Here is a 108,502-nt window from a genome sequence, read left to right on the forward strand (position 1 = left end):
ATCTTTTGCCACTTTTTGTTTAGCATAGTGTCTGGTCCATTTCTTGTTGTTGTTGAGTTGTTTGGTCATGTCTGATTTTTCATGGGTCCATTTAAAGTTTTCATGACAAACATACTGGAGTGGTTTCCATTTCCTTCTCCAGATCCAGATATGTGTCTGGCACATAGTAGACCCTATTTTTTCCCCTACACCATTACTATATTAGAATCAATACTGTATGTGTGTATTGGTTCCAAGGTAGAAGAACAGTATGGGCTAGGCAATGAGGGATAAGTGACTTGCCCAAAGTCACACAGCTAGGAAGGATCTGAGGTCAGATTTTAACCCAAGACCTCTCATCTCTAGGCCTGGCTCTCTGTCCACTGAGCCACCTGGTTGCCCTCACACAGTAGACTCTAAGTAAATGTTTATTGAACAAATGAATGAATCAACAGAACTTTCTAATTGGCTGATGATAGTAACTGACTCTATCAACAATCTATTGAAACTTCAAACTGAGCCAGGCCTGTTTTTCAGACTAAATCCAGGTAAGGAACTTTCAGAGCTCAGACCAAGAGAAGTAAGCAGATTAAGAGAAGAGACCAAGAGAAGCAAGCCCTTGATTAAATTGGTATTGGAACACAGAAAGCTTACAGGTCCTTAACATGAGTTGTTTCTGAGATCCTGGACTAACACGACACCAAATATTCCCCCAAAAGCCATGGCAAGATCATTCCATTTATTCCTTCTAAAAGTGATCTAAACCCAGCCCTAACAAAGTCTGAAGTCAGGAAGTAGGATGAAAGAATGTGCAAACAGAAAAAGAATCCAATTAGAAAGAACCATTATGGCCATGAGAATTCTCAAGATAAAAATTGAGAAGAAGAGAATGACTCCAAAATATCTACAAGCAACGCCTCAAGAAAATAACTTGGGTACATATTCAACTAGAATTCTTAGAAGAGATGAAACAAGGACCCTTTTTAAGAGTTTAAGATGTTTTTATAAAAACACTTAAAATATTAGAGGGAAGGAATGGAAAAGAGAAAAGATAGGGAAGAAATGATGGAAAAGAGGATTAACAAGTTGGCATAAGAGATACAAATTCTTACTCAAGGAACAAACTTCCTGAATACTAAGATGAACCAAAATAGAGGCCAAAAAAATCACAAAGCAACAAGAAATATTAAAAGAAAAGTCAAAAGACTAAAAAAGCAACCGAAAGCAGTTTGAATAGATATAACTTAAGAAGCAATTGACTACCTGAAATCTCTGACCAAAAAAAAAAAAAAGATCCTAGATATCATATTTCAAGAAATCATAAAAGAAAACTGCCTTATTCCTTTAGAACCAGGGGATAAAGTGAAAATAAAAAGACAAATCACTTCCTGAAAGAAAGAAGAAAGCAAAAATTTTAAACTTCAGAAACTTCATAGCTAGAGCTTCCAGGTTAAAAAAGAAATATTGTAAGGAGCCAGAAAGAAAGAATTCAAGGAACCAAGAAGTCACAGTTAGGATCACACATGATTTAAAAGCATCTACTTTAAAGGAATGGAGAACTTGGAATATTCCCGAAAACAATAACGATCTCAGACAAACCAACAGCAACACACACACACACACACACACACACACACACACACGTATATGGAACTGATTCAAATATATAGGAACAAAAACCTCTCCTTATAGATTAATGATCAATGAAAATATGTGAGCAGTACTCAAAGGAATAAATCTAAACTACTGAAAACCATATGAAAAATTTCTCCAAATCACTAATAAAGAAAAACAAATGAGCTGTTCTCAAAGGGCTATAAAACTATGCATATCCTTTGACCCAACAATACCACTACAGAATCTACATGCCAAAGAGAACAGAGAGAGGAGAAAAGGACCTACTTATACAAAAATATTTTTAGCAGCTCTTTTTGTAGTAGCAAGGAATTGGAAACTGAGGGGTTGTCCATCACTTGAGGATTGGCTGAACAAGTTGTAGTATGTGATTAAGTTCAGAAAAACCTGGAAATACTTATATGAATTGATGCAAGGTGAAGTCAGCAGAACCAGAACAGTGGATACATCAACAGAAATCTCATCCAATGATCAACTGTGAAGGACTAAACTATTATCAGCAAAACAAAATTCTAAGATATTCCCCAAAGGACTCATGATAAATAAAAATGCTTTCCACAGCCAAAGAAGGACCTGTTAGAATTGGGTTGTAGATCAAAGCACACCATCTTTCATTTTATTTCCTTTACTAGGTTTTTTTTTATTGTATGTGTGATATGTGTCTTCTGTCATAACTTGGGAAATATGGAAATATGTATTACATGAAAGCACCAATATAACCTTTCTCATACTACCACTGGGGATAGGGCAGAGAGAGAGAGAATTTGGTTTACTAAATGTCAGAAAACAATTGTCCAAAATTATTTCTACATATAATTTTTTTAAACCCTTATCTTCTGTCTTGGAATCAATTCTGTGTATTGGTTCTAAGGCAGAAGAACAGTATGGACTAGGCAATGGGGGTTAAGTGTCTTGCCCAGGGTCACACAGCTAGGAAGAGTCTGAGGTCATATTTGAACCCAGGACCTCCCATCTGTAAACTTCAAAATTTCTTAGACTTATAAATGTTGGAAATTTCACCATTGGGAAATTTCATACTTGGAAAATTTCTTACTGATAGTCTATTGGAATGTGAACCCCATTGGCATGGGAGGGTCCTTCTCCTCCCTACTTAAGATTACTTTAGGACAGAAACCTTTTGCTGAACAATGGGAAGGGCTTTGACCTATGCTTAAGCATAGAACAGGAATTTCTTTGAGTCATGATTGATTTTAGAATTGATACAATGGAGATACTTGGAATCAATCTCCACCCTACTCAGTCCTAACAGGATTTAGGAAGGGCTGCAGCATAAATCAAAATTTAATTATTCCAATCTCTACCCTACTCAGGGTAACAGGATTTAGGAAGGGCTGTAGCAAAAGATCAAGATTTAATTATTTGAGAATATGACCTCCAACACACATGTGCAAAGCCACAGACCTCTGGGCGGTCCTGGGTTAAGCTAGAGCCACCATTGGCACAGGGAAAATGATGGACAGTGATTGGTAGATGTGAGAACTGAGGGGAGGGAACTGGGATGGTTTCCTTAAAGATAGAGGGGTCTGAGGACTGGAGGGGGGTTGGAGAGTTTTGGCTCTGAGTGGTTGGAGAGGTGCTCTGAGAAGCTTGCTCTGAAGGAAGCTGGAGGTGGAGGCCCCGGAGACTGTTTCTCCATTTTGGTCACGTGAGTAATAGGGACTGATCTCCTTTCTTTGCCCCAGCTATCTAAGGGCTTGGGCCTTTTGGCCCAGCCTAAACAGAGGGGGTATTTAAGCCCTATTCCCTTCTCTCCCCTTTCTCTCTCTCTCTCTCTCTCTCTCTCTCTCTCTCTCTCTCTCTCTCTCTCTCTCTCTCTGTATCTCTAATTCCTTTCTTCCTCCTGTTTGTAATTAAACTCTATAAAAGGCTGACGGCTGACTTGAGTTTTCATTTAGGAATTACATAGCTGAATTCCTTGGCGACCTTAAATTAATATATATCAGTCTTTTAAAGTGATTTCCTTGTCACACTATCTACAAGAAACACACATGAGGAAGGTAGACATGCATAGGGTAAAAGTAAGAGGATGGAGCCAAATCTTTTGGGCATCAACTGATAAAAAGAAGGCAGGAGTCACAATCATGATATCTGACAAAGCCAAAGTAAAAATAGATCTAGTCAAAAGAGATAGGGAAGGTAATTACATCTTCATAAAAGGCAGTATAGGCAATGAGGAAATATTAGTACTGTAAACCTTAAAATTTCTTAGACTTATAAATGTTGGAAATTTCACCATTGGGAAATTTCATACTTGAAAAATTTCCTATTGATAGTGGGAACTCTATTGGAATGTGAACCCCATTGGCATGGGAGGTTCCTCCTCCTCCCTTCTTAAGATTACTTTAGGACAGAAACCTTTTGCTGAACAATGGAAAGGGCTTTGACCTATGCTTAAGCATAGAACAGGAATTTCTTTGAGTCATGATTGATTTTAGAATTGATACAATAGAGATACTTGGAATGACAGAACCAGGTCTTGGAAAATACAATTTCCACCCCACTGAGTCCTAACAGGATTTAGGAAGGGCTGCAGCAAAGGATCAAGATTTAATTATTGAGAATATAACCTTCAACAGACATGTGCAAAGGGGGCAGACCTCTGGGCGGTCCTGGGTTAAGCTAGAGCCACCATTGGCACAGGGAAGACATGGACAGTGATTGGTAGATGTGAGAACTGAGGGGAGGGAACTTGGATGGTTTCCTTAAAGAGAGAGGGGTCTGAGGACTGGGGGTGGTTGGTTGGAGAGGTTTTTGGTCTGAGAGGTGGTGCTTTGAGGATTGGCTCTGACGGAAACTGGAAGTGGAGGCCCCTGAGACTGTTTCTCCATTTTGGTCACGTGAGTAATAGGGACTGATCTCCTTTCTTTGCCCCAGCTATCTAAGGGCTTGGGCCTTTTGGCCCAGCCTAAACAGAAGGGGTATTTAAGCCCTATTCCCTTCTCTCCCCTTTCTCTCTCCCTCTCTCTCTCTATCTCTAATACCTTTCTTCATCCTGTTTGTAATTAAACTCCATAAAAGGTTGACTGCTGACTTGAGTTTTCATTTAGGAATTACATAGCTGAATTCCTTGGCGACCTTAAATTAATATATATCAGTCTTTTAAAGTGATTTCCTTGTCACAGTACTCAACATATATGCACCAAATGGCATAGCATCAAAATTTCTAAAGGAGAAACTAGTGGAGCTCAAGGATGAAATAGATAGAAAAACTATACTAGTGGGAGACCTGAACCTTCCTCTATCAGAACTAGATAAATCAAACCAAAAAAATAAATAAGAAAGAGATAAGAGAAGTGAATGAAATCTTAGAAAAACTAGAGTTAGTATATATGTGGAGAAAAATAAATAGGAATACACCTTCTTTTCAGCAGCATATATGGTAAATTCACAAAGATTGACCATCTACTAGGGCATAAAAACATTGCAAAGAAGTGCAAAAGAGCAGAAATAATAAATGCAACCTTCTCAGATCACAATGCAATGAAAATAATAATTAGTAAGGGTACATGGAGAGGCAAATCAAAAATTAATTGGAAATTAAACAATACAATTCTCCAAAATTGGTTAAAGAACAGATCATAGAAACAATGAATAATTTAATTGAAGAAAATGACAATGATGAGACATCCTTTCAAAACTATGGGATGTAGACAAAGCAGTACTCAGGGGAAAATTTATATCCTTGAGTTCATATATTAACAAATTAGGAAGGGCAGAGGTCAATGAATTGGGCATGCAAATTAAAAAACTAGAAAGTGAACAAATTAAAAATCCTCAGATGAAGACTAAATTAGAGATCCTAAAAATCAAAGGAGAAATTAATAAAATTGAAAGTCAAAGAACTATTTATTTAATAAATAAGGCTAGGAGCTGGTACTTTGAAAAAACAAATAAAATAGACAAAGTACTGGTCAATCTAATTTTAAAAAGGAAAGAAGAAAATCAAATTGACAGTATCCAAGATGAAAAGGGAGACCTCACCTCTAATGAAGAAGAACTTAAGGCAATTATTATGCCCAATTATATGGCAACAAATATAGCAATCTAGGTGATATGGATGAATATTTACAAAAATATAAATTGCCTCGACTAACAGAGGAAGAAATAGACTACCTAAACAAGCCCATATCAGAAAAAGAAATTGAACAAGCCATCAAAGAACCCCCTAAGAAAAAATCCCCAGGTCCAGATTCACAAATGAATTCTATCAAACATTCAAAGAACAACTAATCCCAATATTATACAAACTATTTAACAGAATAAGCAAAGAGGGAGTTCTACCAAATTCTTTTTACGACACAAATATGGTACTGATTCCAAAGCCAGGCAAGTCAAAAACAAAGAAGTAAAACTACAGACCAATCTCCTTAATGAATATAGATTCAAAAATCTTAAATAGGATACTAGCACAAAGATTCCAACAAGTGATCATGAGGGTTATTCACTATGACCAGGTGGGATTTGTACCAGGAATACAAGGATGGTTCAATATTAGGAAATCCATCCACATAATTGACCACATTAACAAGCAAATCAACAAAAAGCACATGATTATCTCAATAGATGCAGAAAAAGCCTTTGATAAAATATGACACTCATTCCTATTGAAAACAGTAGAAATTATACGAATAGAAGGGCCTTTCCTAAAAATAATAAACAGCATATATCTAAAACCATCAGCAAACATCATCTGCAATAGGGATAAACTAGAAGCCTTCCCAATAAGATCAGGAGTGAAACAAGGATGCTCATTATCACCTCTATTATTTAACATTGTACTAGAAACACTTAGCTGTAGCAATTAAAAAAGAAAACCCCAAATGGAATCATGAAGAGTCAGACACAAATGGGTAAACAGCAAGAGAGTGAAAGAAGAGAAAATGGAAACCCCTATTGTAGGATGCCTTCCCAAGGAGTTTAGTCGTAGAGGACAGAAGAGATATAGGATAATAGATAGCAAAAATGGAGAGACTGACTGAGTGAGGGTTTTCTGCAGCTGGAGAATACTTGGACATGTTTTTAGGCAATAGAGAGTAGCAGGCCCAGAGAGACTAAAGATAAGTGACAGAATTGAGATGATGAGAGAGGCAATCTGTTAGAGGAGAAAATGACTATTTCCATCTTTTATCCTATTTGTTAATTTATTGGTAATGAGGTGAAACCTCAGAACTTTTTAAATTTACATTTCTCTTATCATTAATGATTTAAACTATCTTTGTTTATAGTTGATATTTTACATTTCTCTTTCTGAAAACCACTCATAATCTTTGACTATTTGTTTTTTTTTTCATACTAGATCATTTTCAGAACTGCTGTCTAACCACACCTCCTCCATCTTGAACTTGTGAATTGACTTTTCTGAACACATGTTTTGTTTTCAATAGTGTCTGACTTTGTGACTCCATTTGGGGTTTTATTTGCAAAAATACTATAGTGGTTTGCTATTTCCTTCTCCAGCTCATTTTTCAGGTAAGGAATTGAAGCAAACAAGGTTGAGTGACTTGCCCAAGATCCCAGAGCTAGAAAATGACAAAGGATAGATTTGAACTCATTGGAAGATAAGTCTTCCAGACTACAGACCTAGCATCCTATCTGTGGTGCTACCTTGCTACCTTTTATCCCTGTTAACTTTCATCTTATTAGAATTGGTCCCGTGTTCTAATATGTCAAGATTTTTTTGATTCCTGACTTTTATCCTTCACCTTGTATATGTATATATACATATATATATATATATATAAGTTCAAGGTCTATGCTATTAACTAGCTGTTTGACTTTGTGTGTGTACCTTCATTTAAATTCTTTGAACCTAAATATCTTCAGTTAATATTCCCCACCTACCACCATTTTAATCAACTGAAATATTTTTTTGTGTTTAGTGCTTAGTACAGTATCTGGCATACTATGTAAGCTTTAAAAAAAGCTTGTTGAATGACAGATTCCCTCCTCTTACGGGATCAAATTATATTTGCCCCTTCCCGAGTGAATCCAGATTTACATGAGTCCAGAGCTGGGGCTCCTTGAAGCAAAGAGCCCGCTCCGACCCCGGGGCTCCAACAGTTGGAAGAGATGGCTAAATAAAAATTCCAGCAAGTGCTGCAAGAGTTACCTGTCCACAAGCCCCTCTTCCAGAGAGCGGTGGCTCCTACCTCGTTTGTAATGCCCACAATTGGGTACCAGGAGGCGCTGCAGTCAAGCCCAGGGCAGCAGGTACGGCGCGTAGCAGAAACTAAACTTGGGGCTCATTAATTGGCCAGTGTTTGTAGAGGGGGTGGGGCGAAGTGAATGAGAGACTGGGTTGGAGGAAGGCTAAGTGATGATTCAGCTGGAGGGAAGGACTGGGAAAGCCAGGTGGGAGGAGGATGGGCGGGGTGGGGGGGGAAGAGAGGAGGGCGCGTGGTGACGTCACCGCATGAGGGGCGTGGTCCTCAGAGGCGGCGCAGCGTGTGACGCCTCCGCCGCGGTGCCGAGGTTAATGGGAAAAGTTTTGACCGGACCAAGGATCGGCAGGCGGCGGCGGCGGCGGAGGCTGAGTCGGGAGACCCAGCTAATGCCGGAGCCGGAGCTGGCTGTAGCCCGGACAGGTAGGCTGGGGACACCCAAGTTCCGAAGCATGGGCGGGAGAGAGCGGATGCCGTGCGGGAAGGCTAGGGGGGAGGAGGGCTAAGTGTGCTGAACGGGGCTGGGGGCAGCCCAGGCCGAGGGAGGGCGAATGGGACCGTCCGAGCGCAGGCGCCGATTTAGGCCCGGCCCCGGCTCTCCCTTCCCTCATTTCCTCCAGTTCTCTCCTTGTCCCCCTGGAGTGAAGTCTCCATAGTCTTCGCATCTCTCATCTCTTCCCCCCCACCCTTCACCCCCCCCTCTCCATCTCTCCTCCCTCCTTCCTATCTCTCCCTTTTCCATCTCTCCTTCCTCTCCATCTCTTCTCCTTCCCTATCTCTCATCTTCCCTCCCCATCCCATCTCTCATCTTACCTTCCTCCTTCCCCATCTCCCTCTCCACCTTTCCTCTCTTCCCATTTCCCTTCCCCTCCGTCTGTCCTTCCCCCATCTCCCATCCCTCCACCCTCTCCATCTCTCATCTCTTCTCCCTCCTCTTCTCTCCCATCCTTTCTCCATATCCTCTCATTTCTCCTCCCTCACCCTCTCTCCTATTCCTCTCCCTCTTTCTTTTCCCTCCTAGTTTCCTTTCCCTCCTCATTCCTTCCATCTCTTCTCCCATCTCTCCTCTTTCATCATCTTCTCAATCCTTTCTTCCTTTCCATTTCTCCCATATCTTCTCCCTCCTCTTTTCTCCTATTCTTTCCCCCTCTCTATCTCTTTTCTGTCCCCTCTCTTCATGCCTTCTTCTTCCCCATCTCTTCTCCCCTTTCCCCAATCCTTTTCCCTCCTTCATGTCTCTGATCTTCTCTCCTTTCTCCTCCCTCTCTATCTTTATCATCTTTTCTTCCTGCCTGATTCTTCTCCCTTCCCACCTCTCCTCATCCCTTCTTCTTGCCCAGCTTTCCCATCACTTCCCTTTCCCATTCCCTTCTCTCTCCACTTATCTCATCTCTCCTATCCCATTTCTGCCATCCCTTCTCCCTCTTGCATCTTTTCTTCTTCCTTCCAGTTTTTGCTCCCTCTCCTCCTTCCCTTTGCTCACTTCTTCCCCATCTCCTCTCCTAATTCTTCCCCCTCTCCATTTCTCTCCTGTCTCTTTTCTTCCCCATCTCTTCCCTTTCCTCCATTTCTTCTCTCTGCTTATCTATTTCATGTCTTCTTCCCCATCCCTTCTCTATGACTCCCCCATTCCTCTATTCCAATTCCCTCCCCATCTTTCTTTCTCTGTCTTCATCTCTCCCCATCTTACTTCCCCATCTCGTTTTTATCTTCTCCCTGCTCCATAATCATTCCAGATTTTTCCCTTGTTCTTCTTTCCCCAATGTTTCCATACTGCTCTTCCTCCGAGATTCCTTGCATCAGTGCCATTTCTTTTTTTTCGTTTTTGTATATGCTACTCCATTTCCTTGTCACTGTTCTCTTCTCTGCCCCCCCTCTAACTCATTGTCCCTTAACACCATCCTCATGTTCCATAAGCCTTACCACTGAGTCCTCTGGGACTGATGGTTCTGGAGAAACTCAGTCCCATTTTTTTTTAAACCCTTACCTTCTGTCTTGGAATCAATACTGTGTATTGATTCCAAGGCAGAAGAGCAGTAAGAGCTAGACAGTGGGGGTTAAGTGACTTGCCCAGGGTCACACAGATAGTCTCATTTTCCCCCAATTTTCTAATCCTCATCATACTTCTAGTCCTCACAGGTATGTCCCACTCCTGACTTCTTTTCACCTTTCCAGTCTTCATCCATCAGTGTGCCACTGGACCCACTGAGCTCATTCCCCTAAACTAAACCTCTTTTTTTTTTTAACCCTATCTTTCATCTTAGAATCAATACTGTGCATTGGTTCTAAGGCAGATGAGTGGTAAGGGCTAGGCAATGGGAGTTAAGTGACTTGCCCAGGGTCACACAGCTAGGAAGTATTTGAGATCCATCTTTAGGCTCAGCTCTCTAACCAGTGAGCAACCCAGCTGCCCCCTCTCTCCATCCTTTTATTCCTCTCTCTACTTCTCCAGTTTTGCCCTCCTATCACCCTCCCTCCCCTATGACTCTCCTTATCTGATCCTTCCATTGTCCCAAAGGCCTCATTCCTTCCAGTTTCCATCCTTTCTAATTCCCTGTTTTCTTTTCTGTCCTTATATTCCCTTCATTCTTGCCTCCTTAGTGTTCTTTTTTCATTTCAGGCCCCCACACCTAGTATCTGTTCCTTTTCTGTGAACCCGTTCCTGGCTTTAAGCCCCTATTCCACAGTGATTCTTGATAACTTGTCAACTTGTTTTCTGATCATGCTTACCTAATCTACTTCCCAGTGAGTTTTTGTCTCTACTTACTCTCCTAGGTGCTTATTGCTTCACTTCAATTTGGGGGGGTCCTGTCTACTTATCTCTGGTTCTTCACTACCTCCAATTTTTTATTCACTATAAGCCCCTGTCATCTCTCTTTAATCCTTGTCCCCTTGTCCTAAAGATGGAACATTAGCTCCACACATTCTTTTCCTCTTTTCCCTTAGGAATTTTAAGGCACAAGCTTGAGCGGCAACAGAGCCAAATGTGAGGAAGATGGGATAGGAGTGAGAACATGGGGAGTTAGGTTGGGGGAAGGAGGGCAGAGGCAATGAATGATAGTTCAATTTGTGGGTTGTTTTTCATAATCTCAACTCTAAAATTTCCCTCTTTATGGTGGGTGACTTCCAGGAACCTTCAGGGAATGAAGAGCAGCTGAATTGGGTGTGGGCCAAGAGTAGCTAGAGGCCTCCTCCAACTTTTTCCCTTCCAGGAACAGAGAGACAAAGACAGAGAGAATGTCTCTGTCTCTCTCTGTCTGTCTGTCTCTGTCTCTCTCTGTCTCTCTCTCACAGTATCTCTCTACTTAAGAATATTATTCTCTAGTTCTAATTTTAGGACTAGATTTTCTAGTTTGATGAACCCTGGAATTTGCAGATTATCCATTCATTTTAGATGAAAGATTGTAGGACAGGGGCAGCTGGATAGAGAAGCCAGTCCTAGGTTCAAATCTGGCCTCAGATACTTCCCAGCTGTGTGACCCTGGGCAAGTCACTTAACCCCCATTGCTTAGCCCTTACACTCTTCTGCCTTGGAAGCAATACACAGTATTGATTCCAAGACAGAAGATAAGGGTTTAAAAAAAAAAAGATTGTGGGACAAAGTAGATAATAAGCCTGTTTTAAAGTCAGGAAGACCTGAATTCAAGTCCAGTCTCTGACTATATTAGTACTGTAACCCTGGGCAAATCATCAAACCTCTTATTGATCCCTGAACTCCCAGAGACAGACTTTTCTCTCCCTGCTCTAGACTTCAGGAAGGGAGTTTCCACCCCTGAAATTCCCTGCAATATTAAAGTCATGGTTCTGGATTAAAAAAAAAGAAAAGAAAAGAAAACTCTCCTACATCTTTTGTGGCTCAGCACCACTATTCTTTTCTTTTCTTTCTTTTTCAACTCTTCTATCATAACAACTCTAAAAGAAAATGGGGTAAGTGACTTGCCCAAGGTCATATACCTAGGAAGTGTCTGAGGCCAAATTTTAATCCAGGATTTCCTGACTCTAGGCCTGGCACTATCCACTGTGCCACCTAGCTGCCCTTCAGATGCATTCTCGAGCAAGCTCTCTTCTCTCTCTCCCACCCTCTCCTCCTTCCCCCTTACCTTCCATATGTATTGATTCTGAGGCAGTAGAATGGTAAGGGCTTGGCAATCAGGATTAAGTGACCTGCAAGGTCACACAACTGTCTGAGGCCGAAATTGAACTTGGGACCTCTCATCTATAGGCCTGACTCTATCCATTGAACTACCCAACTGCCCCCCTTCAGATTTTGTCTTATCAGCTTTTGTTAGATCTAGGCAGAAAGCAGATGCTGAGAGCTCCAGCTGCTTTCTTCATACTGTAGTTCATACTATAGGGAGACTGTCAGGCACAGGCGTGTGACTAGTGGACATTGGTTTGCCTGCTTCATGAGGTATGTTGCAGCAGACCAAAAGCTTAAAGAGAAGCAGAGGTCATTTCCTTTTGCTCAGTACTATATACCTAAACTATACAAAAAAAAATGGTCCCATTCTTTAAAAGTTCCCTGAAAGAGGAGCTATCCTACCATTTTGGTGGTTTGTCATTTAATTTCTCGGAAGGCAGTTTGTGATTATTTATTCTGGTCTTATCTTCTGGAAAACCTTGGTTTATATGATACAAAATACTCTTTATTTAGGTCATGTATTTCTTGGCTAATTCTAGAGGATCCTGAAAGTTTGACTAGCTTTCTTTGATTTCAGAACAAAGCTGCTATTCGATTAGTCTCCAGATTTTAGATCCTTGGTTTCATAAAATTGTGTAGCTTTTATCTCAGAGGTTTATTTAGATGTACTTGGCAAATAAAAGGGGAACAAAGTTCTCAAAGACTTGGAATCAGTTTCGGGGTCCAACTTTGGGATCCTCACAAAGGGGAGGTAAGTTTAAAGTTGATGTAAATAAAAAATTTCAACAAGCAAACTTTAATGTCAAGAGATCAATGAAGCAGAGAGAAGCTAGGCAGCTTAGTAGTTAGAGAACCAGGCCTGGAGATGGGAGGTCCTGGTTTCATATGTGGCTTCAAACACTGTCTAGCTTTGTTGCCCTGGGCAAGTCACTTGCTTACCCCTTATCACTCTTCTGTCTTGGAACCAATACATAGTGTTGCTTCTAGGATGGAAAGTAAGGGTTTTAAAAAGAGAGGCCAGATCTCTTCCGACAAGGACTGTATAGCTTCTTGTCAGTGGTCTTTGAGGATCTTCCCAGTTTGTAGCTTGTAGAAGTAGGATAGGGGAGTCATGATCACCCTTTTCCCTGAGAACTTCTCAAACTTGAGATGTATATGAAATGTGAAAAATGGAATGGTTCTTTTTTATTTTTCTTTTAAAATATTTTCTTGATGCTCCTTTTTTTTCACATTACTATTATTTCCCAATGATCTCTGCCCCTCTCTCCAGAGAACCTTTCCTTGCAACTAAGCAAAGCAGATTTATTATACTAACTATAACTGAAGTGTATACTATACTTTTTAAAAAACCCTTACTTTCCGTCTTGGAATCAATGCTGTATATTGTTTTCCAAGCTAAAAGAGTGGTAAGGGTTAGGCAATGGGAATTAAGTGACTTGCCCATTCACACAGTTAGGAAGTGTCTGAGGCCATATTTGAACCTAGAATCTCTGGTCTCTAGGCCTGGTTCTCTATCCACTGAGCCCCCGGGCTGACCCCTATATTATGCTATTTTAATTTGATAAACCATCATTACCTTTCTGCCAAGAGACAGGAAGTATGTGTCACCATCAGTTCTCTGAAGTCAAGTTGGCCCCTTTGTCCTTATAAAGAATATCCCTGCATGTTTCTCTTGGGTTATTTTCAAGAGGTTGTAGAAGAGCCTTTGGTGATGATCTCCAGCCCCTGACCATGAAACAAATCTTGGCCTATCCAATCCAAAACAGTTAATATCCATCTTATTTTGACTTTGTTCACTTTTTTTTTTTTTACCAATTCTTTCACTTAAACTGGCTGATGGACATTGTTGTAGTAACTCCAATTGGGAACTGACAGGCTATTGACTATACTGAGGCTAGCTCAGGCTCTAGCTGCCATAGCCAGGTGAATCTCTTATTAGTTCATTCCTGTTTCTTTTGAGCAGGGAGTAGTGGTATATTATCATTCCAGGTTTAACAACTAGTTTCTATTTGATAGTCCATTTCAAGACTGTTTTACTCTGATCTTTAAAAGGCTCAAGAATTAGATTAGGTCTAGTAACTGCTTTGCTTATATTTGCATTTTATGTCTAATCTTTTGAATTTGACATATTAGTATGACATGGTATATTAGGCTGGTAACTTTGTTTTTGCCCTTCTAGTCCCGTCACTTTGGAAGATGTGGCATCTCCACTTTCTGAACCCAATGTAGGAGAACTGCTTTTATTGAGGTTTCCTGTACAATATTCTAGGCACTCGGGGCCTTTCTCTAAGGGCATCTGAGTAGGCCCAAGCAGTACCAATATTTGTTAAAGCCAAGGGACCTTGGCAGGTGCTCTCATTTGGCATGATTTGGGAAAGAATGCAGCTGTCCTTTTCTTTATGTAAGCAGTCCTCAGGGCCTACAGATCTCAGCATGTTTTCAAGTGGTGCAGGCCCCCTGGGCCCCTTCCCCATTCCTTCCCCTACTCCCCAAGCCAGGAGAAGTTGGGACCTGTCCCTTTCCCAGATTCCACATACTTGTGGAGGAGGAAAAAGATGTCTTGCTTACCTTCTGTTTATTGATGAGCTCTTCTGTTGTGCCATCTGCTCTTGAAGGGTTCCTCCTGCCAGGTCATAGTAGCCTGTTCCTCTGCCCAGAGTGTGGAAGCCCCTTATTGCCAGCCTCAGCATCTCTTAAGGCTTTCTATGCCTTACTTGTCACACAGAAATGACTGTGGGTGATTGATGATGTTCATGGTATGTAATGCCATTTAATCAGTCAACAAGTTATTTATTAAGTGCCTATATAGTATGCTAGACACTAGGGATACAAAGGCAAAAAATGAACCTAAGGATCCCCCCCGCCCCCCCCCCCCAAGGATTTCTAGGAGCTTAACTCAGACTGGGCTACAGTATGTCAGAGCCTGTGATGAACATCTGGCTTGAGAATAACTTGAAGTGAATTACTTTTGTCACTGAATTTCAGATTCATGTGAATCTTGCTTCATTGACAGATGGCTCCTGACTTTTTCATAATGACAGAAAATAGGTACTTAGAATATGAGTTAGGATTTGTCTCTTAAGTGGTTTGGGGGTTATAGAATCAGACCTGATTTTGTGTGTTAGCATTTTATTAGATTGCTGTGTGTGTTGGATGCCTAGTCTTGATTCTTTACCTTGTGTGTCTTCCCTCCTCCCTGGCCCTCTCTCTTTCCCTTACCCCAACCCAGACACACTCTTGTGAAGCACATATCTTACTTAGAAGAAAGCAGGTTGCCTTTAAGAATGAGAAAGATTGGGGGCAGTTAAGTGGCTCGGTGAATACTCAGGCCTGGAAACAGGAGATCTTGGGTTCAAAGAATGAGAGACATTTTGCTAACTCATGATTTCAGGTCAGAGAAAGGGGGACACAGGATAAATTAGCCAGTATTAGGATACCCTATATCAGTGATAGTGAGCCTGTTAGAACTTTTTAGGGACCCCGTGACATGCCTCCCCACAATGCATGCCATGCCCTACCCCAAACTGCATGCCCCACCCAGCCCTACATTCAGGGGTGGGGACAGGCTGCAAGCTGACCAAGCCAGGGGCCCTGTGGCAAAGGTGGAGGGAAACTCTGGAGGCTCGAGTGCCCCATGCCCTCCCTTGCTTTGGGGGACAAGGTTGGGCCACACTTGACCCCCGAGACCATGGAGGGAAGCTAGAGTGCCCCACTCCCTGCATTTGGGGTTAGAGCCAGGCTCCCAGCAGGCCAGGCGGGGTTTTTGAGTGCCCACAGAGTGGTCTCATAGGTTTGCCATCATAGCCCTGTATGCTTTGCTCTCAGACTGAAATTCTTTTGAAGGTTCCTTTCCTGACTCCAGCTCGTTATAGCTGAATATTTTAGGGTTTATTTTTCTCCCTCCAGTTTTCTATGGTGTATTTGGTATACATGTGATACTTCCAAGACTGCTGCTGGTCACTCACAGATGAGGATGTGTTCTCCATAAAGGAACCTCGTTTTTGTAAACTTGGAGTCTCCCACTATTTCAGATATAAAACCATGGTCCTGAAAGGGGACTGAGGTGATATTCATCCTGGGGCAGAGTCCCAAATGGCAAGACTCCCAGGTTGCCAGTCTGCTATTGTTTTTGCACAATTCCTTACAAAGAATAGGTGTTTGGTAAACATTTTGTTGGTTAAATGAATGTCATTATCATTGCATTTTTGCTAGAACAACAGAGGCTTCCATGTTTTCTTCCTTCAATGTTACTGCTGCCATATGGATCTAAATGACTGGAATAGTAGAATAAAAGACTGCTGAGATGTTGTCACCACAACTTCTAGCCTGTGGTCTGCAAAATTGTTTCCTCCATCCTTGGGGGGCCACTTCATTGTAAAGCAAACAGTCCTGTCAGCTTGCTCTGTTCTCAGGATGTCTGATATTTTGTGGCATCCTAGCAAATGAGCTTTGGGTAGGTAATATTCATTGTCCTACTCTGCACATATGAGGGAGAATATATACAGAAGATCTGGTTTCAGTGACTGGCTCTAGCTGGGGACAGAGGGAAATATAGGACTTCTGTTTATGTTGTTTCACTGTCAAAAATTCATCAATAGCTTCCTTAAAACACTGCCTGTCATCATGGGCTTTGCTTCCCCTTCCTTGTCTTTCAGATTATTTGGATTTTTCTGTTGCCAGATAGGGTGGTGAGCCCAATATGTGTGCTGGTCAGGGTTGGGGGCAAATTGTTTACAGAGCTTGCAGAAACCCAAAAGCCAGGGGTCCATTTTGTTCTCATACCCACACTAAGTCTTCATGAAAGGAAATTTGGAGTTGTTAGACTGGGGTGTGATGGTGAGGAAGGGAAGGGATCTTTGGGTGACTGAGACTCACTGAGAAGAATTGAGGACTAATATAAGGTTAGAAGTTTCCCAAGATTTTGATCTTTCTGCTTGGAGCTGCTCAGTGGTCATTGGTGTTATAAAAAAATTTTTTTAAACCCTTACCTTCTCTCTATCCTCTGAATCACATAACTGCCCCTAAAAGGTTTTTTTTAGAATCATCAGCTCGACTGTCAAAAGTTCTAGGAATGGTTCTTTCTTTCCTTTTTTTTTAAACCTTTACCTTCTGTTTTAGAATGGGTACCAAGTATTAATTCCAAGGCAGAAGAGCAGTAAGGTCTAGGCAGTGGGGGTTATGTGACTGTCCCAAGGTCACATAGTGAGGAAGTGTCTGAGGCTAGATTTGAACTCAGAACCTCCCATCCCCAAGCTTGACTCTTTAGCCACCAAGCCACCTAGCTGCCCCTGAATGGTCCATTTTTCTGCTTCATGTCCTTAATTCCACCATTTTTCTGAAAAGTGAAGTAGTCTGGAACATTTTTTAATCAGCCTTTCCAGTTTGCCTCAGGGAAGTGATCCTTTGTTGGACTTGCCCTGAGAATTGTGCAATCCAGCTGGGAAATACGACGGGCAAGTAAAAAGATTTTAAAAATCAGTAATGACAGTCATTATAGAAGAGTCAGGAATTTAGTCATACCATATGACTTATTGCCTTTATGACCTTAGGTAAGTCACCTCCCCTTCACATCCCTCATGTAGAATGAGGGAATTGGACTGTGTGATAAGATTCTTTTTTGCTCTGACTCCACTGAACAGAATGCCATATGCTAAAAGTGAAATAAGCAGTAAAGGCTGAAACTGTACGTACTCAGAGGAAGGAATGATCAGAGTATCAAGTGAATGTGGTAAGGTGATGCTTGAATAGGGCCTTGAAGGAAGGATACAACTTAGAAAAACGAAGAGGAGACTGTCAGGGAGAAAGTAAGAGACTGAATATGCATATATATTAAAATTGGAAGTTTATATCACTAATCTAGTTACACTACTACTACTGCTTCTCTTTTGGAAAATCATGATCACATGACTAAGATATGACCACAAGGATTTTGTAAGTAGCAGAAATAGGTATCTCTGATGTAAAACTGTGAGTAAGATTGGTTTGTATTCATTAGTCATGGAAAATGACGTTGGAGAACTAGAAGAGTAGAATGTTAGATTTAGGCGGGGCCTCATATAGAGCAACTTCTTATTCCTTCTTTGGTATCTTGGATGGACATTTATCCTGTGTGAATGTTTAGACGCTAAGGAGCTCACTGTATCATGAGATAACCTAGTTAATTGTCAAAACCCTCTTAAGATCTTAGAAAGTTCTTAGAGTATAGTAGAAATATCATTTGGCCTAGTGTCCGGATGCTTGAATTCAAGTACCAGTTTTGCCATTGATTATCACTTGGGCAAATCACTTCACCTCTCTTTTCTCATCTGGAAAATGTGGATAATTATTGAATTTCCTGTCTCACAGTGTTGTTGTGAGAATAAAAAACTTTATAAACTCTAAAGCCCTGTAGAAATAGTAACACCTTTGGTTATTGAGAATGGTGATGCCCAGGTTGAGATTGTGGAAGGCAGAAGTTTCTTGAGTATCCAGTGGATTGCAGTGAAAGTTGGGGGCTTTTTTTAAGTATAGGGGAAGGGGGGGGTGCAGGTGGGAGACTCAATGGATTGAGAGTCAGGCCTAGAGATGAGAGGTCCTGGGTTCAAATTTTACATCAGACATTTTCTGGCTATGTGACTCTGGACGAGTCACTTAATCCCCATTGCCTAGCCCTTACTACTCTAATGCCTTAGTACCAATACTTCTAAGAGAGGAAGGTAAGAGTTTTAAAAATAAAAATTAAATTAAATTAAGTATCAGGGAGGGACATGATATGATGAAAGCAAGAATTATAAAAAGTTTACAGTGGTATATGCGAAATAGATTGTAGGCAGAGAGAATTTTGAGGCAGGTAGACTAGTTAGGAAATTGTAGCATTTTTATAAGTTCTTCTGGATATGAGTAAGTTCTTCTGGCTAGCCATGAATTTTAAAAAGCATTTCTGTGGGCCTAGCACTTTGTTAAGAAGCAGGGATACAAACTAAAAAGTAAATACATTCACTGCCCTCTAGCAACTTATGTTTTTTGAAGGGAGACACCATTCACAGGGGGCCAGGAAAGGCCACTCTTCTGCCATAATTCAAGCTTGTTTCACAGAATCAGTTGGGCCAGAAATTTCTGATTTTATCTAATCCAATCCATATCTGAGCCATCCAGCTGCTGCTTGAAAACTTAATGAAGAATTATGATCATTTCAGTGAACAGAGGTGACTTTAGGATTGGCTGTAAAACATTCCTCTCCCTCATTCCATACCTCTCTGCTTCTCCTCAGAAGATAGGTATCTGCATAGATGTCCTTTGCATTGATGTGTTTCAATTGACTATACATTTATTATTAGGGAAGGGATAGTTGGGATAGTCATTGGAAGTCAGGAGAAAGTCACTCAGGAAAGTCATTCAGGAAAATGATAGTGATGTTTAAAAAGAGAGCATCAAAAAAAAGAATACTATTCTTAATTAAATTTTTAAAAATATAAATAAAAAATAAAAAGAGAGCATTAATAAAACATTTGGAAAGAAAAGACCCTGGTAAATGGAACTCAGGGCCGCCCTTCTCTTCATTTTATTTTTCATCATTTTTAGGAATTTTCCCCTTATATCAAGCCCTCAATGACTTCCATCCATTTCTTCTAGTTCTCCCCTTCAGGGTCAAGTAGAACTAATCTCACATGGCAGTTCTTCAGATCCTTGAAGACCATTTTGTCTAATTTTCTTACCAGCTTCTCTTTTCTAGGCTAAACAGCTCCAGGGGGAGTAGAGTATACTAAATTGAAAAATTGGGAAGTTGGAGTTTTGAGAAATGTGGCAGTATGTAATGTTCAAGTTTTCTAGTGTGAAGGTAGGACTTAGAAAGACAGTCACTAAACTCATTGAGGGAGGGAGGAAAGTGTTGTTGAGGTTGGTATTGTCAAACTTGGACAAACATAGAACTGCTAAAGGAGTCAGAAGAACCAAGTCTTTAATCAGGAAAGAGATAGGTCCATAATAATTGCTGCTATACTGAGCCAAGTACCAAATACTGATGGTGGTAGCAGCACAAAGGACAAACGGGGATGCTGAGTCAACACAACAGGAGAGAGCCTGATCCCTGTGAATGCTAGAAGGTGAAAGGATAGAGAAAAGAAAAGGTTTAAGACAAAAATAAGTTTGCTAGTAAAAGGGGGCAGGTAAATTAGGATTGGAATATTGAAAGGATATAGTTGTGGGGGAAAGGAGTAAGGGATTGGTTAATAGAGATGGGGAATGGGTTTGTACAATGATGGGGAGTGGGACTCAGAATCACTAGGGTAATACTAACCATTGAATATGAATTCAGGCAAATTATCAGTGACTGGAGATTAAGTTATCATTGAGGGAGGCTGGTAATTAGACTGTTCATGGTCCTCTCTCAAAACCTAATAACTTCTTGGTAGGTGAACGATGTTGAGTCCTATGATGCTATATTCCCAGGAGGTAGGAGGAGGTGAAAGTTCACCCTATATCAGGAGAACAAAGCTGGCAATTCTAGGTGGGCCTAATAATATAAAGGTCTTGTAAACACATCCCTTTTCTTTCCCTTTCTTTCCTCTGGACCAGGCCCAGCTCTAACCCCTGGGTGGACTGGCCTCTCTCTGGGGCTCCTGAAATAGCAGGTCCTGAAAGAAAAGGAAGTTGGGGAAAGAGACTGAAAAGGATAGAAGAAAAACCACAGGTAGAGGAAGTGATGGAAGATTTTCCTACCCTATTGTTTATTTTCTTGGGCTCTGAGCTCCAAAGGTTTCTATTCTTTGATCTTTGAGATGTAAATTAACTGAATAATTTCTGTTCTTGGCTGTTAATTGACTTTGTTCTTAAACCTTTAGTAGTTCTACAGCTTCTTTTATGAGGATAAATTATTCTCTCAAGTTGTTGACCATATCTTAGGATCATAGATCTGATATTAAGGGTCCTTAGAGGTCATTTAGTTCAGCTTTTGTACAGATGAAAAAACAAAGGGATGTCAAGTGGCATAAGTCCAGTGTCATAGGTGGTATCAGAGGTGGGATTTCAATCCAGGTTCTCTGACTCTGCAGTCACTTCCTTTTTGGAATGGTTGATCATCATTAAATACTATGGAGTTCATGAAACTGTGTCGACATAGCCTTATTCTTTAGTTTTTGAATCTGAATCTTATTTTCTAGCACTGGCTCACCTGGTCTCTTTTGAATTCTCTACACCTTGCAAATTACACAGGGCAGGAAACAGGACTCTCATAAGGGTGCAGTATGAAGAATGTTCTACCCACTTTTATCATTTATATTTTTAAGTAGGTTTTATTGCTACCTCACATACTATAACCCTTTGAGTCTTCTCTTATTACAATAGGCAACCATTGTTATTCTAATATTTGTAGACTTTTCTTCCTCTGTTGCATTCTACCCAGTGTCCTTTAAATTCTTTTAAAACAAACAAAACAACCCTGACTTTTCTGTCTTAGTTACAACTCTAAAACAGAAGGGCAAGGATTAGAGAGCTGGGATTAAGTGACTTGTTCAGGGTCACACAGCTAGCAAGAGGTCAAATTTGAACCCAGGACCTCATGTCTCCAGACCTGGCACTCTATTCACTGTGCTACAAAGATGCCCCCCCCCAATGTCTATTAAATTCTAATTTGTTCTGAACCCTTTTCTAATTTGAGGTTTTGTGGAATTTAACTCTTATTCCTGTGAACAGGAGATACTCAGGACTTGCCTTATTAGCTTTCAAAGAAATATTTTTACAGTCTTTTATTAACTGCTCTACTTTACAAGTACCTGTCTGACTGGCTAGACTAGTATTTCCTTCAAAGAAAGCTGTGTGATCTATCAGGGCCTCTTGCTGGTCCCTGTACAGCAGCAAAGGATTGGGTGGGCCTGAAAGATTCTTCTTTCCTCAAGAGACTTAATTCCAGGTCATAGAAGGAGGAAGAAACTTTAGTCATAAAAAGCATCAAAGAATAGTTGAAAGAACAGCCGACTTTGAGCCAGGATTTCTGGGGCTTGAATATCAGTAGTTGTGTGACTATAGGCAAATCGTTTAAATCCAATCTGCTGCTTCTTTTGTAACATAGATATAACTACATATCTCAGAATTGTGAAAAGACCACTTTATCAGTTAGTCGGCAAGTTTTTATTGTGTGCTATGTACCAGGTACTGTGCTAAGGGCCAGGAATTTGAAGAAAAAGCAAAAACAGCCTATCTTCATTGATTTTATCTTCTAATAGGAGATACAGATACAGATTTAGGTATAGATATATATGATACATATGAAATAAATGCTAGGTGGCCTTTGAGGGAAAGGAGACTTCAAAAATAGGCTCCTGAGCTGAATCTTTGAAAGAAACCAGGGATTCTGATAAGCAGAAGGGAGAAAGAACAATTTTCCAGGCATGGAGGACAGGGAAACCTAGAGATGGGAGATGGAGCATCATGTGTAAAGAAAGCAAGTAGGCCAGTACATCTGAACAATAGAGTAGATAGACAGAAATAAAGATAGGAAGGTTTGCCAAGAGATTTTTTAAAGATCTTATATTTTACTGTATTTTTTCTTTGGTTGCATGTAGAGAAAATTTTTAACATTTGTTTTCTGACATTTTGTGATCCAAATTTTCTCCCTTCTTCCTTCCCTCTTCCCTCACTGAGCTGGCAAGCAATCTGATATAGGTTGTGCATGTACTGTCATGCAGTACATATTTCCATATTCATCATGTTGTGAAAGAAGACACAAATTGAGTATACAAGAAAAAACTCATAAAGGAAGTAAAATAAAAAATGGTCTGCTTTGAGCTGGATTCAGACTCTATCAGTTAATTCTTTGGTGATGGATAGCATTTTTCATCATGAGTCTCTTATAGTTGGCTTGGTTCCTAGTACTGCTGGTAATATTTAAGTCATTCTCAATATTGCTGTTAGCAAGTACAATGTTCTTCTCCTAGTTCTGCTCACTTCATATTGCATTAGTTCATAAAAATTTCTAGGTCTTTCTGAAATTGTCCTGTGCATCATTTCTCATGGCACACTAGTATTCTATCACCAACATATACCACAATTTGTTCAGCCATTCCCCAGTTGATTTGCATCCCCATAGTTTCCAAGTCTTTGCCATCACAAAAAAAGTGCTATAAATATTTTTGTACAAATAGATCCCTTTTGCAAAGAGCTTTAAATGCAAAATGGAGAAGTTTATAGTTTGTCCTAGAGACATTAGGGAGTAGAGGGATAACATAGCCAAACCTACAACTAATTTAGGGAAAACGCTTTGGAAATGGAATCGAAGATGGATTGAACTGGAGAGCTACTTGAGGCAGGAGATCAAAAAGACTATTGTAATTAATCCAACTGAAAAGAAATGATATCCTCAACTTGGGTGCTTGCCAGGTGAGTGCAGAGAAGCAAGCCTGTGTTTTATAAACTTTTAAGTACTAGGTAACCACTTATTAATATAATTAGTTGTAATTATATTAATAATGTTCATAACTTTTAATAAATTTCTAAAATATGAAAATAGCCAGTTTTATTGTATACTTAGTTCCAAAAACTCTTAAGAGCAATTTCCCCACAATTTCCAAGATAGCAGTATTGTTCTAGGCCACCTCAAACCAAGAACATGCTGTGCTTACAGACCCTAGGGCCATGATGGCACACAAAGACCACTCTGTGGGCACTTGAAGGCCCCAGATTATTCATCTAGAAGCCTGTCCCCACCCCACTATACAGTAGAGGGCAGGGCAGGGCATGCAGTCAAAGGTGGGGTGAGGTTGTCACTGGGTCCCTAAAAAGTTCTAAAAGGTTCACCATCACTGCCCTAGGACTTCCAGCCAGAACTGTGAGTGTGGACAGCCATGATAAGAAAGAGGTTGTTGAGTGTGCCAAGCTGGAAATTTCTTTCTTCCATATTGGGGCACCCAGAAGTGTATGTATGGCTTAAGGGCCTAATTTGAATTCATGTGGTATCATAGCACTTCCTGATTCTCTAGGAAGTGCTGTTTTATTTTATTTTTTAACTTTTTCCATGGTTATGGGATTCTTGTCTCCCTCCTCTCTACCCTCCCTCCTCCCAGAGTTGACAAGCAATTCCACTGGGTTATACATATATTATCACTCAAAATCTATTTCTATATTATTCATGTTTGTAATCAAGTAATCTTTTAAAACCCAAACCTCAAATCCTATACCCATATAAACAAGTGATAAATCATATGTTTTCTTCTGGATTTCTGCTCCCATGGTTCTTTCTCTAGATGTGGATAGTGTTCTTTCTCATAAGTCCTTCTGAGTTGTCCTGGATCATTGTATTGCTAATAGTAGCAAAGTCAATTACATTTAATTGTCCCACAGTGTTCTAGTTGTTGTATATAATGTTCTCCTGGTTCTGCTTATTTCCCTCTGAATCAGTTCATGAATGTCTTTCTAGTTCTTATAAAAGTCCATCAATTCATCATGCTCTAGGAAGTGCTATTAAGGAAGTTCCTCCCATCTTCATTCTCTTCTTGCTACTGCTGATAGAGGGAGCAAACTTAGTCCTTGAGCAAATTAAGCAAAAAATAGACATTCTTCTCCTCACAAAGAGCATACCAACAAACAAAAGCAAAGCTCAAAATGTTAGTCTAGGCCTGTTATTAATAATAAATCAGTAATAATATTGTTCTGTCTCTTGTCAAAAATAGTCCCCTGAAACAGGCAACAATTAATTAACAACTGTTTATTTCTTATATTCTATGTAGTTGTAGAGAAGCAAGAGATATAGTGCATTTGGAGACACTGGTCTTAGAGTCTTGAACCAAAAACATCTTTGTTCACATCCCATTTCCAGCACATCCTGATTCTCTGACCCTGGGCAGATCACAGGTCAGGACCATTGTGGAGAGAATAATTACCTCTCTGCATGGTAGAGAGAGAGAGTTCTTATGCTAGTGAAATTACAAGTCTAGACCAAAAAGTGTAGTTGAAAAGGAAAATTGTTTAATATTTTATATTAAATATGTATATATATACATATATATATATACACACAAACATGAAAAATAAGACGATAATTAATTACATAAAAGTTACTTTATTTTATCTGTAGGGATATTCCTAGCACACTGAAGGCTGTCCTTCTATGTCATTGTCACCATTGTTCTTGAGTTGTTAAAACCAAAAAACTCATTACCCATTAGCCAAATTGGTTTCAGGGTTGGGTTCTGCCAACCTACATATAGGCCAGTGTTGGGAAAGGTTTTCAAGTTTACATGTCTAAACTGCAACTTCAAGCTGCCTGTGAATCCCCATCATTACTTCAGAGTGGAGGGAGGAAGTGCTCTTGATTTTGGAGGCTGGGCAGAGGGGTGGGGCTTGCAAAACAATAACCTCAGGCTCTGGAAAGAGGGGCAGTGGAGCAGCTCTGAGTCAAGTCCATGCTGATATAGTCCATCATTCTTTTTTTTTTTAAACCCTTACCTTCCATCTTGGAATCAATACTATGTATTGGCTCCAAGGCAGAAGAGTGGTAAGGGCTAGGCAATGGGGGTCCAGTGACTTGCCCAGGGTCACACAGCTGGGAAGTGTCTGAGGCCAGATTTGAACCTAGGACGTCCTGTCCCTAGGCCTGGCTCTCAATCCACTGAGCTACCCAGCTGCCCCTTATAGTCCATCATTCTTGAAGCTTTCTCATTCTGAATGTAAAATATAGAAGCTTAGCCTTCACTATCATATCTTTCTTTTAAGAGCTATGGTCACATAAAATTTAAATAGTAAAAGATTACCTCAAAAGTTTTTGACATCAGCATCTCTGTATTACCAACAAAGACCAACAAGAAGATATAGAAGGAAAAATTTCTTTAAAATAACTGCAGACACTACAAAACACTCTCCACACAATTAAAATTAGATCTAAAGAATTGGAAAAGCATTAATTGCTCATGGGTAGGACGAGCTAATAATAAAAATGACAATCTCTACCCAAACTAATTTATTTACTTGGTGCCATACCCATTGAACTACCAAAAAACTTTTACAGAATTAGAAAAAAACAATAACAAAGTTTATTTGGAAGAACAAAAGATCAAGAATATCAAGGGAAATAATGGAAAAAAATGCAAAGGAAGGTGGCCTAGCAGTACTAGACTTAAACTCTACTATAAAGCAGTGATCATCAAAACCATATGGTATTGGCTAAGAAACAGAAGGGAGGATCAGTGGAATAAACTTGGGGTAAGTGACCTCAGTAAGACAGTCTATGATAAACCCAAAGATCCCAGCTTTTGGTACAAAAATCCACTATTTGACAAAAACTGCTGGGAAAATTGGAAAACAGTATGGGAGAGATTAGGTTTAGATCAACATCTCACATCCTGTACCAAGATAAACTCAGAATGGGTGAATGACTTGAACATAAAGAAGGAAACAATAAGTAAATTAGGTGAATACAGAATAGTATAATTGTCAGATCTTTGGGAAAGGAAAGATTTTAAGACCAAGCAAGATGTGTGACCCTGGGCAAGTCACTGGACCCCCATTGCCTAGCCCTTACCACTCTTCTGCCTTGGAGCCAATACACAGTATTGATTCCAAGATGGAAGGTAAAGGTTAAAAAAAAAAAGACCAAGCAAGAATTAGAAAAATTTACAAAATGCAAAATAAATAATTTTGATTACATTAAATTAAAAAGGTTTTGTACAAATAAAACCAATGCAATCAAAATTAGAAGGGGAGCAACAAATTGGGAAACAATCTTTATAACAAAAACCTCTGACAAAAGTCTAATCACTCAAATTTATAAGGAACTAAACCAATTGTACAAAAAATCAAGCCATTCCCCAGTTGATAAATGGGAAAGGGACATGAATGGGCAATTTTCAGATAAAGAACTCAAAACCACTAATAAGCACATGAAAAAAATGTTCTAAATCTCTTATAATCAGAAAGATGCAAATCAAAACAACTCTGAGGTATCACCTCACACCTAGCAGATTGGCTAACATGACATCAAAAAAAAGTAATGAATATTGGGGGTGATGTGGCAAAATTGGGACATTAATGCATTGCTGGTGGAGTTGTGAACTGATCCAGCCATTCTGGAAGACAATTTGGAACTATGCCCAAAAGGCACTAAAAAACTGTCTTCCCTTTGATTTAGCCATAGCACTGCTGAGTTTGTACCCCAAAGAGATAATAAGGAAAAAGATTTGTATAAGAATATTCATAGCCACGCTCTTTGTGGTGGCAAAAAATTGTAAAGTAAGGGGATACCCTCCAATTGGGGAATGGCTGAACAAATTGTGGTATCTGTTGGTGATGGACTACTATTGTGCTCAAAGGAATAATAAACTGGAGGAATTCCATGTGAATTGGAACAACCTCCAGGAATTGATGCAAAGTGAAAGGAGCAGAACCAGGAGAATATTATACACAGAGGCTGATATAGTGTGGTAAAATCAAATGTAATGGACTTCTCTACTAGCAGCTGAAGTACCCAGTTATTCGATCCCAAGTATGAAACCAAGACCAACAATGTAATACAGAGAAGGGAGTTTATTAACAAACTGCAGTTTAGGCTCAGCACTAAAAATGGCTGGCCCTGAGTCTGGGGCTTGCAGGCTTTTTATACACTTTTGTGGTAGTGGGAGTGCACAGGAATTCCTGGGGTGGGGGGAGTGAACAGGAACTCCTGGGGCTGGGGTCCTTATCAGTTCCTAGCATGTCAGGAAGGGAAGGGACAGGGACTCCTGGAGTCAGGGAGGGGAAAAAAGGGGTTTGGGAGCTGGCTCTTCACAGCAATACATTGATCCAGAACTATTCAGAGGGACATATGAGAAAGAACACCATCCACATCCAGAGGAAGAACTGTGGGAAAAGAAACACAGGGGAAAAAAACAACTGCTTGATCACATGAGTTGGTGGGGCTATGACTGGGAAAGTAGACTCCAAAAGGTCACCCTAGTGCAAATATTAATAATAAGGAAATGGGCCTTGATGGATGGCACATGTTCAACCCAGTGGAATTGCGCATCAGAAACAGGAGGGGAATGGGGGGAAGGGAGGGAGGGAACATGAGTCTTGTAACGATGGAAAATTATTCTAAATCATCTAATTAAATAAAATTTTTAAAAAATAAAGATGTCACAAAAATTTAAAAAAATATATTAAAATAACTCAGACAATTTAAAATACTTGGGACTCTCAAGTCAAACCCAGGAACTATATGAACACAATTACAAAAGACTTTCACACAAAGTCAAATCTAAACAAGTGGAGAAATATTAATTGCTCATGAACCAATGTAATAAACATCACAGTTCTATCTATATTAAAATTTGTGTGCCATGCCAGTCACATTACCAAAAACATATTTTAGAGTACTAAAACAATTAACAAAATTTGTTTGGAAGAACAAAAGGTCAAGAATATAAAGAGAATCAATGAAAAATGTAAAAAAGGTAACTTGGCAGTATCAGATCTCAAAGCAGTAATCGTCAAAATGGTCTGATATTGGTTAAGAAATAGGGTGGTAGATCAGTGGAATAAATTAGGTACATAATACACAGTAATAAATGGCCATAATAATCTAGTATTTGACAAGCTCAAAGATTTAAGGTTTTAGAACAATACCTCACCATTTGACAAAAATTCTGGGGAAAATGGAAAGCAGTTTGACAGAAACTAAGCATATACTAATATACTGAGATAAGGTCAAAGTGGGGTCACAATTTAGACATAAATGAAGATATAAGCAAATTAAGGGAGCATAGAAAATTTTACCCATCAGATCTATGGATAAGGGGAAAATTTATGACCAAATAAAAGATAGAGAGCACCAGGGGGTATAAAATAATCATGATTATATTAAATTTGCACAAATGAAACCAATGCAGGTCAGATTACAAAGTAGAAAACTGATGAAAAAAAATTAATAGCAAGTTTTTCTGATAAAGGTTTCATTTCTCAAATATATAAAGAACTCAAACAAATTTGTAAGAATAAGAATAATTCCCCAATTGATAGATGGTTAAAGAATGTGAACAGGCATTCTTCAGGTGAAGAAATGCTCTCAATCACTTGATTAGACATGGAAATTACAATAACTCTGAGATACTACCTTACACCTATCAGATTGGCTAATATAACAGAAAACAGAAAATAACAAATGTTGTAGAGGATATGAAAAAACAGGAACATCAGTTCATTGTTGGTGGAGTTGTGAACTGATCCAGCCATTCTGGAGAACAATTTGGAACTGTGCCCCAAGGACTATAAAATTGTGCATATCCTTTGACCCAGCAATACTTTTAACTAGGTCTGTATTCTAAAGAAATCAAAGAAAAAGGAAAAGGACCTATATGCACAAAAATATTTATAGCAACTCTGTGGTGTCAAAGAATTAGAAATTGGGAGGATGCTCATCAATTGAGGAATAGCTGAACAAGTTGTGGTGTAGGATTGTGATGGAATACTATTATGCTATAAGAAATGATGCACAGGATGCTTTCAGAAAAACCTGGAAAGACCTATGTGAACATGAGTTCACAAAGTGAAGTGAGCAGTACCAAGAGAACATTGTACCTAGTAATAGCAATATTATGTGATGATCAACTATGTGGACTTAAATTGTTCTCAGCAATACAGTGATCAAGATAATTGCAAGGACTCATTGTGGAAAATGCTTTCTACCTCCAGAGAAAGAACTAAGAGTCTGAATGCATATTGAAGCATCCCTTTTAACTTTATTTTTCTTGTGTTTTGTTTGGGGTGGGGAGTGTCTGTTTTCTTTTGCAACATGGCTAATATGGGAATGTTCTGCATGATTTCACATGTATAATCTATATCAAACTGCTTGCCGTCTGGAAGAAGGAAGGAAGAGTAGGAGAGAGGGAGCAAACTTAAAACTTGAACTTTTTTTAAGAATGTTAAAATTTTTTTTACATCTAATTGAGAAAAAAATTTTTTTTGAGTGTTTTGAAAACATAGGTTTCTTTCCCCAAGAAATGTTTCCTCTTTTTAATCTGAACTAGGGGGTTGTAAGATAGAAGATGACCTATTCATCCTTGTCAATATGCTAGTCCTCTCATTGGTCAGCAACAACCAAAAATGGATCAGGACTCTTGGGTTCCAATGCCATGTGACCTTGATCTGACATCTGGAACATCTCTGGCACTATATTTACTCTAAGCTATGCTATTATTATTATTATCTGTTCTCTCTGATCAAACCCACAATTCTGTTATATTTTCTTTCTTTCTTTGAACCTTGCAATCTCTGGTTTATTTTTAATGTGTTTTCTATTTCTGTTTCCATTTCCTGACTAGGGTGCTGCTTGGATGATACAAGAAAGTAAAAGAAGAGCTAGTATGTGATAACTCTTGGGAGCTTCAACTGAGGACATTGCCATTCCTTTTGGTAAGAACCAAGGCAGCCTACTATCTGCCCTTACCTACTACTTCCTCAGACTGAATTCAGAATTTCCAAAACTAGGAATGTATAGTTTTGGAGAAAAGTCTATGCTCTTATTTTCTAGAAGGAAATGAGCTTTCTCCAACACTTAAAAGGAAAGGTATTAGTAATCTTAATAATATACCTCCCCTCTTTCTCCCTTCTTGGCACCCCCAGGATTGGTTATGATTTACATTTTGTCTAATGTCAACTCTAATACATGTTGAATTTGAGACTAAGGTTTTTTGTTGAGTTCTAAGGAATTGCTTCTAGAACTGTACTCAGTTTGTATGTCATCCACCTCTGCCTTTGGCCAGAATACACAGAAGAGTCTAAGGGGGCAGTGACACTCCCCAGCTTTGATTCTCTTCAGTACCTCAGCTTCATTTTGTAGAACTGAGGCAATATGGGAATATCTCCAAGGAGACTCCTTGTGTCCTATGTGCCATCTCTAAAAGGAAAAAAAAGAAACACCAGTACAATTACTGCCTAAGCAACCCAAGTAAGGGGAGGCAAGGAGTCTGTAATTGAGTTCATAGGACCTCTTTTTTTTTTAACTCTTTTTCTTAGTAATAGCTCTAAGATAAAAAAAAGTAAGGACTAGGCAATGGGGATTAATAATTTGCCACGGGTCACATAACTAAGAAGTGTCTGAGGCCAAATTTGAACCCAGGCCCTCCCAACTCCAGGCCAGGCTCTCAGTCCACTATACCACTTAGCTGCCTCTATAGAACCTCTTTCAACTAGTTGTCTCTTTACTTTATAATTAGCAAAGGGTAAAGTGTTGCTCCCCAAATTTTTGCTTGGAATATACACCAGCAAAGTTTATGAAATCGGAACAGGGGAGCCCACTTTTTTTGAGGTACAAAATTGGCAGCCAATAGCTTATTCATTCCTGATAGTAGGCTGGTTCTGTGTGACATCTTTGACACAGGAGGACAGTCCTTTGTCATATCAATTTCCTTTGTTCTTCAGTTTCTGTTTCTGATCTGAAATATTAAGTTTAGATTTTCTTACCTGCACAAGCCATTACTGAAGGATTAAGATTTGTTTGAGAAGAGCTCCTCAGCTTGCTAATTAATATCATTCCATATGATGTTTAGATTTTCTCTTTCTGCCCTATAGAAAAGGAAAATGTGAAGGTATCTTCAACAGTGAGGTACATTAGTGCAGGAACTCTGATTTTCTTTTTTTCTTCTTTAGGAAATCTTTGTTTTTTGTTGCTTTTGCTTCAATTAATTCCCTTCCCCACCTCCTCTAAAAGAACTTCTCTTGTAACAAAGTACCATCAAGCAAAACAAATGGATACCTTGCCCACATTTGACAATATTTGCCTCCTTCCATGCCTATAGAACACTTGAGATGCTTTTAAAATGCCTGGAGGAGGGAGGCCTGCTTCACTGTCAGTCTTTTGAAGTCATTTTTTCACTGCATTGATCAGTTTTTCACTATCACTTTACAGTGATAGCAGTCAGTAAAGTTGAGATTTGAAACTTTAGACCTCTAGATCAAAGCCTGTATTCTTTCTTTTTTTACCATGCTGCTTCTTTATGTCAAGGGATATCAGGACAAATGTGGCCATATGCTGCAGATTATGCTTCTAGTGTTGTATTCTGGATTTTAAAGACTGAGTTTCATCCCTGGCTTTTTGGTCATCCTCCTCCTGATCTTTCATCTCCTTTGCCTCATTTTCAAGCTGATTAATTTTGGATTTCAAGACATTCTTTTCTGTTTCCAGATTACTTATCTTGCTTTTTAAGTTCTTTTCCCAGTTGTCTTCAGCCTCTTTAATTGTGTTTTGAATTGTATTTTGAGTTCTTCCAAAGCCTGTATCCAATTTGCTGGAGTTTCTGTTTTTTTGCTTGCTGTTCCTTCATCCATCTCTGTTCCATTTGCTCTTTGTTCATTGCCTGTATAGAAGCTGTCGGTTGTAATTTCTTTTTTTTTCTGTTGTTTGCTCATATTTACCCCCTTCTTTACTCCCTGCAGTTGTCTGCACTCATGCTCCTCTCTCTCCCTTTTTTTTTTTTTTTTTTTGGTTTTGGGCTTTTCCCTCTTGGAGCTTTGTCAGCAAATCTCTCAGTGCAGTCTGGGGGAGGAGTGTTGGAGCTTGAGTTTCCTTGCCCTCTGGAAGCTTTGATTGGATTAAAGTCCAGCAGTCTGTGGGGGAGGGGTGTTGGAGTTTGATTTTCTCTGCCCTCTGCAGACTTTGATGGGATTAAGTCCAGCTAGGGTGGGTTGGATGTGCCCTGAGGCCAAAATCTCCTAGAAGGAGGAAGCAATATGGAGTGTCTCTGCTGCTGCAACTAGGCTGCCCGCTCTGTGCTCCTTCTCTAACTGCAAGTGTTCTCAAATTCTGACTTTTGGGGGAAAACCTTTTAAGTTGAGTCCAGCAGGAGGGTTCCTTGGCTCTATCTTGTTGTTAGGTTTGATTTTCAGTCCCCTGGGAGCATTTAGTTTGTAATTGGTAAGGAAGGGTTTTCAGAAGTCTGAACTTTCGCTGCCTCTATGGTGCCATCTTGACTCTACCCCAGGAGACTATATGCTGCAGATTATGGTAATACTTTGAAAGATGAAGAATAGTAGGGCCTAGAGTCTCTGGGAGGTTGGACATGGACTCTGGCCTAGAGAGAAGTGAGAAAAGAGACAGCAGGGGTCAGGTGGATCCTGAGACCAGAGCTAGAGGATAGTACTGGTTGGTAATGTTTAAATTTAAGGGTTTGTGACTAAATATGAGAGTTATAAAGTAATATTGTGGTCACTGATTTTAAAATATTATAGCTTAAGTCAAAATGACTGTTAGCAGCTTTATTTATAAAGAGGTGGAAAGAGTGAAAGTGGAAAAATGTGAATAAAGGGACAAATTCTAACAAGCCTACCAGCTCTTCTCCAGTGAAGTCAGGCTCAGCCCCAGCAGGGGCTTCCCCAAGTCCTTGTCTCCTGGTGGATTTTCCGGTAATCCTCAGTCAGAAGTCCCAGTGGTGTTCCACCCATGCATCCTCCTCCAAAGCCAAGGCAGGAATCTCAGTCATTCACCCAGCAAGCCAATGCAGGATCCAGGGAAAAAAGTTTCCTCCAAGCCAAGGAGGGGAATGCCCTGAACCAATCTCTCTAAACACCAGAAAGGAATGAATGTTAGACCATGCTGGTCTCTTTTTTTATGCTTTTTTCTCCCACAGCACTTCCTTTCTCTCCCCCTTCTTCACAGAAACCAATGACAGTCTTTCAATTTGCCTAGCACTGCCCTGGGGTAGGGTAGTGGCCTTTGGAACTGTGAGCTTACTCTAGTAAGTGACTCCTGAACTCTCATACTTACTGTAGGAATACTCTAAATTATTCTTGATTTGATTAGCTAAAAATAGACAAGGGGAGAGTTAATCCTATCTTCAGGATTTTGTGTGGAGAAGGATGGATTGCTAGCTGGGAAGAGTAGGAATGATTGGCCCAGATTTGGAAGTTGAATTAGAATTAGAAATGGTGGTGAAAGCACTGGGGAGAAGTTAGGTCTTCCTATGCAGTGTTTGGTAATTCTGAAGATGCTGTCCATGTTATTTTCTCTGTTCTTTTCACTCCTCTCCAAGAAGTTTTCTCTACTTCCTAATTAGGCATCCAGCATGGTACAATAGAATGAAGAAAGAGTGGCTCTGGAGTCTGAGGACCAAGGTTCAGATATCTCCTCTGACATTTACTGTTTGTGTGACTTTAGGCAAATTATTTAACCCTTCTTGGGTCTCCATTTCTTCATCTATAAAATGGAGGGTTGAACTAGCTGCCTACTGAGGTCCCTTTTACCTCTAAACCTACAATCCTATGACTATTAATTTGATTTCTTTCACCTTGCAGTCCCCAGAGTTAGTTCCTTGTGTTGTTGAGTAGAACCAGGGGGTTGAGTTATTTAGCAACACTTGGTGATTCTACACTGTGTGTTAGATTTGTGGCTTCTGGTCAAGCTTTCTAAGAGGCTGAGGAAGTAAGAATGGAAAGAGAGGAAGGGGAGGTGCTCAGCCTTTAGGGATGAGTTGATAAGGTGGAGGACTTTTTCTGCTGGGTTTATATCTCAGGTGATCTAATTGGTACTTCATCTCAGGTCTCCTAAAAGACTTGGCTTTCAGTTAGTGAAAAAGTATGAATATGAAGCATGCTATTTCTATCTTTTCAAGATATTGGTTCACCTTCTTTCTCTTTTAGAATAAAATGGACCCTAGAGCTAAATGAGAAAGTTGCCTCTGTTCTGGTCTGTTGTTTTCCTCTGAATTTTATGGTGGAAAGTTTAATTCCTTTGAGGCATGGTATTGCATCATCTTCACCAGGTCAATGCCTACCCAAATGTTTTAAAGAAATCGTTCTTGATCTCTTTATTTCATTTCCCAACACATATATAATTCCTTTTCCCTCTACCTCTTTATAACATAGAATCAAAAAAGAAAAAAATAATTCAACAAACATACTATACTTGTATAATATTAACACTTTCGTATGTGAACCATTTTTGCTGTTGAAAGGGACAGATAGTGAACTGTTGTATAAAAAAAAAGATTAAAGCAACTTTAGTTTAGTGACCTATGAGGATAGAAAAAGAACTTTTGTGAATGAAAAACTTAAAATCCATATGTGAAAAAATAGTTTTTCTGTTAAAATAGAGAACCAACACAATAGATATTGAATAGAGATCTTTGAGGACCTCTTTAGGAGCAGAATGAATGATGCTGAAATGCATTTTAGCCCCTTAGCTCATTTGTGCATTTTGGTTGTTTTTAGAGTTTGAGAAGTTAAAACTCACAAGGTGGCACTCCAAATAATTGTTTTCAAACAATGGGAAGATTAAAAAAGGACTGTTGGTTTCATGAGTGACTAAAAGTTAGATATTGTGAGTTTTATTTCATAAGCAAAGATGGGTCAAGAACCCAGCAGGAGGGGTAAGGAGATAACAGAAGCAGTTAAGGCAGCAGGAACTGAATGACAAAAGTGCTAGAAGGAGCAATCAGCTGACAGGAAGGCTTCTATTGCTTTATGTAGAAACCTGATGATTGAAAGGAGGTATTGCTTTGTGGACTGGCTGAAGAAAAAAAGATTGGGTGCTTTATGATTGGAGGAAAGTGGAATTCTGATACATTTTGAGCTGTTGCCTTTCAATGCTGTCCATAGTTTGAGAGTCCATAGTTACAGCCTTTTAGAGAATGCTCCTGATTATTTTTTCCTTACCACCAACTATTCCCAATCCCCAATGAGAGGGAAAAATAGATGAGGAAAAGACAAGTTTTGCAGTTACTTTACTGTAAGTATAGGCTGAAAACTAATCAATTTTGATTCAGAATTCCTTTGAATGAAGAATTGGCCCAGAAGGCTAATTTGAAGAGCTTTGTAGACCTCTGGCTCATGGAAATTGCTCGTCAATAAAATATTAACAGTTTCTCCCAGCATTTATTTTAAGGTACTTAAATCGTGTGGTAAAAGAGTTTATCACTGTTGGATCAGTTTAAAAGAAGAAGAGGATTAGATTTGCTCAGCATTAGAGCAGTTAGGAAAAGAAGGGAAAAAATTAGTAGAGAATCTGTTTTGTGTGAACTAGATTGTCATGAAGGGGCCAAGTACATAAAAAAGTCTACAGGCCACAGTTGTGAGTTGTCCTAAGCATATGAATCTTCCTAACTTAGGTTAGGTTTTTCTAAGTTGTGTGTCTATACTCTTTCCCAAGGACATTGACATATATTTGTGGAAGACTGTGACCTAGACCTAGATATATGTTTGAGCTATGATATTTTGATTATTCCTGTATTTGCTTTATCTTTAGTAATTAACGTTTATTATTTATTTCATCTTATTACTGTTTCATGTTTGAATTAATGGTGTCATGGTAATTGATTTTGTTTAAATGAGAAACACATTTCTGGAGACTTGTGAGCTATAGTGATGAAAAGTAAGAGTATATTGTTCTATAAGTTACCCTAAGAAAATCCTAAAAGTTGGAGTTGAAACTTCATGGTAGTGGTCTATCTTTGGGAAACCCTAACCTGCTCATGGGAGGGCATATTAGGCAAGTCAGTGGACCCAGAGAAAGAAAAAAGGGCTGCATGTCCCATGCCAAGGGTTTTGTGTGGGAGAATTTCTTGTCTTGGAGGTGGACCCTAATCCATGCTATATCACAGGTACATCAGCCAGCTTTGATATCTTTTCAAAGAAAAATAGGACCATTCCTATAAATTCTCTTTTAGGTCAAGCTTATTCACTATTCAGTTTTGATTTTCAGGGGGTTTTTTTGTTGTTGTTCCTTCCATTTACATTGTCATTCTTATTTGAGGGCAGCCATGTGGCACAGTGGATAGAATTCTGGGCCTGGAGTCAGAAAGATATATCTTTCTGAGTTCTAATCCAGCCTCAGACACTTACTAGCTGTGTGAACCTGGATAAGACATTAGCTCTGTTTGCCCCAGTTTCCTCATTTGTAAAATGAACTGGAAAAGGAAATGGGAAACCATTCCAGTATCTTTGCTAAGAAAACTCTGGTGGAGTCACAAAGAGTTGGACATGACTGAAAAATAACTGAATAATAATGAAAAACTTCTCATCTGTCTTATTTTCCTGGTTCTGCTTACTTCTCTTTGCAACACCTCATATGTCTTCCAATTTTTCTCTGTATTCTTCATATTAATTATTTCTGATAGTAAACTAATACTCTGTGAAATCTATTTCTTGTGCCAAAATTTGTTTAACTATTTCAATTTGAGGAGCCTTTATTTCCATTTTTCTGCTGCCACAAAAAGTACTGCTGTTAAGTCTTTTCCTTCCTACCCATACTTCAAAGTCCTACCCAGATTCCATTTCTTACATGAAACCTTTTTGGTTCCTTTGTCAATAACATGGTCTTATCATATATTAAAGTCATTTGTGTCTTATTCTCCCATTAGCTCTGAATTCCATTAGGGATATCTGTCTTTCTAAATTTCATATCACCACCAGTTGGTGCTTAGTAAATTTTCTGAATTGAATATGTTTCAAACTTTTTGTTTCATCTCCATTATAGGTTTACTTAACTCATGATTCAGAGCTTTGCATCTCTAGCACAAGCAGAATTTATCCTGATTGTGTTTGATCTCTATGAAACTGATTGTTCTTATTTATAAATCTTAGTTTGGAAGTGTAAGGAAAAGGATTCTGACATGAATTGCCACTTGGTTCTCCAAGGACCTAATTTATAGAATAGCGCTGGGTAAGCTAACTTTTGAGTACAGAGGCATCAGTCTCTTCCATGTCCCAACCTCAAATCAAACTTCTGGCTCAAATTGGTGCTCTGAAGCAAGATAGCCTGCTGCCTCCCTGTTGAAGTCTCTACTGTTCCGTTCTCCCATGGCACTCCCAAGCTATAATTAAGTTTCTGTATGAAATTGTATCCATCAGCTGGCACATACTGTAACTACAATCCCTAGAATTACATTTGAGATGATTGTTGTTCCTTAGTAGTCTAACTGGCTTCCACCTGATCTCCTGGGGACATAAATGGGGCCAGAAAAAGCCAGGAAATAGCTCCAACAAATCTATCTTAAAGGCAGAGGCCCAGACCCCTGGTAAGGAGTTAGAATGTTACTAGAGGATGAAGGTGACTTGATTTCACTTCTGGTTCTTTACTCATGGAATGTCTTCACCTCTTGAGCCAATAACATGTTGATGAAGCATGCTGCCATTGACTCCTCCTTGTCATAGTGAGAAGGTTAACAATGTCTGTCCTTTGTATTAAAGACAAGAGTACTGCTGCCATTGGGCCTCTGTTCGATAGGGAAGAGGATTACTGAGGACCCAGAAGACATTGTGATCTTGTTCGAGAAAAGCATATTGTCTTCTAAATGCAAGGCATATTCTTCATTTGGGGGGGATAGGTCTCCCAGAGGCCTCAGAGCCAGCCACCTCATTTGGTTGAAGGTATTTGGATATAAGTAGAAAACAACTTTAAAGGTCTCATTTCAAGGCCTTTTGTGAATTTTTGCTGTGGCATATGTAGCAGCAATATGAGCAGACTTATGCAAGAGCTCATATTTTTATTCTAGATCTTCCTTGGGAAGTCATAGCTCCTTTTTAGGGACCTTGCTTTTAGGATCCAAGCTATAATTTGAGGTGATGCTCCAGGTCACTCCTATCCATTTTAGATCTTACCTTTTCTGGGACTTTCCCATAGGTTCTCCCAAAGATGAAGCCCTATTTAAGGCATTTTCTCATGTTACTTTCTCAAAATCTAAGGATCTCAGGGTCTGACTGGTCAAGATCCACAGGGATGTTGCTAAATGGTTTTTTGCTAGCTAGCCTTCCTCAGTTGTAAGTCTACATGGTTTCCCCCTCTCAAGCAATCTCCTGTCCTTAGTGACTTTTGTAATATTTGTATGCAGCAGACACTATGTTAAATTTTTCCTAGTATCAGAGCTGAGAGGTACTTTAAGAGATCATCTTCCTAATTCAAAAACTTAGAGGTCAATCCCTTATGAATGATTTCTTCTGCGACTAACTGATTTCAGATAGATTCTAAAAAGCCTCTGACTCAAATGAGTCAGACAGATCTTCAATACTCATTAACAATATGATTATGACAAGTCACTTAATCTCTTTCAACTTCAGTCTTCTCATATGTAAGTTGAGGCTAAGAAAATTTCTTAATTTTCCTACACTCTACCCCAGGGTGTTGTTGTAAGGAAAGCTATTAATAAAAAACTCTTATATACCCTAGAAATGGAATCTGTTATTAAACTTTTATTGTTCAGTTGTTTAGGTTTGATAATAAATCCATTTTTCTAAAAATGGAACTTGCAAAGTGTGTAAAAGGTTCTTTTACTGTTTTCTAGAAATTCTTCCTGAGAGGTTGACTTTTGGATATTTGACATAAAATCCTAGAGGATTTCTAAGTAGCTTGATCTATTATATTTTCTAAGTCCTATGCTTCTATCAAACCTGTGGTGCCTTCAAGGAGGTGGATTTGAAAATCTTGAATAATCTGACTGCCTTACCAGAGACCTCCCATTATCTGTGGTGGTTGTCTCTGTTGGACATTGCTGATCCATACATTGTGTTTTAGGCCTTCTTGCTGGGTAACCCAAGTAAAGGTGAGTTAGTGTACCTGGAAGCCCTGACCCATGGTATTTCTTTAGCACTCACATTAAGTTTTGATAGAGAGGCAGTGGGAGGGAAGGGGGGAGAGAATGGAGGCAGGAGGAAAGAAAGGAGGGAGGGAGAGGGGGGAAGAGAGAGAGAAATTTACTTTTGGGGTGGGGATTAAAATAGTTTTACCTGCTCGCAAAATATTACAAAAAGAATTATTTCCTTCTCAGAAAACTCCTTTTTCATTCCCTCAGGATTCCTTATTCTGAAGGTTGTTCATTAAAAAAAAAAAATTAGAAATAAAGATTTCCTTACAGGAAATTCTATAGACTTCATTTTTTTCCTTTCCAGCTCTAAAAATTTGAGTCTGAATTGCTGATCCATTCTTATAAACCTTTAAAATTCCCCTATAAAAATGGAGGGAACTTATGTTACCTTCATTTTAATTGCTTTTCAAATCTTTCCCAGCTGGGTAGAGGTACCAGGAGCTCATGGCAAAGAATTGCTGCCCAAGAAAAAGTTAAAGAACTGGAGTGAACTCCTGGCCCAAGAAGTGGAACATGGGTCTCTCCAGGACAAGGATTCTTAATCTTTTGGGAGTTGTGACACCTATTGTTGGATTTCACAATGCAGTTCCCCCTCCTTTCAAAAAATGCGGTGTGATATTTTCTGGGGACTCACTGAAATTTGGGTGGTCTAGATAGGCTTAAATTTTTCTCTTTAAGGTAGACATACTTTGTATTTAGAGTTTAGATTAGGATGTAGTTAGATCTCAAGGTCAGAGTTCAGGGTTTGGCAAGATCATGTGTCTATGTTGGGGGCAGAGAGAGCTCTTAAACATATGTGTATGTGTTTTCACCGACACATCCTTTTACCTTTATTTCTTGTTTCCATTATTTCTGCAGGATTTCTTTCTGCCTGACCAAACAGACAAACAATGGGAAAGTGTCTTTTTGGTTCAGTGTTTCTGTACTTTAGGTAGAGCCCACTTGGCCTTGGGACCAAGTATATTACAGGTTTTTTGGTTTTGTTTTGTTTTGTTTTGTTTTTTAATCCTTACCTTCCACCTTGGAATCAGTACTGTGTATTGGTTCCAAGGCGTAAGAGCAGTAAGAGCTAGGCAATGGGGGTTAAGGGACTTGCCCAGGGTTACACAGCTAGGAAGTGTCTGAGGCCAGATTTGAGCCCAGTCTCTAGGCCTGACTCTCAATCCCACACTGCCCCTTCTTTCCCATATAACATAGGGTTTTTAATGTAAAAAAAAAAATTTTATAACATGGGTTTTTAAGAATTACCATTATCACATCTCAGGCACCTCTCACACCACAGCAGTACCATTAGAACAGAGGTTTGATGTGCTACCTTGTGTTTTATTGCATCCTGTCACCATGACAGGTTCCTTCAAATGTTACTATGATTAGGACTGGGTGTGGGGGGATTTTTTTCTCTTTAAGAAAGAAAAGTTATGTAAGTCCATGACTAATATTAATTCTCCAAGTACCTTCTTCTTTGGAAGAACTCAGAAGCCTCAGTGAGCATAGCTGTTTGACTAGAGAATTGGAATTCTCTCGGTTAGGGGATTGGAATTCAGGGGGAGACCGGCAACTTGGTCTCATAGAAATGATACTGGAGAGAAACAGGATGATATGGTGGACAGGAATCCAGCCTCCAAGTCAATAATACCTGGATTCTTATCTTAGTTCTGCATGCTGAAATATTTTTTTAAAACTCTTGGAGGGAGCTAAGTGGCTCAGTAAATTGAGAGCCAGGCTGGGAGACAGGAAGTCTTGGGTTCAGATTTGGCCTCAAACACTTCCTAGCCTTGGGACCCTGGGTAAGTCACTTAACTCCAATTGGCTAGCCCTTACTGCTTGCTCTTCTGCCTTGGAACTGATACTTAGTATCCATTCTAAGACTGAAGGTAAGGTTTTAAGAAAAAAGGAAACCTTCTTAATATCCCTTATTCTCTCCTTTACTCCATTCTCTGAAGAAATGCTGAGCTTTTTTTTCTTACCCAAGACTAACTTTTATACATGAGCACTTGATCCCATTCTCTCCTGTCTTTTCCAATAGATTGCAGCCTCAGTGATCCCCTCCTTCTCTTCAATCTTCAACCTTTCCCTATCCACTAACTTCTTCCCAACTGCCTACAAAATATGCCCAAATTTCCCACCCAGAGTCACCCTCTTCCTTAAAAAATGTTTACTAAACCATACCATTCTCTCAAACTAATATCCTCTATCTCTCTTCCTTTTCTTTAGTCAGACTCCTAGGGAAAAAAAAAAACTGTTTATACCCCCTACTTTCTCTTCCTTTATGCTCTCCAGCTTCTCAACTCTTTTTAATCTGGCTTCCAAATTCATCACTCTGTTGAAATTATTGTATCCAAAATTTTCAGTGATAAGGCAATCACCAAAGCTGATGTTGTTGGTTGGTTATCTTACCACCCTTGCAAACATTGATGTCTTACCTTCCTGATTGCTATCTCTATTGCTAAATCACTAGTTCTCGTTTTAACTGTACCACCACTTTGTTGTTGTTCAATCTGTCTGACTCTGTGACCCCATTTGCAGTTTTCTTGGCAAAGATATTGGAGTATTTTGCCATTTCCTTCTCTAGCTCATTCTACAGATAAGGAAACTGAAACAAATGGGGGAAGTGACTTGCCCAGGGTCCCATAGCCAGGAAGTGTCTGAGACTAGATTTGAATTCAGGTCTTTCTGACTTCCAACTCAGTGCTCTATATACTGTGCCACCCAACTGCCTTAACAACATCACTTATTTGGCCCTAAATAATTTGCTACTTATTATGTTTGTTAATAGTTACAATAACAAAGCCTCATATTTGTATAGAACTATGAAGTTGCAAAATCCTTTACAAACATTATTATCTCACTGAATCCTCCCATAACCCAATGAAGTAAGTAGTGTAAATATTCCCTGTTCTGGTTTTTTTTTTTTTAATCCTTACCTTCTGACTTAGAATTGATACCATCTAGGAAGTGTCTGAGGTCAGATTTGAACCCAGGACTTCCTGTCTCTAGGCCACTGAGCCATCTGGCTGTCCATCACCACCCCCACCGTCTTCTCCTGATTTTCTATAGATAAATTGAGAATTAGAGTTTTAATGTGTTTGTATCACCTCAGAGAAATTAAGAGGCTTGCTCAAGGGCCATCTAACACTTGCTCTTTGTATGAGTTTAGGCAAGATACCTTCTCTCTGTGGGCCCCAGGTTCATAGACTAGGTCATAACTAAGGTCCTTTTTACCTCTAAATCTTGTGATGAGAGGTGACTTAGAATTCAGGTCTTTTAATACCCAAACTAGTTCCCTTTCCACTACATCAACTTTATTGTCCATTTACTCTTTTGACTATCTCTGGGTTGTAAGCTTCAGGGCAGAGACTTTGTCTTAAACTTTTGTCTGCAGTGACACATGATTGAATGAAGTGTCTTGTTCTGTTCCCCACTCTCAGCCAAAAGAGTTAGTTAAGAGTATGTCTAAACTTGTGCTATTCCCTGCAGAATGAGAGGAGGGAGGTGGTTCCCACTTGTTTGTCTCCTGAGGAATACTAAAACTAGCAAAGAGCTATTTGAAATGGTGCCACCCAGACTCTAATCAGCAGGTCAAGAGCTCTGCCCTTCCATCTGTCCTCAGTAGCCCTGCCCACCAATCTCATTCTGGGGGAAGGGACAGTTGTTTGACTTGGACCTGAGTACCCTATCAGTTGGCCTTCACCTGGAGTCCAGGGCCCCCCATAACTTTAAAGAAACAGCATCAGTTCACAATGAAGCAGCTGTTAATTAGCAAGAGAGGTACTTGTTTCTGTGTGCTTCCTCTGTCTCTTCTTTCTTCCATTTTTTTCCTACTGAGGTCTTGTCCTTCAACAAGCTCTAAACCTCTGTGGTATGACCATGGGGAAAAATAGGTTATATATGTCATTTTGTTCATATACGTTCATTTTTGTTTGCTGGGAAGTCTGTTGCTTTTGGGAGCCACAGCATAATTGGTGTTTTGCCTCTTCTGTATTCATGTCCCATTCTAGTTCTCCATCTGAATGGCATCAATATCTATCTGGCTACACAGTTTATGATTGAGAAATAGATTGTATTCTAGGAGCCTTGTTGTGTTCTTGGATTCCCAGATTAATCCCTCCTGGTATTTGGTTCATTAAACGAGCAGATAGAGTTGCATCAGTTGCAACTCTGTTAGTTGCTGCTCCTCACCAGTTCCCTCAGCGGTATGTTTCTGGTGAGCTAATAGGCTGTTTTCATATCCACTCACTCTAATGTTGAAATTCTGCCTCAGTGTCTTTTGCAATATATCTGGCTTTTAGGGGACTGCACCTGGACTGTGTCTACGCCATGGAAAGCCTCTTGCACATGCCACAACTTTCTTTAGGGTTGATTTAATATCAGTAAAAACTGGAGCCAATTTAATAGTGTTGCAACCTTGAATCCTTTCCCTCTGACTTGCAAGTTCTTTCTCATTGGCCTCCATTTCTCCCTCAGACAGACATACTTTGTGCCATCTCTTCCAAACACTAGGTAAGCATCCACTCAGGGTGCAGCCAGTCACCCCTTTTCAACTTGTCTAGGGTGATTATTGGGACTCTGGTCCTGTTGTAAGTCCCATAGTACCTTTTGCTTTTGAACTACATAAAGAAATATAAAGATCTCAGCCAAGTGAGACCTAGGTTAGTAGGGGCTCTAGGGGTTCTTTCCTAACTTTCTTCATTGGTACAGTGAAAAGCTTATCAGACCAGGTGTCAGGAGACTCAGTCACTCTGTGTGTGATCTTAGGTAAGTCAGCTAACCTCTTTGGGCCTTTATTTCTTAAAATAAAGATCATAAAATTATAGACTGTTAGAACTGGAAGAAACCTTTAAATTTGTTTTGCCTACCACATTAAAGAAAAAAGTGAGAAATAAAACTAAACTAGATTAACAGAACTCAGGAAACATCAGTGACATGAAAGAGGCTCTTCATTTCTCCTGGATCATTGTTTTCATTTTTTTTTAATTGTGTTGAAACAAAAAAATCAAATTAATATTAATCTTTTGGCCTGGCATTCTAAATTCTCTTATAATTTTTATGTAATATACATGTGCACTTTATGAGGTTGTGAGCATTATATATTTTTGTATATATATACATATATTCCTTAACACTTTCATATACATTTATTGATGTATAAGCATAGTTCACATACTTTTATTCCTACATAGTGTTGTATTTTATTTACACTGCTGTTTGCTTGGCCATTTGAATTGTTTCTTTTTTTTTAAAGCAATTATTGGTGGTGCTAATATGAACATTTGAAGAAATTCATTTTTGCTCCTTTTGAGTTATTTCTTTGGGGTATATGCCCCACGTTTGTTTTTTTCTGGTTGAAAGGAATAAGCCAAATTGTTCTCCAGGAAGACTAAATAAACTTGTTGTGGCACCAACATTGAATAAGAGTATCCATTTCCATGTATCCCTGCCAACACTGGGTTTTAGTTTATTTTTGACATCTTAATTACAGTGCCATATTGTTGTGATCATTTGCATTTCTTTTCATGTTAATGAGGCTGAATGTTTTTCCAAGAGATTTATTCCTATGTAAATTGTTGGCTCATTTCCTTTGACCCCTTGTCCAGTGGAATGAGTACTGACCTTATGTGATTGTTCTAATTCTGCATGTATTTTGGATAGCAAACTTATCAGTTAGGTTTATCACAAATATTTTCCTACTCTAGTACTTTCCTCTAGCATTTTCTTTCCATTTTTCATAAATAAATAATACACAAAACCATAGACTATCGCATACATTCTCCTTTGGTGATGATCACAGTAGATTCACTTCTCCCATGTGAGTCTTGTTCATAAATCCTTTATAGGACTGACCCAATGTACTAGAAGCATTTATTTGATTCTCTTAATATTCCATCAGTAATAGTGCTGCATGGGAAATGTCCCTCACATTGGAACCCTCTCTTTTGATCATGCATGCTCTTGAGCATATTCCTAGCATCCATAATTTTATTTTATTTAAGTAGTTAATTTAGAATATTTTTACATGGTTAAAAGATTGATGTTCTTTCCCTCCCCTCTCCCCAAGCCCCTTCCATAGATGATGCGTGATTCCACTGGGTTTTACATGTGTCATTGATCAAGACCTATTTCCATATTACTGATATTTGCACTAGGGTGATCATTTAGAGTCTACATCTCTCCAATCATATCCTCAACAAACCATGTGATCAATCATATGTTTTTCTTCTGTGTTTCTACTCCCTTCCTCTGAATGTGGATAATGTTCTTTCTTTTAAGTCCCTCTGAATTGTTCTGGATCATTGCATTGCTACTAGTGGAGGAGTCCATTACATTCGATTGTACCACAGTGTATCAGTCTCTGTGTACAATGTTTTCCTGGTTCTGCTCCTTTCACTCTGCATCACTTCCTGGAGGTTGTTCCAGTTCCCATGGAATTCCTCTACTTTATTATTCCTTTTAGCACAATAGTATTCCATCACCAACAGATACCACAAGTTGTTCAGCCATTCCCCAATTGAAGGGCATCCCCTCATTTTCCAATTTTTTGCCACCACAAAGACCACAGCTATGAATATTCTTGTACAAGTCTTTTTCCTTATTATCTCTTTGGGGTACAAACCCAGCAGTGCTATGGCTAGGATACAGTCCAAGAGGGGGAAGCTAGGTGGCTCAGTGGATTGAGAATCAGGCCCAGAGATGGGAGGTCCTGGGTTCAAATATGGCCTCAGACACTTCCTAGCTGTGTGATCCTGGACAAGTCACTTAACCCCCATTGCCTGGCCCTTACCCTTCTTCTGCCTTGGAACCAATACATAGTATTGATTCCAAGATGGAAGGTAAGGATTCTTTTTTAAAAAAGAGAGAAAGAATCTGAGAACCAGCCTAGCTGAATCAAGAGAGATCAATCATTAGATGATGAATTTTTTGACCATTGCAACTGATGAAACAAAACAAAACAAAAAATACAAATAGTTCTTGGGCCTCTGTGGCCCTCTTTGACTTCTGTAGCAGCAGTGGGAAAGGATCAAGAGGATGTTCAACATCAAAGTTTTTAGACCATCTATAAACATTATTTTAACTGATTGTGAGATTCTTGTCTAGTGACCTGTGAGTGAAAATCCTCCTGGAAAAATTGAATTGTATCAATCTTCTCATTCTTATTATTAATAAACCCTAAGGTCAAAAGAAAGTTGCTAATAAATGGAAGGATAGCGTATAGGCTCATCTTTAAGGAGCAAATAAAAGAGTTGAGGGAATTGGTTTTACTATCTGTCTAAAGACCACAGAAATCATTTACTGGGACAGTTGATCATTTTGTATTATGATGATTCTGATGAGAATTTATAAAAGGATAGCCAGGGGGCAGCTGGGTAGCCCAGTGGATTGAGAGCCAGGCCTAGAGACAGGAGGTCCTAGGTTCAAATTTGACCTCAAAAAACTTCCCAGCTGTGTGACCCTGGGCAAGTCACTTAACCCCCATTGTCTAGCCCTGACCACTCTTCTGCCGTGGAAGCAATACAAAGGCAGAAGGTAAGGGCTTAAAAAATAAATAAATAAAATAAATAAAAATAAATAAATGAATGAATGAATGAATAAACAAATAAATGAATGAATGAATGAATGAATGGACAAATAAATAAATAAATAGATAAATCAATTAAAGGGTAACCATAGGGGCAACGAGGTGGCTCAGTGGATTGAGGGCCAGACCTGGAGACAGGAGGTCCTGAGGTTCAAATGTGACACATGTGTTAGACATTTCCTGGCTATGAGTCTGGGCAAGTCACATAACTCCCATTGCCTAACCCTTTTATCTCTCTTCTGCCTTAGAACTGATACTTAGTATCAATCCTAAAAACGGAAGGTAAGGATTATTTTTAAAAATAAGTAACCACAATAAATCACAAAAAAAAACCCACACAATAAGGTAATTGTAGCTGAGGTGCTAATATCAGTTTCAGAAGATGTGTAGGTGAAGAAATTCTACAAAGAACTAGTTAAGATCCTCCAATTTAAGTTAATATACGCTAATACTGACTGACTTAATGTAAAGTCAAATCAATGATCAACAAGCATTTGTCGTGCGGGAGAAAACCCTACTCTCAAGGAGCCAGTGAAAGTTCCCAGAGTTGGGAGAAGGGAGTGTGGTGTGCCAAGAGCAGAAAGGAGGCCAGCCTCACTGGACCATAGAGTATGTAGAGGGGAGTATAGACTGGAAAGAAAGGCCGGGTTTTGAAGGAGGAAAGCCAAATGAAGATTTTATATTTTATATTGGAAGTTATAAAAGGCATTTCGAGTTGACTGAAAAGGAGATAACATGGTCAGACCTGGGCTTTAGAAGGATCAATTTGACAACTTAGTTGAGGATGAACAGGAACACAGTGGAGGAAGGTAAAAATATATTGGATAACATGGTTCAGGAATAAGAAAAGAAAGAGGCCAAAGTCTTTATGAACTATCTCAGAAACCTCTTTATAGATCACAAATTCTTTGTTCAAAAATAGTCAAAGGGGGGAGGGAGCTGGGTGGATTGAGAACCAGGCCTAGAGATGGGAGGTCTTAGGTTCAGATCTGGCCTCAGACACTTCCCAGCTGTGTGACCCTGGGCAAGTCACTTGACCCCCATTGCTTAGTCCTTACCACTCTTCTGCCTTGGAACCAATACATAGTATTGATTTGTGAATCTTAAAAACCACTCAGACTGTACTTTAGAAGATTTGATTTTAGCTATTTCCTTATTGTAACAATGGAGATATACTTGGTCTAACAAGAATCAAGAATGTATTGGGAACTTTTAAAATTACTCCACCCTAGTTAGACATACTTTAGGGGAAGATAAAGTTGTAAACTCATACCTAAGCTAGAACCTTAAACTAAGCCTATTTTTAGATCTAATACAAAAAGGTGTTAAGTACCTATAAAGGTTAAATTAATCACAAAAAGGTCAAGTAACTCACAAAGGCAAGCTTAACAAAGAAGTGTGAAGTACCCAGGAGATATAATCTAACCAGAGAAGGTGAGAACTAAGAATGGGCAGTCCTGGAAAAAAGTGTCTACTGTGATTGGTAGGTGTGAAAATTTAGGGGAGGTGACATAAGAAATTTTTCTTTAAAAGGAGGGGTAAAAACTCAGTTCAGGCAATTCAATTCAGTTCAGAATTTAATTCAGTTCGGAGTAGAATTGGATTCTAAACTCAGTTCAGGAGATTGAGGACTGGAACCCAGCTTGGAGATGGTCTTGTGGTGAATGATAAGACTGACTCCCTTACTCTTAGGCTCAGGGAGGCCACTTTGGCCAAGGCCTTTAACTACTGCCTGGCTCAGCCTGAGCAGCAGTTTAAATTAATTCTCTCTCTCTCTCTCTCTCTCTCTCTCTGTCTCTCTCTCTGTCTGTCTGTCTGTCTCTCTCTCTGTCTCTCTCTTTCTCTCTCTCTCTTCCTTCTCTCTCTATTAATTAAAATCTCCATAATTCCCAGCTGACTGAGTTTTTTATTATTTGGAAATTTTCCCTGGCAACCAATCATTTAGATTTAAATCAAAACACTAAAATTACCTTACAGATTCCACAACAGAAGGTAAGGGTTTAAAAAAAAAAGCCAAAAGGTATTGGATGTGGTAAATACTGACTAATACCCCAAAAATGGAATAGATAATATGGAAACAAATGATTTCCAATGTGAAAATAATTCCTGACTCAACTTTCTGTGTACTGTTGACTTGTTAGAGCAAAGATCAAAATCAGTACCAAATTAGAAGAGTAAAATGAAAATGAAAGGTGGTTTGCAAGTAAGGCAATTTTTATTAGCCCTTTTAAAATGAAGTGTTAACACCAAAAAATGGGAAATAATATTAGAAAAGAGAAAGTAGCAAAGAATAGCCACTGATATAGGCTGTTCTTATTTCATAAGAAATCTTAAACTATATAAATCATTCATCACATTGAAGAGACTAAAAGAGCTTGGAAACTTATTCAGTATTTATTTTCTTCCTTAACCAAGTTTTCAGCAAGTATTTATTAAGCATCTACTATGTGTCAGAAACTGCTAAGTTCTGTGTATACAAAGGCAAAAAGGATCTCTGCTCTCAAGGAACTAGCAATATAATGGGGAGGAAAGTATTCAAATAGTTATGAACACATAAACTATATGTAGGATAAACTATAAAGAAAATCTCAGAGAGAAGGCACTAGTTTCAAGGGAGACTAGGAAGCCCAGTTATAGAGTTAAGAAGGGAATGAGAGGAAAGGAAGTGAAGGCACAGATTATAGATAGTTTTCTCAAATTTATCTGTGATCCAGGGGAAAAATAAAAAATAATAGCTTGTGAGGATGTATGGATAAAGTGAGGGTTTTTTAAGGATACATGAGACATGAGTGTGTTTGTGGGCAGCAAGGACATAGCTAGTAAGAAGTATCAGCATTAGTCATCAGAAATCATTATAGCTGGGTGGCATAGTAGATGGAAGACTGGACCTAGAATCAGGAAGGCCTGAGTTTAACTTGATAGCTATGTGATCCTGGGCAAATCACTTAACCTCTATTTGTCCTAATCCACCAGACAAGGAAATGGCAAACTACTCCAATATCTTTGCTTAGAAAATCCATTTCATGAAGAATTGGACATGCCTGAAACAACTGAACAATTATCTTATCTTACATTCTTATTTATCCTTATGTTCTGTTTCCTGGCTCTGCTTTCTTTACTCATTATCAGTTCTTATAGACAGAAGAATGTACTTAAGGATATCTTTTATACCATTTCTAGCACAGAAGTCATTATTGAATATGCTGCAACCTATTTAAAACTATCCTAGGCTTATATATTTGTAAATATAAGGGAAGTAACCTTAAATAAAGGAAAGAGATCTGGATATAATGGCAGGATATCCAGGTTTGAATCCAGCTCCAGAACTTTCTGCCTTTTTAAACTAATGTGCAAGTTATTTCATCTTTCTTGGCCTGTTTCCTTTTTCTTGTGTGTGTGTGTGTGTGTGTGTGTGTGTGTGTGTGTGTGTGTGTTTGTGTAATGGGAAAGTAACAGTGACAAAATAAGAGGTAGAGAGGATCATGGGAGCCAAAAGTGGATGATTTTATTACATTAAATTAAAAAGTTATTGCACAAATAACACCAATATGTTCCAAATTAGAAGGAAAGCAAGAAATCAGGAAAAAATTTAGAGCCAATTTCTCTGATGAAGGTCTATTTCTCATATATAGGGAGTTGAGACATTTATAAAAATAAGAGTCTTTCCCTAATTATTAAGTGTCCAAAGGATATGAATTGGTAGTTTTCAGAAGAAATCAAAGCTATCAATAGTCATATGAAAAAAATGCTCTAAATAACTGTTGACTAGAAAAATTCAAATTAAAACAAGTCTTTGAGATACTACCTCACACCTATCAGATTAGCTAACATTGGAAAAAGAATGACAAATGCTAAAGGGAATTTGGGGGGGGGGGGTGGACACTAATACTCTGTTGGGAGAGCTTTGAATTGGGCCAGTTGTTCTGGAGAACAGCTTGGAACTATGCCGAAAAGGCTATAAAACTGCATATTCTATTCCTTAGCAATGCCACTAGTAAATCTATTACACACACACACACACACACACACACACGCACGCATGCACGCACGCACATGCACGCACACGCGCGCAGGGAAAAAGAGGGAAAGGATACATATGTACAAAAATATTTATAGTACTTCTTGTGGTGGCAAAGAATTTGAAACTGAGGGAATGCCCATCAATTAGGGAATGTCTGAACAAGTTCTATATAATTATAATGAAATACTATTTTGCTGGTAAGAAATGATGAAGAAGGGGCAGCTGAGTAGCTCAGTGGATTGAGAGCCAGACCTAGAGACAGGAGGTCATGGGTTCAAATCTAGCCTTAGATACTTCCTAACTGTGTGACCCTGGGCAAGTCATTTAACCTCCATTGCCTAGCCCTTACCACTCTTCTGCTTTGGAACCAATAACACAGTTTTGATTCCAAGACAGAAGGTGAAGGAAGGAAGGTTTCTATGAATTGATACAAAGTGAACAAAACTAGGAAAACCTATACTGTAAAACAATATTGTAACAATAATCAACTGTGAAAGACTTAACTACTCTGATCAATAAAAAGATCCATAACAATTCCAAAAGACTTGTGATGAAAATACTATCCACCTCCAGAGAGAGAATTGATGCAATCTGAGTGCAGATTGAAGTATATATATATATATATTTTTTTTTTTACCCCCTACAACATAGCTAATGTGGAAATATTTTGCCTGACTTCACGTGTATAATAGTTATTGTATTTCTTATCTTCTCAATGGGTGGGGAGAAGATGGAGAGGGAAAGAGAATTTGGAACTAAAAAGAAAAAATTAAAAAGAAAACACGAGAAAGTAAAAATATTTGCACAGCCACTCCAGAGAGCTGTAAGAAAATGATTTGCAAACAGGCCACTCTTATAAACGTGAGATATGATTATTATTCTTTTCACAAAGCCGTCTTTATTTCTGATTTTATCCTCCATTTCTTCAATAGCCACGAATATATATTCTTACACAGCTAAAATAATGCTACTCTATTTTCTTTTTCAAATTTAACTAGCCTACCTAAAATTAGTTCAGTGCATACTATGAAGTATAAGTTTAAGTTATTCTATACTGACTTCCAGTTCCAATAACATTTACTATATACTTTCTTTTTTCTTTCTAACACCATCCTTTTACAGTTGAAGAAACTGGCCATAGAGTAAATGACTTATCTAAGGTCACTAAGCCATCCTATAGCTATTTATCTGCTCACAAACAGTACATAACAAACTTTCTTTGAAAAGCATAAAACTATTGCTTTTAAGTGCTCTAAAAGAAACATAAGATTATTTTAATTTGGTGGTGTCATCTATCTTTTTGTTTTCTTATTTTCACCAGAAAACATCAACTAAATTCCTACTAAATAGTCTTGGCATTTTAGACAGCATAAAGAAGTATAAATTGCAGACCCAACACTTCTATTTAGTTTGAACTATTCATACATATAGTGGAGGAGAAGGAGATAAGACTGAAAAAGTAGATTAGGTCCAGATTATAGAGGTCCTTGAATGCCATACTAAGCATTAACTCTAAATCAATTCAGAAATGTCTTCTCAAGTTTCTTTGAAACTATCTCTATCATTTCTTAAAGTACAATAGTATTACATTACATTCATATATCAAAATTTGTCCAGCCATTCCCCAGGAGATGAGCAATCTCTTAGTTTCCATCTCTTGGCCATTACAAAATGAACAGCTAGGGACAGGTAGGTGGCACAGTGGGTAGAAGAATGTTGTACTTGGAGTCAGGAAGACCTGAGTTCAAATTTGACTTGACATTAGGCAAGTCACTTAACTTCTAATTTGCCTTAGTTTCCTCACGTAGATAGTAATAGCACCTAACTCACAGGGTTGTTGTGAGGATCAAATAAGGTAATAATTATGAAGTGCTTAGCATGTACTTAGCACATAGTATGCACTGTATAAATGTTAGCTATTATACTTTTGTATATATGGGTGTTGAACTTTTCGCTGATTTTTGGGAGGACTAGTTTAGAAAGGAATGATTTCTTCATTTGAGTTCATTTGTTAATCTTAGACTGAGAACCAGGTTTCAAGTCTAGACCCCAACTATATCTATCCACCACACTTTGGTGAAATTGAGGAGCTGCTAAAGGAGTGGCAAATGGAGTGAGAGGAAGAAGAGGACATAAACAGGATTATACACTATCTTGTTAGTATTGAAGAAGCAACTTGTGCCCTGCCACTGTTATTAAATGTTATCATATTTTTTCTGAAAGGAGGAAAATGTTAAATGCTTCTTTGGAGGCACACAGATCCAGAAGTCCCTGAGAGTAGTTGTCATGGGTTTACCTTTATAAATTATCTTATTGTTCCCCACATTTAGACTACTTTATATTTTCTATATTTAGAAATCAGGAAGAAGAGCACAAATCCAAGGGAAGTTCACCTGATAAATGGGAAGAGAAAAAAGCTATCCTCTCAGCTTTCTGAGACCCCCTTAAGTAGGCTTCAGGCAAATTGGGCTAGTTATTGTGCTTTCTCTAGCCACCTTTGGAATAAATTAGTTGACTGCCTGTGTTACAAAGGTGAGTTGTCCATATGCCAGTTCTTGGCCCTGCCCAAACAGGGAAGTGTTAGAAAGCACCTCCTCGAACTGTAGCCAAACCCTATAGAGCTGGGACAAAGCCCAGGGAATCTCAGAATCAGCTCTGTCGACACAGGAGGGCAACCTGAATGGAGAAAGGTACCTGTTCAGCCTGGGTGCCAAGGAAAAATGGGAGGGGGAGGAAAAGCCTAGCACTGAGCTAAGCAGACAGGTTATTGTGGGTGGGAAATACTTTCTGGTGGGTGCTGAGAGGGACTCCTCAGCAGGGATTTTTCCAACGGCCAGCTCTTGAGAGTCCTGCTCCAAAGTCATTTATGGAAGACACAGGTTTTGGGAGGATGAGCAGGTTTGGCCAACCCTAGCAGCCGCCTCCATAACTGGGTTGTTACTGCCTTAGAAATGAGATACTTGGGGGCCAGCTAGGTGACTCAGTGACTTGAGAGCCAGGCCTAGAGATGGGAGGTCCTGGGTTCAAATGTGGCCTCAAATACTTCCTAACTACATGACCCTGGGCAAATCACTCAATGTCCATTCCCTATCCCTTACTGTTCTTCTGCCTTGGAACTAATAGTTTTTATTCTAGGACAGAAGATGGATTAAAAAAAAAGAAAGAAAGAAATTAGATACTTGCCAAATCCTCCTCATAGCAGGGAATCTAGGTCCAAATGACTGGCCAAAAGGGATCCTGTTTCATTCTCAGGTATACCTGTGTGTGGGAAGGTTGTCTTATGAGTAGGGGAATGTGTGAGGAGTATTTAGCCTAGAAGGTTGTAATGCTCCTTTACAAGCCATTTAATGAGGACTGAGCTTTCCTCAGTCCTTAATTGACTGGTCAGGCATTCCTCATAGCAATCTAGGAAAAGGATCAGAATTCCTGGCATTTCTGATTCTAGTTGGGGAGCAACCCGTGCCCTGGGACAAGGAAGCAGCTATGCTGAGCATGCTATGCTCTGTTACAGTCTGACTCTCAAGGGAGTGAGATGTAACAATGTGTTCCCATTCACCTCTTCCAGAGGGACCTACTGCCCTCCCATTCTGGCTTTTTCTGTTCCCTGTGAGTCCTGCTTATTGGGCAAGTAGGTGTGGCTGAGCTACATTTCTGTTCTTGATGGCAATGTGGGTAGTAATTTTGAAGATAGTGTGGGGCTTAGGAATGAAGGGTCATTAGGGTGAGGCAAAGTCCTGAAGAGAAAATGTTATTAAGCATAAAACTCTAAATGGTTAGTCCAGACATTCAGTAAATACCAGCAGTTCTTCAGAAGGTCTTAAATATTTTCTTTTACCTAGTGCTTAAGAGATTGGAGAAGTGTATATGTAAGACTCTTCCCCAAACTGGGCTGAATTTCCTGACTTGTAATCATTAAGTCACTTCATTACTGTAAGTTTCTCCAGTGCATCCAAATTAGCACAAGTCTTCCCCCTCCTTTCTGTTCTATCGTTCTGGGAGCCACAGAATGAGATCACAATTTTAATTACCCACACTCTCAATGAGTGGCTATGCCAGCTGCCCCTCAGACACTGTTGTCAGACCTGTGTGAATGCCAGTAGCTACAGAGTTCAGTCGCTGTAAATGACTTGTGCTGGGAGACCATGTGGTGCCCTGATTCTGTTAGAACTTCTGGAGATTGAATTCTTAACATTAAAAAAATTTTTTTTTAATCCATATCTTCTGTCTTAGTAACACTCCAAGGCAGAAAAAGCTTTAAGGACTAGGCCATGGGGGTTTGCCAAGGGTCACACAGCTAGGAAGTATAAGGCCAGATTTGAACCCAGGTCCTCTAGACTCTAAGACCTAGGGCTCTATCCACTATACTACCAAGATCCCACTAATTGATTCTTTTTGTTTACATATCATTCATTTCCAAATATATCCTTTCTTTCCTTCCCTTCTCAATGAAGGGAAAAGCCTTTTTAACAAAAACTAAAAGGGGGGAGGGGGAGGCAGTTCAGCAAAACCAAAACATATAAACCATCTCTGAAAGTATATGCAATTTTCCATTTTCAAAAGCCACCTGCAGTGAAGAAATTTCTTGATATTATTTAGACTGCTCTTTTCTTTGACTTTTAATCCTGTTTTCTTTGTCCTTTTACCCTTTTACATCACTCTATTTTTCCCTTTCCTTCCTTGAGAGTGTATGTTTTTCAGATATTTGTTGACCAAAATCTCTATTTAGAGCCTTAGAAATCAACCCAAGAGAGGCCTACATAGAAATGAAGGAACTGAAAGCCAGCATTAAAATGTTTTATCTATCAGCTCCTAAGGTAAAGCAGAACTTTACATCATATTGTAAATATTTGTCCTTCCTTTATGAGCTGCCTTCTTCTATATGAGCTTCAGGAATTCTGTTTTGAATTCAATTCAACGACCTTTCTTGAGCCCCTTATGTACAAGGTACTGTGCTAGGCATTCTGGGTATGATACAAAAATGAAAAAGACTATTTTCATAATAAAGGGATGAAAAGTTCTTTTGACCTCAAATTCTTCTAAAAATGAAAGGACTGAACAACTCGGAGGGATCTATGAGAAAGAACACTATCCACAGTCAGAGGGAAAACTGTGGGAGTAGAAACACAGAAGAAAAATAAATGCTTGAATACATGGGTTGAAGGGATATGGCTGGGGATGTAGACTCTAAGTGAACATCCTGGTGCAAACATCAACAGCATGGAAATAGGTTCTGATCAAGGACACATGTAATACCCAGTGAAATTGTGTGTTTGCTCCAAGAAAGGTGGAGGAAGGGGAGGGAGGGGAAAAATATGATTCTCGTAGTCAAGGAATAATGTTCTAAATTGGCTAAATAATTTAAATAATTTGACCTTCGCCACCTGACTGCAAAAACAAAGACACCAGAGAGACTCATCCTGGAAGCTCTCTTTGCAGATGACTGTGCTCTCATGGCCCACCAAGAAAATCATCTTCAAACCATTGTGGACAGGTTCTCTACCACAACAAAATTGTTTGGCCTGACTATCAGCCTCAGCAAAACAGAGGTGCTGTTCCAACCTGCACCAGGGAGGCCAACGAACCAGCTGTGCATTACAATTGACAGCATGCAGCTTTCTAACGTCAACACTTTCAAGTACCTGGGCAGCACCATCGCCAACGACGGGTCCCTAGACCATGAGATCAATGCCAGGATCCAAAAGGCCAGCCAGGCTCTCGGGTAGCTGCACTGCAAAGTCCTCCAACACAGCAATGTAAGCACTGCGACGAAGCTCAAAGTGTACAACGCAGTGGTCCTCAGCTTGCTCCTGTACGGTTGTGAGACATGGACACTGTACCGGAAGCACATGAAGCAGTTGGAGCAATTCCACCAACGCTCCCTCCGGTCAATCATGAGGATCCGATGGCAGGACCGAATCACCAACCAGGAAGTCCTCAACAGAGCCAACTCCACCAGCATCGAAGTCATGGTCCTCAAAACCCAACTACAATGGTCTGGACACGTCATCCGCATGGATCCACAGCGAATACCAAGACAGGTATTCTATGGTGAACTGTCAGCTGGACTCAGGAAACAAGGTGGACCAAAGAAAAGATTCAAGGATCAGCTAAAGTCCAACTTGAAGTGGGCTGGCATGACACCAAAGCAACTAGAACTCGCTGCCTCTGACAGAAGCAGCTGGCGAGCCCACATTAACCATGCCACCTCCACCTTTGAAGATGAGCGACGTCGACGTCTTGCTGCTGCGCGTGAACGCCAACACCAGGCCACAACCGCTGTAAACCTTAAAATTTCTTAGACTTATGAATGTTGGAAATTTCCCCATTGGGAAATTTCATACTTGAAAAAATTCCTACTGATAGTAAGAACTCTATTGGAATGTGAAACTCCTTGGTATGGGAGGATCCTTCTCCTCCCTACTTAAGACTACTTTAGGACAGAAACCTTTTGCTAAACAATGGAAAGGGCTTTGACCTATGCTTAAGCATAGAACAGGAAGTTCTTTGAGTCATGATTGATTTTAGAATTGATACAATAGAGATACTTGGAATGACAGAACCAGGTCTTGGAACTTACAATCTCCACCCTACTCAGAGTAACAGGATTTAGGAAGGGCTGCAGCAAAGATCAAGATTTAATTATTTGAGAATATGACCTTCAACAGACATGTGCAAAGGGGGCAGACCTCTGGGCGGTCCTGGGTTAAGCTAGAGCCACCATTGGCACAGGGGAGACATCGACAGTGATTGGTAGATGTGAGAACTGAGGAGAGGGAACTTAGATGGTTTCCTTAAAGATAGCTGGGTCTGAGGACAGGAGGAGGAGGTTTGGCTCTGAGAGTTTTTGCTCTGAAGGAGGCTGAGAGGAGAGAGGTCCTGGAGGGAGAGCTCCTGGAGAGGTCTGAGAGGAGGGCTTGCTCTGAAGGAGGCTGGAGGTGGAGGCCCCTGAGACTGTTTCTCCATTTTGGTCACGTGGTTGATAGGGACTGATCTCTTTTCTTTGCCTCAGCTATCTAAGGGCTTGGGCCTTTGGCCCAGCCTAAGCAGAGGGGGTATTTAAGCCCTATTCCCTTCTCTCTCCCTGTCTCTCTCTGTCTCTCTCTGTCTCTCTGTCTCTCTCTCTCTCTAATACCTTTCTTCCTCCTGTTTGTAATTAAAAACTCCATAAAAGGTTGACTGCTGACTTGAGTTTTCATTTAGGAATTACATAGCTGAATTCCTTGGCGACCTTAAATTAATATATATCAGTCTTTTAAAGTGATTTCCATGTCACACCGCACCTCCCGTAACAACTGGAGTCCCATGCCCCATGTGCCGCAAACTCTGCACCTCAATCTTTGGACTTCAAAGCCACATGAGGGTACACCGTAGATGAAAATGCACAAAGACAATCGTCATTCTTGGTCACCGAGAGACTACCACTAAATAAATAAATAAAAATGAGAGGAGTTTCACTAGATAGGAACCACTAATGGCCTTTTTTTATTCTAAATTTTGAATAACAACTTGGATTTAAATATCATTTGAAAGTTTATACTTTTTTTTTTGCTTATAATAGCTCAATAAGGTAAATAGAATAAATATCATTATTTCCATTTTACAGATGAGGAAACTGAGGCTTAGGTCAAATGACTTGCCTTGTTCCCAAAGCTTTTAATGTGTCAGAGATAGAATTTGAAACTATTTCTTGGCTGCAAACCGAATACCTTTACTATGTTTTGCTATCAAAGACTAATCACAAATAACTGTACCAGATGGTAGAGGGTTATAAAAATGCTTAAGAAAAAATACAAAGTACTATTGTGAGTAGGGAAGAATCACAATTTCTGGCTGAGGAAACTGAGTACCCAGAAGGTTAAAAGACTCACCTACAGTCAAATGCAGCAAGCACATAATAACAGCCATGGCTAGAAACTAAATCTCCCAACTGAATTATGTTTTTTCTACTATGCCATAGAATCTTCTTTCTGCTTTATAGAAAGGAAGGAATGCTGTAGACAGAGTAGTATAATAATAGCTCAAATTTGTACAGTGAAGTAAGGTTTGAAAAATGCTTCTGTCACAACATTGAAGTAGGAAGTATCATAGACAATGGCTTTGTCAAAAACAAACATATATGCATGGTTTAGGGATAGCAGAAGGATAGTGAAAACATTGAGGTGATAGAATTGTGAAGGGATTCTCATCCAAAGGTCAGACATGGGACCAATGGATAAAAGTTAGGCAGACTTTGGTTAGTAGAAGGCAGCAGTTTCCCACAATAAGAACTGTCCCTCTATGGGCATCAGGCAGCCTTCTATCATTGTACGCTTTTGGGCAGAGGCTGGATTGACTAAGTTCCATTTCTGCTTCTTAAGTTCTATGACATGACCCCATTTCTAAGGTTAATATTCATGAATAAATACCCAAAAAAGTGTTCTGGAAGTTTTAAAGGAAATAGCTTACCCCCTGTATGGGTACTGAACATGCCCTTACTAAGAACTAGAGCCTTAGAGTCTATATGTAAAGCTATTCCCTAGGGACACTATTGACTAGCCTCTCATTTCTAAAGATTTTCTTTTCCTTTGGTTTCTATAACAGTGCATCATCATAGTTCTCCCTCTTCTTTGACTTTTTCTTGCTGACTTCTCTCCTTCCACTCCTTAACTATAGATATTCTTTAAAATTTGGCCCATTGAACTCTATTTTTTATCACCACACTATTAATTTGGAGTAAATTGGTGGTTTCAACTAACTCTATTCAAATTACTCCCAAATCTTAAGCCGCAGTTTACATCTGCCTGCTAGATATCTCTACCTGGATATCACACTAGTGCCTCATTCTCGGCGTATCTAAAAGTGAACTCACTAACTTTCTTCTCAAGCTGGCTCCTTCTCATGACTTCCATATTTCTGTCAATGGCTGGACTCTTCTGATCCCTAGGGTTTGAAATGATGGAGTCATACTTGACTCTTCCTTTTTTCTTGTCTTGACAGTTAGTCTGATAAATTATTCCTTTGTAACATTTTCATCATTCCACACTATCTCCACCTTATTTGAGACCTTTATTTCCTGATGTTTGGTCTTTACTGATTTCTAAAGTACCAATTTGATCATGTCTCTCCCTTCTCAGCGACTCCATATTTACCACCAGAATAAAAGTTTTTACTTAATTTGGAAATCTAGTCCTAACTGTGATCCATTTAGCATCATCATTGTTCTCTGAACACTCCTTTCATCTTCTCATTTCTTTTTTTCTTGTACCATTTCTTCTGCTTGGAGTGCCTATCACCATCAAGATCCTACCTATTCTAGCAGACTGACCCAGGTATCATTTTGTTCATAAAGGCTTTACAGAGGTCAGAGTCATCTCTTCCCTCCAGCCCTAGTCATACATTTTCTACTTCCTTATATCCTACTTACTAGATCTCAGGAGACTAGAAAGATAGGCCAATGCAATGTGTTCTTCCTCAAGGTTATAAACTCTGATGGTAAAAAAAACCTTGACTTCTACTTCATTACATGCTTATCACATTGATTCCTGCAGTATGTCCTGGGCAATAAATCTTCCACTTTGTGTCAGAGAGATTGTTCCTCTCGGCTTCCTCAATATTCTCCCCCTCTGTACTCTATCCTTGTCACCAGCATTTATATAGCAATATGTACTGACCCTGCTTTTAAGTTATATTTATTAGTTGTTTTTTACATTGGACTGATGAGCTCAGTTTCCTCCTGTTGAGGGAAATTCCATGGATAGATAAACCTCCCAAACTGGTCTTTGCCTCACTACCCAGGACCCTTGAATTGGTGAGCCACATTTTTTTTTACTGTCTCTCTTTATTTGCACTGTTATCTTCTGTCATAGTAATCCTGGGTTGGCTGGTGGCTTGTCTCATATCCTGTTCCTTTCCCTGGAAGTCAGGAAGTACTGCTGTTTTCCATTTCTAATGTAAGTTCCCATTCATGATCTGCTTCATAATGGGTGCTATGGGGGGATCAGAGAATTGCAATAACTCTTAGAAATCTGGCCCATTCTTGTGGCCCTGCTCTTCCAGACTCTTGCCATCAGTCTTTATCCCCTTCCTTAGTATTTCACTGATTTGTACTTAACCAATGAGAAGAGCTCCCTGTGGAGAAGAGAGAAATTATAAGAAAATGCATGCAAAGGACAGAAGCTGGAGATGGGTCAGCTGTCAATCAAATGAAGACTCCTTTTGGAGTGTGACCAGGAAAAGCAGTTTGGAGCCAAGCCAACTGCTAGACTTTTTCTTTTTCTGGGTCTTTGGGCTTTCTGGCTGATGTGAAGGAAGAAGCTGGATTTATCTCTGGGACTTGGGATAATCCAGTTGGAGGTGACCTGGCTGATTTGAAGGCAGAAGAAGGAGGACAGTAGTCCCTATATCTCTCTCTGACTGGCTCTGTTTCATGTTAGTGACTGAATTGCCATTTCTCTCAATATCCTCCAATCTAACACTCATTGTAGACAATAGGGAAACCTCTAACCCTCTTCCCTTCATCCTCTATCTTTTCAGTTTTCCCCAATAAACCCTTACTTGAGATAAAGAAGAGAAAAGAGTATTTCCTCTGAAACATCATAGCTCACCTTGAGTGACTTAGAAGGAGGTTGAAGAAAAAAGGGGTAAGGGGAAACTGAAGGGAAGAAGAGGGAAGGGAAGGGAAGGAGATTGGAAGAGGAGAGGAAGGGAGGTATAAAGGGAGGAGGGTAGGCAAAAAGATGTTAACTACTTGATCTATTAGTTATCTAGTATCAATCAAATATACCCCCTCAAATATCATCTATTACATATTGGCACCCCTAAAAGACTGAACTTTACAATCCCTAAGAAATAGCAGAAAAAATGTTTAAGCAAGTGCTCTGTGGAGCTGTTGTACTTGCAGCCATTACTGGATTTGGAGTCTATAACATCCTCTATAGTAAAATGACCCAACATGATTTTTGATTCTCTTGGATTACCTTGGCAACACCACCATGTTCATACTCCAGTTGCTATTTCAGACTGAAACTATACTATGGCAGATTTTGACTCAAGTTTACATCATTTCTATGGCAACTTTACAGACTCTGACCTATTTGAAGAACATCTATAGATTTGTGATCCCCAAAAAGGCAGCACAGATAATGGTGGTGGATACTAACTTGGAAAATGTTATTAAGAACTTGTTTGAGGAATTTATCAAGGAAAAAGGGCTAGACCAGATTAAGGACAAGAACAATGGCCAGACAGATAGTGCACCCAAAAAGAAAGAAAGGCAAAGAAAACAAAGGCTAATGAAAAGGAAAATAGTGACAAGGACACTAAGTCTGATAGTGAACCTGAAAAAAATTTTCCACTAAAGGAGGTCACTAAATTATCAAGTACAGCTGGTGTGTTACAATCAAAAGTGCATAGACAGTTTACAACCCAGGAGCTTGATTCACTGAAGAAAGGGGTTCCAAAATTTATTGATCAGCCCTTTAAGATACAGAAAGAACTTTGAAAAGTGCTTTCTGTATCTTTGACCTAGACTTCCAAGATGTAAAAACCAATGAAAAGAGCTCCCTAACTTCATTCCCCCTCCCTTCCATAGAGAAATGACATGACATAGTGAATAGAGCCCTGAATTTGAAGTCAAGAAAATTGGGGTTCAAATTGTGCCTTTGATATTTAGTATCCATGTGAGTTTAGACAAATCACTGAACTTCTCTGATCTTCAGCTTCTTTATCTATCAAATGAGCATAATACCTATAATGTCTACCTTATAATGTTGTTACAGAGCCCTAATAATACAATGTATATAAAGTCCTTTGCAGATATTATTGTTGTTATTATTCATATGGGTGAGGCTTTCACACTCAGAATTTACCTGCTACTAACCCTAGATCTTTCAAGTTTGTGAAATTCATGAAAATGAAAGCAGCATACACTCTAACCTTTTGTGTTTAAGTAGATGTTCAAAAGCACTGGATGGGCATGAAGGGGTCATTGTGGAAGGAGTTCAAAAATACTCTGAATCATCACTGCCTTGGTAGTGGGTAGTTCCCAGCTATACTTACCATGCTAAATGACTCTCCCACAGAACATTTCCAAGTTGTGATTTCTGCTTCCCAGATGTTTCTGAATATTTCAAAGGCATGGTTTTGTATTGTCTTAGAAAGGGAAGGGAATCCACCCCACCCCCACCCCTCTTGCATTTTACTTATTGGTTGATTTAGGGTGGCAATGGGCAGTGGATTTCTTGAAAAATATTAAGGGCTGTAACTTGAAGAATAAGGCAGATGATGGTTTTGAGCTATGGGTTTGGGAGGATTATAGGTCATTCATTTCTCTGACTCCAAGGAGAAATTCCATTTTCTGGAAACTAATACATTCACACAACTTAAATTGCTATTGCAGTATTCATCCAGTGTTCATTAAGAGCCAAGTCTGTGCAGAGCAGGTTCAGGGAGAAATCCAAAGTTTGAGTAAGATCTGATGTCAGCCATCTAATAGAGGGATAAGACACTGCTGAGACAGATAACAATAATATCTATTATATAAATACATCAAAGGGAGAGCAGGGAAAGCCCTTATGAGACCCAGAGATGAGTACATAATGAGACATTTAGCTAAACATCTAAGAAGCATCCTTTTCTCTAAAACTGGAAATGTCATCATTTGGAAGGAAGGAAGAGGGAGTGGGGAAGCCTTTCTTGGAGAAATTGAGGAGGTGGAAAAGGCCACAGAGCATGCATTTAGGGTGTTACTCCCTCATGAGTCACCTCTTTCTAGAACTTGATGATCACACAAGATCAATAGGCCACTGAGTCTGATTAGTACCTGACAATCTCCAAAAAGTTTTCACCTGTAGCTTTTCCTCAGTAACTTCTAGAGAGAGAGAATCCCTCCTTTGCCTGAGATAACCTGGAAAGCTCTCAATGTTAGGAACTTTTTCCTAACGTGAAACCAGAATAATCTCCCTCCAGTTTCCACCCTTTACAACTGATTCTGCCCTTTGAAGCCAAATAGAAAGTTTAATCCTTCCAAACCCAACAGCCTTTCAAATACTTGAAGACAACTGTCATATGCCCCAGATCTTCTTTTCTAGTCCAGATATACTCAGTTCCTCCAACTGGTCCTCTTGTTATGATCTCAAGGTTTATATATTTACCAGGGTAACCTTTTCTTATCTGTTCTCCAGCTTATACAACCTTAAAATGTGATGCTCAGAACTGAATAGAATATTCCAGATGTTCAGTCGTCACCTCCAAGACATGCTCATTATGCCTCGCAATGAAACCCCAAGATGACATTCACCTTTTTAGTTACAATAACTCACTGTTCAGTCAATATAAACACTTACTAAGGGGGTAGCTAGGTGATTCAGTGGATAGAGTAAGATCTTGAGAAGGGAGGTTTTAGTTCTAATCTGCCTTCATACACTTCCTAGATGTGTGACGTGGGCAAGTCACTTAACTCCCATTGCCTAGACTTTATCTGTCCTCTGCCTTGGAACCAATACACAGTATTGATTCGAAGACAGAAGATAAGGGTTAAAAAAAAAATTACTAAGTAGCTACCACGTATCATGAATGATACCATAATGTAGGTGGGCAAAAAACAAAACAAAACCCAGTCCCTTCTCTAAAGCAGCTTACATTCAGTCAGAGGAGACAATATGTGGATATACTAACCAATAGAGAAGAAATACAAGATAGTTTATTGGGAAAGGATATTAGCAATTGGATTGAGCAGGAAAGGCTTCATAGAAAAAGTAGTGCTTGAGCTGAATCTTGGAGGAATTTAGGGATTCTTTGAGGCAAAAGAGAATTCCAGGCTTGAACAATGACCTATATAAATGCTCACAGTGCTCTATTGAGGAAGAGTAAGAAGAGGAAAAATGGTTATAAACCTTGAAAGTCAAGAATCAAGTTGTAAAAGATTGTAAAAGTCATTTATCTTAGAATAAATAAAGAGCCACTGGAGTTTATTGAACAGAGGAGTGACATGGCAAGGCCTGGTGACTGTGAGGGATGGATTGAAGTAGGAAGAAATTTGAGGCAGGGAAGACCAATTAAGATATCGTTGCCTGAACTAAAATGATATATATGTGAGTTGTAAAAGGGGAAACAGAAGTTAGAAACATTGTAGAGATAGAAATGATAAAATTTGGCAACTGATTGGATGGATATATGGAACATATAGTTGGGTAGAAGTTGAAAAATCAAGGGTAATAATGAGGTTATAAATCTGGGGGGGAGGGACCTAAATATGATTGCCCTTGTCACATATTGAGTTTGAAGTACCCAAAAAAAACCAGATCTCTCTTTTCAGACAAGCTGCCATGTCTGAAGGTGATTTTTTTTTAAACCGAGTTTAAAGTCTTTATATTTACCCTTATTTCATCTTATTAGATTTGGCCCAACATTCTAGCCTCTCATACTTTATTGAATCCTGAATTTGTCACCCAGTAAGTTAGCTACCACTCTCAGCACTTGTTATTCAGAAATATGATGAGCAACTATCTCTTTTATCCTAGTTTGTGGTGAAAAATGTAAAATAACTTAGGACCAAGAGCACATCCCTGAGGCTCTCCCATCCTCCAGATCCAGGCTGGCATAGAATATTTCTTCTAGCCAGTTCTGACTCCACTTAACTGAACTAATGTCTAAGCCATATCTCTTCAGCCTCTAAGAATTTGAAGTCCAAATAAAATTGGAACTCCATCAAGTGTGTCAAAAGCCCCAAGGAAACATGGGGAAAAGAGGCGGGATTTCTGGGTCCCCATTACCTTCAGATCATGTTACGTACTGTTAAAATTTTTTAGGAGTTTAGAATCATGGATGGTTGAAACTAGAAAGAACTTCAGATACCAAATCACAGAAATTCAGAGCTAGAAGGGACCTCAGTGGCTATATAGGTCAACTCCTATCAGAAAACCAGTTCTTTCTCCAGCCACGAGACAAGCGGGCATCCATTCTTTGTCTGACAACATCTTGTGCGAGAAACCCACCACCTGCCAGGGCGTTCCATTCCACTTTTGGATAGCCGTCATTGTCTGGAAAGTCTTCCTAACGTTAAACCAAAATGTACCCTTTCATTGCTCCTGATTCTGTCCCCTGAGAACAAATCAAATGTCTTCATGAAAGCCCTTAGGTACTTGTCTACAGGAGCCTTCTCCTAAGGCTAAACATCCTCACTTCCTTTAACAGGTCCTCTTGGGGCATGAATCTAAAACCATCTACTTGTCTCTTTATTTTACAATTGGGGAAACTGATGCCCAGAGGAAGTGATTTGTCTAATATTACTGAGTCTAGACCCAACAGTCTTGTGCTCTTTCCCCAGCATCATGCTGCCTCTATTTTTTTGTCTCACCAGCAGCCCCAGTTTTAGGCTTTTCCCCTTGTATGTAAGTTTGTGGTACTGTCTTTTCCTGTATCTAATAAATTTTCCTCTTTTTCCTCATGATCTGGTAGCAGACTTTTCTTGGATTCTGTTTACATCTATGTTTTATTTAGCTCAATGAGTAAAAATGGCAGATAATAACTTAACCCCTCAGTTGGCCTTGCCTTTCTGAGATTTCTGGGAACTGGAAGCCAAGGATAACAGAAATCCTGAATGACTTCTTGGTGTATAGGAAAATTATTTCAAGGAATCTCCTTTCAGTATTTGGTTCTCCACTGCCCCTCAGCTCAGCTTTTCCTAGGAATGGAGCCTGAGCAATTGCTTCCCAAGTCTTTAATATTCTGGGTATCTAGGTTCTTGTTGTATTGAGTCTGTTTTTCAAATATGGGCTAGGTTGTTTTCTTCTTCATTAAAGATGCCCTATACTCTACTTTCTAGTGTGTATAGTCAGCTTATCCAGTCTTCTTGACAGAATCTTCTGAGGAATATCATTCTTGTCTCATTCCCACTGCTTTTCACAGTCTGCAGAGCTCTTTTTGGTCTGCCATATGTAAAAAAAAATAACATCATTTCTTTTGTTTTATTTTTTATTTTAAAATTCAGTTTTATTTTAATCCATTACTTCTGACTGGGACCTACTGACCCTGCTTATTATCTGTCCCCCCCCAACCCACTGACTGCCCAGGGCAAACCAAAGGAGTAAATGGGTCAGAGATAACTAGAGCTTTTCTGGGATTTAGAACTAAAAAAAATAACTGTACTCAGAAGTGGTTTAGTGGTTCAGTTTCATTTTAGGAGATCTCCAATGGAGTGACCCAGGAATCTGTGCTCAGCTTTTATACTCTTTAGCATTTTTATCAATATTTGGGTAAAGTCATAGACTCCAGCCTTTCCAAATTTGCTATTGACACAAAGTAGGAAAAGATAGTTAACATACTAGATGACAGAAATGGAATCCCAAAAGATCTTGACAGGCCAGAACATTGGGATGAAGCTTATAAAATGAAATTTAGTAAGGATAAAGAAGAGCTAAAATTCTCCAATCTCTTTATCCTTTCCTCATACTTTTTATTTCTCAACCTTTTAACTTGAGTCAGAGAAACAAACAGCTTTCCTAGTATAAGATGGAAGAGGCAGGTTTGGACCAAAATTTGGGGGAAAAGCAAACATCTGGGGTTTAGTAAACTGCAAGTTCGGTATAAATCAGCATTGTGATAGGGAAACCCAGAATACCAACATGATCTCAAGCTTCATTAAAGGTGGCAGAGCTTGCAAGAATAAGGAGCCAATAGACCTACTCAGTTCTGGGCAACAGTATTTAGAAAGGGCATTGGGGAGCAGGAAAATGGGAGACCATACAGTAGTGAGACTGGTGAAAGACTAAGAATCAGTATCATAGCAGTGATGGCAGACCTTTTAGAGATGGATGCCCCCCGCCCCAGCTGTGCCCACATGCTGGGTATGCCCTGCCTCCCCTTACCTCACACAGAGGAGGAAGAAAGTGCTCTCACTGGGCTGCTGAGCAGAAGGGTGCAGCAGGTGAAAAAAGGCATTAGGCATGGTAGAGAGGAGGAAGGGAGCAGCCCTGCTCAAGACTCTGCCTTTCTAGTAATGAAATCTGGGGATGGGGAGGGAGGGTAGCCAAGAGCCCACAGAGAGCACTCTGTGTGTCATCGATTCGCCATCACTGTCATATAAGATCTGATGAGAGAACTGGAGGGATTTAGCTTGGAAAAGAGAAGAGATAGATGAAGGGAGTGACAGCTGTCCCCAAATATCAGGAACCATCATGTGGAAAAGCAATGAGTGAAAGTTGGAAAAGAGTCAATTGAAGTTTGATGGGGGGAGGGGGTTCCTACTGATGGGGAGCTATTCTAAAGTGAAATAGGTTGCCTCCAGATAAAACAACTTCCCCTTGTTGAAGGTCTTCAAGTAAAGACTAGGTGTCCATGTGTCATGTATATTGTAGTGGGGGGGAAATCCAGGATTGGGTTTGAAATTAGTTGCTTCTGATTATTTTTAATAAATCACCCTGAAAGGTAATACTTTATTCTATTTTCAAATATTTGAGAAAAAGAAATTCCAGATTTAGCTTGACTACCCATCCACTGACTTATACTGTTCTTTTAATTAATGTGAACTTCTACATCTCTTTGTGTAAAAAAAGAAAAATTACTCCTTGATCTTCTGCTTTCTAAACAGAAATTCCTGTTTCTTTATCCTTTGCTCATATTTCTGATTCCCCAGCTCTTTGATACATTTCTGTGACTGGGCCTCTCTCACCCCAATATCCACAAATAGTTTTCTTTATCCCTTTTTAGTAATGAGACCTAGAAGTCAAGTCAGGGTGTTACCAATGCTAAGTATAGTGGGAGATTCTCTCATAAAAACAAGCTTACTAGATAGATGGCTGTCTTAAGGGAACTCCTATCTAAAATATATAACTGAAAATACCCCCATGAAAAAGTGTTGTGGTTTTTTTCTCTCCTGTTCTCTTCCTTCCTTTGAAGTAGAAGGCAAGAAGAAACCCAGAAAAGTTTTCCCAGGGATAGGTAGAAATATTTGGAAGGGAGAAGCCCACATTATGATGTAATCTCCCATCCCCAAGGAGAAACTCCCTCTAATTCCCTCTAGGAAGAAACTTTGTGTTATCCTGCCTTCCTTCTCTGAAACTGGTTGCCTGTCTCCTCTCACTCTATCCTCTCTGCCTTTTTTTCAGATCCCAGAATTCATTGCATGGCTGCCAGAGCGTCATTATCCTCTTAGAAGTGACATTACTCTCAGTCTGTCCTTCAGCATGTAAGCCTCCTCTATGTCTTGTCCACCTTCCTCCAGAAGATACCATCCTGAGCTGGGTATTGATTTCGTGTCTTATCTTCTACCTCCAGAAAATGGTGGCTCCTGCACTATGATGGCTTACACTTACTTATCTGTTGGGGGCCCAGAAATGTAGGATTAACTGTGACAATGTATGAACATTGTACTTTTGCCCACAAGGATTTGATACTGTTAAGATGGAGAAAGGACATGCTGCTCTAGCTGTTTCAGAGCAAGGTGGGAGCCAGCCTCTTTTGGGTTGTGGGAGATCCTCAAGGCTTGGCTCTCTATTTTTTAAATTCATTACCCTTCTCTACAAAGAAGTCACCTTTCCAGATTTACCTTTTCTTCACAGGCTTTCTGCATTTTGTCTTTAGGCCAGAAATCAAGTAACCAAGTGGCAAGAGAAAAGGCAGTGTGATATGGTGGAAATGGCACCAGATGTGGAGTCGGGGAGACCTGAGTTGTGCTACTTACTACCTTTGTGACCATGAGCAAGTCCTTTCTCAGAGCCTCTGTTTTAGTATCTGTAATACCTGCCTTTCAGGATTGCTGTGAGACTTTAGTGAAAATTTATGCTAAGCCTTTTTTGATTCTAAAACAGTGCATAAGTGTTTATCATTTTGCACAAGTCACTTTTCCTCCCAGGGCCTCAGGTTTCTTATCTGTAAAATGGGTTAGGTGATCATTAAGGACTCTCCCAGCTCTAAGCCTCTGTATCCCCTCTAGATTTGTTTTCGGTATTACACAGCATAAGCTTCCAGGATATTCCCTACAGTTATATAACCACATTGGTGTGGCCTCATCCTGAATATTGAAAGGTCACAGGCCCCTTGTGCTTCCCATACAGCAGCAGGATATCGACCTGGTCTGGCACATAGGGAGTAGAGAGCACTCAAGAATCTTTGGCTTGGAAAAACTAGGGCACATTTCTTAGATGGAGGCTGCTGGTTGAGCACCTTGGTTTAATGATTGAAAGAAGGGGGAAGGGAAGGAACAAAGAGACTGTGGGAATATCAGGCCAGTGCCATCTGCTTGAAGAGTATTAGGCACCTTCATCTTTTCACCAAAACGGCATGGCCTCCATTGAAATTGGGTTAGGGAAGAAAGTGACAGTGACCAAGCCAGTGTCAGGGGGTGGGACATCTCCTTGAGCACCTGGGTTTAGACCCCACTCTGTTAGCAGCATTCCTGAAGCAGTAGCATGAAATAGAAGCAGCCAAGAGAGATTTGGATTCAGTCACAGCCCTCACCATGTGACCATAGTCATTACTTCATCGCTATGAGCCTCAGTTTCCCTTTTAGAATGCAATTAAAGACAGAAAACTGGCTCCATACTGATCAGTCAATTATTGGACATAGGGGTTGCTTGATTATGAGAAAACTCTTTGCATCAGGCCTAGGATCTGACTGCATTTCTGGTCAGCAAAACCCTTGATTAAAGGGCTCTAAATAGTAGGTACAGAGGGTACCCACCATGAAGGGCTGAGTTCAAACAGTGCAATAAGGTTTTCTTCCTATCCCACAGTTGAATAAAGTTTTCTCATAAGACAGAATTTGGACTAGGCCCATAATTGAATAGAAAGAGAACTGAGCTAGCTTCAGAGTTGAGTCACAAGATGGAGTCACTCAATTCCCACATTTAACCACTTGCTGTCCTAATCCCCTTAATTCCTCACACCCATGCCCAGAATGGATTTCTCACCATGTGTTAAAATCCTTCCTTTTCCATGAAGATTTTTTTTTCTCTCCAGTCCTCAATTACAAGTGATATCTTCTTCCTCACATTTCTCCCAGAAATGAACCTCTCCTTGGTTTACATTGTGCCTTGTAGTAATTATTTCAATGCATTATCTCCCCCATCCACCTAGCCTTTTTTTCACCCTTTCTTGGTAACAACTCTAAAACAGAAGGGCAAGGGCTAAGCAAATGGGATTAAGTGATTTGCCAGGGTCACATAGCTAGGACTTGTCTGGATCTGGATTTGAACCCAGGTCCTCCTGACTTCAGGCTTGGGCCTCTATCTGCTATACTACCTAACTGCCTCTTCCTTTCACTTTTAATTATAAACTCCTTGAACTGTGTCTTATTTCATCTTTGTACACCCAAGTGCCTACCTAACCTAGAATCTTGCAAGTAGTTGGTGCTTAATAAATATGAATTTAATTGATTCTAGACATGAGCTATCTTTGCTCCTGACCTATGACTCAAAATTGGAGCCAGGGTCATTTTCTTCTTCATGCCAGTTTACCTTCCACCATTCTCCTATCCCAAATCTCCATACTAGCCAAAAAGGTGGTTTCTTTTTTTTTAAAACCTTCACCCTCTGTCTTATAATTGATGCTAAGTATCAGTTCCAAGGCAGAAGAGTGGTAAGGGTTAGAAGCAGTTAGGGTTAAAGTGACGTGTCCAGGGTCACAAAGCTAGGGTTGGATTTGAATTCAGGACTCCTTCTCTATTCACTATTCTCTCTTCACCTAGCTGCCCCCAGAGACAGGTGTTTTGACTGATATATTTGTCTACCTCAGTGTCATTCCAGCTGTTGTCCCTCCTGCCTCAAATGCCCTCCAAACTTCTCTCTGAATAAGCATGCTGCTTATCCTTGAAGGCTCAATTCATCTTTCCTACTTTCTCCATGCAGCATTCCTTTGTGTGTTCCTCCCCATCCCAGAGGACTTTGTCTAATAATTTATGCCTAATAATTGCTCAGCCCTTGGTACAGATAGCCATCTCCATGAGAACCTGAAGCTAATTCCATTCTCCCAAGAGTTCCAACCCTCCTCAGACTTCTAGTACTGGAAAGCCCAGGGCCTACCACTCCCCTAGCCAGCCCCAACCTAGTGCCCAGGGCTAGAGTCCCCTCCCCGGAAACCCAAGGACACGTTTTGGCAGGACCTGTTATGCTGACACACCGTGTTGCTGTCTCCTTGCATTCATTCATCCCTGGCCTCGCTCCCCTTAGCCAGCTCAGAGTGTACTCTCCTCCTGTCTGCAGTCTGCCCGTGGTAGCAGGAAGCCGTGCTTCTTGCTTCACAGTATTGGGTGTGCCAGATGCTCAGAGGTTACAGAAGTGCCTGAGGTGAGCCGGACTGACCCCGAATGGAGGTAGGTGGCTGGCCCAGCTGGTGGTTATTCAGCTCCTCCTTGTCAGGAAGAATCTTGTTTGGCTGTGTGCTTGCACACCTGTGTTTACTTCCTTCCCTAGTGCCGGTGCCCTTCAGGTTAGACTTTGGCAATTTAAATCCTTGATGCCAAGAGACCTGGTTGGTCATCCAGCCCAACTCCATTATTTTACAGATGTGCAAACGGAGATCCAGAAAGGTCGTGACTTTCCTAAGGTCACACAGGTAATAAGCCTCCAAGGCAAGATTAAGCAATACACTGTACTAAACACTAGGGATACAAAGATGAAAAACAATACTTCTTGCCCTCAGGGAGCTTACTGCCTAACTGGAGATGGGGGCAGTAGAAGGAGGATAATTATACAAATTTGGTAGAACCTCAGGTGGCATGTGGTAGAAGCCAAGAAGAAATTCTTTTCAGCTTTTCTGGCTAGCATAAATGAGTATTTGAGGGCAGCTGTGCCTGTGACATTTCTGTCTTAGCAGCATTTCAGAGGATTAGGTCAGTTTCATTCGACAGATAGTTATTGTGAATGGAGCACTGGGTAAGGCTTTAATAAAATATAAGATAATTTAGATAAGATCAAAACCCTTCCCTCAGGGAGCTTAGAGTTTAATAGAGGGATGTAACAAGCTATACATCTAATAAAAATAATGCAGAATATTATATAAATAATGCTGTGTGAGGTCCAAGAGGAGCAAGGTTGTTGCTGACTAGGGGAGTCAGGGAAGGTGTTTAAGAATTCAACTGGGGGCAACGGGAAGGGGGTGTAGGAGAAAGGGATTCTAGGCATAAAGAATAGCATTAGCAAAGGCTAGGCAGAAACTTGGGCCAGAGCAGTGCTTCTTCTCATTCCTCATTGTATTTTGGGAATAAGGCAGCCTGGGAGTTTGTTTTGCAGGAAATTCCTTCCTTGGAGAATTCACTCTCTGTTCTGACAGGCAGCCTGGTAGCCCTCAGCCTGTCCTCCCAGGCCTGTGCTGACTGAGGGAGGGAACCACTACTGGGGGTGTGGCTTACATGATCAGGAGATACCAGACTACCAAGTGATGCTGTGGGGCTGGGAGAGGGCGTAGAAATTTGAACCAGAATGAGATGGAGGTGCACCGAGCCCTCCTGGGAGACAGCTGCCACCAAGGCTTTTTCAGTCATGCTATGCTGAATCTTGTGCAAGGGCCTGTTATTTTTGGTAAGTGTGTTGAGGAAAGGAAGTAGAGGGAGGGGTTCAGCTGGGGGGGGGGGGCTGGGATACATTTGAAAAACACAGGCTTTGGCTCTGGTTCCTGAGTAGTTTGAGCGACTCTGTCCAGAGTTTCATTTCTCTCCCAGGCTTAGCAAGTTTTTGATGCTGGTGAGATTACACACTTCATTTTGCCTCAATTCCATTGTCATTGGTCGTGGATTGGTGTTTAGTAGAACAGATAAAGAAAATATAAAAATGAATGGCTTTTAGTGAAACCCAGACATTGGTTGCAACACAACAGTAAATATCAGTATTATGCAACCTGAGGTCTGTTGGGGTTTGCCCCCTAGACTGTGAGTGCCTTCCCTCAGTTGTGCTAGAGGTTTCGAGGAAGCATGACTGAAGCAAACACCCACATCTAGAGAGGAAAATAGGCTTTTGTGGTCCTGGCACTAAATTGAAACTCTTAACTAAGAGCCCCAGAACTACTCTAAGAGCCTGAGCAGCATTGGTTTCCCACCATAAAACTGAGCATGTCTCTATAAGCAGGAAAAAATGCTCTAAATCACTTTTAGTTAGAGAAATGCAAAGTCAGACAATCTTAGGCACCACCCCACAATCAGAGAAGCTATTATGACAAAAAGGGGAAAAGACAACACTTAGAGGAGATATGGGAAAGGTGGGACATGAATGCATTTTGGGAGGAGTTGTGAACTGATTCAGTCATTCAGGAAAGCAATTTGGATATTATCTTCTTTCATACAAATTTCATACCCGAAGTAAGAAAATGTTAGTGTTAGAACTGTGCACTTTGTAGCACTTTGCCCAAAGGGTTATAAAACAGCAATATGCCCCTTTGACACAGCAATACCATTACTAGGTTTGTATACCAAAGAGATAAAAAACAAAAAAGGGAAGGACCTATTTGTACACAAATATTTAAAGCAACTCTTTTTAGTAGAGCAAAGAACTGGAAAGTGAACAGATAGTTATCAACTGAAGAATGAAATGGCTGAATAAGTTATAGTATATGATTGAAAGAAATGATGAGCAGGAGGATCTTAGAAAAACCTAGAAAAACTTACACAAACTGAAGCAGAGTGAAATAAGCAGAACCAGGAAAACACTGTATACAGTAACAGGAATACTTTACAAAGAACAACTGTTGATAACAGCTATTCTCAGAATTACAATGATCTAAAACTATCCCAAAGGACTCACGATAAAAAAAAAATGCAAACTTTTTTCACTTTCTTAATTTTTGTTCTATTTGAGTTTCCTTCCACAAAAGGATTAATATGGGAAAATGTTTTACATGATTGCACATGTAAAATCTAAGAGAATGCTTACCATCTGGGGCAGGGGATGGTGTAGAGTGAAGGAGGGAGAGAATTTGAGATTCAGTGTTCTTTGAAAAATATTGGAAACTGTTTTTACATGTAATTGGGGTAGAGGATAGAATTTAATATCTTGGAAAAAAAATAAAACTGAGCACAGATCAAGCCATTGCAGTAAATTACATAGAAAGCTGATGTTACAAGACACTTTATGATTCCTTAAAATGGAAGCTCCTAAAGGGTCTTTTAATTATGGCTATCTCATGAGACCAAGTCCTGGGTGGGATTCTTGATTTTATCCCCCTGCATCACTTGTGCCCTCCTGGAGCTCATTTCACCTATTGTATGGTTAACAAAATGGATGTCTAGTTTTTATGTCCAGCCCAGTGTCCTCACCTTCTCTTCAAGCCTGCCCCATCTGTGTACCAGGCATTTCCACCTAGATGTCTACCAACACAACACTGAAGTAATCTAAAGCCAGCTTCTCTGGGGCTTCTCCCACTTGCAGTCCATCCCACTGGAGACAACAAGGATCTTCTTGCTCAAAGGTCACACCATTCTTCCCAGACCAGATTAAAACTGCTAACTAAGCATGAATTTTAAGCCCTTTTATGCCTTGCCCAAAATGATGTTCTTGCCTGATATGCTCAGTATTCCAATAAAGTCATTTTGAGAAGCTTCAAACTCATGGGCTGGGCAAAACTCAAGAGCAGGGCCCAAACCAGATTGAAATTTAATTGGGAAATGTTGAATAAAATAAATAAAATGTTAATTTGTGGTTTTCTAAATCAATGTGTGGCCAACAGATTATGTTTGACATCATTGGCCTAGACTTGCTTATACCTCTTGCCCTCATAATATAGATGGGTAATATTGGCTGACTTTTTTAGAATGGGAATAGCTGAACTTCAGGGTTATCACTATCCTGAAGATGTATCAGCTTTGCAGATTCAGAAATGCTAGCTAATTAGCTTACTGGGCTGATACTGACTACCTTAGGAAAATGATTCACACCAACCAAACTCCCAAATCACTTTTTATAAATCATAAAGCCAGTTTAATAATTTACTGAAGTAGTGGTGGTTGAAAGTGGGGAGTATAACTTCGCAGGAACCAATATATTCAGGACTGATATTCAGGGTGTCTCCTTCTCCAGTACCAAGTAGTTGGGAAATTAAGTGAGTAATTAGAAAGCTATATAATCATCTTGATATCAGAACAAAAGGATGTGAATGGTCTTGAAAGATAATTCATTTAGACTATGATGTTACCCAGTGAACCAACTCCACTGTGAAGTGCAGCTTTCTAATGGCCTAATGCTTTTGTATCTCTCCTTTTTTTTTTTTAATAAAACCCTTACCTTTTGTCTTGGAGTCAATACTGTGTATTGGTTCCAAGGAAGAAGAGTGGTAAGGGCTAGGCAATGAGGGTCAAGTGACTTGCCCAGGGTCACACAGCTGGGAAGTGTCTGAAGCCAGATTTGATCCTAGGACCTCCCATCTCTAGGCCTGGCTCTCAACACACTGAGCCACCCAGCTGCCCCCTTGTCTCATATTTCTATAACTTCCTTTTCATGTGGTAGAGGAAAGGAAATTGACCGTAGACTCAGGAAGATCTTGAGTTCAAATTCTAGTTCTTATATTTAGTTATACGACCTTAAGCAAGCCTTTTTTTTTTTAACCCTTACTTTTTGTCTTAGAATCAATACTAAGTATCAGTTCCAAGGCAGTTAGGGTTAAGTGATTTGCCTAGGGTCACAGAGCTAGGAAGTGTCTGAGGCCACATTTGAACCCAGAATGATCTCCCACCTCCAGATCTGGTTCTCTTTCCACTGAGCCATCTATCTTCCCCCAAGTTACCTTTTTTTTTTCCACTTAGTTCTGTGGGGGGGAAAAGGTCATCGTATTTATACTATTGACCTCATGGGGGTTGTTGTGAGTAAGCCCTAAAGCCCTTTATATTAAAAAAAAATTTTTTTTAATTGCGTTTTGTGAGGGAATTAAGGGGACAGCATTGTGGTGAGTTTTGGGAATCAAGTGAATCACACTGACTCCATCTTGTGACTCAGTTCTGGAGCTAGTTCAGTTCCTTTTCTGTTTAATTATAGCCTACTTCAAATTTCAGCCTGTGAGAAAAGTTTATTCATTTGTGGGCAGTAGGAGAAAACCTAGTCCATTATGGCTGGGAATGGACCCCTTGTACTTACTATTTAGAGCCCCTTAGCCAAGGACCTATGTTAATGTTGACCAGATACAGATCCTAAGATTAATGCAAAGAATTTTCTCATAGTTGTACATCTCGAGCAACCCATATATCTTATCTGAAAACTGGCCCCAAATTGATCAGTAAGTTATTGTTTCCATATTCCTTTCATTGTTTCCTATACTTGGAGAGGAATGGAACACTTCTCTTGAATTCAAGGAATCCTACCTGTTCCCTCTCTCTCCCCCAAATTGGAAGGTTCCAAATCTTTCCAACAACTAGAAATCAAATTATCTAATGGTGTATTTTTTTTACTTTTAATTAATCAGTCTTATTTGATTAAGTGCTTAGAAGTCCATTTCCCTCTGTATTTGAGGTCTAGTCCTAAGCTGAGGAAGGGGCCTGGTCCTAATTTGTTAGGCAATTGGCATGCATTGCTTAGTAAATATTATGCTCAGAAGATTAAACTTTATTTTCTCAGTCATTTAATCTTTTGCTCACTACAATTAGTATAGTAAAAACTAACAAACTCTTGTTTTTTAGGTCTAAATTCAACAAAAATGACCAATAACCTGAAGTCCAGACCTCAATTTTTCTGCTATCAATTTGTACCTAACAATATTCTCTATTCTTTCTCATGTGAAGATTGTGCCTTCAAGCTGCTTTCTAACTACCTGTGTACTTTCTTTTTTCTCTCTCTCATATCAGAGCAATGTCTGTCAATGGTACTTTGTAGTTTCTCAGTTTGGCTACAGGATAGGTTCCTCCTTGAAAAACTTTTCCTGTCTTGTTGGGTATCTGGTTGGAAAAAGGGCTTAGTAGAGAAATATTGAAGTTGAGAGAGTCTTGGTTTCAAATCTGGAGAATCACACTTATTTCTCTTTGAGCCTGTTTTTTTTTTTCTCATCTGTAAAATGGGAATAATAATGCTTATATTACTTTCCTTACAGTCTGGTTATAAAGATTAAATCTCCTTCTGAACTTTAAAAAAAATTAAATATGCTGAAATAATTATCATGACCTTGAATCCCACAAACTCTCCTCAGGATATGGGATCATGAGACTCTAAGCCATGCGTTCATCTTTTGAAATACCTTCCCTTGATCCCTGGGAAGTAAATGATTCTGTGGGACTTTCACTCTTATGTTAAATTGAATTCTGTAGAGACCTGACTTTACCAGGCTGTAGGACAATAAAGTGTTTCTAAAAGAAGCAGAAGTGGGTAGCTGGCTTCCTAAGCTAACAGAGACAGAGACATTCTCCTAGCCAGTGAAGCTACTCTAAATCCCACCAACCCCATTTAACATTAGCAGGCAGAGATGACAAAGAATGTGAGTAGAGGGAATGCTAGCCATGGAGATGAGTTCAAAAGGACACTCTTCCTGCTTTGAGGTCTGTCAGTATTCTTCCTCAGCTATCTACCCTGTTTCTTGGGGATTCCATAGTTGGGGTACAGTTCCCTGAGAAGAATGGGCCCCTCCCCATCTGTCATTTCCTTCCCCTGCTTTTGGTTACCTTGTTTCCCTTTCCCCTCTCCCCAGGCTAACAGGAAGCCCCCTGTAGAGGTCCATCTGTGAACAGATACAGATGATGCCAGAACTATGACAGGGCCGGCAGGCGTGGCACTGAGGGGTGATCAACCATGGAGCAGCTACAAGAGGAAGTACCTGAAATCAGGGAAAAGGAGGAGAAAAAGGAAGTGGCAGTGACAGTGGCAGAAGGAGCTCCAGACCAAAATGGGGGGCCGGAGAATTCGGTTCCTTCCAGCAGCTATACAGGTAAGGGGAAGGAGTGGGAGAAGGCTATGAGCTAGGCAACAGATGAACTAAAGGAAGAAAGAGTGTTGTGGTGGGATGCTGGAAAGACACTGTGGGGACACAAGGGATCTGGCTACCTTGTTCTGTCACCAACTTCCCGACTTTTTGGAACAATTGGGCATTTCCAGGAGCCTGGTAACCTGGTCCTGCCTTCCTCTCTCAGGAAGACCTAAGAGAGAAGATTTCTAGCTATTGGACTTTATAGAAAATTTCCTGTGTGTACCACCAATGGCTGCTCTCTTTTTAAAAGTAAGTAGATAGCTGGGTTACTTCAGTAAGGAAATATGATGGCCATGTACATTAGAGTTTATTGTTTATAAGCAAATAAAAGTAAAATTTATAGATCCTAATCTGATCCATTGATAATTGTGGTATTGCCTGTCCAGTGACAACTGGGCCCAGAGATTCAAATCAGTGGCTGTAATTCATTGATATTTTCCCCTAATCAAACCAAATACTTTTTCTCCCTTTTTATTTCTTTAGGTCCTATAATAGTGACAGTCTTGTTTTCCCTGATACACTGCATTGCTTAGTCATTATTACTACACACAGAAACACAAAGTTAATTAAATTAAAAAAGAAAATTTCTTGGGTGAAGTTCCCTTGCTTCTCCCACAGCCCCTTCCTTCCAGCATTCCTGATAAAGGATTCCCTGTTTTCTGCCCATTCATTTACTCCTCTCTCACCATTCCTTTCTGTTGCCTCCTTTTGAGCCACCAAAACTGAAAAATTGGGTACCATATCCAATTGCTTTTTTGCCCTCTTTCCCCGGGATGCCCAAGGTGTTGAAGGTTTTGAAGCAGAAACTGTGAACTACTAGTTAGTAACCTAGGAATTGCTTGAGGAAGGAAGGTGACAATATGATCACCATTCTCTTGGGAACCAGTCTCGGACATCCTGGCCATTGGTGACGGCACAAAAGCAAAGAACAGTTTAGGATGGGTTCTAGATTCCTGTCATTTGAGAGTCTTAAAGCATAAGGATGAGAAGAGAACATGTTGGTAAAGGTAGGCTAAGATCACCCCTCCAGTCAGGTAGAGCAGACTCCTAAGGCCAGTGCACCATCTGATGCCAGGGCATACTTCTCCTCAGATCCAGCATGTCCCCAGAAATAGATAGTCATCAAGTGTAGCTGCTCCTGCTCCCCAGGTGAGTAGCAATGGCATCTGGCTTGGCAGTCATCCAATTACAAGTCCTTCCAGTCTAGCACTTCTCATCCCAGGAGTGGCCAGAATACTAAAGTATGGCCAGCCTTAGGCCTAGTAGGATTTCAAGGAAAGATAAGCCCCTTGCTCCAACCTGCTGGATAATTCCTTTAATAGAGGAGCGGCAAACCTTCATTTCACAATTAGATAAGTCTTTTCAAAACAAATTATGGTGGGAGTCAGCAGTTAGTGGGCTTCACTGGCTACTATCAAGTCCCTTCTCATGTTGATAAAGAGGAGCAGGCTAGAAAGCAAGAAGACATTGTGCCTCTGGAGTGGGACAGAGGCAGTGCCCCCTCAGGAGAAGAGAGTAAAAAATATGAACTGGGGCAACCAAATTCAGCCATTTGTGCAATTTTGCCTAGAGCTTGCCATGCTTATCTTCATTTTTGCTCAGCTTTCCATAAGCTGGTCTTCAAAGTAGGCTATTTCCTGTTCACACTGGCACCCAATTGGGAAAGTTGCCCATCACCCTCAGGCTTTAAAAGACAAACTTGCCACTTGTGAGCCAAAATAGTATGTTTGTGCTGGAGCTAACACTGGCTGGGAGGAGAAAGCCAAAAAGCCAGGCTAAGTCAAGGCTGGAGGATGAGAGCCCTGCCAGTGAGCATAGCTTAAGGAAGGACTCTGGATTTTCAGGGGTGGCATTTTTCAGGTGGTCACTGGGACAGGGAATATTGCATGCCACCCTGGGCCATGATCTTTTTTTTTCCTTACTTCTACAGCTAACTTAATAATTTTTTTTTATTAATGGATTAATAGTGAAATAGGAATGGGATAGGTGTAAAGTTTCTTTTCTTTGGGCTAGAATAGAACCAGGAAAGTATTTAGTGAGCAGAAGAGAATCCTTAAAAAAACTCTGTTATCCCACATAGTTTGACCAATTCTGTACCTAAGCACAGTTCTTTCTGTTAGTCCTCTTTCTTCTGTCCCTTGACCTCTCAGGCATAAGGAAAAACTCAAAGAATGTTAAGAATGCAACTGTCATTTGCCTTGTGACATAGTCATCTTTGCCCAGATCTTGGTGCCCCGGGCATCTGATAGCATAGCTTAATGCACAAGACTTTTCCCAGGGACACATGTGGTGAAAGCCACCTGGATAACTAGCCTAGGGCTGTGATCCTCTGCCACTGAAAGGTCTCAGCTGGCTCTCTGCTTTCCCTCCTTCTGTGCTACAGCTGTGGTATAAGGGCCAGCCCAGAACACCATTCCAGAGGTGATGGCTTTCTCTGTGTATTTTTTAGGTTACTTACAGGCAGCCTGAGACAAGGTGGATAGACTGTTGCTCTCATTTGTGCTAGTGGCAGGAACTGTTGAATTTCTCCTCTAACAGCTTGTCTTGCCCCCTTTATTATGAAAACATCTAGACCCTAACCCTCCCATATCATGAATAGAGATTCAGAGTCCATTCTCACAGGCCTTTCTCTTGTGTCACTGCTTCTAGTACAAATTTTCCCCAACTGCCCTGGATAGTTACATACACAGCTTCCCTTCCTTGCCAGAAGGGCTCAAAATGGCTTTCCCATGCCAGGAAGCAGTTGAAGCAGGAGCTGCTGACTGTACGAAACCAAAGGGGCTTTCCAGAGCAGCTCCAGCATGGGGAGATATTGTCTACTAGCAGGGATAAAGCTGGGACCCAGCCCCAGGTACCCAAGTCTAAAAACCTTCAGAATTAATTGGTAAGGATTTATATTTATGGGCGTCTGTTTCCTCCCCAAAACAAGGAAGGCCCTTCCAGCTGGAAAATTCTTTGTGGATAAATATTTTCAACAGCCTAAACCAGAATTTAAAGAGGCACAGGTATCTCTCTACAGTTCTTTTTTTTTTAATTCTTACATTCTTTCTGTCTTAGGACTGATACTAAATATTGGTTCCAAAGCAGAAGAGAAGGAAGGGCTAGAAAATGGGACTTATGTGACTTGCCCAAGGTCACCTAGCTAGGAAGTATATGAGGCCAAATTTGAACCCAGGACCTCCCATTTCAAGGCCTGGTTCCCCATCCACTGAGCTATGCAATTCTTCCCTACCCTTTGATTCCCGAGCCAAAGTGGAGCATCTTCTTAGCACTGCCCTATATGTCTATGTGATGTAAAGTCCCCAGGTAATGAAAAGATACTTTTCTGTAATTGAGCTATACATACTGATAGAATTGTTCCCTGAGCAAGAGCTCAATCTCAAAAGTCTTTATTAAAAGTCCCTTTGGATGTGCGTTTATACAAAGTGAGGTAAACATTGAAACTTCCTGTCCATACTCCTCAGCTAGGGCAACAACACAACCCCTCCCATCCAATAGGGAGAGAGAGAATTAGGAGTATATTAAACAAATACATCAGTTAAAAAGGCATGGAAAGTAGCCATGTATTGCCCTTTGCCATCTAAGATCAGCCTGATTTTACGATAGTCCCTATCTTGGTGACTCATTTAAATATTTATAGTTAACTCAGAAGGGTCATGCTTAAATAAATGCAAAGAACTGAGGACATTTCAGGCCAAAGTAAATTCTGCTCTTTTAGTTAGAGAAGGCTTCCTGGTAGAGATAGGAGTTTTGGAACTAGGAAACAGACAAGACAAGCTCAGACTTGAGTGGTCCAGTGGATAGATCACTTTGCTTGGAATCAGGAAGAACTGAGTTCAAATTTAGTATCAGACATTCACTAGCTGTGGGACCCTGGGCAAGTCATTTAACTTCTGCCATGGTTTCTTTATCTGGAAGATAAAGGATCAAAGGAGATAATGTTTGTAAAGTGTTTAGCACAATGCCTGGCACATAATACAAACTGTATCACTTCTATTATTGTTGTTGCTGCTATTTTTATTATTATTAAAACTTAGCTATAGAATATTAGAACTGTGAGGGACCTTCAAAGATCACTTCATCTGTCCAAATCCCTCATTTTATGGAAGAGGAAGTTAGCTGACATCTATAGAGTGCTTTATATATTCCATCTAATAGAAGTCTTAGAAAGGGAGATGCCTAGGGTCACAGAGCTAGATGGCAGCAGAGGTAGGAGTAGAACCCCAGGCTTCTCTTCCCCAGCCCAGTGCCCTAACTACAACATCAGGCTGCAGCAGTTTTAGAGGTGGGCTTGTGTAGTAGAAGGAAGAAAAGATTGAATTGCTTTCGTTGATTAAATTTGAAATAAATGGACGAGAGGAGGAGAAGGCAAATTGAAGAAAAGTCATAGGATCAGTCAATCAGTCTTTACCTAGCATTTGCTGTGTGCAAGGCACTGGTACTGCTAAGCAGTAAAGATTGTACATTTAGAGCTGAAAGGGATCTTAGAGGTTATCTGGTCTGATCTCCTTATTTTGCATTTGAGAAACTTGAAGGCCAGAGAAGCTAAGTAATCCAAGGCCATACAGATGAAGTGAGTGGTGATGTACTCTGGTTCAAACTCATTATTTTTTCCACTGTATTATGCTGCCTCCATGCTGGTGATGAATGAAGTAAAAAGGATGTCAGATAGACCAAATCTAGAGGGCTAGAGAATCCTGATGTGGAGCTTGGTATAATAAAATTAGAGATCATTTTTATTTTTATTTTTTTCCAACTCTTACTTCTGCTTTAGAATCTATACTAAGTATTGGTTCCAAGACAAAAGAGCAGTAAGGACTGTGCAATGGAGGTTAAGTGATTTATCCAGGGTTAAATAGCTAGGAAGTGTTCTGAGGTCAGATTTGAATCCAGGACCTCCCATTTCCAAGCTTGGCTACCTAGCTGCCCTGAGAAGACCATTTTTCAAGACTACATTGCTAAAAAATCATTTGGTTGTGAAGAATCTTGAGAATTGGCCACCATTTGAGTAGAAGTCAACCTGGACTAAGACTAGCCATACCAATAGTGTCACAATCTGAGAAGGACACTCAGAGCCTGATCCTTCTGTGCCTTGTGCCCTTCCTCCCCAATATAGACACATACACAAAAGGAGGAATAAAGATTCTAGTCATTTTTATCTTTATTAGATGCCACTGATTCAACAATTCATTGTCAGCCCAAGTTCTCCAATGGTATGGTATCTATGTGATATCAAAAGCATGAGAGAAGCGGCTCCAGCAGATTTATGGTTGGACTGGAATCTATTATTGAAGGGATGATATTTCATGGATGAGATTGTAGATCTCTTGGAGTATTAGAATGGGATCCCATTATCAGTGCAATATAAACAGTAAAACTAGGTCAGTGACTGAGGGGAGAATGGAAATACCTTTCTTTGGAAAATGCACTAGACCCTTCTCTCCCTCTGATTCTCAGATAAAACCAAAATATACCTCAAGTAAAAACCCTCACCAAGTGAAATAAAAACATACTTTCTCCCTTAGCAATAGTACCCTTTGTCAAACACTATACAAATCACTATAGGTAGGCTTCTCTGGACTCTCACAACATCCATCTTTTGGCAAGATATATCACCATCTGACTAGACTAGACAAGGGTCCAGTTTAAATTACTGCAGGCTTCTTTGATGATGCTGTGAAAAGCCCCCCTTTTATCTTATCAGTCCTTATTGCCAACAGATGGGCAGCTGGAACTGAAACATGGCATGTCCCTCAGAAGGTTGCCTTCCTCCTAACTTGGACTCTCAGCATCACCTCCCTTTCTACTTTCAGCAACACTAGAGGAGAAAGGAGCACAGTGGATCCAAGATCTAATTTCATGGGAGAATTGGGGGAGATTTAGCTTCATAGGCATGGGCAAAGCATTTTGGAACCAAATGGATCACAGTCACAGCTGGACAAGTCTGGTCTGAGAAGGTTTCCCAGAAAGGGCTGTCTGGTGGAAGGTGAATTCACACAGGTGAATGTGTGCTGGAGACAGAAGCGTTCAGATGATTCAAGTTCTAGTCAGCTGGCCACTCTTCTCTCAGGGCCTCAGTTCCCTCTTGACAACCTTACACTCTGGATCCTGTAGCTCAGGAGGAGCATTCTCTCTTATTCTCTCTCATATTTTCTCTCTCCCTTCCCCTATCCCATCCCCCACCCCGTGTTCTCTGTGAGACATGTCTTTCACCTATTGGTGGGTTATGTCACACTCTTTAGTGGACACACTACATACCTGTCTGTCTGATAAAATAGAATAAAGTAGTTGAGCCAGGTGCTCCCTAAGGCTTTTCCCAACACTGCTTTGGTGTGGTGCTACAATAATAAGCCACAGGGTCCAACTCAAGTATGGCAGGAGACAAGAAGAGGGACACTAAGAAGACTATTGGACCTCTCGAGGTTACAGGTTTAATTTAAGAGGCAGACAGAAGTCATGTGCCCTGAAACATTCAGCCCAGGGGCAGGCAGCTCCCCCCACCCCCCACCCCTGTAGCCCATGTGACTGACCTTCCACATCAGACTCAGACTTCCACAAAAGCAAGCAACACATCCCAAACAAGGAAGAGCCACTTGGTCAGATGCAGCTGCTCTTGTCTGAAAGCTCTCCCCAATCCTTCCCAAACAAAGCCATCGGCCTCCAAAGAAACCCCTTTCCCTCCAGATGAAACAAACAGTGGACAGGTACTCCCCTTCCTTTACCCACTAGCTGTGTCCAGGGCATCGAAGCCCTGCTGGCAGAGTATGAAACGGTGTGTTTTGTGTCCTGCCCCTCTAGACCTTTCTCAGAGCTCCTCACCCTCCTTGTCGGATCAACTCCAGATGGGCTGTGATGCTTCTTCCGCGAGTCTTAACATGGAGTGCCGGGTCTGTGGGGACAAGGCGTCGGGGTTCCACTATGGCGTTCACGCGTGTGAAGGCTGCAAGGTATGGCTGGGGTTTCAAACCCTTAAAATGGAACAGAAGTGGCCCCAGCGGCCTCCATCTGCTGCCCATTTTTGCCTGCTTTTCCCTCAATCCCAGGCCCACCCTGGCCACCCTGTGCTGTTCTGTCAGAGATTCCAGATTGAAGCTGTCTCTGGGCAAGGCCCTGCTGAGCCCACCAAAGGGGAAGGAGTTGAGCGAGGGTGATTCTGCTCCCGTACCCCCACCTGCTGGCCATCTGCGGTACTGGGCTAGCTGTTCCCTTTGGCCTCTTTTTGGGCTTGTTGCGACCCCTGGGGGCCTTGCCTGAAATGACTGCAGAAATCTAGGCAAAGGCCCAGTAAGAAGCAAACAAACAAAAACCCTAACCAGTTCTCTTCCCTACTTCAACATTTGTAGAAATTTTACATTTCTGTTCAGACTACTGACTTTAGCATGGTTTGACAGGTAGGCATAACGTTCTCAATGAATCCATTCATTTCAATTCAGCAGACATTAAGTCTCTGCTACTACATATCAGACATCGTGGTAGATCCCAGGAGCGTAAAGATAAAAAGAGTTGGGTTGTATGTCTTCGAAGTTATGATCTTATGATATCTTGGTGGGATTTGGGATGTGTGTGATGCATATAACTCTGTGTAGAATATGATGAGAGCAAAGGAGAAATCCAGGCAGTGCCCTGGGGATATCTGAGCAGGGACCAGACGCTTTTAGCAAAAGGAATGGGAGAGATGGGGAGTGTAGGGATGAGCCTAGGGACTGGCCAGCTAGCAATCCAGAGTTCTTGTGCATGTGATCTGTAGTCTGGTGGTGGAAGGAGAGCCAGAGCTAGGTGTGATAATTCTTTCCACAAGCTTTTCTTCAGCATTCTTCCTCCTGTTTCTCCAACAGATGAAGGAAATTGTGCCCTTAATGTGTGTCTCTCCCTCTCCCTCTCTCTCTCCCGGCCCTCCAGGGCTTTTTCCGAAGGACCATCCGCATGAAACTTGAGTATGAGAAATGTGACCGGAGCTGCAAAGTTCAGAAGAAGAATCGCAACAAGTGTCAGCACTGTCGCTTTCAGAAATGTCTATCCCTAGGCATGTCCCACAATGGTGAGAACTTGGGGATAGTGCCAGGTAGCCAGGGCCACCCCTGGGAAATGGGGACTGTCCTGAAAGGTTATGTGGTAAGGGCATGTGGAGTGAGGGCCCGAAGGAAGAATGCAGCAGCAGTGGGGCTGCCCCACTGTTCAGTCCTGGGGAACAGTTATCATTGTGGTGAGTGCCAGTGCTCAGCCCGATCCAAGTCATCTAGAATAACAGTACCAGAAATGGAGTCCCCTATCCTACTTATCCCCCATAAGAGGCCACCAGCCATCTCTTAGACACCTCTCCTGACAGTGAGCTCTTCAGGGTAGGATACCCTAGGTATGGCAATAGAGAACAGTGCTTATAGCCTCCAAGCCAGAGGAAGCATTTCTGGGGAACAGCAAACTTTTCAAGTATTTATGGTAGAATTTGACAGTACATGTGGGTCATATGGGTTGCCAGGTTAGAAAATAACAACAGTTGATCCCTTGAACTTATCCATTCTTTGGGGAACAGTACCCTGTACATAGTAGGAGCTTAGTTATTGATGTTCACTGAAGTGACAGTGTCTCTTCCTTGCCTATACCTGAGGGCCCTCCATTCAGGACACGGGTCTGTTCCTTGGTCTTCCAATTCAGGTCTAACCAGCAAATACTTAATGTCTGCTATGTGCAGAACACTGTGCCATATGCTCGGGGTGGACACAAAGACAATGATGAAGCAGTCCCTGCCCTGAAGGAGCTCATGTTTTACTGGTCCAACACCAAGACCCACATCAAGAAAGACTGATTGATCCATGAGGATTTTCTTGAGAAACTTTAAAATAAATGGATTCCCTCTCTAGCCTCCCCTGGCCCCCGTCAAGAGAAACCAGCTCTTAAACCTGTTTTGCCCTGATTGCAGGAAAAGGTAGTTAAAACTCCTCCCTGACAATAATAAGTGTCTTCACATGCTTTCTAATACCTGAACCTCATTAATAGTCCTATTCCCATTTTATAGATGGGGAAAGTAATGTTAAGAGAGGGTTAGTGACCTGCCCAGAGCCACATGGGTATGGCAAGTGGCAGAGGTTTTCTGGCTGCCTAATCCAGGACTCTGAGTTACAGCAGACTTTCTCTTCACAACCTGCCCCGGACATGCATAGTCAGGGCTAGCCAGCTGTAGGTCAGAGAAGTTCCCTATTTAAGCCCTGTAGTGGGGTTTCAGAGGTCTCCAAAACTAAGCTTACATAGCCCAGGGCTATGAGCATAGTGGGTATTTAGTAAATGGTGCTTGGATGACTGATTGACTGGCTGAGCAGCAAGAGACTCCCAGGAGTATGTGGGCACCCACCCAGAAGGCACTTTAGGCATAGTCTCACATCTTGTTCCCATGTGCCAGCAATTCGATTTGGCCGGATGCCAGAGGCAGAAAAGAGGAAGCTGGTAGAGGGATTGACTTCGAGTGAGGTGAGCGGGCAAAACTCACAAGGAGCTGACTTGAAGGCTTTCTCCAAGCACATCTACAATGCCTACCTGAAAAACTTCAACATGACCAAAAAAAAGGCCCGGGGGATCTTGACCGGCAAGGCAAGCAGCACACCTGTGAGTATAGCACCACGGCATGGGACCTCAGAACAAGCTGGGTTGGGGAGAGTCTCACCCTCTCCTCTTAGGGATAGGGGCAGCAGAGAAGGGATACTCTGCATCCTGCCTGCCCCTTTTGGAAGAAGGCTTCATTTCTCTTCCTTTTTCTAGATGTGAACAAGGGTTTGGGGGAGGCAGGCAGTCAAGGGGGGGGGCGGTGTAGAGTTCCCCAGGGATCCCTTCCTCACACACTCCCAAGGCATCCACTTCTAACTAGGTCTGGGGCGGGGGGGCTGGGGTTTTGTAGCCCTTTGTGATCCACGACATGGACACGCTATGGCAGGCAGAGAAGGGCCTAGTGTGGAAGCAGCTGGTGAATGGGCTCCCCCAGTACAAAGAGATGAGCGTGCATGTGTTCTACCGCTGTCAGTGCACCACGGTGGAAACGGTGCGTGAGCTCACCGAGTTTGCCAAGAGCATCCCCAGCTTTGTCAGCCTCTTCCTGAATGACCAGGTGACCCTGCTCAAGTATGGTGTCCATGAGGCCATTTTTGCCATGCTGGCCTCCATTATGAACAAGGATGGACTTCTGGTAGCCAATGGCAATGGCTTTGTGACCCGTGAATTTCTCCGAAGTCTTCGCAAGCCCTTCAGTGAGATCATCGAGCCTAAGTTTGAATTTGCTGTCAAGTTCAATGCCCTGGAGCTAGATGACAGCGACTTGGCCCTTTTCATCGCTGCCATCATCCTCTGTGGAGGTGAGCAAACAGGGAACCTGGATTTACTGTCTGAGGCTAGCCCTGGCTCTAGCTTTGGGGGTCAAAAGACTGTAGGTCTAGAAATGGAAAGGATCTTCAAGGTCATCTGGCCCAGCCCCTTTATTTTACAGTTAAGGAAACCCAGGTCCACATCAATTAAATAAGTGACTTGCCTGAAATCATCTGTTGGGAAGCTGAGATCTGAGGTCAGGTCCTCTGAAGGCCACATTGGTTTCTAGCCACTCTGCCCTGTCCTCCCCTGCCTCTATCCACACTGGAATTCTGCTTTCACTGCCTTCCAGATCCTTTCTGTCTATTCTGAAGATGGAGTTGTTCTCATCAGAGAGAACTGTGATGCTGATAACTTGATTCCCATTATGTTGCACCCTGGGTCCAAAGAACTTATGCCACACTGATCATGCTTGCCAGATGATAGTCTTGGCATTCTCACTGTAGATTAAGGGGGTTCGAATTATAAGTAATAGCTCCAATTTTATATCACTTTATGTGTTACTGCAGTCTTCACAACTGCCCTAAAAGATAGATGGTGCTTGGATCATTCCCATTTTACAGGTGAGAAAATAGACTTGGGGACATAAAGTAGCTTGCCCAAGGTCTTACAGTGACTTTCACTCCATCATGTTGCCCTCCTCCCTCATCTACATGTTAAGTTCAGTTATAAGTGGGTGAAGTGACCTACAAAACACATTTAGGTGTTCCCTTCAGATCCAGTACAGGTATCTGCCCCCTTTCTGACCCAAGATCTCACACTAGAAAGTCAGCCTGACATTTGGCAGTAACCTTAGATAGACAGAGGAGAGAATTAGGTAGTAGGGAAGCAGCTTGAGAAAAAGCAGAGCTACCTGGAAAGTTACCATGTAGATGATCATGCCCTAGGGGAGCAACACAGGAATGGGTTGGAGATGGCCACCAAGCCCCTCTCCCCAAATACTCCCTTCTCCCCATAGATCGCCCTGGACTCATCAATGTCAAACAAGTGGAGGAGATTCAAGACAACATCCTAAGGGCTCTGGAGTTCCACCTGCAAGCCAACCATCCCGATGCCCAGTACCTCTTCCCCAAGCTGCTGCAGAAGATGGCTGACTTAAGGCAGCTGGTGACAGAGCACGCCCAGATAATGCAGAAAATCAAAAAAACTGAAACGGAGACCTCATTGCATCCACTGCTTCAGGAGATCTATAAGGACATGTACTGAAGCCCTGAGGCAAAGGAGCTGTCAAGCAGCCCCTGCCCAGAGTGGTCTAGGCCACATGTGAGCTCTCCAGGTACTAAATACCCTGGTGCTGAAGGACACAAGGTGGGCAGGCCTAAGGAAGCACTGTCCAAACCGCAGTTCCGTTGACTTTGCCCAGAAGCACTTGGCATTGCTCCTGGAGCAGTCCAGACTTTCACTTGTGTGAGCGCGCGTGCGCACACACACACACACAGTGTCTGTCTCTGTCTCTATTTTTCCCTCTTTTTGTCTGTCTCTCAGAACCAGGTTTGTATTATCTCACCAGCAAAAACTAGAACAGGGCCTCTTCTTTTTTTCCATAGCTGGCTGAGGCCCGTCTATCCCTCCATTCTACTGGGACAGAAAGGTGGAGGAGGTGCCAAGCTTCTCAGCTCTCATTTTCATAGTGTAAAATGTGTGTGTGAGACATCCCAAAGAAACACTAAGCTGGGCATATGCTCAAGGCTCCTGTCCCCCTCCCAGCCTTTAGTGATTGACAAGATTCCTTTCTCCTTTGGAACCCAGTGACGCCATCCCCCAGCTGTCTCCAGCTTCCTTTCCAGTTCTCCTGGGAAGTTGGTGATGAGAGGTGGGGAGTAGTGACCCTTAGGAAATGGAGCGAATATGCAGACCAGAAGAGGGGCACTCCCCTCGCTGCCTTGGACTTCACAAATAGCCCTTCTGGGGCCAGTTATGTATGGGCTTTAGCAGCAGGCCACATTAATGCCTGGTATCGTTTCTGTTCTTTTAACTGGTCTTCCATGTTGGTGTTTACCGCAGCCTCTGGTGCTGACTGACATGGAGGCTGGACACCAGGAGGAGGGTATGTGAGCCCCTCTGGGAGCAGCAAGCAAGCCCCATGATGTTTGTTGGACAGTTGAAAGGAGAGCCACAGCCCTGCCTGGAGCAGGCCTCAGGGCTAATTTCACTTTGAAGGCTGAGAGTCCCAAGACAGGAGACTAGTTGGTGGGATATAACCATGCCAACCCCACATCTCATTACTAAGTCTGCCCAGACTCCAATACCAGTATCTAGATGTCTCAAACCTAGTTTGAGCTTAACCTTCCCCCTTCCTCAGAGGGTATGGAGAAGCGGTGCTGCTCCCCACGTCCTAACAGCCCCTCTGCACTCCCCAGAGCCACCATGCTGGCACCTACCACAAGCACTGAATTCACTTTAATCACAGGTTCCATCCCCTTTCCCTAAGCAGGACAGGGTTCCAGGGGCCACACATAGATCCCAGGCTCACAGGCTGTTAGACTGGGCGAGCTGCATTCCCTTTGCTTGAAAGGGCATAAATAAGAAATTCTAAGTGAACAAGGCATCTCTATTGACTCAGCAGATACCCTGGCCTGCCCAGCACCTGATCATGAACTTAACTGAAAGAGGTGAGAGCAAAACATTTTATTTTGTGTAATCTTCCGTAGCCTAGCGTGGACCTCTCCCTTTTCCTCAAAGTTTACCACTACCACCTCTCACCCACCAGCCTATTGCCCTGTTGGGCCACGAGGAGGTCAGACAGCCTGATCTGACCCAGCTCCGCATCTAGGTGCTTCCGTGAACCACCCCTCTCATTCCTGGCTCATCCCTTACACTTCCTCCCCACCACCAGGAGAGGTCTGGGCCATTTTTAAAATTGTAGCTTCTCCTACCTTCAAGGTAGGCCTTAAGGTCTGGGGCACAGCCTAGGAATATTCCTAGGAAGTCAAACCTAAGAGAAACATCAGACCATCCACTCCAGCTCCCAGAGACGTAAAACAATTTGCCTAAGGTCATACTGGCAGAACTGGGACTGGAACCCAGGACTCAATTTCAGGGGGATCAAAGCTGGGCTCCTACAGTCTAGAAGATAGTTGGGGGCACTGGTGGTGGGGCCTTTCAGGCTGCTGGCAGCCTTTAATGGGTTGGTGGGAAGAAATGAAAAGGGGAAGAAGAAAGGAAATCCCAGCAACTTACCCTCTCCCCATTCCGTATGCTTTTGGGGGGAAAGAGGAGGAAGAGGAACCAGACTTACCCCTTCCCTTCTTTATTCTGTCTTCATCAAGTCTACCCCTGGCTTGGTATTGGGGTCAGAAGTTCCTGAGGCAGGACCTCTAGCTCCCCTCTCTGGGGCAGGCATCCTGGAACAGCTTTGCACACTCCGGCGGGGAGGGGTCTGTCCTTGCCTGATGCTGTGAAGGAAGACACTGTGCCTGACCATCCAACCTTTCCCTCCCCAGCCCCCATTTTGTGCAGATGCTCAAAGCTGCCGCTCCCCCTTGTGTCATAACAATCTCCAAAACTGAAATGTATATTTTTGCTAGAAGCCCCAGCTTCCTTTGTTTTTAATATAAATAGTGTATACAGATTGATGGAACTCTAAATAAATGGGAATTAAATATTTAAGAGCTGACTGACCCTAAACTGAGTCTGTCCTTTGTAGAGTTTTTTCTACCTGAGGGCTAATTTCAGATTCTTGGAGCTTTTCTTCCTTTTGTAGGTCTCTGGGGAGGAAAAGGCTGAAAACTCTTCACTCAGTCTTCCCTCTGGGGCTTTCCTTGAGGGTAAACATCCATTCTGAGGCATCATATAACTTGCTTCAAATTTCTCTCATGTCATTTTCAGCATTACAACAGTGAGCATCTGTCAGAGTGTTAGACTAGAAGAAATAGAGTGGTGAGTGGAAAAACAACAAGAACACACCTATATCAGTCTCACCTCCTGAATCTCTGAATGTTCTTCCATCTTTGATTTCAGTACCTGCCCAGCAGCTCTGTGATGAATAGTTCCATTTGTTGTCCACATTTCTTCTGGTTCAGGAGAGCCAGCCCTGTTGTTCTCATGATACCTCTTCTGACCTTTGGTCAGGCTCCACCACTCTTAGGGAAGTCCAGTCTCACTAGGTAGGCCAAGGGAGGAGAAGCATTGTGATGTAGAAAGAAAATTGCCTTTGGTATCAAAGACTCTGGGTTCAAATTTCAATTCTGCTTCTTACTATGTGACATTCACTGGGCAAATTATTCCCTTATGGGCTTTCATTTCCTCAAATGTTAAATGACGTGAAGGTAGGAATTGAGAAATCAGGAAAGGCTTCTCATAGTAGGTAGTACTTGAACTGAGTTTTGAAAGAAGCCAGGGATTCTAAGAGGCAAACTAGTAGGATAGTTTGACCAGACCAAAGTTCATGAAAGAGAAGAAATCAGAATTTTGAATAAGAAATGAAATAAATAAGAATTGCATTTTTAGAGACAAGAAATTGATGGGGTTAATGCTAATTGGGTCTTATCCCAAGAATTAATTGATGGTTCAAACTGACATCATTATGCAGAAACAAGCTTTAATATAAGGGAATATAGTAATAGAGTCTCTAGTATAATAAGTTAGCAATTAAGGGAAGGTGAAGAAGTGTGGTAAGTAAAAGTACAGAGTTAGCGAGAGTAAAGTGTAAGAGGTAAGTAGAAGTTCTCAGGAATGCTTTCTATCCCAGTTACTAAGGAAGGGGGCGTTTGCTTGGGCAGTTATTGCCCTTGGTCTCTATGGAACTGCCATCACTTTGCCCAACCTCCACTTTGGTCTGTGTAACTTTACCCATGGTTCACTTTCCACTTGAGGGGAGCAAACTGCGATATCAATGGGATGCTAATGGTATGTTAAATACCATTTTAGGTCAAGTTTTGCTCATTTCTGCACAAAGAAAAAGAAAATCCTTGTCTTCAAGGAGCTTACAGTTCAACACAAAAGAAACTTGAAAGTTACCCTCAAAAGAGCTTATGATCAATATGAAAAGGGCAGAGGGTTCTGCTGAAGTATGAGTAACAAGGCCTATCGAGTTCCCAGTGAAGAGGCTGGGAAAACGCAGAACCACCCAAGCAATTACAAATGAACAAGTCTTTAATCAGGACAAGGGTGACAATGCTCTTATGGCCACCACACAGTCATACATGCACCATACAGAGCCAAGCTCTCAGACTCTGGGAACATTATCTCCAGGAAAGAAAAAACAAAACAAAACATGAATGGGAATTTCCACCAAACTAAAGAATTTGTTATTCTACTTATTCCTTAGGGAATCTAACCAAAGAGAAACAACTGCCTGGTTACATGAGGGCCAGGCAAAGAGGATTAGGCTGGAATCCCTGAGAACAGCCTACATGCTAAGAGAAACTTAGAAGAAAAAAGGTACTTAAGACCTGATTCCATCCAGGATGCTGTGAAAATTAAATTTAACTCTCCCCTGATTATGAAGATTAAATTGTAACCCCTGCCCATTTTTAGATTTAATCACCAAAGGTATAAACACCCCATTCATACTTGAGTGGGGGAGGTCTGTGATGCACATGTGCAATAGTGGGTGATGAGCCAGAATTAAACTGACTGCCCCTGGGCAGTCCTAAAGCAAAGCTTCAACTGTGATTGGTAGATGTAAAAATAGGGGAAGGCACAGGAAGTGATGCAAAAAAAAGTGTCTTTAAAAGGGAGTAACAACTTCCTGAGTACAGTTTTACTTGGAGTTCTAGTTGGAGTAGAACTTCCTGTGAGAGGGAGTTCTTCATTCTTTGGAGTTGATACTGGAGAAGAATCTACTGACTGGACCTAAGACCCTGTTCCTGGTGAGGCTGTTCTTAAATCTCTTCTTTTGGACTTACAGCATGAATGAAAAAAGCCGACTCCTTTTCCTGGATATTTTCTGAAGAAGGTAGCCTCAGGAGAGACCTACCTCTTGAGAGAGACTTCCCCAGGTCCTCAGCTAAGGCCTCTCTGGCTAAATTAACTCTCCCTGACTGGGTTGAGCCAGGGACTGGGAGTAAATTACTTAGTGCTTAGGCTAGATATCGTACCCTATCCTCTCTGATTTCCTACTTCATTCTTTCTATATTTTGTAAATAAATCTCTTTGGAATAAATTAAATTCCTGGTGACCCTATATTTAAATATAATCCAGTCCAACCTTTTTTATATAAATAAACCCCTTTTCCCCTTACAGTGCTCAATGGATTCTTGATGTCTGACATGGGTCAGTTGGAGTTTCTTGAAGGCAATTTCCCATGGGTCAAAGGTAAATTTAGAGTTTCATAAAACAAGGTTGTAATTTCCCCCTTCTACTCATAGCAGTTACACTGACCATAACAAGGGGCAGTGTGCCAAGGAGACTCTGACCCTCTGTTACCAATAGTAGTAGGAAGACGAAGGACCTAGCATAGACAGCTGGCTTCTCCTCATTGGCAGAGATGCAATGATGGCCAGAAAGCAGGCACTCTGCTTCAAGAAAATCTTAACAGAGGGGGTAGCTCAGTGGATTGAGAGCCAGGCCTACAGATGGGAGGTCGTAGATTCAAATCTGGCCTCAGACACTTCCTAGCTGTGTGACCCTGGGCAAGTCACTTAACTCCCATTGCTGAGCCCTTACCACTCTTCTGCCTTGGAACCAATACACAGCATTGATTCCAAGACAGAAAGTAAGGGTTTAGAAGGAAAAAAACCTTAACAGAAAACACTTCCCCATTTCCCACAGTCTATTTTGTCTTTCAGGTCTTGGGGATCCAAGGTAGACTTCAGTGGCCTTCTTTTGTTGAAATCTCCTTTGCAATAGACAGATTCTCAAACAGTTTCATTGCTAGAGAAGAAAACATGAGAAATCTATCACTGAATTGTCCAATATGTCCAATATGTCCAAGTATGCTCTTGGCCACAATAGACATTCAGTAATTTTGGCCTGATTAAAATGTTCCATTGGTCCTTAAAAATTAATTGATACTGGCGCTTTGAACAGTATTAAAAGTAACCTCATTGGCTAGTTTTTAACATTTTATTATTTCTATTAAAACCCACTTATAGCAAGTAGAAATATATATATGTAAGTTAAACTTCCTAAGAAAATACAGTTTGACTAATAATACCAAAGGAGTTGTGTAGTTAAAAGCAACATTAAAAATAGATACTAAATTAAACTATGGAAATAAGAAAAGCAAAAAAGAAAGAAAATACAACAGGTTTATCAAGATTTGTGACCCCAACTCACCATTTGTGTAAAGAACATTTTTTTTATCCTTTTCTTCCATCTTAGAATCAATACTATATACTGGTTCCAAGGCAGAAGAGTGGTAAGGGCTAGGCAATGGGGGTCTAGTGACTTGCCCAGGGTCACATAGCTGGAAAGTGTCTGAGGCCAGATTTGAACTTAGGACCTCCCATCTCCAGGCCTGGCTCTCAAACCACTGAGTCACCTAACTGCCCCTATAAAGAAATTTTAAAATACTAGCCAATACTAAATAAAAATTCTAATTGAACATCCTATTATAAAACCAGGGGGAAATTTTTAATGCCTGCATGACGATTTCAAATTCAAAATCATTTTACAATTAAATTCAATATTCTCAAGATTAAAAATTATACATTTCTCTTCCCCTTGTAGAGAATGAGAAACTCATTTCACATTCTCATTTTCCCCTCTGGAGAATGAGATGCTGAGAACTAAAAACAAAATCCCTTAATTCACTTTAACTGTTTATTTAACCATAACCATGCTCAAATGGTTTGAACATTTTACTCACATTAACCACTACGAAAAAAAAAAGTTGACTTCAGGGCTGTTGAACTCTTGTTCCTTCTCTATATATATGTTAAATAATACCAAATTGAAACACCACATCCAAGTGAATGGTGTCCACCTGGGGTAACAAGATCATATTTTCCTACTGATAAGTAAATTGACTTGATCAAAGTCTAAGCTCCACTAGACTCACTAAATAGACTTATACCTTGGTGTCACAAACTACAACATTTTCCAATTATTCTTATGACCTCATATCTCCAAAGGCCTCATAAGGATTAACAAGTAGGCGACAAATTTAAGATTCATCTGCTTCATTGTTTGCATGACTAAAAATTCTCCATCCCTCCCATCTCACTTCCTATATGGATCTCAGCATCAGCCTAGCTAGGACTACATCACCTTTCTTGATTATAGAAAACTTGCCATAACAAGAGAAAAGAGGGACATAACTAAAATAAGGGAGAAGTGCTCCCCGAAACTGGAATATTAACTCCCAGGTAGAAATTAGCAATGATGCGCAGTCACATATAGAATCTGCCAAGTATAAAACTGAAGTTTCTTTCTAGAGAAGATTGCGGAGCACACTCTCAGCTTCCCTGTGATACAGAGCTACACCTGCAGTTACCACCAAAAGACACCCCATTAGGCTGCTTGCATCACTGACCAATTTGCTCCATAGCATTTCTACTAATTCCCTTCCCATACAATTTAACCAAATGACTATACTCTCCAGTCATGTTTAGGGTTGTTGTTAGAACTATATCCATAAAAACTCAGGCTCCACTCTTCTTCTGACATCAGATTAAGAAATAATTACATTCCACAGTTCTTCACATACTGAATATATGAATATTTATGCAAACTCCAAAACAACAAATACCACACAGAACCTCAAAGCAAAATAAAACACAGCTGAATTGAAACTTTGCTAGTTATCTGTGAGGACAACCTTTTGACTTGTCTAGTTTTCAGGGTGGAATAATTTCCCATCTCAAAAGGAACCTACCTTGCTCAGAAAAGGTCAGAATTCCAGTGGGGAGAGGGTGGGGGGGAGGGGGATAACCAGACCAAATTCTATAGCTGGCCCAAGGACATGTGTTGAAAAAAAATCTAATGGACCAAGGGAAGGGAGAACAAAGAGTACTGATACTTGGCTATATTAGGAATCTTCGGAGACTTGGTGAAGTCCTTCCCATTTGGCTCACGTTTCCCTGTACAGATGTCTTAGATGGACTCCTTCAGGTTCAAGCTCTAGGGTAACCTTGTCTGCGAGTTTTTTCTCCCTAGGAAAATGACTGGAATGACAGGGCATAAGGGTTCTGATTTAGTTCTCATTTTTACTCCACAAAAACATTGCATTTGCATCAGCTATTCCCCAACATCTCTCTTTTGGTCTTAGAGAAATACCACTTCCAAGAGGAGCCATTCAATTAAAACACTCAAGGTTTTGTTTTTGTTTTACTATTAGTCACAAAATATTTCCCCCAAATTTTCTTGTCCGTTTGCAATAACCAGTAAAGGATATAGCTTACCAAACACAAATTAACTTTCTTATGCACCAGAACACATACATGTTAATCAGAAAAGTCCTATGTTCTCAAGACAGAAGTAATAGCTAAAAAATTTTGAAATCATAACATTTAAATGTAGAGTTAATACCTAGAATAAAAATGCATCTCATTACTGGTATGATTAAAAAATTAACTGCTGTTGATATATAATACTTTCTGCATTCACCATGCTAAAAGCGGTAAAGGAAAACATTAAAATATAATGTCATGAATCCTGGACCTTTCCTTTGGCTCCTGCTGGAGATTCTGATACCCAGATCACTAGTTCTATATTCTCAGCTTTTAGGAAATCAACAGTGAGTACATTTCAAACATTATTGGCTAACAATTAAACTGTAAGCATTTAAAGTTGTTTTAGAGAAATCTCTTGAGTTCTCAAGCTTCTATGAGAAGCTTATAAAAATTTTTATTATAACCATTATAAAAAAAATCTTAATAACTCTAGACAGTATAAAATATTTGGTTCTATTTGCCAAGACAAACACGGGAATTATATGAACACAATTACAAAATGCTTTTCACACAAATAAAGTCAGATCTAAACAATTGGAAAAACATTAATTGCTCATGGGTAGGCTGAACTAATTTAATAAAAATGACAATCCTACCCAAATTAATTTACTTATTCAGTGCTGTACCTATCAAACTACCAAGAAACTATTCTATAGAACTAGAATAGGGGTAAATGATCTCAGCATCTAGTGTTTGATAAACCCAAAGATCCCAGCTTTGGGGATAAGAATTCACTGTGACAAAAACTGCTGGGAAAAATGGAAAACAATATGGCAGAAACTAGGTATAGACCAATATATCACACCCTATACCATGATAAGCTCAAAATAGGTATAAGATTTACACAGGGTGATATAAATAAATTAGGAGGACATAGAATAGTTTACCTGTCAGATCTATGGAGAAGGGAAGAATTTATGACCAAAACAAGATATAAAATGAATAATTTTGATTATATTTAAAAGGTTTTGTACAAACAAAATCAATGAAACCAAGATTAGAAAGGAATTTTGAAAAAATTTTACATTGATAAAGGTCTCATTTCCCAAATACATAAAGAACTAAATCAAATATATAAGGATACGCCATTCCCCAATTGACAGTCAAAGGATATCAATAAGCAGTTTTCAAATAAAGAAATCAATGCTATCAATAATCATATGAAAAAATATTCTAAATTCCTCTTGATTAGAGAAATGCAAATTAAATAACTGAGGTACCACCTCACACCTATCAGATTAGCCAAAATGACATTAAAGACAAACGATAAATGTTGGAGGGAATGTGGCAAAATTGGGACACTAATGCATTGCTGGTAGAGCTGTGTACTGATCCAACCATTCTGGAAGGCAATTTGAAATTATGCCCAAAGGGCTATAAAACATGATCCCTTTGATCCAGTAATACCACTAGTGGGTCTATATCCCAAAGAGATACTAAAAAAAGGGGAAAGGACCTCCTTGTACAAAAATATTTAGAGCAGCTCTTTTTGTGGTGGCATAGAATTGAAAATTGAAGGAATGTCCACCAATTGAGGAACGGCTGAACAAATTGTAGTATATGACAGTGATGGAATTCTATTGTGCTATAAGGAATAATGAACAGGATGATTTCAGAAGGAGCTAGAAAGGCCTGCATGAACTGATGCAGACTGAAATAAGCAGAACCAGGAGAACATTGTACGCAGTAACTGAAATACTGTGGAATGATCAAATATGATAGACCTAGCTCCTATCAGCAATATAATGATCCAGGACAATTCTGAGGGACTTATGACAAAGAAGAATGCTCTCCACCTCTAGAGAAAGAACTGTTGGAGTCAGAATATAGATGAAAGCACATGATTTTTCAGTTGTTTATTTGGGATTATATTTTGGGGTTTTGATTTTATAAGATTAATAGCAAAAATGAATGATATAAAAATATGTTCTGCATAATACAGGTATAACTCAGATTGAATCACCTGCCAGCACCAAGAGAGGGAAGGGAGATAAATTAGATCATACAACTTGGGAAAACTTGTGTAGAAATTTGTTGTAATATGTAATTGGTAAACAAATAAATAAATACAGATGAGAAAACAAAATTATCAAAAATTAAAATTTACCTAATAAAAAATGTAACATACCAAAAAAGAAAAATCTCAAGTTATATAGCATTTCAAGCCATTGAGGAACTTTTCCTCCATTTAAATTGGTCCAAAGCAGTTATCCAAATTTAAACACATTGGGATTTAGTAACTTAAGACTCCAACCCTCTAGTAGTTCCACTTTCAATCAAAGCTTCAGCCAACCATCCAGACTGATTCTTTCTCTATGTTTGTATCTCATCTGTACCACAACATCCCATCTCCTGCTTCCAGTAGGGTAAGGGTGAGGAGAGATACACTGCTCCCTTGCTTCACTCACATACATATACCCAAACACACATTCACAAAACCAAACACATACATATTATGAAGGTTGCACTTTCTAGGCTGAACTGAACCGCATTTTGGCCACAAAAAAAAAAAAAGTGCTTAGAGTCAGATTTAAGTACCTACAGGTACCTGGTCCACATCTGAGGACATTTCTGGCAGCCATCCTTTCCTCAGGACCTGCTGGGGCACCCACATCTCTGTGATTGCCCATAGATTAACTCCTGATTAAAGAAAGGTTCCATTTCCCAAATACATGAGACTTTCACTCACCCAGCCAACCTATCCAGTTGATTCTTGATTGGAACTCCTGTTCCTGTGGGATTCTCACACCTGGAAGGTGGCTCAGGCAGCAACAACTTCTAATCTCTCTGGGGCCTCCAAATAGGTCACCCTAGTAAAACACAGAACCACCAAAGCATTTACAAAAAAAAAAACATCTTTAAGTCTTTAATCAGCATGAGAGAAACAATGCTCTTATGGCCACCACACAGTCATACATGCACACCCAACACCACCACATAGAGCCAAGCTGAGACTTTGAGAACAATGGGGGCAAGGGGGAGGGGGGAGAACACCATGAATAGGAATTTCCATCAAACTAAAGAACTTAGGGTTCTACTTATATCTTAGGGCAGTGATGGCAAACCTATGGCACAAGTGCCAAAGATGGCATGTAGGGTACTCTGTGTAGCATGTTCTCTGTGGGCTGTCCTCCCTCCCAGAACTCATTACTACTAGAAAGGCAGAGGGATTTCAGTGAAGCTGTTCCCCTCCCCCCCTACTGTGCATATGACATTTTTTCACATGCCCCACCCCTCTGCCCAGCAGCCAATGAGAGCACACAGTGGGTCACAAGTGGCAGAGGTGGAGGGTAGCAGAGTGCTCCAGCCACTCCTCTCCAGTGTAGAGAGGTCTACACTGCTGAGGACATTCCTCACTTCCCCCACCCCTCCACTCATCAGCCCAATGGGAGGGCTTCCTCCCTTCCCTATGAGGGGGGTGAGGGAGTATATCACACCTGGCTGGGGGGGGGGTGGGAGTGAAGACAGAGTCAAGCAGTCCCATCTCTAAAATGTTCCCTATCACTGCCTTAGGGAATCTAACCAAAGAGAAAACACTGAATGGTTACCTGGGAGCTAGGCAAAAAGATTAGCCTGGAATCCCTGGGAGAAGCCTATATAGATGAGAAACTTAGAAGACAAAGGGGTACTTAAGACCTGATTCCATCCAGCACTCCTATCCAGGGTGCTCAATGGGTGCTTGATGACCTGAGTTCAGTCTGGGACATGGGTTGGTCTGGGAGCTTCTGGAAGGCAAGTTCCCATGGGACAAAGATAAACTTGGAGTTTCATAAAACCAAGGTGGTGGAGGTTACAGGAGATTTGTGGAGAAGGCAAAGAAGACCCAAATGAATCCTATCAGGTGGGAAATGAGACTTCAGAGGCAGTGGTGCAGCCTTACTATTTGGGGTGGCTGAGGCTGGCAGATCACTTGAGCTCAGGAGTTCTAAGCTGCAGGGTGCTAAAGAGGATGTCTAATACTAGTTAAGAACATCCCCAATGAGGAGAGCCTTTGGGGAGTGGAGGACCAAACTGGCCCAAGTCAGAAAAACAGTAGGGAGCATCTGGGTGGCTAAATAGATAGAGTCAGACCTGGAGGTGGGAGGTTCTGGGTTCAAATGTGACTTCAGACACTTCCTAGCTGTGTGACCCTGGACAAGTCACTTAACCCCAAAAGCCCTTACTGCTCTTCTGCTACTGAATCTAAGACAACGTAAGAGTTTATTAAAAAGAAAAACTGAGCAGGTCAAAGTTTCTGTACCAATCGATACTGAAATCAGGAAGGGAAGAACATGAATCATGTAACCAAGGAAAAATATTCTAAATCAATTAATTAAATAAATTTCTCAAATCAAAAAAAAAGAAAGAAAGAAAAAAGAAAAGGAATCAGGCCCATGAGGGACCAGTGCAGTTCCATTCTGGACAAGACAGGGATCTTAGTCTCTTGGGAAAACCAACCCAAACCAACAAAATTCTACTGTTTTCCGGACACCTAAAACCAACCACACCCCAAGATGCCAGAAGATTGATAACATCTTATGGTTTTTTATCCTCCTGCACTTAGTACATAGTAAGGACTATGGTAGTAAGTAAGTTGGGGATTTGTTTGTTTTGGCAAATGGGGTTAAGTGACTTGCCCAGGACACACAGGAAGTGTCTGAGGTCAATAAGTCTTTGCTAAATGAAAAAAAGAAGTGAGGGGAGCCCAGAAAGTAAGGATATGAGTGATACACAGGATAGCTATGTATGTAGGGATACATATATACATATAGGATACTAAGATTGTGGACTTGTGTAAACCTCAAAATTCCTTAGACTTATAAATGTTGGAAATTTCACCATTGGGATATTTCATACTTGGAAAATTTCTTACTGATAGTCTATTGGAATGGGAACTCCATTGGCATGGGAGGTTCCTTCTCTTCCCTTCTTAAGATTACTTTAGGACAGAAACCTTTTGCTGAACAATGGAAAGGACTTTGACCTATGCTTAAGCATAGAACAGGAATTTCTTTGAGTCTTGATTGATTTTAGAATTGATACAATGGAGATACTTGGAATAAATCTCCACCCTATTCAGTCCTAATAGGATTGAGTAAGGGCTGCAGCCTAGATCAAAATTTAATTATTCCAATCTCTACCATACTCAAGTTAACAGGATTTAGAAAGGGCTGTAACAAAGGAGTAAAGATTTAATCATTTGAAAAATATGACCTTCAACAGACATGTGCAAAAGCCAGAAACCTCTGGGCGGTCCTGGGTTAAGCGAGAGCCTCCATTGACAGGGAAATTGATGAAGAGTGATTGGTAGATGTGAGGACTGAGGGGAGGCAACTTGGATGGTTTCCTTAAAGATAGGAGGGTCTGGAGACTCGAGGAGGGGGTTGGAGTTTTTGGGTCGGTGTGGTTCCTGGGCTCTGAGGAAGCTTGCTCTGAAGGAAGCTGAAGGTGGGGGCCTCTGAGACTGTTTCTCCATTTTGGACACGTGAGTAATAGGGACTGATCTCTTTTCTTTGCCCCAGCTATCTAAGGGCTTGGGCCTTTTGGCCCAGCCTAAACAGAAGGGGTATTTAAGCCCTATTCCCTTCTCTCCCCTTTCTCTCTCTATATATATCTCTAATTCCTTTCTTGCTCTTATTGTAATTAAACTCCAAAAAAGGCTGACGGCTGACTTGAGTTTTTCATTTAGGAATTACATAGCTGATTCCTTGGCGACCTTAAATTAATATATATATCAGTCTTTTAAGCTGATTCCCTTGTAACACTTGTCACAGCAGTCAGGGAGAAGATCATCTAACAGAGATGTCAAATGCTCTGTTTGGCATTCAGAGCCCTTCATCACCTAGCCCCCTCCTGCCTTTCTACTTTTCTTACACTTTAATCTCAAAGTATACTTTTCCCTTTCAAACCCTTATCTTCCCTCTTAAAATAGATATCTAAAGCAGAAGAGTGCTAAGTAATTCTTAATTCCTAATGCCTAATTCTTAGGCAATTACAGTCAAGTGACTTGCCCAGGGTCACATAGTTAAGTGTCTAAGGTCTGATTTGAACCCATGACCTTCCATTTCCAGGCCTGGCAATCTATCCATTGAGCCACTTCTTTTCCCCTTGACATGCACTCTGAGATCTAGTAACACTGGTCTCCTGGCTATTCCACAAATGAGACATTCCATCTTTTGTCTTAGGATATTTTCTCTAACTGTCCTCCACGACTGGAATGGTCTTCCTCCTCATCTCTTGACTACTCATCTCCCTGGCTTCCTTTAAATCCCAGCTAGAAATCCCACCTTCTATAGGAATCCTTCCCTAAACCCTATTCATTCTAATGCCTTCCTTCTCTTAATTACTCATTTCCCATTTATCCTGCACATAGCTTGCTTTGCCTAAATTTGTTTGCATGTTGTCTTCTTCATTAGGTTGTAAGCTCCTTGAGTATAGGGACTATCTTTTTGCTTCTTTGTATCCCCAGCACTTACTTAGCACTGTGCCTTCATCATAGGCACTTAATTAATAAATGTTTGATTGATAACATCTTACAGAAATATTACTGATTGTTGTATAACCCCTCTTCTTGGATATTTCAGTAGGTATAGGAATCAGGAAAGGCTTCTTCAAAAAGTGATCTTTGAGGGGCAGGTGGGTGGCTCAGTGGATCTAGAGCCAGGTCCTAGAAGAGGGCCTCAGACACATCCTAGCTGTGTGACCCTGGGCAAGTCACTTAACCCCCATTGTCTAGCCTTTCCACTCTTCTGCCTTGGAACCAATACCCAGTATTGATTCTAAGATGGAAGGTACAGGGTTTAAAAAAAAAAGTAAGCTTTGAGCTTTTTAAATCACATAGCCTTCCTTCCTTCCTTCTTTCTTTCCTTCCTTCCTTTCCTTCCTTCTTGCCTCCCTTCTTTCCTTCTTCCTTCCTTCCTTCTTTTCCTCTCACCTCTCCTTCCTTCCTCTTCCCTTATGTTCTGTATTAAGAATCTATACAGAACATTGGCCTCAAGCTAGAAAAGGCAGTTAAGGCTAGGCAACTGAGGTTCAGTGATTTGCCCAGGGTCACATAGCTAGGAAGTCTCCAGGTTGGGCTCTCTATCCACAGAGTCACCCTAGCTGCCCCCAATCACAGAGGTGTTCAAGGAAGCAAAAGGGCACAGGGCAGATACATTTTGATGCTATCCATGCAAAAGGGAGAGGCTAGTGCCCTATAGTGAGTTGGTTGTCCAGGACACCAGAAGTAGGAGAGCATCATAGACAACCTTTACTCACTTCACAATTTTGCTTACTAGACAAATATGTAAAGAATATTAGAGGATTCATCTGAGCCCATGGCTATGGTTGAAAACAAAACAAAGAGAATGTAGGCTGCAGGCAAGGCCTACACCCTTAGGTGGAGCCCACACCCACATTTTCCTAAACTGGGTCAATTTGCATTGGAAATGTGCTATACCAGTGATGGTGAACCTTTTAGAAACCAAATGCCCAAATGGCAACCCTCATGCTGCATGTGAGCCCACACACACACCCCTTACCCCAGACAGAGCAGGGAGAAAGCACTCCCATTGGGCTGCTGGGTAGAGGGATGGGTCATGTGAGAAATGTCCTCAGTCAGGCATTGAGAAAGGGAAGGGAGTAGCCCCCTTCAGCACACATGCCATAGGTTTGCCACCACAGTCCTAGACCAATGAAATCACACGTCTGACCGCTATCTCATGTATACATCATATCCCTCTCAATAAAATACAAGTTTCATGAAGGCAAATACTTTTCATAATGCCTTATATATAATAAATATTTAATAAATGTCCCCTGAATTAAAATGCCTAAGAGGTATTCAACAAATACAGTTGAATAAGTGAAATTAAATGAGATAAAAAATTTATAGGCCCTTAATGCTCCTTAAAAGCTAACTTTTCCCTATATCTGTGTCCTTAGAGCCTCTCTGCAGGAAGAAAAGATTTAAGGAAATTATTGGCATTTAAGGGCTATCGTAATCTGAGGCCTAACAAGAGATAGAGAGAAAGTTATCCTGTGTGTGAGGGATAGAACTAAAGGGTCTCAATACTGGTCTCAAAAGGTGTAAAAAAGTCTTAGTATTATAAGGGATCTTAGAGGTCATCTAATCTGACTTGCCACCCAATGCAATAATTTTCTCCACAGTTACTCATAACAGGTGAGCATCTAGCTCCTGCCTGAACTTCCCTACTAAACTTGTTCCCCTGCTTTCTCACTCAGAATTATGTCTGTTCACTAGGTGGTTGAGTAGATTGAGAGCCAGGTCTAGAGTCAGAAGGTCCTGGGTTCAAATGTTACCTCAGATACTTCCTAGCTGGGTGACCCTGGGCAAGTCACAAGCCCCACTGCCTAGCCCTTACCGCTCTTCTGCCTTGGAACTGATACACAGTATTGATTCTAAGACTAAAGGTTAAGGGTTTTAAACAAAAGAATTATGCCTGTTCATTACTGTGTTAAGTCACATCAGACTAGTTTATGTAAGTGACAAGACTATATACTTGACACCCATTTATAAATTGTTTCTATTCAATCAAGAAGCATTTTTAACAATTTTTTATTTTTTGAAATTTTTATTTAATTAGTCAATTTAGAATATTTTTCCTTGGTTACAAGAGTCATGTTCTTTCCCTCCCCTTCCCCCCACCCCCTCCTGTAGCCAACACACAATTCCACTGGGTTTTACATGTATCCTTAATCAAAATCTATTTCCATATTCTTGATATTTGCACCAGGGTGATCATTTAGTCTACATCCCCAATCATATCCCCATCAACCTATGTGATCAAGCAGTTGTTTTTCTTCTGGGTTTCTGCTCCCACAGTTCTTTCTTTGGATGTGGATAGTGTTCTTTCTCACAAGTCCCTCAGAATCATCCTGAATCATTGCACTGCTGCTAGTAGAGAAGTCCAGTGCTTTCGATTGTACCTCAGTGTGTCTGTCTCTGTGTATAATGTTCTTCTGGTTCTGCTCCTTTCACTCTGCATCAATTCCTGGAGGTCATTCCAGTTCACATGGAATTCCTCCAGTTCATTATTCCTTTGAGTACAATAGTATTCCATCACCAATGGATATCACAATTTGTTCAGCCATTTCCCAATCAGAGGGCACCCCCTCATTTTCCAATCCTTTGCCACCACAAAGAGCGCAGCTATTGTACAAGTCTTTCAAAAAGTATTTCTTAAGCACCTAATGTTATGCCAGATGGGCATCCTGGGTGGCACCATAGTGCATAGAGCACTGGACCTGGAGTCAGGAAGACTCTTCTTCCTGAGTTTAGATCTAGCTCCAGACACTAGCAAGTCACTTAACCTTATTTGCCTCAACTTCATCTTCCATGGAAGAAGGAAATGGCAAACCACTCCAGTATATTTTCCAAGAAAACTCCAGATGAGGTCACAAAGTGTTAGACACAATTGAAAATGACTGAACAATAGAAATTGTGTTGTATACTGTGTTGGATGTAAAAAAGATAAAATCTTAACAGTGTCTGCCTTCAAAGGGTTTACATTGTAATGGAGGAGAGAGTATGTTCATAAATAAGCAGTTTGGAAATTAATACAAAATAACCTTGGGAAAGATACTAGAAGCAGTTGTTTTCAGGCATGTCTGACTCTTTATAACCCCATTTGGTGTTTTTCTTTTTTTTTAATTTAGTTTAATTTTCCCCCAAATGCAAGTAAAAACAATTTCCAACATTTTTCAAAGATTGTTGAGTCTCAAATTCTCTCCCACCTTCCCCACCTCCACCCCCACATCTCCACCCCCTATTGAGATGTCAAGCAATCTGATATAGATTTTACATCTGCAATCATGTAAAACATTTTTCCATATTAATCCTTTTGTGGAAGGAAGTTCAAACAAAAAAAAATAAAAAGTAAAAATGTTTGCTTTGGTCTGGTTTCAGACTCAGTTCTTTTTCTTTAGAAGTAGTTGGCATTCTTTATCATGT

At 40.5% G+C, this 108,502-nt stretch overlaps 1 protein-coding gene and 1 long non-coding RNA gene across 17 annotated transcripts; one reads left to right on the top strand and one right to left on the bottom strand.

Annotated features, from left to right (window-relative positions):
- The first annotated feature begins 8,055 nt into the window (after positions 1–8,055).
- PPARD (peroxisome proliferator activated receptor delta) lies at positions 8,056–92,857 on the top strand. Of its 14 annotated transcripts, none has more exons than XM_056818085.1 (9): positions 8,056–8,219; positions 30,198–30,288; positions 69,124–69,203; positions 78,608–78,844; positions 85,682–85,830; positions 86,783–86,921; positions 88,278–88,480; positions 88,806–89,220; positions 90,189–92,857. In XM_056818085.1, the coding sequence occupies exons 4-9, from the start codon at positions 78,709–78,711 to the stop codon at positions 90,434–90,436; spliced, it is 1,290 nt and encodes a 429-aa protein (XP_056674063.1). In that variant the 5' UTR covers positions 8,056–8,219; positions 30,198–30,288; positions 69,124–69,203; positions 78,608–78,708; the 3' UTR covers positions 90,437–92,857. The 14 variants fall into 14 exon arrangements, with proteins under 14 accessions (XP_056674063.1, XP_056674064.1, XP_056674062.1 ...); XM_056818084.1 differs by having other exon boundaries at positions 8,057–8,219; positions 69,124–69,259; positions 88,770–89,220; XM_056818080.1 differs by having other exon boundaries at positions 8,057–8,219; positions 88,770–89,220.
- Positions 92,489–101,779, bottom strand: LOC103098808 (uncharacterized). 3 transcript variants are annotated; one of them, XR_008916526.1, is made up of 6 exons: positions 101,634–101,779; positions 101,258–101,378; positions 98,136–98,280; positions 93,194–96,046; positions 92,889–93,092; positions 92,489–92,625 (listed from the first exon to the last, which is right to left on the bottom strand). It is a non-coding gene; the product is annotated as an uncharacterized LOC103098808 (long non-coding RNA). The 3 variants fall into 3 exon arrangements; XR_462439.3 differs by having other exon boundaries at positions 93,194–93,332; positions 101,634–101,778; XR_008916525.1 differs by lacking the exon at positions 98,136–98,280 and having other exon boundaries at positions 93,194–93,332; positions 101,634–101,778.
- Positions 101,780–108,502: the final 6,723 nt, after the last annotated feature.

The sequence above is a fragment of the Monodelphis domestica genome, chromosome 2 (assembly GCF_027887165.1).
Source record: "Monodelphis domestica isolate mMonDom1 chromosome 2, mMonDom1.pri, whole genome shotgun sequence".
Lineage (NCBI taxonomy): Eukaryota > Metazoa > Chordata > Mammalia > Didelphimorphia > Didelphidae > Monodelphis > Monodelphis domestica.

Coding starts and splice junctions, on each gene's coding strand:
- PPARD (XM_056818084.1), top strand. CDS start 78,709: ATGGAGCAGCTACAAGAGGAAGTACCTGAAATCAGGGAAAAGGAGGAG. Junction 86,922..88,277: donor CCTAGGCATGTCCCACAATG/GTGAGAACTTGG, acceptor CCCATGTGCCAG/CAATTCGATTTGGCCGGATG. Junction 88,481..88,769: donor GCAAGGCAAGCAGCACACCT/GTGAGTATAGCA, acceptor GGGGTTTTGTAG/CCCTTTGTGATCCACGACAT.